This window comes from Candoia aspera, chromosome 1 (genome assembly GCF_035149785.1).
Source record: "Candoia aspera isolate rCanAsp1 chromosome 1, rCanAsp1.hap2, whole genome shotgun sequence".
In the NCBI taxonomy this organism is placed as follows: Eukaryota; Metazoa; Chordata; class Lepidosauria; order Squamata; family Boidae; genus Candoia; species Candoia aspera.
In genome coordinates, this window is record NC_086153.1 from 111897643 (window position 1) to 112041821 (window position 144179).

Genomic DNA, 144179 nt, shown 5'->3' on the forward strand with positions numbered 1-144179 from the left:
CACACACACACACACACACACACACTGTATTTTGTATAAGCGAGTCCCATATTTCATTATACTTGTCCATGCAAAATCTATGTCTATAGGCAATCCGCCCATAAGCGGCAAGTGGCAGTCAGGTCTTCAATCCATTGAATAAATGGGGCCATACATTAATCTTTCCAATGCTGCAGTATCAGTCATTTGGCCATAGTAAAGGCATGGAAAATCCATTTATGATGTCCAGATGTCAAATTCCACATACTAGGTATATAGTTCCAAAGAATATTATCCTCTGAAAATTTTAGCTTTTGTCGCACAATCATATTTATATACTCCACTACTTCCTCCCAAAACTTAATAAGTATAGGACATATTAATTTGTTTTATAAAGCAAAACATATTAATATTAATACGTTTTATAAAGCAAAAAGATATGTTTTAAAGAGGCATTGTCCTTATTACATCTCCAGCCAAATGCTGTTTTTGACAATCCTTTTCTATACACATGTAGTGGAGTCCAATAAATTCTACTTTTTGTTGTATACGTCATAGTTACAGGTCCATTAACACTCTTGCTATAGAAGTTAAGACACTCTCCCATTGTCTGGCAAAATATTCCTTGTTGCATTTATCTCCAATCACTTTGGTTTCTCATTTAAGTGAGCATTTTTCTTCCAACAGTACTGATGAAGAATAAGCCCATCCCCTCTCCTATGAAGGTTACAGTGGAAAATGGAAAATTGGCAGGACAACCAGGAAGAACCAGAGCAGGGTTTAGTAGATGCCCTTGAAGTTATGTGAGGCATTCTCCCCCAATAGGTGCTGTAGGAAGGGTGTTCCTATCCATGAAATGGAAACCAAGGGATCACAATATTCTAGTAATCGGTCCTTTGAAGAAAGTACTTGTCATGTCTCTAGTTCATCTTTTCACAGGAACCTCCCTAGTACTTTTCCTTACCTGTTCTAGATGGATGGGTCACACTGTGATTGAGGTGGCACACAATTTTTATAAATAAGTGGACGTGTTTTCAACCAAACACTGAGCTGCTTATCGTGTTTATTTGCTAAAACTATGGGCTCCAGAGGCATTCTTGCAAATAAAAATGTTCCTGAAGGCTGGAACTTTGCTTGCCTGCTGCCCTCCCTGGTTTTCAAATTAAAAGAATTTCTGAAAGATGTCAAAAAAAAAAAGAAAAAATCAGATGGGGCAAGAAGTTTGATAGGTATCTCTGGGCATACTGCTGCCCCTAGAGACCATGTGCCAGACTTCAAGGATAGACTAACATGGGAAAGGTTGGATGTGAGAAAAAAACATCAAACATACTATATGTTAACTTGAATTTGCAGTTTATAAGATATATTGCTTTTCAGCAGAATTTTTACTAAGAGGAAAGAACATCAAAGCTACTGTTGCAGTTTGTAGTGATGTGTATATAGTACTTGCTCCTTTTGAGGGTTAGTGTATAAGAAATGCCTGGGCTTGTCCATGGGGCCCATTAACTAGGGATTGCCACACCATATAAGGAGGAAAAGGCACAATTCTCTGAGACCAGGGAGCCTGAGGGAAAAAGCTTCCTTCAAACAGAATGCAAAGAATATACATTCAAGCCTTTCACTGAGGTTACAGATATGCAGAGAGCATTGCTTAGCTGCCATTTATGGTATGGCTAATTTCACAGATTTCATAGAATTACAGCAATTGGGCCATTGAATCCCCTTCTACTTGGTGCAAAAGTTCAGATCAAAGCATCCCAGATGTATGGAATGATGGAGAACAGGTTTGACATTCTGTTTTGGTATTTTAAGACTGCTGTTACGACACTCGGGACACTGCTGGTTCTTTCAGTCTGTCTTTGTAAGACTAAATTTCTACATCCCTGTTCATCCTTGTTCCCTTGCTTAACTATTCTTTCTATCAGAAAATGTTTTTACGTATTCAGCCTGATACATATTTTCTTTCCTTTTAATGAAACCCATTTGTCTGTGTCCTGCTCTCTATTTCAACACAGAATAGGTTTGCCTTCCCTTGAACAGCACAGCTGTTATTATATCTTGACTTAACCTTTTCTTGTGCAAGTTAAACATTCTGGGCATTCACCATTCTTCCTCAGACTTGGTTTTCGGACTACTTATCATCCTGGTAATCGTCTGAACTCACACCAGCTTCACTATGCCTATTTTCTCAGACCATGATTGTATTGGCTGTCTTAGCTGCTGTATCATACTTCTTACTTCATTACTTAACCCCATCCAGGCCCTTACAGCCTCCAGGCACTGGGTCAGGACATCCATAGCATCACTCAGGCGGTCTGGGGTAGAGATATAAAGCTGAGTATCATCAGCATATTGATGGCATCTCACCCCAAACTGTCAGATCACCTCCCCCAACGGCCTCATGTAGATGTTAAATAGGATTGGGGATAGAACCGAGGGGATGTGGGCTGGACCTCGGGGCATGGATCAAATACAGAAGTGGCTGAACTAGCAGCTGCAAGGGCCCTGTCCACTTCCTCAGGTGCAACCGGATCAAACTCCCCCCAGATAACCATTCCACACTTCACCCCATATCCTCCACTGGCCCTGCCTTAAAGCTGGAGTCCAACATAGAGCAAATGCGAGTGACTTTATCTGCTAGATGCACAGCATATTCCTCACAGCGATCCTGTAGGTGAAACTCAGTATTACTCCCTCCAAGGAGGGACTGGGTCACCCGAAATAGGGCCGTCAGACGGCAATCTACAGACACAATAAGAGCAGAGAAATAACCACATTTCACCACCCCTACCACCACGAGGTAGGCTCTAATAGCAGCTCTAGCTCATGTTCAGTCATCTTCACTCCTCCTTAAACCACAGGGAGCCTCAGGAGCCATGGTCATGGAGAGGCCGCTCAGGCACAATCTGATCTAAGGCCATGGCTGCTCTCTCATTCCACGCAGCCACCAAGGCCTCAGTTGGACCGTGCAGCAGACTCCCTCTGAAACCCAAATGGGTCCATCAGTTGCCTGGGGCGGGCCAATCTAATAGGCTCCACCTCCCTGCAGAGGGGGGTGGCACCAGAGAACTGGAGGCTCACCAGGCAGTGATCTGACCATGACAGGGGAGAAACCAAGATCTCCCTCAATTTCAGAGCGCTCTGCCAGTACTCTGACAGAAAAACCAGGTCAGGCTCATTTGACCACTATTATGCTTCGGGCCCTGGATGACTTGGGACAGGCCCATGGCTGTCATGGTGACCATGAACTCCCAAGCTATCTCTGCTCCCACCCCCAAGGAAGGTGGGTTGAAATCCCCCAAAACCATAAGCCTGGGGAACTTCACCGCCAACCCGGCTATGGAGTCAAGGAGCTCAGGCAAGGAGGTTGCTACGCAGTGGGGAGGCTGGTACAATAGCCAATTCTCTTGGCTGATTTGATAAATACATTTAATAAATAATTATTAATTTAATAAATTTGATAAGAATCCCTTCCATTCCTCAAGGCCATTTATAAAAGCATTGAATAGCTTCAAGCTGAGACTGGGGCCATGAAACATCCTACCTGATCCTTCAAGATGATGCAGAACCATTTATGAACTTTCTTTGGGTGAGGCTGTTCATTTGCAAATTTGCAAATCCATTGGACTTTAGTACCATCCAGCCTGCATATTGTCCCAAGGTTATCATGAAATGTCTTGTTAAATGTTTTAGTGATATTTAAGTATCTACAGCATTTCTTTAATCTACCAAGCTAGTCACTGTGTCAAAAAAGGATAAATTTAATCTAATAAATCTTGTTTCTGACAAATCCATGCTGGCTCCTGGTAACAGCTTTGTCCTTTTCTAAATGCTCACAGACACGCTGCTCAAGTCTGTTCTAGTACCTTTAATGTACCTTGACATTAAAACTAACTGGTCTGTAATACTCCTCCTTTCTCCTGTTGAATACTGTGGTTATGTTACCTCTTCTCCAGGCTCAACAGTCCTCCAGGAGTTTTAAAAGTTTACAGTCAGTGGTTCTGAAAGCACTTCTACTAGCAAGTATACAGCTTTGGATGCAATTCATCTGGCCCTGGAAACCTGAATTCTTTTAGGTTAGCAAGGTGGGTTCTTACTACTCTTGTATCAGTCCTAACCTGTGTTCCTCTCTTTCCTCAATCATGTTAGGAAGAATTGTTAACCGCCTTTTGTTAATTGTTCTGCCTTCTTTTTATTCACGTGACTACTTCTCCACTTTTCTTGCATGGCAGATCAACAGAATCTTTGATTTTTCTCTCATCTTGAAGGTACTCTCAAATTCTTTTCATTGTATTTTGCTTTTCTCACTAGCTTTGCATCAGTTCTGATCCAGGATTGGATAGCCTGGGAGATCCTCCTGCCAGTGCTACAGGAGAAGGCTCCTTTTGGCCTTTTCCTGCTACATTCCTTCTGCCCTTCAAAGATGCACTATAGGTAGTCCTCACTTAATGACTACAATTGGGACCAGAATTTTGGTTGCTAAGCAAATCCAATCCAATTTTATGACCTTTTCTCTGGCAGTCGTTAAGCAAATCACCATGGGCGTTAAGCAAACCACATGGTCATTAAGTGAATCACACAGTTCCCCATTTATTTTGCTTGCCAGAAGCCAACCAGGAAAGTCGAAATAGATGATCATGTGACCACAGGATGCTGCAACAGTTATACATGCAAACCAGTTGCCAAGTGCCCAAACCATGATCATGTGGCCATGGGGATACTGTGATGGTCATAAGTGTGAGGACCAGTCGTAAGTCAGTTTTCCCAGTGCTGTTGTAAGTCTGAACCATCACTAAATGAATAGTTGTTAAGTGTGGACTACCCTGTATGCTGTTCTGCAATGTCTCTTTTTCTGTGAGAGAATGCAGACATGGCCTTGGGAGGGAACAAGGAACAGTTAAGGGAGGAGAAAAGTTTAGTTAGTCCCAAGGAGAAAGTATGAGAAAGAAACTCAAAATGCTATCTGTTCAAATTGAAAAGTGCTTTAGGAAGTCATTTGTAAGTATATGGGTACTCTAATGTGATAGCAAAGTTTTTACTTTTCCTGCCAAGCCATGGAGGCATTGTGCCTCCTTGAAAGGAAAAGGGGGCCCTGAGAGGTGACAGGCCTGCCATAGGAAATCTGGGATTAAACTTCAAACCTGCCATGAATTCCAAATGAGACTCCACAGCAAGCTTTCCCCTCTTTGCTTGCTTATAAAGTATTCAGCTTGGCCAGTGGAAAAATACCTCGTTTTCACTGGAGCTTAACATGTTTTGTCACAATTTGTCTTCTTGTTCAAAATATAGGACCTTGTTATAAAAAAGATGTAACTTGTTTTTAAAATAGCAGGAGTCTGCTTTCTTTATCTTTTGGTATTCATATATTTGGGAAAATCCTGCCACACTGAGGATTGCTGAAGCTGAACCTTAAATGTTGTTTGTGTGCCAAATTCATTTGGACCAGCAATGAACATACAACTATTGTAAAAAGACATTTCACTGTTCCAAACAGAATGGAATAAACTTATGTCTCTTCATCCCTTATTAACTTTGGGAAACCCCGGAAGACTGAAGATTGCCAAAGGATGGCTCTGGAGGCTGCTTCTCTACTGTATTAATTCAGTGAGAGGGAAACAGGAAGACAGGGTGGTTCTCTTCATTTAACTATGGCAAATGTCTTTCTAAAATGTAAAAAAATTCTGAAAGAACTATTGAAGTAAAAAACTACAGTTTACTTTTACTGTACTACAAAAATTATTTTTCACATGAGAGAGAGAGTACATCTACAGCAAAAACAGAACAAACACATGGGCCAGTATACTGCTTGTAAGAATCCTACCGCAGAGATCTAGAGAAAGTCAAAGACAAAGATTGGAAAGGTTAATGGAAGGAGGCATTCTAAAAGTGGCAAGACCTGCTGGTGAAAGGATGGGCTCCTTTAATAAGATAAAGAGGTTTAGAGGGGGAAAGAAGGCAAAGCAGCATAAGGGAGAAACAGAAATCCTTGACTTCTGGGTGGATTATGAGTAAAAGTATCCTAGATTGAACATTGTCCATCTTTTTATCTGCATGTTTTTGAGTATAAATGGGATTGGACAAATGTTGGAACTCTGTAGTAGCAATCTGAACTGGACTAAGGAACAAGTCCCTCTGAGCTCTGATTTATTAGGGAAACAAAGGTAAAGGTGACAGCCCAAGAATTCCAACAAATACATCTGTTTTCAAATGTGACCCTTGTATATAGGCCATACTTTCTGCCATGCTTTCCGTGAAGTAGGGAGGAGGCCTGCCACTTCTGAGAATGAGACCGGCCTCCATTTGGATGGCTGCCTAACCAATGTGAGGATCCAGTTTCACATCAATTTACAGATACTGCCGTGGGTAACGCTCTAACTAAAAAGTCAGGCATTTGCACGTAATAACTGTTTTTAAGAAGAAGTCTTTTTAATCAACAGAAGAAACATGTCTTTCTTTTTACATTAATCAACAGGGCAAATGTTTAACCATTAGTTTTAGATCCTGACATTTGGAGCATTATTTCTATTTCTAGCAGAATGCCTCACATATTTTTCCTTGCAACACAGCTAATCTCAGATTTTATCCCTGAATATTTTTTTGTTCTTCAGGAACTTGGTAATACCTTGAATAATGGCTTTACCTGTCAAAGAATGAACAATTTAGAGAAGGCTTACTACACTAGTGTCCATAGTTTGCTTATGTTTGGATTAATTTCCTTTCAATTTAGACATTTTCTAATAACATAAGAAATTCTTCCCCATATTGTCTGAATCTGACACATATTTATAAAACAGATCAAAAATGTCATTATTCTATGCCATGGCAACATTAGCATAATGTTAGGTACTGTTGAAACTTCATGAAATATCTTCAGTAATAAGAAGTATAAATACTGAACTCTCAAACCTACTATCCTGTTAAAGGAACATTTGCCAAGCTAGTAGTGGCTCTGAATTTTGGGAACTATAGTCCCAAGTATCTGGATGATCCAAGCATTGGGAAAACTGTTTTAAAATATTACCTTTCCATAAAATTGTTTTCCTGACTCATTTGGACAGAAGACCCTCAAAGCTTTTTATCCCTCCTTCACTGCTGTGGCAAACAGATTTCAAGAATTGTTACACAGCATGTGTTACAACAAGCACAATACCAGTGAAAAGGAAAGGAATATTTGGGAAGAGCCATGAATACCTGATTTCTTTTTATGAAGGAACACTGTAGATCTACATGTGCATTAAGAGTTGCCTTGTCTTTAATCAGATCATTAAAGCATCAATATTATCTAGATCAGATCTGAGTATCCATATATAATGACTGTGTGCTATCTCTGAGATCTAGGTCCTGGTCTGGGGATGGAAACTGAGTCTTTTCAGATGTTGTTGATTTACATTTTCTATCATGATTTTGTATTGGCAATTCTGGCTGGGGTTGATTGCAGCTGAAGTCCAACTTCTAGAAGGCCATAGAGTTTCCAATCCCAGTTCTAAACTAATGGACTGTATCTCTTACTGTAACTAAAGATACATACAGGAATCATATATCTGACATTGAACCTGGGACTCTTGGTATAAAGCAAAACTACTAAATTATGGAATTCTTGTGCTGTTACCTTTACCTTTTTTTACTAATAAATCAGAGCTCAGACATACTTGTAGCAACTCTACTCAGATTGCCAAGTATACATGATTTTTGTCAAACTGGATTTCTGCACTGTAGGAATCTCTAAAGCATAAAAAGTAAGCTGTGCAGATCTTTGAAGGGGTACTTCATTTTGATGAAGTCTCAAGCAAAGCACTTAAAGCTTCTTCATGATATAACGTGGCCCCCTTGATCCTAAGAGGAAAGCAAAGTGGCTATATTGCTTCACTTCACCTCTCTTTTGAGACCCCTTCCTCTGGCAGTGTAGACAACTGTCACTGCAAAGCTCACACTTTGCCCCATTGGGCTCCATCAATCTGGCACTTAGGTAGATGACTCTTCCAGCCAGTTTCTTCAAGTGCCCAAAGAGACTGCTAAGCATGCACAATGCACGTACAGAAACCTCTTCTGGCTATTGCAAGTGAAAGGTCTCACTGAAGTAAATTGTGTCACCACTTTGCCTTGAGAATCACATTACCTCCGTGGCATAAAGTTCTGTCGAATTATTGGACGTTGTTTAGTCAACTTACATGATGACAGAATATGGTGTGATAATATGCAATGTGATGTAGGAGCAGCCAAAGTTCAGTGAAATCAGTGGGAATAAATTAGCTTAATACTATCACTTTATCTTCACTAGTTTGAAATCTGGGATTTAAACTTAAATCTCCAGGCAGATTTCCATCTGGATAATACACCAGGTCTAATTAATTCTGAAATATTTGCACATTGGGAAAAACAGGACTTAATGGTACTGTCATCCAGTAGATTACTGGCATCCCTGCTGAACTAATAAATTCAATCTCTAGCATTTATTAGATAGAATTTACACATAAGAATGATAATTTGATATGGCTAAAGGACTCATGTTTGCAAGACAGGACAACTACATACTTGTAGTAATTGCTGTTAATCATGGAAAATAGCTAGGCTTTATTTACGTATTTGTTTACATATTTTATACTGCTTCCTTTGAAAACAATTTGACATGATTTTTAGAAAGATAAAATGCAATAATGAGAACAATAATTTAAAACACTATAAAACCATTTTTATAAAAAAGGCCAGAGGAAAACAAAAGGCTGGTCATCCAATATTTATATGGGAAGGCCAGAATAGAGAACTTGTTCTTGAATAGATGTTGTAATTGGAGGTGTTTTACAAATTTCAGAGAGAGAATTCCACAGTATTAGCACTGCCATGGAAAAGGCACTCTGCAGCCAATTGGCACTCTGGGGCTTTAGGCATCTACAGCAGAGTTTCCCCTGATGATCTTAGTGATGTTGATCTACATCTGTAAAGGTGGACTGACAGGTACCCTGCTTCCAAGTTACTTAGGGCCTTATTTATCATAAGCATGGCTCAGTACCTAGCTGAATGCCAGTGCACTTATTTCAGCAGAGATATAATCTGAACCCTGACCTTGTCATTGCATAAGCTCAGAACATAACACATCATCTTCTGACTCTGATGTAATGAAGACTCAGAACAGAGTATCATGTGGCCCACCAACTCATTTTTTTCCCTTTTATTGTAATATTATAAATCTTGATACATTGTATTATTTCAATGCAGATTTCAACTCAGCAACTCAGTTCTTAAGCAAAGTGGTCACTAAGTGAAACTGCAGCTGTACTTATGATCTTACTTCAGCTTTCCTTTGCTTTACAGACCTCCAAAGGTTGTAAATATGAGGACTGGTTGCAAAATTACTTTTTCACTACTATTGTAACTGTGAATGGTCACTGTAAGAGGCAGTGCCTAAACAAGGACTACCTGTATTGTCAGGGTGAAGATCTTCCCAGTCATAATGTATAGTTACGAAAACCAGAGGATCAGGAAGGCTGAACAAATGTTTGTTATTGAACTATGCAAGAAAAACAAATTATTCAATAATAGATGTAATAAAACTTGACCACGGGAAGCACTAGTAATGAACCTAAAGCTTAAATACTTTGGAAACATAATGTGGAAGGAAGGGTCTTTGGAAAAGATCCAGATGCTTGTAAAAATAAAAGACAATAGAAAAAGAGGCTGGTAGAAGACATGATGGTTAGATACCATGTGCATGAGCTTACAAGAACTCAATCAGGCATTACAGAGAGACCATCCTAGCAAACTCTGGTCCATCAGGTCATGAACAGTCAGAAGTGATTAAGTGACTGATCAACAAGAAAAAAGTTTATTTCCACAAAACATTTTTACATAGTTTGTATATATGTGTGGGTATGTGTGTCTATATATCTTGCTGTTGAAATATGGTGGTCAAATATCTGATTTTTGATATAACATCTGATATAAATACTCGATGTTTACTCTGTGTGTGTGTGTGTGTGTGCGTGTGTGTGTGTGGGTAGAGCCAGTTTGGTCTAGTGGTTAAGGGTCCAGATTAGAAACTAGGAGACTGAGAGTTCTAGTCCCACTTTAGGCATGAAAGCCAGCTGGGTGACCTTGGGCCAGTCCCTCTCTCTCAGCCCACAACACCAGGCTCGGGTGACAAGCCAGTTGGTTAATTCCTGTCGCAACTAATGGATCAACATTTGGTTGATCTGAAAAGCAGACCCTGCACCCACAGGAAAATGCTAGGAAGAATGAATATATATATCATATATCATATATCTTATATCATATATCATATACCATATACCATATATCATATACTGTATATCATATAGTATGTATGTGTGTGTGTGTGTGTGTGTGTGTGTGTGTATATATATATATATATATATATATATATATATATATATATGTATGTATAAAAACAGATGTTTGACCACCATATTTCAACAGCAAGATCTAAGTGGCCTATTGACTATGAAATGGGGGAATTGCATGCAGTCCCTCAGCCTCAGGTTGTCTTCTATGGCTACAGATGTCATCGCTTCTCCCTCCCTTTTTCTGGAATGGTAAATGAAGCAGCAGCTCAGGGTGGCAGATTTGACTTAAGGCGGTCATTTTCTGACACTTAATGCAATCCAGCAATGCCAGGTAATGCAGACCCATCCTACACTTGAGATGAGCTTATCATGCATGCTCAAGCATCAAACCACCTTCTCTTATACCAGTATGAGACAAATTCAAGGGGCTAGTGCAATGGTTTCTTGATGTTACACTGCCATGGCACTGAACTGAAAAGTCTCTTGATTAATTTAACAAATACAGTGAATATCCTAATGTAAATACAAAGACCCCTACGATTTATGGGGAATAGATCATAGTGAGTAATGGATTTTTAGTGAACACTCATATTGTAAATAAATCCTAAAATACACTTGAAAGTATTTGTTGGTTAGAACAGGACATATTAATCTTGAGGAAAAAGAATGCATTTTAGCAGAGCTTACAGAATGAAAAACTGTCACATTCCTTACAAATCATTCATAATTTCTTGAAACCACACAGGCATATGTGCCCATAGGCTAAGCTTTATAATGGAAAGGCTTGTTGAAACAATGGACAAGAAGTTTGTCTTTCTCCTTTAACTACATAAACAATCTATTGATTTCAGCACCTATATCCATGCAATCTCATGAATAGGAACACTCCTATTGCTGAGTGAGAGGAGGAGAGGGAGAAAGACAAGGGTGCAGCCGCCCTGAATTTCCTCTTACTTCAGTGGAATCTTTTGACAGACTAAGGGAAAATTATTTTAAAGACCTAGCCAGCATTTGGTTTTTAAAAAAATTCACATCACATTAGAACTGATGTAGTGGATCTGATAATGAATGAAAACCTGGCATGGATTGTTGATGCTAACAAAGAATTAACTGCAGTTACAGCTGAGAGTAAGCTTTTCACCCTTGCAATTTACATGGCCAAAAAAGTGAGCTGTTCAGATAAATGTAACTTTTGAACAGATGTATTTGATAAAATAATTCTGAAAATCAAAGTGATACATAATTGTTCACAGATGTAATTGCAAGGATGTATGTGTAGAGTTTTTTCCCCTGCCCCTTACCCCAATTATGTCACATTGATCACCTCCACATTGCATGCAGAAAGCCCTGACCTCTCTATTACTCATTCCACATATCATGGGCCGTTCACTTCTCCTTAAGAAGAATGTGGTTCAATGGATCTTCATAAGACAACCTGATGTTTTGTCTGACAGTTTCCATCAGCTTCAGTGACTATATCTAATATCCATGGATCATAATCTATCTCCATCCATCCATCCATCCCTGGTCAAAGAGGCTTGCTCCAAAGAGCTTTTCCCATTCCTTTTGTACCACCTCTGCACTTGGTAGGGTGCTGCTATTGCAGTGCATGTGCTGAAATATAGATATCCTAAATCCTAGATTGAAGCAGCCAATGGTCAATACTTCCCCTATTCTCTGGCAGGCAGAATTCAAGCAGATTATTTTCAGAACAGCACAAAGTAGTACTCCATACACGAAAGTTAGGGTTGGGGAAGTGGAACAAGCTATTTTCAAAGGGTTGGGATACAACACTGGATTAGCCTTCAGGCTTGTAAAATGTCCAATTAAGCCCTTCCTCACACTGTTCTCCTAATATGAAGTCAAGCTTCCCGAACATGTTGATTCTTCCAGCGCCATAATTTAACACTGCCCCACATTTCTTTATAGATGGCTGTTACTACTGTTTCCTCTGTTTTTATTTAAAACCAAGAAAATTAAGGTACTGTGTGGCCCCCTAACCCAATGGTTATAATTAATTAACTTTACAAACTCTGATACGAATGACAGAATAGTTATTTTGACCAGAGCTTAGATGATATGTGCAGCAGTGGGGTGAGGGTATGTTTTGGGGGAAAAAAGTTTCATTTCTGATGATAGGTCAGAGTTAATTAAGGTCAGAGTTGTTAATGGGCAATGTGGGCAGTGATGCATTTCATGACAAGGCACTGTTGTAGGTCTGCATTCAGTCCTGGGTATTATTGTTTGATGGGATAGAATAGTATCTCTACTTCTTAATGGACCTCCTATGAGTGAAAAGATCTTGGTCTGTTTATGTGCCTTTAAGTAATGCCCAGTTTCCTTGAGTGCTACTACGTTAACTAAAGTTACATTAAAAAATTGGATCATTATTGAAGTACTGAAGCTACAAGGAGGCTGAATGTTTGAGAATTGATAGTGATTTTCACACTGATTTTCCTGCATCACTCTCTGCTCCAGCATCCTGTACGCTTTGGAAGCAGTTTTTTGGGTGGTGCTGGTTGTAAGAGAGGAATCTGCCACACAGATGTCATTCCGCTGACAAAAGAACACAGTTGGATTTCACCATTTATAAATTCAGCATTGAGAGCCAGTGTGATGTAGTAGTTAAGGCACCATGCTAGAAACCAGGAGACTGTGAGTTCTAGTCCCACCTTGGGCACAAAGCCAGCTGGGTGACCTTGGGCCAGTCCCCCTTTCTCAGCCCTTTGAAGTAGGCAGAGGCAAACCACTTCTGAAAAACTTTGCAAAGAAAACTGCAGGGACTAGTCCAGGCAGTCTCCAGGAGTCAAAAAAACTGACTCAAAGGAACAAAACAAAACAAACAAACAAAAAATTCAGCATTAAACTTGAAGTGAAATATCTTAAGTATCACTGCAGTATTGATAGATAAATGCCATTAAGAATGGCTTGTTTTTGTTTTTTAAACTTTTAAAAAACTTTTAAGAAATCAAATTTAAGGGAAAAAACCCTATTTCAGGTTTTAAGAGAAATTGGATTGCTTCTGTACAAGTAATGAAAGACTAGAAGTTTGATTCTATAGACCGGTAGATAAGTACCTTCTCCAACTGTTGTTTCTATTTTATTCACAGTATTGCCAGGGTTGCAAAATAAAGAGGCTTGTTCCCGAATTGTTTTCTTTTTTGCTTCATTTAGTTTCATTCATTACCATAACCCAGTATCAGTTTCCCTTGTAAGTAAACTGCAGTTGGTAATGTGATCTGACTATAACCTTTTCTCTTAATTGTATTGATTAAGGCTGCCTTTGGAAAATAAGTGAAGAAACTCACTGTATGCTTAACACAGGAAGTCTTTTCAAGGTATTTTCTAGTTTTCGTATGCATGCAAAAGATTAAATTCATTCTTAGCTTGCTAAACCAAGGATCAAAACATTGATAGCAATCTGAGTGGTAAGTGATCTACCTTTCAAGAACTTAAGAGAGACTGGATAGGCTTTTTTATGTAAGTTAAACAATGTTACTTTGAGGGAACACAATGAAACTCATTGCAAAGGTTAGGTGAAAATTAAATTGGTAGACCTTTTGAAATTTCAAGGACTACTTTGTTTCCTTTGAATAACATAATCTCCTTGACTTAGTCTGGTATTTTTTTTCTTCAAAGGAAGTGTTGCTGCCTCCTGTTTTTTTGCTTTTGTTTTTTATGTATATTCTAGCTCATAGCTTTCTTTGGCTTTAAATCAGCAAATCTCTAGGGCCAGATTTACTCCCTGACATGTCTTGCGGCCAGTTTGAGGGAACTGATCACTACCTTAGTTATCTTCTGAAATCGACTTTTTGCTAAAAATTAGCTACAATGGGACATGTAAGCATTTGAGGGAGACCCTTTTAAAGAGAGAAATAACTCAGCAGTCAACAATTGTTCAGATACTGTATAATGGGTAGGTATAAATGGTGTATTTGATATAGTAACATTGTAGACTCTCTCTCTATGTGTGTGTGTCTATATGTGTGAATGTGTGTCTATATGTATTTATGAAATTGTTGTTATGGAAATTCCCTCAAGCAATACATCAAACACAATTTCACAAAACTATTTAAAAATGGTATTTTTAAAAAGTTGTTGGGGAATACTGTAATATATTTTTGTTGCCCTGCAGTATCAGAGCACCAAAATGAACAATACTTTAGTATTGTCTCCGTTAGACCTCTTGGAAGAATTTTAATTACTTTGGTAATGGGTTTTAAGAAATTTACCAAGGAATTTTTAGTCGTCTCAAGTTGCTTCTGTGCTAGTAGATAAAATCATGATTCCCTGGACTATTTGTCTTTCTGTGTTCTTTATCCTGTGTTGCCTATATATAGACGAGGTTTGGTAAGTTAATGCAAATTTGGTCTTAATGAGAAGACCATTGCCTATGATTTTGTTACTACCACATCTGTGTTAGAATTGACAAAGTTAGAGCATAGCCTTTGGGTGCATTTGGGAAGTCATCTCCCCTTCAAGTGTCACTGATACCCACTGTCAAGGAAAGGGTCTACCAGTCAATCCTAAGCAACTCTGATATGGGTAAATAAAATGTAAGGAAATGAGGATAATTAATGAGGCTATATTAGAAACAGATTTAATATGTTTCAGAAACCGTGCCTTTTCATGCACATCAGGCTGCATACTCTGCCTGCTCTATATTTTTACAACAGTTGCTGTCAAATTATAATTTCTAATAGGAGAGGAACTTCAGCAAAGGATTGTTACCTTGTCGTGGTGCTGGAGCTTGAGCACCTCAATGATACCATGAGCTAAACCATGAAGGGCCACCCAAGACGGGAAGGTCATGACAGAGAGGTCAGACTAAATGTGATCCCTGGGGAAGGTAATGGCAACCCACCCCAGTATTCTTGCCATGAAAACTAAATGGATCAGTACAACCAGAGATATGTCGGTATACCATCGGAAGATGAGACCCCCAGGTCAGAAGATGGTCAAAATGCTACTGGGGAGGAACAGAGGATGAGCTCAACTAGCCCCAGACGTGATGACGCAGCTAGCTCAAAGCCGAAAGGACGGCTAGCGGCCGACGGTGCTGGTGGTGAACGGCGAATCCGATGTTCTAAGCATCAACACACCATTGGAACCTGGAATGTAAGATCTATGAGCCAGGGCAAATTGGATGTGGTTACTGGTGAGATGTCAAGATTAAAGATAGACATTTTGGGTGTCAGTGAACTGAAATGGACTGGAATGGGCCACTTCACATCAATTGACCACCAGATCTACTACTGTGGACAAGAGGACCACAGAAGAAATGGAGTAGCCTTCATAATTAATAGTAAAGTGGCTAAAGCAGTGCTTGGATACAATCCAAAAAATGACAGAATAATCTCAATTCGAATTCAGGGCAAGCCATCTAACATCACAGTGATCCAAATATACGCCCCAACCACATGTGCTGAAGAAGCTGAAGTAGAGCAGTTCTATGAGGATCTGCAGCACCTACTGGACAACACGCCTAAAAGAGATGTTATTTTCATCACAGGAGACTGGAATGCTAAGGTGGGCAGTCAAATGACACCTTGAATTACAGGTAAGTATGGCCTGGGAGAACAAAACGAAGCAGGACATAGGCTGATAGAATTTTGCCAAGACAATTCACTCTGCATAACAAACACTCTCTTCCAACAACCTAAGAGACGGCTTTATACATGGACTTCACCAGATGGACAATACCGAAATCAGATTGACTACATCCTTTGCAGCCAAAGCTGGCAGACATCTGTACAGTCAGTAAAAACAAGACCTGGAGCTGACTGTAGTTCAGATCACGAACGTCTTCTTGCACAATTTAGGATCAGACTCAAGAGATTAGGGAAGACCCACAGATCAGCTAGATATGAGCTCACTAATATTCCTAAGGAATATGCAGTGGAGGTGAAGAATCGATTTAAGGGACTGGACTTAGTAGATAGGGTCCCGGAAGAACTCTGGACAGAAGTTCGCAGCATTGTTCAGGAGGTGGCAACAAAATACATCCCAAAGAAAGAGAAAACCAAGAAGGCAAAATGGCTGTCTGCTGAGACACTAGAAGTAGCCCAAGAAAGAAGGAAAGCAAAAGGCAACAGTGATAGGGGGAGATATGCCCAATTAAATGCAAAATTCCAGAGGTAAGCCAGAAGAGATAAGGAATTATTTTTAAACAAGCAATGCGTGGAAGTGGAAGAAGACAATAGAATAGGAAGGACAAGAGACCTCTTCCAGAAAATTAGAAACATCGGAGGTAAATTCCAGGCAAAAATGGGTATGATCAAAAACAAAGATGGCAAGGACCTAACAGAAGAAGAAGAGATCAAGAAAAGGTGGCAAGAATATACAGAAGACCTGTATAGGAAGGATAACAATATCGGGGATAGCTTTGATGGTGTGGTCAGTGAGCTAGAGCCAGACATCCTGAAGAGTGAGGTTGAGTGGGCCTTAAGAAGCATTGCTAATAAAAAGGCAGCAGGAGATGTTGGCATCCCAGCTGAACTGTTCAAAATCTTGCAAGATGATGCTGTCAAGGTAATGCATGCTATATGCCAGCAAATTTGGAAAACACAAGAATGGCCATCAGATTGGAAAAAATCAACTTATATCCCCATACCAAAAAAAGGAAACACTAAAGAATGTTCAAACTATCGAACAGTGGCACTCATTTCACATGCCAGTAAGGTAATGCTCAAGATCCTGCAAGGTAGACTTCAGCAGTTCATGGAGCGAGAATTGCCAGATGTACAAGCTGGGTTTAGAAAAGGCAGAGGAACTAGGGACCAAATTGCCAATATCCGCTGGATAATGGAAAAAGCCAGGGAGTTTCAGAAAAACATCTATTTCTGTTTTATTGACTATTCTAAAGCCTTTGACTGTGTGGACCATAACAAATTGTGGCAAGTTCTTAGTGGTATGGAGATACCAAGTCATCTTGTCTGCCTCCTGAAGAATCTGTATAACGACCAAGTAGCAACAGTAAGAACAGACCACGGAACAACGGACTGGTTTAAGATTGGGAAAGGAGTATGGCAGGGCTGTATACTCTCACCCTACCTATTCAACTTGTATGCAGAACACATCATGTGACAAGCTGGCCTTGAGGAATCCAAGGCTGGAGTTAAAATCTCTGGAAGAAACATTAACAATATCAGATATGCAGATGACACCACTTTGATGGCTGAAAGTGAAGAGGAACTGAGGAGCCGTATGATGAAGGTGAAAGAAGAAAGTACAAAAGCTGGCTTGCAGCTAAACCTCAAAAAAACCAAGATTATGCCAACCAGCTTGATTGATAACTGGCAAATCGAGGGAGAAAATGTAGAAGCAGTGAAAGACTTTGTATTCCTAGGTGCAAAGATTAATGCAGATGCTGACTGCAGTCAGGAAATCAGAAGACGCTTAATCCTTGGGAGAAGAGCAATGACAAATCTCAATAAAATAGTTAAGAGCAGAGACATCACACTGACAACAAAGGCCCGCATAGTTAAAGCAATGGTGTTCCCCGTAGTAACATATGGCTCAGAGAGCTGGACCATAAGGAAGGCTGAGAGAAGGAAGATCGATGCTTTTGAACTGTGGTGTTGGAGGAAAATTCTGAGAGTGCCTTGGACTGCAAGAAGATCAAACCAATCCATCCTCCAGGAAATCAAGCCAGACTGCTCACTTGAGGGAATATTAAAGGCAAAACTGAAATACTTTGGCCACATAATGAGAAGACAGGACACCCTGGAGAAGATGCTGATGCTAGGGAGAGTGGAAGGCAAAAGGAAGAGGGGCCGACCAAGGGCAAGATGGATGGATGATATTCTAGAGGTGACGGACTTGTCCCTGGGGGAGCTGGGGGTGTTGACGACTGACAGGAAGCTCTGGCGTGGGCTGGTCCATGAAGTCATGAAGAGTCGGAAGCAACTAAACGAATAAACAACAAAAATAGGAGAGGAGGAGACTTAAAAAAAAAAAAATGATATATAGGGCTTCCCAGCATAAAAACGTGACTCTGGGTGTCTACTAGAAATACAAATCCCCTCTCACCCCACCCAAAAAATAAAAGGAAAAAGAAACACAACACTTTAAAAACCAACTAAAAATAATAAAACGGCAACCAGACTAAAATGTACGGTAACTAGCAACTGGGACTTCACTCATCTAGACCCAAAGGCCTCTGGAAATTATTAGGAATCTGAAAATTAACCATGTTGACTGCATGTAATTATTTAATTAATTTGTTTTTGATGTTTAACTCAGGTCAAGTTTAGTTTTTATGCACTACGCCTTCTTCTGTGTCCTGTCCTGTTCCTGGAATCTTTGGGAATGCAGTTCCAGCATGCCAGTACAAGACCTAGTGTTGCCACAGGGTAGAAGAATTGGCTCACCTCTGCTGGGTATAATTTGTGTCATTCAGGTAAAGTACTATATAGGCGGAACCACTGGTTGCATATTATTTTACAATTTCCTAACCAGCTTTCCTTAATCCTGTTCTATTAATAGAACAGATAAGCACTGGTGGAACTGAAGTAATACCAAGGGAGGTGGGTTGCAGATGCATTGATGGAGTGGTTCTCAATTGGTACTACACATATTAGATGAAATACAGAGTAAGTCATTGTGACTTTAATTGAATGATAGACCGTGTAACAGAATGCCTGTGAACATGTTAAGTGTCCTTGGGAAAAAATGGTTTTTTATTTCTATCATGGTGGATCTTAAATTCATGCGCAGAGTAATTGGAGGGACTTAAAATTCCAAATATTGAGAAGGCTCTGCATTGGTAGACAGAGATAGTCAATAGACAGACATTTAGTTGTGAGACCAAACAATTTACAGCCACTCATTTAGCGACTACCTTGGTTAGCGACTATTAGCAAATACAGCAGTAATAAACAGTGATAAAAAAAAATAATTTTCTGACCAATGCATGTGTTTACAACCAAATTTCATGTGCCTGACAACCAAAGCCTTCAGTGTGATTAAGGTCTTAACTGATTAAGGTCTGGTCAGTTTCAGCCAGCAAGAGAAGCTAGCTGGAGGGTTCTAATTGACTAATTAAGATTACAGAGCTGAGCTTGTTAACTTGTGGTTAGCACTTTTTAGGGAAGTGCTGCATTGTGGAGAAAAGCAAGTTAGAAAGAGACAGCTTCTTTAAGCAATCTCTCTGCTGTGGGAAAAGGCAAAAAAAAAAAAAAAAAGAGGGGAGGAAGGACCAGGCACAGGACATTGTATAAGAGAACTTTATCTGAATGAGAGGGCAGCAACCAGTGATCTTCACAGCATCTCTCTTTCCCTCTCCCTCCCTGTCACGTTGTCACTTAGCAACCATTTCACTTAACAAGTTGTTGGAATGGAATGTGGTCACTAAATGAGGAAAGGGTGTATTCACAAGTTTTTGATATCTATGTGATATTGTTGTCAATACATTGTGTGCTTTTAAAATATGTCCAGCTAATTGGCAAGGAAGCTGTTTTCCAGTAGTCCATTTTTTTTTTCAGATGGTATCTGAACCTTGTCTGGGGATGAGGGATGGGAGAATTGGTGACTGCAGAATACGTTGTGAAAACTTTGCTGATTTTTATCCCAAATGTAACTGCATTGAAGAAAGAATATAATGGTAATAGAAAAGCAGAAACAGAAAAATCTCCTCAAAGATTAAGATTGCTTTTGCAGTCTTTCAGCGTAATAATATTCAGTACTACTGCTTTTACAGTACACGAAGGACCTGCTTTTTTTGGTATCAAATAGCAGATAAGAATACTACCATGCATGAGCACAAAAGATAGTTTGGCAGAGGAAGTTGCTTTTGACCACTGCTGTCATTAGCTGTATGAGTAATATTTTAAAAAGTTGAAGTAGAATAAATCCTAAAGCCATAGATTTTTCTTCTCCTTTTGCTAGCAGAAATTTACAGTCAGTTCTTTTTCCTCTTTTAAACAGACTCATATCTGAACTGGGCAGATCTGTTGGGATATATATAAAGACGAGGCTAAGTCTGATTTGGGAAAAAGCTCTGCAGTTATCAATGTGCTTTTTCTATTAGCAGGGTTATTGTTTATCCTTGGATTCTGGGGGTTATACGTTGTGGGTTTTTCAGTATTTTTATCTTTGGAAGTTGCTCAGAGCCACTTGTATACGATTGGCAGCTATATAAATTAAGAGTATGGGAATAATTTTTGTTTTGTTTTGGTTTCCAGGACTATATATGAAAATATTCTGAAAACTCTTCCCTGTCAAGTCTATACCTATTGTCTACTTCATTGATACTGAACTTGTTATAGGGCTGAAAGCACATGTACATTGGACAGGAAAATTGATCCAAATCAAGACTGCATATAAAATTAAACTCCCATGGGAAGATACTTTTAAGTCTTTTTATTTTAAATATACCTGTTACAACAACTTTGTTCACATATTGACACATATCCAGTGTTTATCTTTTGGGAGGAATGCCTCTGTCAATGCATGTTTTCAAAAAATCAATGAAATTCTCAAAATACAATAGAAACAAACTTCCATTCACCATCTTGAAGGCTTTGTTACAGTTTGAATTCCCTGGCATTCCACAAAATGCATCTTTGCAGTCTGCAATCAGTGTAGGAGATATTCATAAACATAATCACAGATAATCTTAAACACAGAAATTTCACAACAAAAGGGGAGGGGAAAATACAATCATATAATTTTACTTGCACATATCAAGGAAGCAAAATGGTAATTCAAACGACAGGAAATTATCTTCCTTTAGGTCACATCTAGGGAGCACAAAGAGAAATTTCAACTTCTAATCAATAAAAAAATTATACACATTTTTGACAAGGCCTTGTGTTTTCATGGCTTCTTAAAATGTGTATTTTAGAAGATACAATTTATATCTTCTAGAAGTTACATCACTATTGGATATTTAGTTATATTTATATACAATCTGATACAATAAACAGAATGATCCTTGTCTCTAGAATTGTAAAGCAATCATGAATATTGTTATTGTGCATGTGGAAACTTGATTTCTAAATAAAGGAAGATACTAAAAAGACTTAACATCTTTTGGCAAGACTAAAGAACTAAGTTATGCGGAATTATTCATCCTGTTCTTTTCTGGAATTTGTCATAAATATAGATAATAAGTGCTTATATGAACGCTGTCTCATACATATATGCCAAGTGATGCAAGGGCTGCTTTCCTATGGCATGATTTCAGCAACATGCTCATTCATCAAAATCGAAAATTATACTGTCATAATGCCATGTAAGTGCTTTAACTTCCATGTGTCAAAGTGGCCCCCTGAAACGGGATACCCTTTCATTCTTGAAAAGACCATACAGTTCTGTTCTTACTGCTTGTATTATGCACTTGGATTTTCCATTTCATTTCCATTTTTCTTCTACCTTTCACTATATATTAAATATTGATAATTTAATCAATAAACATTTATAACATTTCAACTTTATAACCAGAAAGAAGGTACAGTGAGATTGACTAGTAGCACCCATTTCCATTTCAAGTATCCTATCTAATTAGAGAGTCTGTAATTTAAAAGCTTCTTGGCTAAGTGGTTTCAATCAGCAATCAGTTTACTACCTGGTAACTTTAGATGTTCTTCAGCAACCTGTTACTTTAAATAAGTATTGGCTAAGACCAGCTATTTCTCAAATACAGAAAAATATAAGTAGAAAATGTGATTTCTGAAAGTATAAATCAAACTGACTCATTGGTGTGCTGGGTATTATTGTCTAGTGTCAAAATAGTACATAATATTCATGTTAATATACCTAGGAAACAGGATGATAAGATACAGTCAGGAAAATATGTTTTATATGCTGTACATTTGGCTTGTTTAGATTTTTAAGTTTTTTTTTTTACAAAGTAGTACAAAATTACAGTGCATTGATACAAAATACTAAAGTCATATTTAACAATGATTTTCCCACTTTTTTTTCACCTTGTGCTTGTTTACTGGGCACAAGTTGGCACACTGAGTAACAGCACAATCCTGTTTATTTTTACTCATAGGAGTTCCACTAAGTTCAGTGGGGCTCATATCCAGTTTATTTTTTGCTCAGAATTGCACGAAGAGCACCCCTTTACATATATGTGATTTTTTTTCCATTGTCATGTTTAAATTGTACTGAACAAAGTAACATTTCAAACTGACCTTCTGTGCATATTGACAAAATTCAGTAATATAGGAATGGCACTGTAATTCCTTATACAATGGATGTCAGTGAAGAATAAAATATCCAGTTCATTTTACATACAAAAGTGAAGCTATGACAAAGCATACTACCCCTGGCACAGTGTTTTTTTTCCAAAAGTTTCACTCCAAGCGAAACATTCAAGATGATCATTATCTACATTTGTTAATGTTCTCATGATTTAGAATTGTCTGTCTCTAGAAAATAAGTAGGTATGGGATTTTTATCAACATGATTGAAACAAAAGCACTTTAAAGTTATGGTCATATCAGAAAGAGAGTTTAGCATCAATTAACTTTGGCTGGATCACTGACAAGATGCTTTCTCTTAGGAACAGAGAATACATTAGGACTACATACTGGGTATAAAGTAAATTATTAGAAACATTTTAAATGTTGAATTGATTAGATTGTCCATACTGATTGTAGCACTTTTCACTATATTCTACATTCTTATGAAATGAATTAGTAAAATAAAGATGGTTGTGAGGTAAAAAAATTCATGTACATTATGAATGTACATATGTTCATTTTCTGTTCTAGCATAATTTTTGAATGACTTTTTAAAAATGTGTTATGACATAGTCATTCCAGGGTGATCTAAAGAGGAAGAAATGTTCTTCTGAAAAAAACCCAGTGCTTCTATAAGGTCATTACGTTTTTATAAAGTTTAAGCAAAACTGGAAGAAGCCCTTTGCTGCCTTGTATATTTGAAATAAAAAAGGTACAACTTCCAGTCTTCCCTCCCCCCATTTTTTTAAGGGAAAAAGATATGCTAGTTTCCTCTGAGGGAGATTATAACATTATTCTACATCCTCAGTGTATGTGCATTTGAAAGGAAGTGTTTCAGGATAGAGAGTGGGAGTAAACTGATGGATTTCAATACGCAGAATGTAATGGTAAGGATTGAAAATCTAGCTTGCCCAATGACAAGACACTATGCAGGGAGTAAGAAAAAAGCAGTACATGACTAGCATACTTAATATGTACTTCCCCAATCTAAATTGTGATTTGTCTTAAAAATGAGATCATCCAGTATGGACTTGCAAATGCCTTCCTATGAAGTGAAGATACTTTACCTCTGTATATCAAAAACTAAAATTATACGCACTACACAGTTGTCAGAAGCAATTTGCCTTCAATCGTATTATAGTTTATAAAACTTTTACCTATCTTCTTCAGATCGCAATGCTACCTGCTTCTTTATGAATCTTTGTAAATGGTGCTCTGAATTAGTTGTAAAAATAAAGCTATTAAACACAATAAAATGTGAAATCATGTAATTAAAAGAATACTTGTTTTCCCTAAGAAACTGTTTTCATATGAAATATATTTTATGTGAAACATACATTTGTATAAACCATAGCATAAAACCTTGTGGGTTTCTTTTTAATTGGAAATTAGTATAGGTGACATCACTTAAACACAATTCAGCACTATAGGTAGAAGGATTATAGTTGACAAGTTGAGTTTTCATATTAGGCAGAAGGCATAAATTTGAAATACAAAACAAGATAGAGTGGGTTTGTATCCATTAATGAATTCAGCAACCTTTTCTCTATACAGGAGAGTTTCAAGTGACACAGTTTTGCTCAAGTAGTCTAATTCTATTTCACATAGTTTTAGGATTATATATCCATGAACTTTTACAAAAGTAAACAAATTTCATCAATAAGTATACATTTATCACATTTGGGATCCATGACAACAACTCCTAGGTATAATCAGTGTACACTGAAGTTCTTTTCCACACAAGAAAGTTATGGATCATATTAAGAGCTGGTATTATAACTATTTTCCAGTCTAGTAAAGTGGTAATGTTTTAGCAAGATATACATCAATTTTTTAATTTATACATGACATAGAAGAATGTATTTCTTCTTGCACTTATTACATATATATGTTAACAGCCATTTTGAACATCTATAGATTATCTGTTCTGTACATTAATTTAATGTATAAGATAATTTCCAGAAAAGTTATTTTAGTGCACAGTGAGTGAGAGATTAACTAATATCCTGTTTGTATCCTTTTCCAGTGTTATTCTTCCTCAAATGCTCAGATGTAGCTATAACAAATAGCACTGTAACTGAGTTATTTATCCTATAGTTTCAGGTAGCACCTAAATTTTAACTATTAAAGGCATATCAAGAATTTATGCCTTGAACAGCAAAATGCTGAAAGATGTGCTTTACACAACTGTATTTCTCATAGCTGCGTTTGTACTATGGTGGTAGCATTTTCACATCAATCAAAGGCAGCGATCATTAAGGGTAACATTGTAGATTATGCCTGTAAAAGCTTATGACATTTTTACTGGGCCAGAATTATATGGCTATGGGAGTTTTTGCTATTACAACTACATAGTCATAATTGTTTAGATTCTGTGAAATGTCTGTTGTACACAAAGTTCATATCTGAAGACAAAATACAGCTTCAAATCTACTTTAAAATTTTGAGGAAACAAAAGGAGAAAATCAGTGAAAAAGAGACAACTCTGTGCTCATCAGCATAATGCAGATGAAAATAATGACAATTATTTTCTTATTTCACTCATGAGAAAAGGATTCCTGCTCTAAACGACTTCAAAACTCTATGCTCTTTTGAAAGTAGTATTTCCAACAGAAAATATTACAGTGTGCTTTGTATGATATTGCTTTGCCGACTCCCCTTCCCAAGCATACAAATGGCATCCCAACAGTTCCTGATACACACACACAAACACACATACAGAGAGGACTGGATCTTGGAACCTCCAGCACCGCCTACTTATCAAACCCAATTCTGACTTCTGGGACATACTGGAAATGCTGTAGAATATGGCACAAAACTGGAGATGAAATTCTTAACAACTTCAGGGATCCTTTCCTCTCCATGACACAAGAAAGCAGTGTCTGTCTATTTGGACTAAAGCCATAACTTTCACTCTCAAATACAAATATTTTTCAAAAGTTAGGATTTTATTCTGTCACATACTGTATATGCATTTTCAAAGTTTTGTCATTTAGTTTCTTAATGCAACTGCTGGTGAACCTACAGGATTCACAGTTTCCTATAGGAGAAAGTTCTTTAAAAGTGACAACTTACTACATTTCATAAATGTGACACAAATACAGTATATGAAAATATAAACATATTCTTAAGGAAGTATCACTTTCAGTTTTCATTCTAATTTTATGGTCTTTTGTTCTTAGAAGATGTATTACATGTACCTGATTCCACTGGCCTGAATGAGTTCCCGTGTGTTCTATGATGTCTAGAACTGGTACAAAAGGAATGTTGTCTCATTGTCTTGTTCTGGAAAGCAAACCTAGATCTTTTTCTTCCACTGAAAGTGAATCACACTTCTTACATTTAAAACTTGTTGAACATCTTCTTTAAAAAATGGAAAAAATAACATTCCAAATCCATTTCCCTAAATATTTTGTTGAACAAACATTTTGAAAGTCTAGAGTTCAGACACAAAGAAACAATTGACACAGAATAAATTAGCACAGAGTTTGATTACAAATGTACTATAAATCTTGGGTAATTAATTTCAGATAGCAAATGTTCATTTGGGCCTTATATAACACTGAAGGAACCAGAATGCTTTAATTTTGCAATCATGGGGTGGATTATTATAATACATTGCATACATGTTTACTTATGTTACTGGACTGAGGAAAACAGAAAATGAAGCAAATTTATGGGGAAATGAATTTGCTATCACAGATCTTCTGATGAAAATACATTTGAATGAACACAGAGATCATTTGGAGCAATGACCTCCGCTTTGTCCCCTCCGCTCTACTTTTCATTTGGTGGGAAACATGTCCATAGAAGAAAGCCTGGTCTATGTGCTTTTGTTTCCTCCACAACAGACTTTGCTAGTTTTCCCTATCACCAGAACACCAGTCCAAAGGAGAAATATGCTCCTCATGTGTGTATGACGGGGACAAGTAAGAAAAAGGGGACAAGTCAGACATACCCTCCCTCTCTGCCATGAGGATAGAGATTTTGATAGAAAGTAAGTTATACCTTTTATCTCAACAACTATTTTTTTTCCTGGAAAAGCCCTGAACTAAATGTTTATTTTTGAGTTTAATATGCTGTTTTCACAAACTGAAACTTGGGAGTCCAAAAAACCTCATATCAAAAATTCACATGTGTGTACACAAACACAACACCTCCCAAAATCCATTTTCTAGAGTTTGAGGCTAACTGTTCTCATTTTATTTTGTCAGTTTCTGGGATTTATGGCAGATTTAAAATATGCACAATTATTCACTGTGACATCACAACAAATCATTTCCAAGCAGTACTCCTAAAAGTAAACTTAACTGTCTTGTGTTTTATTTTTATATCAGAGGTTAAATACACTTAAACTATATTTAAAGGGGATTACTTTATTCTAATAGCCAAAAATGTCATTTATGAAATATCTTTAATCTAACTGTTAAGTCCTCCTCTTTTGACACCAATAAAACCATATGGAGGAAAAGACTCTAGACAAACAGTCCTCTATGCAATCAGCTTGCATTACCTAAAGGAGTTACATATATATTTGTGTAATGTTAGACAAACCCCCAATACCTCCAGAAAAGAACATGAGATTAAGCCACAAACTGTTGTCAATGAACCACCTTTTGAAATCCAAGGATGACTTCATCTTTCCAAACATATATTTAAAATACCTATCTTCAACCTCAAATCACTGCTGTAAAATATTGAACATAATGATATTCTGCAATTTGAAAACTACCCTATCATTCTGCAGACTGTGCTGCACTAGTAACAGTAATTAAAACAAATTAAAATGTTCTATGAGAGCCAATCTGGTGTAGTGGTTAAGGCACCAGGCTAGAAACTGGGAGACCATGAGTTCTAGTCCAGCCTTAGGCAGGAAGCCAGTTGGGTGACCTTGGGCTAGTCACTTTCTCTCAGCCCTAGGAAGCAGGCAAGGACAAACCACTTCCGAGAAACCTTGCCAAGAAAACTGCAGGGACATGTCTGAGCAGTCTCCGAGAATCAGACATGATTGAACAGATTAAAAAAAAAGTTCTATAGCCCACCAAAAGCTACCACAATTAGGAAAAAAAAAGGCCTGCTCACCCCTGTTCTAAGCAGAAGTGGCAGCAAGCTTCTCATCTGTCATTAGCTCCAAAACTGAATATGCACTAACAAACTGCTACTGAATATTGGCAATACTGATGTAGTCAATAATCTCTGGATTACTGCCTTAACTTGCCTTCCCTTTTACTCCCAAGAGGTGAGCAGCTTCATCAGTAATCATAGTAACAGCAACAGCAATCCATTTTATGAAGGCAACAGCAACAGCAATCCATTTTTTTCCTGCTGCTGCTCAGGAAAAAAAAAATCTCAATACAGTAGGAAAATGTTTGGGTCCATCCTTAAAACATATGCAATCCATATTTTCATTTTAGAAAGAAATGTGAACTATGGACAATAACATTGCTTAATTTCTTAGCCTTAAACACTTGTGCCCCTCCTATCTACTGCTATCTGCAGTAACACTGTTATAGGAACATTGCTTTAAACAGCCCCAACCAGTAAGAACATAAGCATATATATACATGGTAAACACTCTTAAGACCTAAGACATAAGGTACCTCTGAAAAAGTTGAGTGAAAACTGAAAATGGCCATTTTGTAATTTTCAATGTGACAAAATAGAAAAATGGGAAAATGCATATAGAGTCGTTATAGTAACTGCATTTAATTACCTTGATTCAATACAAAAGTAAACCCAATGAAATTTAGTTTTTGTCTTGGACTGACTCACTTTTAAACTTTTTTTGGAAACCAGTTCTCCAAAGGCCAAAGAAGGTCATCATCCTGGAAGAACTTATGCATTTATAGTTTAGACAGACAGGTGGCTAGCTTGCTTCCTCTGACCCAGATTGATAAAGACTTTTATCCAACACTGCCTAAAATCCACAGTGCAAGTTTAATTTTCACTGTTTTTTCTCCCCAATACATGTCATTTACTGTAATGTCCTGACAAGCAGGAACCACACCGAGACGAGGAATAAGTCTCCAGTGTTTTATTACTGCTACAGTAGACAGAAAATCCTACCAAACTGAAAAAGCGTGAGAAAACCCATACAGATAAACCCCAAAAGTCAAGGCGGGTCTGTTCTGTGTCTCTTTGAATGACAGCTCAAATTCTCTCTACTACGCATGCGTTTTCCCCCCTGGATAGGGGCCCCCTCCTGCTCACCATCAGTGCTCATGACAAATATTTTGCAAATGATGAAGTAATGTTTTTTCCTAATCATTTAAACAGATGAAGGATTAACCAAACATGTGAAACTAGCTGCAATCTTTCCACTGGAGCATCCACCATGGCAGTCACTGGCTTCAAAATGGCGTGTGTGACTGTATGATCATAGCCTCACTTCTTTTTAAAGTGTATAGTCCTACCTGGCATTTGGAAGCCAGGGACCATCACTGTGAATGCCCCTGCTTCCCATATAGTATGCAAAGGTGTTCTGCAAGCAAAGACAATTTGTAAGACAAGGCTACTTATAAACAATTTAGAAAGTAGTTTATAAGCATCAAATATCATTCTGGACATCTGGATGTATCATTCTATTTCATAAATTGTACTTGTTAAACCATAATATTTTGATCCCATTATTTTATATGCATTACCTACATTCCCTCTCCCAATTTCTTTTGTTGTCCTGCAAGAACAAAACTGCTTTTATCAATATAAACATGATTGTATTATGTGATTGACAGTGATGCATTACAAAAATGATGAAACAAGAAATAGTATACAATAGCATACTCCTCAGTGAGCACTGCCAAACATAGCAGGATTTCCAACAAATTATAAAAAGATGCCATGGCAGGGGTGCAGGATAGAATGATTTGTGCAGCCATGTCATGGTCTTTAAAAGCACCCAAGTTATTTCTCATATCTCCCCTAAGTACATACTGCAAAAGTTGCTACTTTTTGGTTTCCCACATGGGACAGTAAATGTATGATTAAAACGTAACAGTAAGTCACCACAGTTTGGATTGTTGAAAGAAGGAAATCCAACATTGGATTAGTACTCTTAATTCCTTTTCAAAATCATAGCTCAATACAATGCAAGAAGAGTTTGAGAGATGGTGGTCACCTCTTCAAGCAAACAGCACAGAAATTGACCCACACCATCACTATTATTTTTGAAAGATATCTTTATCTGGAAAGGAAGGAGAGTGGTTAAGGTTTCAAGGCTTTAAGTGAATTATTGATCCACACTGAGAAAAAAGACCAGATGACAAACAGTAATGCGTTACTCTGGATTTTTTTTTCCTCTCTTCATCTTGGGATGGTGATTTTGACAGCTTTTTCCCCCCTAATATAAAGTGCAGGAAAAAATGGATAAAGGTTTAGTTCCAAAACCATTTCTCTAAATTACCAACAGACCTGTACTCTTGGTGTCTTTTTATGTGATCACAAGCAAGACATGCATGTGATTCCCAGAATCGAGAAAGATGCACTGAAAATTCCTTTCTCCAGTTGAAGTAGCTAATATACAGTTTAGTGTTTTTGTCAAGCATCAGAAGGTACTCCGAAAGGTCCTTTGGAGACAGAAAATCCTCCACGTGTATGAAAGAATTAGCTGGGATGTAATTCTCATAGTTTTCTCTGGGAGGACCCAGAACGACTGGCACAGATCCAGCAAAAAGAGCATTGTAAAGTTTCTCAGTAATATAGTCTTTATGGATAGAATTTTCAAAGGAAAGGTAAAACTTGCACGTGGAAATAGTTGGGATCAAATTTTTATCACTGACATAATCTCCGAATGCTTGTCCATAAGTATGGATTTCAATATATTTACTTAATTCATTATAATACTTAACTCTAGCATGCTCAGGATTCCAGTTACTCACTACCCAACATACTAGTTTTTCTTTATTCGGCATTTCATACACAAAGGGATTTGTGCTAACTGCCATGAAGCCATAAGGCACCTGAATATCTGAATCACGGCGATAAGTGAGGGTCAAATTGAACAAATGTTCAATCCCACTCTTTTGCGGGGTATGGGTGGGAGATTCCAGGTTCATCCAGATCCATTTCTGAAATGCAGGTCTAGGCTGCTGAGGTAAGTTAGTCAGATCCCAGCTAATGTCTCTGTGGTGAATGAGAACTGCGTGAGACCGGTTATACAGCGTGCGGTCTGTTGTCAGATGGCACCCATGGATATTAAACATGGGACAGAATTTCAGATCAAATGTCTGTCCAAATGGCCACACCCATATCAGAATGGTCGTTTCATTAATATAATCGCTTTTGGTCGAGAAGAAATTCTTCATCTTTAGAACCGAGCTGGCTGATTCAATAGGACTAGAGATCCAGCCATTTGTTGGTTTGATATAGATAAGCAGGCAGGCCATGAAACAGCCAAGCACGATGAAGAGAACTAGAAATGGCCGGAAAATTCCTTTGGATGATGATATCATAATTTGATCTGAAAAAGAAAGGAAGGCAGAGTTAAAGGTCAGTGCTTTTAAGATTAAGATGATGTATATTAAAATTTGCATGCATAAAAGAGCTACTTTAAAAACAGGTTTTATAGACATAAAACTCCATTTAACAATCATTACACACTGTTGATGCTCCTAAACGTGACAAATAATTGGAAAGAACCATTTTTTTTTTCAACATGAATGGAAATTTAAATGAATTGAAAATATGTGTTGGGGTGGAATGAAAATAATTACATCATTGTACTATGCTGCATGTATTTGTATATGTCTGTTTTAAGTTAATATTATTCAATTAGTCGCATCTGAATTCAGGATAGTTGTCATGAGTAAGGATGGCGAGCAGGGGGCTCCCATCCAGACTGTCAAGCGCATGCGTAGCACTGAGGAATTGTTCAGCCATTCAGAGAGGCACAGATCGGGACCGCCTTAACCCTTGGGGGTTATATGTCTGGGTTTTTCCCACGCTTCTTCAGTTTGTTAGGATTCCTGTTAAGTACTAATAATAAATATTAGAGACCAGTTCCTTGTCTCAGTGTGTTTCCTGGTTGTTAGGACATCAATCCTAACAAACTCTTACTCCCATCGAAAGAGGGAGGAACAAGCAATTAAGGAGATACGTTTAGAAATGTCTTCAGAAAACCAAGAAATGCGGCTCGCCATCCAGCAATTGGCAGCAGCCCTACAACAACACCAGCAACAAGTAGATCTCCAGATCAACACATTACAAGCTGCCATGCTACAGCAGTTACAACAACCAGCTCCGATTAACCCACAACCGGCACCAGCAGCAGCAGCAGCAGCAGCTCCACCAGTAATGTTGAGATCCCAGGGCAGTCTACCAGAGAAATTTGGAGGAGAAGCAGGACAGCTGAGAATCTTTCTCACACAGTGTACTATGTTCTTCGACAGCAGACCCACAGAGTTTCCCACAGACAGAACCAGAGTCACTTTCATTCTAGGCCTGCTGAAGGGACCAGCTGCCAAATGGGCTATTCCCATGGTGTAGAACAACGACCCGATTCTCAACGACTACCAGAACTTTTTGGCAGGGTTCCGAGCACACTTTGACGACCCCATCAGAGAAGCCACGGCCAGCCGGGAAATTCGGAGGCTCAAGCAAGGTAACAAGAGGGTGGGACTCTACATTGCTGATTTCAAGTTGTTAGCAGGAGATCTGGACTGGAATGAGAGTGCATTAAAAGACCAATTCAAACAGGGGCTGGATGAGGAAATTAAGAATGAATTGGTGTGCCAGGGAACACCAGCTACTTTAGAAGCCCTATATCAGTTATCAGTGGTCATAGATGCCAGGCTAGAGGAGCTTAGGCAGATGAAGCCGGGGAGAAGCAAGACCCTCAGAGCGTTTTCAGGATTTCCAGCTCTCTCTGTAGCAGCCTCTCACTCAGCACAAGAGGAGCCAATGCAGATTGGGGCAAGCAGGAGACTGATTTCCGAGACTGAGAGGCAGAGAAGGAGAGAGAGTTTCTACTGCGGAGCCCAGGGGCACATGGTGAGAGCTTGCCCAGCGAGAGTCCAAGCAGCTCCAGTAAGAGCCCCAAGGCAGGCAGCTGAAACAAGACCCATCCCCGCCTCTGTTTCCAACCAGGGAAACTCCAGCGGTCTCCCTCCACAGAGCTCAGCAGGGAGACCATAAATCAATTAAGGAGGGCTCATTCTGAAGATTCCAGGCAAGCCTTTTACTACTTACCAGTAATAATCCATGACAACCCAGAGCACCAGGTCAAGCTAGAGGCCCTCGTGGATTCTGGAGCTTCAACTAATTTTATTGATGCGCAGACCGTACAAGACTGCAACATCCCGACCAGAGAATTACCATGCCCCATAGAAGTGGAGACCATTGACGGCCAGCCACTCAAAGCAGGGCCGATTAGAAGCCTCACAGAACCGGTGCAACTGACAGTGGGAGACCACACTGAGTGGATCCAGCTTTATGTTACTGCATCGCTAAATGTGCCAGTAATCCTAGGCATGCCTTGGCTGAGGATCCACAACCCGTTGATGAACTGGACTACAGGAGCTATCTCCTTCCCAGCTAAGGAATGCCAGCACCACAAGATTCAAGCCGCTCCACGCTCTCCAGCAACCAATGCAGTCACAGTAGCAGGGGGAGTCCACTTGCCAGCCAAGTATGCAGATTTTGCAGACGTTTTCAGCGAACAAGAGGCCACAGCACTACCCCCCCATAGGGACTGTGATTGCACCATTGAGTTGATACCAGGAGCCAAGATTCCAGCAAGGAAACAATATCCCATGTCCCCCAGGGAGTTAGCCACCTTAAAGGATTACTTGGACTCCAATCTCCAAAAGGGGTTCATCCGACCATCTACGTCCCCAGCGTCTGCTCCTACCTTCTTCGTACCAAAGAAGCCTGACCCGTTGGCACCTGCAACCCAGGAGACACCCATGAGAGTGGTCCACGACTTCAGTTTTTTTAAATAAACAGACAAAGAGAGAATCCTATCCTCTGCCCTTAATCTCGGATCTGCTAGATCACTTACAGAAGGCACGCATTTTTACCAGGTTGGATCTCAGGAGTGCGTACAATCTGATCCGGGTGAAAGAGGGGCACGAATACCTGACTGCATTCGACACCAGGTTTGGAAAATTTGAGTACCTTGTTATGCCCTTTGGCTTGTCTAATGCAGGAGCCATATTTTCCAGATTTATGAATCACGTTTTTGCTGATTTACTAGACAAGTACATGGTCGTTTATCTAGATGACATATTAATTTTCTCTGAGGATGCCACAACTCACGTAACCCATGTACGTAATGTTTTGCAAAGACTAAGAGAGAACAGGCTGTTCGCCAAGCTAGAGAAGTGTGCCTTTGATTTAACTGAAGTACATTTCCTTGGCTATATAGTATCCACAGAAGGCATATCCATGGATCCTGCTAAGGTCCAGGCAATTCTCTCTTGGCCACCTCCCCGAAATGTTAAAGATAAACAAAAATGGTTAGGATTCTGTAATTTTTATCGCCGTTTCATAAGAAATTACAGTGACCGTACCAGACCATTTACACAGCTCTTGAAGAAAGGCTCAAAATTCATATGGGGGGAGAGGGAGCAAGCAGCGTTCCAGGAATTGAAGCAGCTTTTTGCTTCCCAACCGCTCTTAAGGCACCCTGACCCCACGAAGCCATTCATAATGTATTCAGATGCTTCAGATGTTGCCATTGGGGCAGTGTTATTGCAATATACAAACAAAGCAGAGAATACATTGCTTCCTTGTGTCTTTTTTTCACGCCTACTCTCACCAGCAGAGAGAAACTATGATGTTTTTAACAGAGAGTTGCTGGCAATTAAAGCAGCATTCCAAGAGTGGAGGCACTGGCTGGAAGGGGCGACCTTTCCTGTGAAAGTTTGCACCGATCACAAGAATTTACAGCTTCTACAGAACACCAGATCCCTCACCCCACGCCAGATCAGATGGAGCCAGTTTTTCTCCCATTTCAATTTTGTTATTTCTTATGTGCCCGGGGCACAAAACTGCTTGGCAGACGCCCTGTCTCGATCCTTTCAGGCAAAACCCCCCACTCACCAGGAAGTACAGGCTGCTATATTACAACCTCACAACTTTGATCAGCCGATGAGGGGGAGCCAAACGGAGATTTTAGCAGCAGGCAGACAAGCAGAGGACCTATTTTCAAGAGCCAGAGCTCAGCAGCAACAGGATCCGTATGCCAGGGCCAGGATGGATGACCTCCAGAGGACCCTGCAAGACACTGCCTCCCCATTCAATGTGGAGGCAGGAATCCTCTGGCATAGTGGGCGATTGTATATTCCCCCTTCATTGAGGGAAGAAGTACTGAGACTGTGTCATGACCACCAAACGGCAGGCCACGGAGGCGTTTTCAAAACTCTCCATAGAGCTCTGAGAGACTACTGGTGGCCTAAGATGGTTGCAGACATTAAGGGGTACGTTGCTTCTTGTCACACCTGCAGACGAGCCAAGCCTCTCCCAGGGAAGCCCACAGGACTCTTGCAACCTCTACCCACCCCCAGTAGGCCTTGGGATACGATCTCCATGGATTTTTCTCACTGATTTACCCCCGGTCCAGGGCCTGACTTCCATACTGGTGGTGGTGGACCTTTTCACCAAGATGGCACATTTTATTCCTTGCAAGGGCCTCCCATCTGTACCAGCCATAGCGCAGTTGTTCATAGACCACGTTTTTAGGTATAGAGGCATGGTGAATCACTTGGTGAGTGACAGAGGCCCACAGTTCACTTCCAGGTTCTGGAGGGCCCTTTTCCAGTCATTAGGGGTCCAGATCCACCTGTCATCAGCACATCATCCTGCCAGTAATGGGCAAGCTGAGAAAATTAACCAGTGGTTACAGCAGTATCTCAGGTATTACACCACTTATCGGCAAGACAATTGGCCAGCCCTGCTGCCCATGGCAGAATTTACTTATAACAACTCTGTGCAGTCATCTACCCAGTTGTCTCCGTTCCAAGCACTCTACAGGGTTAACCCTCAGGTGTTGCCCACCTCCTCCCAGCAGGGAACTGTTCCAGCCGCGGCTGATTTTCTTAAAGAGCAACAAGCCGCACAGGAGTTGTTAAAGGAGCAGCTGAACAGGGCAAAGAGTGCTTATAAGAGAGTGGCAGATGCTCACAGGCAGGAGGGGCCAGCGATTGCAGTAGGAAACAAAGTGTGGCTCTCTACCAAATTTTTGATCTCTACCAGACCCTCCAAGAAATTGGACTCTAAGTTTGTCGGCCCTTTCACTGTGGTGCAGCAGATAAATCCAGCAGCTTATCGTTTACAGCTCCCACCATCCATGAAGGTCCATCCAGTGTTTCACAGAGCCTTGCTAGCCAAAGACCCCCCCCCAAGTAACTTGCGATCGCAACTACCCCCCCCACCTCCAGTAATTGTGGAGGGAGAGGAAGAGTACGAAGTGGAGGAAATTCTGGACTCTAGGAGGAGGGGAAGGGGCATCCAATATTTCATACACTGGAAAGGGTACCCTGAGGAGGAGCGCACGTGGGAGAATGCCAGAGATGTACATGCTCCAGCACTGGTTCATCGATTCCATCAGCTTTTCCCTCACAAACCCAAGCCTCGCATTTTACCCGAGATTCCTCTTTCGCCTGAGCAGGCCGAAGAAGCCCAAGCTGAGGAGTTTGTGAGTGTGTATTTCCCCCCGCCCCCGCCTGAAGCCTCGACTCCAGTTACAGCGGAGCCGGGTGAACCACAGCCCTCAACCTCGGGCTTGCATTTCCCAGGGGGGAGGGGGGCTGACCCTGCTAACTCTCTAGATGTTTTCCAGCAGCAGCCACCTGGCCCGGAGGCGTTATCGGATTGGGAGGGCAGCACTGCTTCGTCCTTGGAGGAGTTCTTCTTTGAAGACTTGCCTTCCTTGCCCAGTTCTCATGGAACTTTACAAGCAGACAGCACATCTTATCAAGACTCTGGAGGGGAGGGGGCTGAAATGGAATGTGAATCTGGAGGGGAGGGTGATGTCATGAGTAAGGATGGTGAGCAGGGGGCTCCCATCCAGACTGTTAAGCGCATGCTTAGCACTGAGGAATTGTTCAGCCATTCAAAGAGGCACAGATCAGGACCGCCTTAACCCTTGGGGGTTATATGTCTGGGTTTTTCCCACGCTTCTTCAGTTTGTTAGGATTCCTGTTAAGTACTAATAATAAATATTAGAGACCAGTTCCTTGTCTCAGTGTGTTTCCTGGTTGTTAGGACAATAGTCCTTTATTGTTTCTGGCTGAGAAGGGGGAAGTCAGAAATTAAATACTTATCTATATTATTTCTAGGGGTGTTTTTCTTTTCTTTTCCTCTCTTTTCTTCTTTCTTCTTTTTCTAACATTTACAAATAATAACGTAATGGAGACTTTGGCATTAAGTTCAAAAATATATATTTTTATATATCATAAAAACAACTCAATGTACTTTGCTTGGTATGATTTATCTTTTAGTAATGTTATATTGAGCATTGTCTAACTTCAGTAATTCTCTGTCCATTTATTGTCACATTATATACATATATTGTATATACACATATAACTAAAGGTAAAGGTTTCCCTTGACATTAAGTCCAGTCGTGTCCGACTCTCGGGGGCGGTGCTCATCTCCGTTTCAAAGCTGAAGAGCCAGCGTTTGTCCGTAGACACTTCTGTTGTCATGTGGCTGGCATGACTAAATGGAATGCTGTTACCTGCCCGCCGAAGCGGTACCTATTAATCTAGTCACATTTGCATGTTTTCAAACTGCTAGGTTGGCAGGAGCTGGGACTAGCAACGGGAGCTCACCCCGCCTCGCGGATTCGAACTGCCAACCTTCCGATCGGCAAGCTCAGCAGCTCAGTGGTTTAACCCGCATTGCCACTGCATCCCTTATAAATACACACATACTGTCACATTATATACATATATTGTTCGGAGGAGATGCATGGTGACAAATTTGATAAATAAATATTTAAACACAGCTTTGTTTTACATAAAATAAAATATTTATTTATTTTCTGTTTTCCCCACAACAACCACCCTGTGTGGTCAGTTGGGCTGAGAGAGAGTGACTGGCCCAAGGTCACCCAGCCGGCTTTCATGCCTCAGGCGGGACTAGAATTCCCAGTCTCCTGGTTTCTAGCCCAGAACCTTAACCACTAGACCAAACTGGAAAAAAAGAGGTATTCATTGCCCCTCCCACCCCCCCAAAAAGGGTATAAAGTGGATTTATTATTACTAAATACACATTTCAGCAATTGGTATTTTAGACACAACAGAGGGTGTAAAAACAATAGCTCTTGTAAAAAAAATTGCCATGCAAAATATGTAATGCAGCATTGCCCTGCTGCTGACTGCAAAAAGGCGAACATTTGAAGAAACTGTCAGTGTGATCTGGTAGATAAATGAGCTCTAGGAACATTAGGAATAAAATCCTCACTTAGCCATGAAGCTTAGGAAACAATCCTAATTGCCATAAACATTCCTCAGTTCTTGAGAGCAGGGGACAAGCTTAATCATGCTAAGTATATGCAATTGCTACCAATACATCTCATCAGGACATAGCTTTGGGTGCTTTTTCTCTTCCTCTGTGAATCAAAATACTTTTGATTTAAACATTTATCTATTTTTACCACTCCAAAACCCAATCCTAACCTAGATTTAAAAAAAAAACAGATTAAAACAATTTTATAAGACAGCAAGTAGCATCAGCAGTGATAATATGCAAAAGAGGTGGCAGCAGAAATTCTACCAAAAAAAGGGGGGGTGATATGAAATAATGCATCTGCATGACTTGGAAAACTCAAAACACTTCACACCAACCCTAATTGAACAGAGAAGTAATTCTGTAATTGGATGATCTGTATCATGAACACAGTGTCTCAGGCTACTGGACAGAGAATTCCTGACAAATGTGGGACCACAAAAATGGTATCCCCAGTAATCTTAATGACTAGAAAATAAGAGACAAAGCAATCCATCAGGTACTCAGCTCAGACTATATAGTACCTTCAGCTTCGCTAATCCATGCTCTCAGTCAGTGCAGCTTTTTCTGAATGAATATAATATGCACTTTCCCTAGTCTCGGAATTCTGCATTCCCTGAATCTTCCAGGTGACTTAAAGGCAGGCCTATTCACTACACAAATCCAACCATGAAGTCACTATACCTCTGCATGGATTACTGTATTTGCCACACCAGTTGAAGCTGGGAAAAAATAGTTTTGCCTTTCTCTTTTGTGGATTATAAACAGAAGTAGAGAGTTTTTCTGTCTACAAGGTCACATTTGATGTTGGCTGGTGGGTTGTGGGTTCTACTTGCAAATACACAGAGATTCCTTTTACAGAAACTGTACATTACCTACCCAGCCACCATTAATGTATATATTCATAAATGTTCCTCATTCACATAGTACACATCCCATTCACTTACTCCAAATGACATTTGTACTAACACACTCATTCTCACATCCCATTCACACACTCCACACCAGTCACACCAGTCACACGCACTACTCATGCCATTCAGAGACTCAAGTTCATTCATTCCCCATCCCATCTCCACCATTCAGCCTCTATTCACATAGAAATAGACCACATACACGTACTACCTGCCTCTGCACAGAGATGACCACATGTCAAGGAACAGATGACAAAAACTGATTGAACTGCAATACCTTCAAGAGCCCTCAGGGGTTGTTTAAAAAGTACTGTATGTCAGATTTTAAATTAAAAAAAAGCCAACCTGTCTTCTCCATGTCTAATTCTATGTGTCACATGTTTTCACTCTGGTATAGCACATTCAGTTATTCCAATATCTGTGGGTAGCTTTCTGCATATTTCCCCTTAAAAAACATACTTCAATGGCTCTACAAAATCATGTGTGGGCCATAAGAAGCAAATTTTTGGGGCTATTCTACAATGCTCATCTTATCTTATTTGGCTACTTTAGCAATCAAATAGGATTTGTTTCTGCCTTGGGTATCATTAAGGCAGATCTGGTTGCATTCCTAAAACAGAATACCCTGGGGAATTATGCTACATCATTATGTAGTATTACTCCCAACAGCATTTTTAGGGAGGACAAGACTGTCCTGTCTGAACCAACAGTGAAGTATTCAGGGTTGTTATAGGAAGTGTCTGTGTTGAGGGGGATGCAGGAATACCTGGAATACTTGGAATACCCCCTGGAAATCAAGGGCTAGCTACACAAGAGACAATCCACATTTGAATGGAGTATAACTTCTTTACAGGCTTGCCCAGAAGAACGACCTTTTCTAGTAATCATGATGGATAATGAACTTAATGAATTGTATGATGAATACTCAGCCTAATGAAGTACATACTTACAGTCTTTCTGAATGCATAGGTACATGGAAATGCAACAGAATGCTAGGGTGAACTGAAACAATGAAGTATCAAAGATTAGAAGAAGATAAAAGATATGACTGATGAATAAAATTATCAAGGATCATGCAGATTGACTTCCAGGAACAAGAACTACCCCTAAGGTAGAGATAGGGGAGTAGGAATGTTGTGACTATGTTTGCAAAAAACAACAGCAAACTGCTTTTAACCATGGCTTTCTGGTCACAGTGCACTGTGGGTGAGACATCAAATTAGTATGTTGTGTTCAGTGACTGATTCCTTGGAAAAGACTGGATGTTTGCATTTTTCCATTGCATTTATATAGCAATTGAACTAAAATGTGTATGGGGAGGAAAATTTTTAACAGGATTATTTCCATTCATCCTAATTCCTGCATTTATGCTGAGATTTTTTTCAGGTTTCCCTAAGGATATGTGTTCTGGTATTTTCATCTATCAAAGTGAATGGAATAAGATTGCTTGCTTTGCAAATATGAATATTCCCCTTACACAAAAGCAATGAACTGAGTTTTATAAAAATCCTCAGATATCTTAGCTGAGCCCTCCTCTATATGGTACTCTATTTCCATAAAATTGCTTATAAAAACAGAGACATAACTGCATCCTTTTTAAGAAGTACCAATCTATAAAGTTTATTTTTGGAAAATTCCTTCTCCCTAAAACCTACTGAAGTGAAAAACAGATATGCTATATTATCTCAGGAGTTTGCATATTTTATCCAATTCTATAAAAGAACTCAAAAACTTACCATAATTCCATAAATTCCAAACACTTACCATAAAAAAAAATATTTTTAAAATTAAAATGGAAAGCTGTTCAGTCCAAACTAATTAGTTTAGTTACTACATATTTATTTGACATTTAGCCTGTTTTATACCATTTTAAGTTATTACTACTCCTAAAGAGTTCATCCCTCCTCAAACATGTATTCATTTCCAGTTATAGTTAACTTATTTTGCTTCAGAAAAAGGAAAATGCAAAATTCCCCATTTTCTATTGATCATAGAAACTCAAAGAAACTATAGGTTATTCTGTTTTTTCAGGTCCTAATCACAAATTCATACTTGAGTAATAATCCACCGAGACTATACATAAGGAATACATCAAATTTGAATGTTAAATGATACTTTAACTATTTTATTTTTAAAAAAGCTTTTATCAAGCTGAAATATCCTAAGGCAAACCAAGGATTTCCTGTCACAGAGTTGAAAGAATATTAAATTCAGTACGTTCAGTGCCAAGTTACCTATTTTCATTATCTCCATGAATAATCTCCTCATACCATTCATATTGCATTTAATATTATGTTTCGCAGATTTAACAAATATGCATTTTATTTTGGATTGCTTGAAAACTTAGTAGTAAAACTAAAGAAGAAAGGGAGAGAAAAGGAAAGAACAGCAATTGTTTTGCAACTTACTGTATTCAGAAGGCTTGAAGCTAACTTTTCATTTTGCTGGGAAAAGTACTAATAATAAAATAATAATATGACAGAGAAGATCCTGAATAATAAAAGCATGACAGAGAAGATCCTGAAAACAGGTATCCCTGACTGAAACTCCCAATTATGAGTCTATCCCAAAAGTGATTCATGTGTTCTTATTTTATGCAAATAGATGATCATACCGTGTTTCTGAGCATCTCTGCAATGAGCCTAAACTTTGGCCACACCTTTGATGATTATATGATTACTACTCCAAGCTATTTTGGTTATGACTTTCAGAGGAAGCAGGGAAAGATTTGTACAGAATGTGTTCATCAAAAAACTACTGTCTTCTATTATTCCTTCTGCCTAAACTCTGACCTATTAGCTTCAAATAAGAACTGGGTAGCTGCAGAAGCAATGCAGAAGACCTTTTCTTTAGATTTCTAGTTAATCTATCCATAAAATCAGGCTAATTTAAAACACACACAAACAAATAAAAACACAATTCCCTCTCAATACTATATTACAAATATTAGGAAATTATTGTAAAAATAAAACTGATTGGATTTAGTTCATCTTTGAGTTAGTTTTTCAATGACTACATTTATGTAATTATTAAGTTCATTTTATCTGGGATAATATATTTTCATCAACCCCCAACCCATGTTATCTATGAATAAAGACAGTTGCATTCTAATATACCTGGAAGGTATGTATCTGTGAAAAGCCATGCTATTTTCTGGAAAAGACATCCTGCTAAACAAACTAACAAATAAATAAAGATAAGATGTTTGAGCAATAGAACTGGTGAGGGCTTAAAGAAAATGAACCAACATCATCAAAAGAGACCTTTCCTGCATTAAGGAGTCAGGAATGCAAATAGAATAAGCTAACCCAGAGTACAGCAGCCATCAAAAGAAGCTCCTTGGCATAAAGATATCTGAAACAGGTTTGTAGAAACCGCATGTCCCCAAAACTGCAGTGTACAGATTTTTGCTACTGATCAGATGCAAGATGAGTTGTATGTAAATGTCATGGAATCTGCATTTAATAAAGACTGGAGCTGTCAGAAGAAATTCAGGGAAAAATGATATACTGTATACTGGCTTACTGTATCTCTTCAGCCACATGAGGGAAAGTTTCAACTTAGGCTAAAACCACACTAGAAAAACATAATGATCACCATAGCGATTGACTGAATACTTGTAGAATGAAATCAAAGTTACCATATAATGTGCACTCTTTCTCTCCAACCTTAATTTGAAAACCTAGGAAAAGTTAATCTGAACAGCAGTAAGTAAAAAAAATATCAGACACTGATTTCATTATAGCAAGAGTTGTCTGCAACTAAAGCAAGCACCCACCTCAGTAACTTTTCATGCGGAAAGATGCCACATTCAACTTAAGACAACCTTAGGAAGAAAGTTGCAAATATGAAAGCATACAGAAGAATGCAGAAACCTCAACATGGCCTTTGCACGGAGACTTTAAGTAAAATCCGGATCTTACTCTGAGCTTTCCATGGTATTGATACAAGATACCTGAACCTGAATATATCTCGTCTACTCAAGCTATTTCCTTCAGAATTCAACCTTGCCTTACCTGAAGGAAACATTGCTGAAAAACGATTTCCCTGTTTGCCTCAAGCTCTGGCAGAAAAATAGACCAGACTTCCTATTATCTTTTTGTTTTCTATGGACAGAGTGCAAATGGAAACTTGAATATCTATACCTGAGAATCCAGTAGATGCTCTGGAGAAAAGCAATGATAAGAGCCAGTTTGGTCTAGTGGTTAAGGTGCTCGGCTAGAAACCATGAGTTCTAGTCCCGCCTTAGGCATGAAAGCTGGCTGGGTGACCTTGGGCCAATCACTCTCTCTCAGCCCAACTGACCTCACAGGGTTGTTGTGGGGAAAACAGGAGGAGGAAGGAGTATTAGGTATGTTTGCTGCCTTGAGTTATTTATATATATTTTATCTCACCTTTATTATTTATAAAAATAATAAAGGTGAGATAAAAATTAAAAATAAATAAAATAAATAAAATAAAAAATAAAAGCGACAAAAAACCTGAAGACTGTGGGAAGGAATTAGATACGTGCTGCTGAAGTGTATGTAAACTTGATGAGAACACTGGCACAGGGGTCAAGTGCCACAGAGGTGCTCAAGACCAAAAAAGCAAGAACTACAGAGATTTCAGTAAAGTATTTTTAATGCTTGTTGGGCATAAATCAGAATCTTGGAAACAGGGTTTAACTGATTTGAAATTATATTTTGCTGCTTGCTGTTTAGTTTGAATGAAAGAGTGGGTGTTGCTGAGAAACAGAAGGCTTCTGGAGTTAGGAGAGCATGATCTGAGATTTTGGTGGCATGGATATTTGTGGTATGACAAAGCTAAAGTTAATGTAGCTTTTAAAAATCATTATGTCAGATGTGCCATATTGAGAATATAGAATAGATACAGATCCAGGTTGTGTCCAAAAACATCTTTGTGGCTCTCAGTACAAGAAGCATTTCATAAATGAGAAATGATAAGTAAACACAAATGGCTAACTTATTGTGAGATACAAGATTTTTTCAAGGGGAATGCAAAATAAAATCAAGAGAAGATCTGGTAGCAGAGGGATATACTTGTCAATGGTTCTCCTATATACAATTATTAGAAAGGTTTAAGACAAAATATTTTATGGTTTTGAACACTGTAAGACTGAATTTGAAATAAAACTGTGTACAAACAGTGACCATATAATTGCCAAAATGTATAAACTTTTATTGGAATTTGAAAGAGAAGAAGAGCAAGTGAAATAATATATGATAAAGTAGGCTAAAAAATTGGTTATAATATACAGATGGAGCAATGGGAAAATCTGTGGCTGAAAGGATTGAAATTTACATTATAATCTTGAAGGGAATTTTTATAAAATGATGTATCATTGGTATATGTCAGCAGAGAAATTGTCTAGGATGCGTTGGAAATGTGAACACGAAGGGACATTTTACCATGTTTGGTGGACATGTAAAAAAGCTAGAAAGTTTTGGTTACAAATACATACACTAATTCAGAGGATCTTAAAGATTAATATACAATTGAAACCAGAGACTTTTCTTTTGGAATTGATGGACAAACAGCTGGAAAAAAGTAATTGAACTTTGTTTATATATATAGGTAGTCCTTGCTTAACAATCATTTGTTTAGCAACCTTTCAGACTTACAACTGCACTGAAAAAAGCTACTTATGACCAGTCCTTGCACTTATGACTGCTGCAGCGTCTCTGGTCACGTGATCAAAATTCGGGCCCTTGGCAACTGGCATGTATTAATGATAGTTGCAGCATCCTGGGGTCATGTGATTGCAATTTGTGACATTCCAGCTGGTTCCCAACAAGCAGAATCAGTGGGGAACCATGTGATTCACCTAATGACTGCATGGTTCACTTAATGACCACTGCAAAAAGTGTTGTGAAATCGGGTGTGGTCAAGCGATGCCTTGCTACAATACTTAACAATCACAATAGGGACTGGAAAATTGGTTGTTAACTAAGGACTACCTGTATGATAACTGCAGCGAGATTATTATATGCTCAGAAGTGGAAAGGTTCGGTACTACCCACAGTGGAGGAATGGTTGATGAAGATAATGGAACTTGCTGAGATGGCCAAACTGACTTCTTTGCTTAGAGGAAAGACAATATCTACGTTTATTCCTAACTGGAAACCCCTTACAGACTTTTTGCATGAAACAGAAAAAATGAACTTATAACTTATAGTTTTGATGATTAGAAAAAAGAGATAATAAAAAAAGAGAGGGCTGTTTTTGTAACCATGAAGTACAAGGTAACTTTGTACTTACAATTGCCATAAAGAAAATCAGAAGCTACTTCTTTCTATTTCTTTTCATTCATTCTTTTTTCACTTTTGGCTTTTTGTTTCTTCTTTTTTTCCTTTCTTTTTATATTAATTTTTGTTAGTTTTTAATCTCCTTTTAAAAATTCTTACTAAAAATTGTATGAAAAAAAAAATGTTGACAAGTTATGTCCTACTGTAATTTAGAGTTAAGAGTCTGTCCTAACTGGTGAATAGGTAGAAACATAGAATGCATAAATTGGAAGGATAATACTTAGATTAACCCTCTGTTCAGTGCGGGAATCCACCAGCCCTTACAGGAGACTATCCAGATTCTGTTTGAAAACTTCCAGCAAGTCCACAACTACTCTAGGTAGATTTTTTGTTGGTTACAGGAAATTTCTTCTGATATTCACCTTGAATCTTCTTTAATTTTGTCCCCGGAGGTGAGGCAGGCCCCTGCGCTCCCGGCCTTCTGGAAGAACTTGAAAATCTGATTCCGCCGTCTCACTTGGGGTGGGAGAGGTAATAGCTGGTCTTGGGGGTGGCTAGGACCATAGATCTCTCCCACCGAATAAGATCTTCGCCCCTTGGATTTTGTATCTATTTTATTCTTATTTATTGGTTTATATATTGTAATTTATATTTTATGATTTTAATCTTGGTTTTATTATAAACCGCCCAGAGTCCCCCTTTCTTGGGGGAGATGGGTGGTAATATAAGTTTGAAGAATGAATGAATGAATGAATGAATGAATGAATGAATTTTAATCCATTGGTTCTTGTCTTGCCCTCAGTTTCAACAGAGAACAGGTCCACCCCTTTTCATATATGATCTAACCAGTGCAGAGGGCAATGAAACTATTAACTTCTGTTACCTGGACAAAATGGTTCTGGAAAATTCAACTCAACATTGTATGCTCACAAACTAAATAATCTGTTCTGGTGTCATGTCTAAAGTAGAATAACACTAATTGGCCTGTAGTTTCCTAGGTTCTCCCTTTTTGAATACTGGGATTAAACTGGCTTTTTTCCAGTTTTCTGACACCTCACCAATTTTTCAGGAGTTTCCAAAGATGAACAACTGGCATTTTTGAGAGCACTTCTACAGCTTTCTTCCTCTTCCTAGGATGCACTTCTTCTCATCCTGGAGAGGAGAATTTGTTTATGGTATCAGGGTGGAATCTTACTATGACAGTATCAGACCTGAGCTGTCCCCCCAGCCTTTCATGAATCCTGTTAGGAAGGGCTCTCTCTGTCTTCTGAGAGAAGACTGATGCATGAAAGATCTTATGCAGTTTCATCTTCTCCCTTTCCCCCATTATTACTTTCCTGTCTTCCCTCTGCAACAGACCAGCAGCCTCATCTCTTATTTTGGGCATGCCTGCTCACTAACTTTATAACTATATTTTGCATTGTTTGCCAGCCTGATTTCATTCTAAACTTCACAGGCATACATATCCACTTCACCTCTCTTCTTGTTGGGACTATTCGTTTTGAATAAATAATACCCTTTGAATTCTATCTTCCATTCATACCTGCCTTCCAAACCCCACTCTTTTTCCCCACCATGTTTCTTTGATATATTATTCAGATTATATTTCCTTTCCATGGTTAGAATTTCCCAGTTTAAAAAACCCTTTTCTTAAAAGGTATTTTAAAAAACAGCTTCACAGGCTTCCAAGTAATTCCAGTGTTCAAAATATAACTGATTGTATTTACATAGCATTTTAGATAACACATGTAATGAAATGTTTATCATCCAAATACATTTTGGAATAGATAACTGTTGATAAAATTAAATGAAATGATATCAATTTCACCATTCTTAGACCAGCTGGTGAGCTGAACTGAAGGTAATTCTGCAACAAAATTCTGATATGATTTTTAAATCAGATTAAATAGGTCAACCTCCCAAGAGGCCATTGGAAAAGATATTTCTAATTACCATTTTGTGCCAGACAGGAAGACATAATTTGGAAACAGTCGAGGTTCGAATAATTTCACTACTATAGTTATTTTTCCCCCAGTACAGATTTACATCACCACTTGCTTAATTAAAATTAGGGGGCATTTCTTAGAAACAATGTTACCAAAGCAAATCTAGCATAAACTGTATTTTGCAATGCCACTTCTTACGAATCTAAGGACAATAAGAACACTTCTACGGCAGTTACCTTAGACAAAAAGTAAGTAAATACACCCCAGGGGGATGTCTAGCTCAACAAAATTGAGTCTAAATAGTGTGGCACAGTCATACTCTGCAATGACAGGGGAGCCCATCTGTGGCAACTCCTGCATCTTTTGCCACTATATTTTCCTGGGAGCTGCATTATAGCAACCTCTGACCAGATTGCCTGTCCCTATGGGAGGACTCAGATAATGCCAAATAGAAGCTATCCTAATGAATGCTGAGCAGGATTTCTTAATCTGGGCCATTTAAAGATCTGTGGACTGCAACTCCCAGAATTCTGGGAGTTGCAGGTGACACATCTTAAAGTGGCCAAGGTTGAGAAACCCTGATTCAGAGGATGCATATTGTAATGGTTGCCTATTCTGACAGACTCAGTCTCACAAGCAGGTGCTTAAGGATAACTGATTTATTGAAAGAATAGTATGCAAAACAAAGAAAGCTGAGAATGAGCAAAAGCGCGCCAAATACAAACGAAAAACCCTCGCTTGAAACCTAACCCCACCCTCGCTCCCTCTTAGCAACCACCCCCTCCCAGGTGTTAGCAACCGTTCCCCACATCGGCCTGAGAAAGTAACCTTGGACAGAAGCAATAACCCAAACATACATTCCACAGTTGCAGTAAGCAGATTACAGCCTGGCAGGGCTGGAAATTTCCACCAGAGAACACGGATCATGAAAATGACATGCGAAACGTTACGATGTATTCAGAACATTGAAACGATGAACATGACACATATAGGGTGACCTCTCAAAGGGTGAGAATGTTTAGAGATGTGTCAATATTTCTGGAATAAATTGATTCCCAAGTTAGTGGCAGCTCAAAAACTACCTGCCCAAATCGGGTGTTCTGTGGGAACAACTACATTCAGTGTAATCAATGAAGGAAGCACAAGGAAAATTAAATCCTTCTGATGTCTCTAAAACTAAGATTTTGTCTTCATGTAGGACTTTTTCTTCCATTTTCAGAACAAAATGAATTCTATAGCCAAGGTGATGACACCTCTAAAAATAAGAAACGTGAACTAGAGGTGCATAAAAAACTGACATTACTAAGAGAAATGGCACCTGAAATATAGCAGCACAGGAAGCAGCCTTCAGAGAAAGAAAATAATGTTATGTGAATGTGATTTTACATACAAGCAATGTTCTAAGCATTAAAATGATACATGAACTGGTAGAAATACAATAAAAAAAAATAATATTAGAAATATTCTGAAATATTTGAAAAATAATATAATTGAAATCTTGTATCAAAAGATAAACACAAGATTTGGGGTATTCTATTTGTACTACTGTATATCTTTCTTAAAAAGAATACCATGAATGAATTAGCCTCTGAAATGAAGTGGCCTTCTCTTATGATCAACAGTGTTTTCTCGTTTGGCCACTGGAACTCAGAGATGATGGTCATTTTCAGATATCTTTTAACAGGAAATTAATTAATTTTGTACCTTCAAGTCAATCTTGACTCCTGGCAAATGCCTGGATGAGTCCCTGCAGTTAGTACATATAAATATTAGAGAATGGCAGATTAATTTTTGCTAGCTTCTGTGCAAGTATCTGAACCATCAGACTATGTGTGATAATAGTGCATCAAAATTATATCTCCGTGTAACATCTGAGCATGATCAAATACAGCTTTACAGCTGTAATAAGTCCATAAAAATGTATTGATGCTCTTTGGCAGAGATAAAGTGAAGTTAATAAAGCAGGATCAACAATAGTATATTTTGGCAGGTTGATCAGGGATAGGGTGATTTTTTTTTCAGTATGCAATGCTTACGCCTAAATTTTAAAATAGCAAAACGAATTCAGCCAAGAATCAGCTCCATACCTGATAAACCATTGTGAAAATGCTTTGGGATTCACCAATGTTGAACTGACTAAACTGCTTCTTGAGAAAACTATTATAAATTATACTTAGTAACTTTACCATGGGAATGACACACTTCAAAATCACTTCGTGTGATTTCGCACCAGACACTCTCCAACACTGGCCATGCTGGCTAGGGCAGCTAGGGATTGTATTCCAGCAATTACATACCCAGTCCTATGCTGATAGTTTTTGTTATTATTAATAGCTTTAGATTACATTGAATGACACAATTTACATATATTGTCAGCACCTGATCATTTGAGCATTCACACAATCACAGTCAGGAGGTTGGGATTCCTTTAACTGTTTTAATCAAGTGTAATGAATGGTACAGAAGGCAAGCTGCAAATAAAGAGTTCCTGCTCAAACCTAACTTAAAAACTACATTCCCTTAGTTAGTCCCCTTCCCCATGAAACCGTGTCACCCCCCCTCCCATCCAGATGGTATTCCTGGCATATCTCAACCCTGTGTCCTTGATGTCCACCATAGCCATAATAAACCACTTCACACTCTAACTTCACACCCCCTCCCATCTGGTGACACGGAGTCCATTCCTTGGAGAAAGACATGATGGTAGATGCTCCGATAAGGGGTTTTGTAAAACCTTTGATTGGGGGGATCTGACATACCGCCCCCCCAAGAAAGACTAAGAAAATAAATAAATAAAAAACAATTAGATATCACATAAAATTAAACAATGAGGTTAGTAAGGAGAGGGCTTAGAAGGATACTTTGCATGAAACTTTCTGGTTAAAGTAGGAGCATTAACATGACATGCATTAACCCACTCAAGATCTGGAAAATGCTTCCATTGAATCAAATACTGTAAAGATTTGCGAAAAAAAACGAGAGTCCAGAATGTCTTCAAAATGTTGATGGCCATCGATCATGATGGGTGGAGGGGTTGCTGCAGGCTGATTCCACTCAGAACGTTCTGGTGCAGGTTTAAGCAAGCTGCAATGAAAGACAGGGTGAAGCCGTTTGAGGGTGGGGGGTGTCATGAGTAAGGATGGCGAGCAGGGTCTCCCATCCAGACTGTTAAGCACATGCTTAGCACTGAGGAATTGGTCAGCCATTCAAAGAGACACAGATCGGGACCGCCTTAACCTTTGGGGTTTATATGTCTGGGTTTTCCCACGCTTCTTCAGTTTGTTAGGATTCCTGTTATGTACTAGCAATAAAACATTAGAGACCAGTTCCTTGTCTCAGCGTGTTTCCTGGCTATTAGGTCATCAATCCTAACAAACTCATACTCCCATCGAAAGAGGGAGGAACAAGAAATTAAGGAGAGACGTTTGGAAATGTCTTCAGAAAACCAAGAAATGCGGCTCGCCATCCAACAATTGGCAGCAGCCCTGCAACAACACCAACAACAAGTAGATCTCCAGATCAACACATTACAAGCTGCCATGCTACAGCAGTTACAACAACCAGTTCCGATTAACCCACAACTGGCGCCAGCAGCAGCAGCAGCAGCAGCTCCGCCAGTAGTCTTGAGATCCCAGGGCAGTCTACCAGAGAAATTTGGAGGAGAAGCAGGACAGCTGAGAACCTTTCTCACACAGTGCACTATGTTCTTCGACAGCAGACCAGCAGAGTTCCCCACAGACAGAACCAGAGTCACCTTCATCCTAGGCCTGCTAAAGGGACCAGCAGCCAAATGGGCTATTCCCATGGTGGAGAACAACGACCCGATTCTCAACGACTACCAGAATTTTTTGGCAGGGTTCCGAGCACACTTTGACGACCCGATCAGAGAGGCCACGGCCAGCCGGGAGATTCGGAAGCTCAAGCAAGGTAACAAGAGGGTGGGAATCTACATTGCTGATTTCAAGTTGTTGGCAGGAGATCTGGACTGGAATGAGAGTGCATTAAAAGACCAATTCAAACAGGGGCTGGATGAGGAAATTAAGAATGAATTAGTGCGCCAGGGAACACCAGCTACCCTAGAAGCCTTATATCAGTTATCGGTGGTCATAGATGCCAGACTAGAAGAGCTCAGGCAGATGCAGCTGGGGAGAAGCAGGACCCTCAGAGCGTTTTCAGGATTTCCAGCTCTCTCCGTAGCATCCACTCACTCAGCACAAGAGGAGCCAATGCAGATTGGGGCAAGCAGGAGACTGATTTCCGGGGCTGAGAGGCAGAGAAGGAGAGAGAGAGCCCTTTGTTTCTACTGCGGAGCCCAGCAAGAGGCCAAGCAACTTCAGTAAGACCCCCAAGGCAAGCAGCTGAAACAGGAACCATCTCCGCCTCTGCTTCCAACCAGGGAAACTCCATCGGTCTCCCTCCACAGAGCTCAGCAGGGAGACCATCAATCAATTAAGGAGGGCTCATTCCGAGGATTCCAGGCAAGCCTTTTACTACTTACCCGTAATCATGCACGTCAGCACAGAGCACCAGGTCAAGCTAGAGGCCATCGTGGATTCCGGAGCTTCAACCAATTTTATTGATGTGCAGACCGTACAAGACTTCAACATCCCGACCACAGAATTGCCATGCCCCATAGAAGTGGAGACCATTGACGGCCAGCCCCTCAAGGCAGGGCCGATTAGAAGCCTCACAGAACCGGTGCAACTGACAATGGGAGACCACACTGAGTGGATCCAGCTTTATGTTACTGCATCACTTAATGTGCCTATAGTCCTGGGCACACCTTGGCTGAGGATCCACAACCCGTTGCTGAACTGGACTACAGGAGCAATCTCCTTCCCAGCTAAGGAATGCCAGCACCACAAGATTCAAGCCGCTCCACGCTCTCCAGCAACCAACGCAGTCACAGTAGCAGGGGGAGTTCAGTTGTCAGCCAAGTATGCAGATTTTGCAGACGTTTTCAGCGAACAAGAGGCCACAGCACTACCCCCCCATAGGGACTGTGACTGCACCATTGAGTTGATACCAGGAGCCAAGATTCCAGCAAGGAAACAATATCCCATGTCCCCCAAGGAACTAGCCACCTTAAGGGATTACTTGGATTCTAATCTCCAAAAGGGTTTCATCTGACCATCTACTTCCCCAGCGTCTGCTCCTACCTTCTTCGTACCAAAGAAGCCTGACCCGTTGGCACCAGCAACCCAGGAGACACCCAGGAGAGTGGTCCACGACTTCAGTTTTTTAAATAAACAAACAAAAAGAGAATCCTATCCTCTACCCTTAATCTTGGATCTGCTAGATCGCTTACAGAAGGCACGCATTTTTACCAGGTTGGATCTCAGGAGTGCGTACAATCTGATCCGGGTGAAAGAGGGGCACGAATATCTGACTGCTTTCGACACCAGGTTTGGAAAATTTGAGTACCTTGTTATGCCCTTTGGCTTGTCTAATGCAGGAGCCATATTTTCCAGATTGATGAATCAAGTTTTCTCTGATTTACTAGATAAGTATCTGGTCATTTATCTAGATGACATATTAATTTTCTCTGAGGATGCTACAACTCACATAACCCATGTATGTAATGTCTTGCAAAGACTGAGAGAGAACAGGCTGTTCGCCAAGCTAGAGAAGTGTGCCTTTGATTTAACTGAATTACATTTCCTGGCTTCAGCAAAGGATCGTTACCTTGTCGTGGTGCTGGAGCTTGAGCACCTCAATGATGCCATGAGCTAAACCGTGAAGGGCCACCCAAGACGGGAAGGTCATGACAGAGAGGTCAGACTAAATGCGATCCCTGGGGAAGGTAATGGCAACCCACCCCAGTATTCTTGCCATGAAAACTCAATGGATCAGTACAACCAGAGATATGTCGGTATACCATCGGAGGATGAGACCCCCCAGGTCAGAAGATGGTCAAAATGCTACTGGGGAGGAACAGAGGATGAGTTCAACTAGCCCCAGACGTGATGACGCAGCTAGCTCAAAGCCGAAAGGATGGTTAGCGGCTGACGGTGCTGGTGGTGAACGGCGAATCCGATGTTCTAAGGATCAACATGCCATTGGAACCTGGAATGTAAGATCTATGAGCCAGGGCAAACTGGATGTGGTTATTGGTGAGATGTCAAGATTAAAGATAGACATTTTGGGCATCAGTGAACTGAAATGGACTGGAATGGGCCACTTCACATCAAATGACCACCAGATCTACTACTGTGGACAAGAGGACCACAGAAGAAATGGAGTACCCTTCATAATTAATAGTAAAGTGGCTAAAGCAGTGCTTGGATACAACCCAAAAAACGATAGAATGATCTCAATTCGAATTCAGGGCAAGCCATCTAACGTCATAGTGATCCAAATATACGCCCCAACCACAGATGCTGAAGAAGCTGAAGTAGAGCAGTTCTATGAGGATCTGCAGCACCTACTGGACAACACGCCTAAAAGAGATGTTATTTTCATCACGGGAGACTGGAATGCTAAGGTGGGCAGTCAAATGACACCTGGAATTACAGGTAAGCATGGCCTGGGAGAACAAAATGAAGCAGGACATAGGCTGATAGAATTTTGCCAAGACAACTCACTCTGCATAACAAACACTCTCTTCCAACAACCTAAGCGACGGCTTTATACATGGACTTCACCAGATGGACAACACCGAAATCAGATCGACTACATTCTTTGCAGTCAAAGGTGGCGGTCATCTATACAGTCGGTAAAAACAAGACCTGGAGCTGATTGTAGTTCTGATCACGAACTTCTTCTTGCACAATTTAGGATCAGACTAAAGAGATTAGGGAAGACCCACAGATCAGCTAGATATGAGCTCACTAATATCCCTCAGGAATATGCAGTGGAGGTAAAGAATCGATTTAAGGGACTGGACTTAGTAGATAGGGTCCCGGAAGAACTCTGGGCAGAAGTTCGCAATATTGTTGAGGAGGCGGCAACAAAATACATCCAAAAGAAAGAGAAAACCAAGAAGGCAAAGTGGCTGTCTGCTGAGACACTAGACGTAGCCCAAGAAAGAAGGAAAGCAAAAGGCAACAGTGATAGGGGGAGATATGCCCAATTAAATGCAAAATTCCAGAGGTTAGCCAGAAGAGATAAGGAATTATTTTTAAACAAGCAATGTGCGGAAGTGGAAGAAGACAATAGAATAGGAAGGACAAGAGACCTCTTCCAGAAAATTAGAAACAATGGAGGTAAATTCCAGGCAAAAATGGGTATGATCAAAAACAAAGATGGCAAGGACCTAACAGAAGAACAAGAGATCAAGAAAAGGTGGCAAGAATATATGGAAGATCTGTATAGGAAGGATAACAATATCGGGGATAGCTTTGACGGTGTGGTCAGTGAGCTAGAGCCAGACATCCTGAAGAGTGAGGTTGAATGGGCCTTAAGAAGCATTGCTAATAACAAGGCAGCAGGAGATGACGGCATCCCAGCTGAACTGTTCAAAATCTTGCGAGATGATGCTGTCAAGGTAATGCATGCTATATGCCAGCAAATTTGGAAAACACAGGAATGGCCATCAGATTGGAAAAAATCAACTTACATCCCCATACTAAAAAAGGGAAACACTAGAATGTTCAAACTATCGAACAGTGGCACTCATTTCACATGCCAGTAAGGTAATGCTCAAGGTCCTGCAAGGTAGACTTCAGCAATTCATGGAGCGAGAATTGCCAGATGTACAAGCTGGGTTTAGAAAAGGCAGAGGAACTAGGGACCAAATTGCCAATATCCGCTGGATAATGGAAAAAGCCAGTGAGTTTCAGAAAAACATCTATTTCTGTTTTATTGACTATTCTAAAGCCTTTGACTGTGTGGACCATAACAAATTGTGGCAAGTTCTTAGCGGTATGGGGATACCAAGTCATCTTGTCTGCCTCCTGAAGAATCTGTATAACGACCAAGTTGCAACAGTAAGAACAGACCACGGAACAATGGACTGGTTTAAGATTGGGAAAGGAGTACGGCAGGGCTGCATACTCTCACCCTACCTATTCAACTTGTACGCAGAACACATCATGCGACATGCTGGGCTTGAGAAATCCAAGGCTGGAGTTAAAATCGCTGGAAGAAACATTAACAATCTCAGATATGCAGATGATACCACTTTGATGGCTGAAAGTGAAGAGGAACTGAGGAGCCTTATGATGAAGGTGAAAGAAGAAAGTGCAAAAGCTGGCTTGCAACTAAACCTCAAAAAAAACCAAGATTATGGCAACCAGCTTGATCGATAACTGGCAAATCGAGGGAGAAAATGTAGAAGCAGTGAAAGACTTTGTATTTCTAGGTGCGAAGATTACTGCAGATGCTGACTGCAGTCAGGAAATCAGAAGACGCTTAATCCTTGGGAGAAGAGCAATGACAAATCTCGATAAAATAGTTAAGAGCAGAGACATCACACTGACAACAAAGGTCTGCATTGTTAAAGCAATGGTGTTCCCCGTAGTAACATATGGCTGCGAGAGCTGGACCATAAGGAAAGCTGAGAGAAGGAAGATCGATGCTTTTGAACTGTGGTGTTGGAGGAAAATTCTGAGAGTGCCTTGGACTGCAAGAAGATCAAACCAGTCCATCCTCCAGGAAATAAAGCCAGACTGCTCACTTGAGGGAATGATATTCAAGGCAAAACTGAAATACTTTGGCCACACAATGAGAAGACAGGACACCCTGGAGAAGATGCTGATGCTAGGAAGAGTGGAGGGCAAAAGGAAGAGGGGCCGACCAAGGGCAAGGTGGATGGATGATATTCTAGAGGTGACGGACTCGTCCCTGGGGGAGCTGGGGGTGTCGATGACCGACAGGAAGCTCTGGCATGGGCTGGTCCATGAAGTCACGAAGAGTCGGAAGCGACTGAATGAATAAACAACAACATTTCCTGGGCTATAAAGTCTCAACAGAAGGCATATCCATGGATCCTTCTAAGGTCCAGGCAATTCTCTCTTGGCAACCTCCCCTAAATGTTAAAGATGTACAAAGGCTGTTAGGATTTTCCAATTTTTATAGGCGTTTCATAAAAAGCTATAGTGATCTCGCTAGACCCCTCACACAGCTTTTGAAGAAAGGAGCAAAATTCATTTGGGGGGAGAGACAGCAAGCAGCCTTCCAAGAATTTAAGCAGCTCTTTGCATCCCAGCCGCTGTTAAGACACCCTGATCCCACGAAGCAATTCATCATGCATTCAGATGCTTCAGATATTGCCATTGGGGCAGTGTTATTGCAATATACAAACAAAGCCGAGAATACATTGCTGCCTTGTGCCTTTTTTTCATGCCTGCTCTCACCAGCAGAGAGAAATTATGATGTTTTTAACAAGGAGTTGCTGGCAATTAAAGCAGCATTCCAAGAGTGGAGGCACTGGCTGGAAGGGGAAGCCCTTCCTGTGAAGGTTTGCACCGGTCACAAGAATTTACAGCTTCTACAAAACACCAGATCCCTCACCCCACGCCAGATCAGATGGAGCCAGTTTTTCTCCCATTTCAATTTTGTTATTTCTTATGTGCCCGGGGCGCAAAACTGCTTGGCAGACGCCCTGTCTCGATCCTTTCAGGCAAACCCCGCCACTCACCAGGAGGTACAGTCTACCATATTACAACCTCACAACTTTGATCAGTCTATGAGGGGGAGCCAGACAGAGATTTTAGCAGCAGGCAGACAAGCAGAGGACCTATTTACAAGAGTCAGAGCTCAGCAGCAGCAGGACCCATATGCCAAGGTCAGGATGGATGACCTCCAGAGGGCCCCGCAAGACACTGCCTCACCATTCAATGTGGAGGCAGGAATCCTCTGGCATAGTGGGCGATTGTATATTCCCCCTTCATTGAGGGAAGAAGTACTGAGGCTTTGCCATGACCACCAAATGGCAATCCACGGAGGCGTTTTCAAAACTCTCCATAGAGCTCTGAGAGACTACTGGTGGCCTAAGATGGTTGCAGACATTAAGGGGTACGTTGTTTCTTGTCACACCTGCAGACGAGCCAAACCTCTCCCAGGGAAGCCCACAGGACTATTGCACCCCCTACCCACCCCTAGTCAGCCTTGGGATACAATCGCCATGGATTTCATCACTGATTTACCCCCGGTCCAGGGGCTGACTTCCATACTGGTGGTGGTGGACCTTTTCACAAAGATGGCACATTTTATTCCTTGCAAGCGCCTCCCATCTGCACCAGCCACAGCGCAGTTGTTCATGGACCACGTTTTTAGGTATAGAGGCATGGTGAATCACTTGGTGAGTGACAGAGGCCCACAGTTCACTTCCAGGTTCTGGAGGGCCCTTTTCCAGTCATTAGGGGTCCAGGTCCACCTGTCATCAGCGCATCATCCTGCCAGTAATGGGCAAGCCGAGAAAATTAACCAGTGGTTACAGCAGTATCTCAGGTGTTACACCACTTATCGGCAAGACAATTGGCCAACCTGCTACCCATGGCAGAATTTACATATAATAATTCTGTACAGTCCTCTACCAAGATGTCCCCTTTCCAAGCACTCTACGGGGTTAACCCTTGGGTGTTGCCCACCTCCTCCCAGCAGGAAACTGTTCCAGCCGCGGCTGATTTTCTTAAAGAGCAACAAGCCGCACAGGAGTTGTTAAAGGAGCAGCTGAACAGGGCAAAGAGTGCTTACAAGAGGGCGGCAGATGCTCACAGACAGGAAGGGCCAGCGATTGCGGTAGGAGACAAAGTGTGGCTCTCTACCAAGTTTTTGAACTCTACCAGACCCTCCAAGAAATTGGACTCTAAGTTTGTCGGCCCTTTCACTGTGGCGCAGCAGATAAATCCAGTGGCTTATCGTTTACAGCTCCCAGCATCCATGAAAGTCCATCCAGTGTTTCACATAGCCTTGCTAGCCAAAGACTGTCCCCCAAGTGCCTTGCGATCGCAACTGCCCCCCCCCACCTCCAGTAATTGTGGAGGGGGAGGAGGAATACGAAGTTGAGGACATTCTGGACTCTAGGAGGAGGGGAAGGGGCATCCAATATTTCATACACTGGAAAGGGTACCCTGAGGAAGAGCGCACATGGGAGAATGCCGGGGATGTACATGCTCCAGCACTGGTTCATTGTTTTCATCAGCTTTTTCCTCACAAACCCAAGCCTCACACTCTACCCGAGATTCCTCTGTCAGCTGAGCAGGCCGACGAAGCCCAAGCAGAAGAGTTTGTGAGTGTTCACCTCCCCCCCCCCGGCCTGAAGCCTTGACTCCAGTTACAGAGGAGGTGGGGGAACCGCAGCCCTCCACCTCGGGCTTACATTTCCCAGGGGGGAGGGGGGATGACTTTTCTAATTATCTAGATGTTTTCCAGCAGCAGCCACCTGGCCCAGAAGCGTTATCAGACCTGGAGAGCAGCACTGATTTGTCCATGGAGGAGTTTTCCTTTGAAGACTTTCCATCGTTGCCCAGTTCCCATGGGACCTTAGAAGCAGACGGCGAATCTTATCAAGACTCTGGAGGGGAGGGGGCTGAAATGGAATGTGAATCTGGAGGGGAGGGTGATGTCATGAGTAAGGATGGTGAGCAGGGGGCTCCCATCCAGACTGTTAAGCGCATGCTTAGCACTGAGGAATTGGTCAGCCATTCAAAGAGACACAGATCGGGACCGCCTTAACCTTTGGGGTTTATATGTCTGGGTTTTTCCCACGCTTCTTCAGTTTGTTAGGATTCCTGTTATGTACTAGCAATAAAACATTAGAGACCAGTTCCTTGTCTCAGCGTGTTTCCTGGCTGTTAGGACAGGGGGTAACTGTAATTGAAGTTACAGGGTTAATAATTTTTGTGATGGGGAAAGGTCCAACAAACTTTGGGGCAAGCTTCTTTGAGGGTTGTTGTGAGTGTAAAAATTTGGTGGAGAGATAAACAAGATCACCCACTTTAAATTTCCATTCTGGGCGTCTCTGCTGGTCAGCAAATTTTTTCTGAGTTTCATGGGTGGGATCTAATGCCTGGCGGATGACCGGCCAATTAGTGGTGATCTGGGCAGCCCAGTCAGCTACTGAGGAGTCAGGCAAGGATTGCAATTGAAGTTCAGGTATTGGAACGAAGTCCTGGCCATAAACAATATGAAAAGGGGAAAAGCCAGTGCTTTGGTGAACTGCATTATTATAAGCAACCTCAGCGAAAGGGAGGAGATCCACCCAATCATCCTGTTGAAAGCTAATATAGCAGTGTAAGAATTGCTCTAGAGTAGATGGAACCTGTTCAGTCGCTCTGTCCATCTGCGGATGGCTCGACGAGCTGAGGGATTGCTGGACGCCAATTAATTTCAAAAATGCCAGCCAAAATTTGAAAGTAAATTGGATGCCTCTGTCTAAAATTACACGCGTGGGACACCCGTGGATTTTATAGATATGAGTGAGGAATAGCTTGGCTAATTGTTGAGCAGTTGGGATTTTAGCGCAAGGTATAAAATGAGCTTGCTTGGAAAACAAATCAAATACAGTCCAAATAACAGTCTTGTTTTTACTTTCAGGTAACTACAATAAAATCCATGGCGATTTCTTTCCATGGAGCCTTGGGGGAGGCTACGGGTTGTAAAAGTCCTTGCGGTTTCCCTCCCTTCCTCTTCGCCTGGGCAGAGACATGGCATGAGGCGACATAGGACTGTACATCAGCACGAAGGGAGGGCCACCACAATTGGCGCCTCACCAAGTGAAGAGTTTTTGTAAAGGCAAAATGGCCTGCAGATTTGATATTGTGGGAGCGATGTAAAATCGTCTGGCGAAGAGATTCAGGCACGTAGATTTTGCCATTACAATACCAGACGTTGTCAATTTCAGTTAATTGGGCTTTGTTACATTGTAGCCAGGGATCATTAGGGAGCGCCTGAAGCAGTTCCTCTTTTAGGTCAGCCTGCACTTTCACCTTCCTGGCTACTGCTTGTTTGCACGTTACGCAAGCCATTCCAAGCTGTTTCTGAGAGAAAACGATGTCTACAATTTGAGTTTGGGCAATGTGATATTGCGGGAGGTGAGAAAGTGCATCAGCAAGAAAATTCCCCTTGCCAGGAAGGAAATTTAGGGTAAAATTAAAACAGCTAAAAAATTGAGCCCAACAAATTTGTTTGCTGTTCAATTTCCTGGGGGTTTGTAAAACTTGGAGGTTTTTGTGATCAGTCCAAACCTCAAAGGGATAACGAGCACCCTCTAGCAAATGCCTCCAATGTGAGAGAGCAGTTTTTACAGCAAAAGCCTCTTTTTCCCAAATGGGTCAGTTGTGCTCAGAGTCTGAAAATTTGTGTGAGAGGTATGTGCAGGGGTGGGGAAAATCTGTTTCATCTTTTTGAACCAAAACTGCCCCGATAGCTGAGTCAGAAGCATCTGCTTGCACAATAAAGGGGCGAGTTGGGTCTGTGTGAGCTAGAATGGGTTCCCTAGTAAAAAGAAGCTTTAAATGGTCAAAAGCGGTTTGACAATCAGAAGTCCAGGCAAGTCTAGCTCCTGAGGAAACTTTCCAGGTTTCCCCCCTCCCTCTAGTTTTCAATAAGTCAGTTAGAGGCAAAGCAATTTGAGCAAATTGGGGGATAAAATTTATATAGAAATTCGCGAAGCCTAGAAAACTTTGAAGTTGCCTCCTGGTGCAAGGGGGTTCCCACCCCATAATGTCTTGTACTTTGGCAGGATCCATTTTGATGCCCTTAGAAGAAATACGATAGCCCAAATAGTCCAGTTGGGACTTGTGGAACTCGCATTTAGAGAGCTTGGCATACAGCTTAGCATCTCTTAGTTTTCACAAGACTTTTTTGACAAGCTGAACATGGTCTTTGAAGTTGTCAGAATAGATTAAAATGTCATCCAAGTAAACCAGGACTCCTTTGTACAAATGTTCATGGAGGACCTCATTGATATATTGCATAAACACTCCAGGGGCCCCTGCCAACCCAAATGGGAGGACTTTGTATTGATAGGAACCCAAAGGGCAGTTAAATGCTATTTTCCATTCATCCCCCTCCCGAATCCAAATTCTAAAGTAGGCTTCCCTGAGGTCAAGTTTGGTGAATACTTTCCCTTTCAATAGGTGTGAAAGCATGTCTTTCATTAAGAGGAGAGGGTATTGATTGTTTATTGAGATGGCATTTATTCCATGGTAATCCGTGCAGAGTCTCAGAGAGCCATCCTTTTTCGTCCAGAAGGGTACCGGGGCTGCCAAAGGTGAATTGGCAGGCTCAATGAACGCCCTCTCTAAGTTTTTGTCAATGAATTCTCTGAGAACCTGTTTCTCAGACTCTGTCATAGCATACATTTTTGGCTTGAGTAGTTTAGCCTTTGGGTCAATTTCAATGGCACAGTCAGTTTTCCTGTGAGGAGGCAATTGGTCACACTCTTTTTCATCAAACACATCCAGAAAGTCAGTATACTCTGGGGGAATGCCAGGCTGTGCCATAGGTTCTGCCAGAGGGGTGTGGTTGAGGAGAATGCCAGCTACATTTTGCCCGGTTTGTGGTACAGTAAAGAGGTTGCCAGCCCCATTGTTAAACAATAAAGCACCCGAGTCCCAGTCAATTTGTGGTTTTCTACTCTTTAGCCACGGGAGTCCCAGGATGATAGAATAGTTGGCAATAGGGGCTACAATAAATTGCAAGGTTTCTTTATGCCCCGCCAAAGTCTCAGTTCGGAATTCAACGGGACCCCCGTGGGCAATAGAACCGTCCATCTGGGTGAAAATAATTGGATTTTTAAGTCTTTTGGTTTTAAGGCTCGTGTCAATTAGGGCGGGGTGTATTAAGCATTTTGTGCACCCCGAGTCTAACATAGCTGTCAGATTGGCTTTGTGCCGGGTTACGTTTTTTAGTTCTACTTTCACCAGCAAGGTGGGGCAATCATCACTCACCAAAGGGTCTTCTTTGTCATCTATCTCTGAAGTAGGCATGTTGCGCCCTGGAGTTTCCACCTGTTTGCAGGTGCAATTTAGAACAGGTGAAATTTGTTTCCTGCCGGCTCCAGTTCCTCCTGTTCAGAGTCTTCGCTGGAGTCCATTAGGGACTTCACCTCTGGATCCTTTCGGGCTAGCGCTGTTGCAGCGGCTGCCTTGTGTCTGGTCGGCGGGGTCTTAGCCGGTTTGGTTCCTCCTTTCGGTTTGTCGGACTCCCCGCGTGGGCATTCTGCTGCTCTGTGGGTGTCCTTCCCGCATTTGAAACATCTGCCTCTTTTCCCTGGCTGGTCTTTTGGGTCCTCTTTGTCACAGAAGAGTTTTCGCTGAGTGAAGGGAAATTGACCTGGGGCTACGGTATTCTTTCCCGTTGTTTGCTTCAGAGTTGCCAATGGAATTGGTATTGGGTATTCTCCACCTCCCCTGCAAGGCAGATCCATTCTTTCAAAGTGGGGGGGGGGGTCTCCGCAGCAGAGCGCCCATCTCAGGATTTCTGGCTGCAAGCCCCCTTTGAAGTAATCAATCTTAGTGGTTTCCAACCAGTCCATAACTTTTCCAGCAAGAGCTTTGAACTTCATGGCATACTCCATCACGGTTCTTCCCCCTTGCCTAAGTTGCTGGATACCCATCTTCACCCTCATCTTGTCGAGTGGGTCCTCGAACCGGTCTCTCAGTGCCCTCATGAAGTCTCACAGCTGTTCAGCTCCAGGGCCATGGCACTGTGCAGTTGCACAAACCATTCTGCCGCAGATCCCTGAAGCCTGGTGCCTACCTGGCTCATTTTCTTGTACTCAGTGGGAAAGCCAGACCCATATTCCTTCATGTATATGGACATGTTGGTCAAGAAGAATGCCAACTGTTGTGGATCTCCATCAAACTTAACTTGTATGTCCTTCGGGGTCACAGCCGGTGTTGCCCCACTGGGCAGAGCTCTCCCCCAGTCACCTTGGCTCTCTTGGTGGCCTCCACTATGCCGGCGCCTCACTGGGGATTTGAAATCCTGGGTTGGGGTTAGGGTATGGCGTCTTCCTCATGAGTCCGGCGACACCACTCTGGATAGCTGAGTTGAGATCTCTGCCAAGGGGTACGCCATGGTCTCCAGGGTTCTCGATACCTGCTGCAGCACCACTTCCATTGCAGACATCCACGCCTCCAGCCTCCACATTTCTTGTGGAGTTCCATTGTGGTCTGGTATAGTCCCATGCGATCCCAGACTCTGCAACCTTACTTGTGCCTCCATGGATGGAGGGGCTCTTCTCTCTTCCTCTCTGGCACTGGGCTGGGAAGGACCCATCTGTGGTTCTTCTATGATAATGCTTGGCATCTGAGGCTCTCTCACGAAATTGAGGGAGCGGAGCGCACTTTCCAACTCTGTAGTGTTGAACTGGGGTTCCATCTCGCACTCGCTGTCCCTGCTCCCTGAGCTATCCTCCGTCTCAACTTTTTCTTCTTCCACTTTGGCATACAGCACTGTCCTCTCCGATGACGGTAAAGGCAATGGCTGCTTAGCCCGGGATTTTCCGTGTTTAGGCATGATTCGTCAACTCTCAGCTGGTTTACTTGCTCAGGAAGAGTTTTTGAAAAGATGGATTCACAGCTTAATGTCAGCACCTGATCATTCGAGCATTCACACAATCACAGTCAGGAGGCTGGGATTCCATTAACTGTTTAATGAAGCAAAATGAACGGTACAGAAGTAAAGCTGCGAATGGAGAGTTCCTGCTCAAACCTAACTTAAAAACTACATTCCCTTAGTTAGTCCCCTTTCCCATGAAAGCATGTCACTCCCCCTCCCATCCAGATGGTATTCCTGGCATATCTCAACCCTGTGTCCTTGATGTCCACCATAGCCATAATAAACCACTTCACACTCCAACTTCACACCCCCTCCCATCTGGCGACACGGAGTCCATTGCTTGGAGAAGGAAATGATGGTAGATGCTCTGATAAGGGGTTTTGTAAAACTTTGATCGGGGGTATCTGACATATATTTTGGAAACACAGCAGCATTTTGGAAACACAGCAAATACAGCAACACAGTACTACTGAACTTATTTTATGTGTTGTATAGTTTTTTGAAGCAGGACATTTATACATTGTAGCTTCAGAAAATCTCTCAGGTCAATCTACCATGGAATTCCAGCATGGTTTAGAAAGATTTTATGTTTTATAATACATTCTCAATTCCTATTATATCCTAGTAAAGCCTGCTAGGTATTATTGTTTTCTCACGCAAGATCACACTCTGAAAACACAATTCATGTGGCTTTCTTTTGCCACTACTAGCATCTGCATCATAGAATAAATTAAGATGAGTTATTCTGCATGTTATGTAATAGGAACTCGATAAACCAACAGAGCAACAGATACAGATATAGGCCATTGTATCTGTACCACAAAGAAACTGCAGTATGGCTAGAATTCACTTAAAAAGTTATACTACTTAACTTTAGTTAACTACTTAAGATATTTATAGAAAACCCCACTGCATTTGTATTGGTATTGTTATAATCCATACTGATGGCACCAATCTTAAACCCAGAAAAAAATCTGCAAGTTTGGCAAAAAATAGTCAACAAATCTATTTCAAAAGGAAAAACAAACAAACAAGCACTCAAGTGTAAAATCAAACAGTTTCTATGATTCAAAAGACAGAGGTGGACTTGCTTTCCCAAATTTTAAATTATATTACTGTCATAGATAGTGGAAAGTATAAAATTCCCAAATAGCAGAATGCCACTATTAGAAGGTACCAATTTAGCTTCATAGGTATTTATGGTATAAGGACACAAATGAAGTTAAAAACTTAGAAGGACATATTATAAGACAGGGCTTGCTAAGACTATGGAATGCTACAAGACAATAACTTCAGCCGTCTTAAATTCACCCTTAAATATTTTTTACTCTTGAGACAATTACTGTAAGAAAAGTGTAATTAAGTATGCAGTCATGGTGAATCGAGATTCTAGAAACAAACTAAAGATACAGCAAGAATTATTTGGTGAAGGCTGAAATTTACAGTTTGCTGGAAGAATAAAAAGTGACCTTAGGAAAGGAGTGTTTTTAAGACAAGCAAGAGTATGAAACACTTAAACAGAACCAGGACGACCTATTAGGACGTATGCATAAATTGCTATTATAACATGACACAGAGACAGAACAAATAAAAGACTGTTGGATAAACAGGACGCAAAATTTTAAAGAAACAATCATATTACAACAATGGAGTTTTTTATGCAAAAACTCATTAAAATATGCAGCAAGTCATAATTTAAGAGAAAATTGGTACACAATGTTTTACAGATGGTATATAACTCTGTCCATGATTGCAAAAATAATAAGTCATGTAACAATAAATGTTTTTTTTATTATTTTATTATCCCAGCTGAACTGTTCAAAATCTTGCAAGATGATGCTGTCAAGGTACTGCACGCTATATGCCAGCAAATTTGGAAAACACAAGAATGGCCATCAGACTGGAAAAAATCAACTTATATCCCCAAACCAAAAAAGGGGAACACTAAAGAATGTTCAAACTATCGAACAGTGGCACTCATTTCACACACCAGTAAGGTAATGCTCAAGATCCTGCAAGGTAGACTTCAGCAGTTCATGGAGCGAGAATTGCCAGACGTACAAGCTGGGTTTAGAAAAGGCAGAGGAACTAGAGACCAAATTGCCAATATCCGATGGATAATGGAAAAAGCCAGGGAGTTTCAGAAAAACATCTATTTCTGTTTTATTGACTATTCTAAAGCCTTTGACTGTGTGGACCATAACAAATTGTGGCAAGTTCTTAGTGGTATGGGGATACCAAGTCATCTTGTCTGCCTCCTGAAGAATTTGTATAACGACCAAGTAGCAACAGTAAGAACAGACCGCGGAACAACGGACTGGTTTAAGATTGGGAAAGGAGTACGGCAGGGCTGTATACTCTCACCCTACCTATTCAACTTGTACGCAGAACACATCATGCGACATGCTGGGCTTGAGGAATCCAAGGCTGGAGTTAAAATCGCTGGAAGAAAGATTAACAATCTCAGATATGCAGAAGATACCACTTTGATGGCTGAAAGTGAACTGAGGAGCCTTATGATGAAGGTGAAAGAAGAAAGTGCAAAAGCTGGCTTGCAGCTAAACCTCAAAAAGACCAAGATTATGGCAACCAGCTTGATTGATAACTGGCAGATAGAGGGAGAAAATGTAGAGGCAGTGACAGACTTTGTATTTCTAGGTGCGAAGATTACTGCAGATGCTGACTGCAGTCAGGAAATCGGAAGACACTTAATCCTTGGGAGAAGAGCAATGACAAATCTCGATAAAATAGTCAAGAGCAGAGACATCACACTGACAACAAAGGTCTGCATAGTTAAAGCAATGGTGTTCCCCGTAGTAACATATGGCTGTGAGAGCTGGACCATAAGGAAGGCTGAGAGAAGGAAGATCGATGCTTTTGAACTGTGGTGTTGGAGGAAAATTCTGAGAGTGCCTTGGACTGCAAGAAGATCAAACCAGTCCATCCTCCAGGAAATAAAGCCAGACTGCTCACTTGAGGGAATGATATTAAAGGCAAAACTGAAGTACTTTGGCAACATAATGAAAAGCAGGACACCCTGGAGAAGATGCTGATGCTAGGGAGAGTGGAGGGCAAAAGGAAGAGGGGCCGACCAAGGGCAAGGTGGATGGATGATATTCTAGAGGTGACGGACTCGTCCCTGGCGGAGCTAGGGGTGTTGATGACTGACAGGAAGCTCTGGCGTGTGCTGGTCCATGAAGTCACGAAGAGTCGGAAGCGACTAAACGAATAAACAACAACAATAATAAATGTTGGAAATGCTGTGTTACAAAAGTAACATTTTAACATATGTGATCGTCATGTAAAAAAATTCAAAAGTATTGCAAAGAAAACCACAGCATTATTAAAAAAAAATCTTAAAAACAAATCTTGAATTGAAACCTCCATTTTTTTCTACTCGGAATCTTTCCAGAACAAAAGGTTTTAAAAAAAATCACTATCTATGAATATACAGTATATGCTGACGTTCACGAGGACCAATTTAGCCCAATGTTGAAAAAGAGACACTTTGCCAACAATATCAGACTGGGAAGCCAAGCTTGGGGAACACACAACAAAAGCAGAATTAACAGTTTACATCTAGAATAAAAGTCTGACTAAATTTAAGCAACAATGGCTTCGCTATATATTATATGTCACACAATAACACAAATTCAGATATCTAGAGTATGGTTTTTAAAGGGGAATTATATGAAGCAATTTTTAATGTTTATAAAAATGTGATATAATTGCCAGTTGGGTACAATGGGAGGGAATTTAGAACTTAATGTTTTTACTGATTGTTTTTAGCATTTATTATTTTATTTATTCTTTTTTAATAAGATCATGTGCAATTACTTTAAGATAACAAATAGTGGTAATATCAACATAAATATTAATGTTTAGAGTTTTGCAATGATTTACAAATATTTCTCAAGATGATATCATGAGTTTAGTTTTATATATTCAATTAATTATTTAATCAACGAAAAAATGAGATAAATTATCTGACAACTCTATTGCTATTTTATTTTCGCAATAATTTTTATTAAATATTATACTGATAAAAATAAACTACAAAAGAAAAAAAGAAAAAAGAAAAGAAAAATAAAGAAGTAACCTCCCCTTTCACCCCCAGCAAGTATAATTAACAACTTATCACCATCTCTTAAAATACAACAAGCCATCTCTTCATCCCAAATACCACCTCATTCTCCATAAACAGATCTTTAAAGCGTCACTCCATCTTGATCAACAGAAGTCCATTAAGGGCTATCAGAAATAACGACATAACTATTACAAACTCTATCTAATAAACCCACTTTAAATCCTTCCATTTATTAATCAAATATACTTAAAATGCAACAAGTAACTCTCTTTATCTCTTATAAACAAAACCTTTAAAACATCATCTGATCCTAGTCAGCAAAAATCCATTAAACATTACTAGAAATAACAACCCATCCATTTTAACCTTGATCCAATAAACCGACTTTGTATTCGTTCCTCTTTCTTCTGACAATCTTTAGTCCCCCCAGATTCTCTTCGTCTCTTCTCTCAAAGACACTGACAACTTTAACAAGTCCCTTTTGTAAATCCACCATAAAGAAAATATCGAGGTCACTTTTCATATTCTGTCTCTTCTCACAAAACTGTTGACAACTTTAATAAGGCCCCTTTGTAAGTCTCATACAAAATGGTTCTCCACATTGTTCTTCTGGTTTAGTATTTATATGTCTTTTTTTACTTCTTAGAACATCAGCTAATTTCATTTGTATATCCACTATTTCATCTTTTTGTTTTAAATCCACATTGAAATCAATTTCAGTCTTACCCACTGAAGCTTGTTCCTCTTCCATGACACCATCTAGTTTATCTGTAATAACAGATATCTTTAAAATTATTTTCTGAATCTAATAATTGTTCTTTTTCATTGGATCCACTGATGTATTTGTTTCCTTCTGGTGCCCTCTACTGACAGACCTTCAAAGTCGTCTTATTAGTTATTTTTGTTCCCAAAGGTAAACATGGAAAGTTTCCCATAGGAAGGATTCAGTTAATTTCAAAGTCTTAATTTGAGTCCATCTGAGCCCTTAGTCTGTTTAAAACTTTCTAAAACCAACACTCCAAGCACCTTTTCACTGAATATTCCCATTTGTTTTCTTTTTCAAAACCTTAAAACTCGTAATTAAAACTTCTTTTTTAAAGGATTGAAGAAGATTCACCCAGTGAATACGATAAAACTTGCCATTCTGAAGGTTCTCTTTTGTTCTCTAAAAAACAGTAAAAAAATTAAATCCAAAGTGACTAGGGGTGAGGTTTGGTTGTACTTAAAGAATCCATAAAGGCTACACTGATGGCTATAAGCTTAATGGAATCCCGCGACTCTCAGCTGATAGCAAGCTGACTGCAAAAACCCAAGTTCCTGCCATCTACTCACAAAAATACAGCTGTCTGGAGTATGTATGGGCAATCTCAAGATCTCTCCTTTCCCTGGAGAGATATCAGGAGTCCGGAACCTGCATCCAGCTGCTGTTTTCAGCCGTAATCTCTCCTGCTCTTCATGGGACATCAGTTTGCCATTCCTCACTGGACGTTACTCCCCTGATACTTTATTTTCCATCCACTATGTCTTTCCTCATTTTTTTATTTTCTGTAGTTATTCATTTTATTCTTTAAACATTTTAAAATAAAATTATATAGTCCACACTGACATTACTTTATAAAGAGCAAAGAATGAATAAATAGCAAAGCCTTTCCAGACCTGAATACTAGGTACACAATTATACTTGGATGAAAGTCATAAGGAACTAAGAAAATTGTTAAACAATATGCTGTGCTCTAGAAATTAAATCTTACTGCTTTTCCACTGTTTACATTTTTTTCAGAATGCTGTACATTAATTTAAGAAAAAGTGAACTTAAAGTTCTAGACAGAGCAAGTTTTCTATGAGCTTTAAGTTCAGGCATTCTTAGTTACTTCTGTATTTCTCTAAATTCTGATTACCATAAAAGAAAACAGACATTTTTAAATCAACCCTATGCTTCTACAGTATATATGCTACATCTGCAATGAAATGCATAGTTTTCTATTGCCACTGTACAACTGTTTCCTCTATAGTAATTTACAAATCTTCTATTGTGAACCTTAGGGAACATACTCTCAGTGGGTTCAGCATATTGTATAATATTTTTCAAGTGACAATATGAAGGAGCAAGGAATCTCTGATAAATTTCAATAAAACAATATTTTTTATTTCTTGCCAAATGACTCCTATATTGGAGCTTAATGGGGAAGGGGGAGTTCTAAGAAGAAAATGTGCTACACCACTAGAAGAGTCAGCAAATGCTTTATTTTTTTTGCAAGCCAAATATCATAAAGAAAATTATTTTTAAAAGCTTCTTATAGAACTATTGTGCAGTTTATTACCAAGCTGCTGAATTCTCCATAAGAGCTTGAATTTTAATGTAAATCCATTGGGAAGATATCAATATCAATCTATGCATCACAACAATTCATTAAATCTTAGAATGGATTTGAATAAACATTAATTTCACTATGACATTTTGAAATGAGGTCCACATGGAACTGCTTTACATAAGGGAAAACACTCATGTTATAGATAACATTAATGTTACAGAGGCAAGTTTTGCATTAGGTGATTGTAGAACTATTATTTGTTGGAAAAGGCTAGAAATCCATACTAAGTTCACAGAATTCAGGACACGAAGAGAAATGAGCCTTTCCTACAGGTCTCAGTAGCTATGGGCATTTCAAACTCTATATGATTCTAGAGAAGGACAAAATAAATCTCACACATAAAATCCCATTTTTTACTCACTATGGTTGATCCTTTAAAATACACGATTGAAGGCCGTGAGCATTTTTACTAATAAGGACTATAGGAAGGTAAGTAAGGATGAATTTCACAGATTGATTAAGAATGCTGCTATACAAAGGGAAGGTAACACGAGTAAAGGTTTATTAAGTGTGTCTGAGAAGGTGTATGGCAGAATTCTGACTGAAGGGGGACAAGAAGTAATAATGTACAAAAGCTGGGGGTTCCTTTGTGCTGGGCAGGCTGTGTAAGCACGTGATAAAGTGAGTACGCTGGAATTATGGAATATTTCACAAGAATGCGGAATTGCTGAATATGATTTAAAGTTGTATATGATGGAAGTAAAGCATGCATGAGAATAAATGGGACATTTAGCAAATGATTCAACACTGAACAATATGGGAAAAAGGAGAAATCTTAAGATGTGCCAATGCCAGTAGGAAGGTGATGAGTAGCATCTGATCTGTTGTGAGGAAAGCATGTTTGAACCTGAAACAAGTGAAAAGGACTGTGTATAAGAGCATACTTCTGTCCACTTTATTATTAGTAGTGAGGACTGGGTATATCAGGGATAACATAAAAGTAAGTTTAATTCATTAAGAGGTGTATCTTGTAAAAGGATCAAGAATATATGGCTGCTGAATGAAAATGGACTGAATGCAAGACTAAGAGACAAATGTAAGATTACAATGAGATGCTTTAGTCATAAGGAGAGGAATGAATGAGGATTGAATCACCAAGCAAATATATAAAGGAAGAATGAATGACTGATTGAGAGGAAGGGAAAGAACAACAACAGTAAAAATGTGGTTGGATAAAGTTGATGAGCTCTTGAAAAAAGTGAGAAGTTTAAAGAACAAAAGGAAATATATGAATCAGTATGTGAGTGTGGTAAAAGCAAAGATGCTTTGCAAGGATAGAAAGGTATGGAGAGGTACAGTGATGGGGTTGGCATAAACTAGATTTAGTTATATTTTCTTTTTTCCCTCTTATCTCATGCATTTTAATTAATTAATTAAGCTTACTACTTCTTACAGAATAGTGTACAGGATAAGTAGGTTCTCTCAAGCCAGAAAACAAGTTCCTTTTTAAACCATGGAATCTTTCAATTCTAAATTACTTGTATTCAGCTGGTTTTTGAGAGAGTCTTATTTCTATAGCGTTCCCCTGTCAAATAAATAAAAGAAAAAGCTGAACAAAGTTCAGCGTCTTTTAAAACTACCATATAATCCTCGTTAGGAATGAAAGACACATAGGTATCCACTATACTGTAAATCTGATAACATCATGGGCATCATGACATTGAGACTTAGCCTGTTCTTCCCCATTCAGATCCACATAGAAACTAAAACGAGATTCTGACAGCACCTCTTGGTTGATGCGTGGTAGGGGAGATGATTATACAGATAACACCTGGCCCTATGTTGATAGATGACCTCACCCAGAAGTCTCATGTTGAGGAGAGATGACAGAATAAAATCCTATGGTATGTCAGGCTTGCTTTGCATGCCTGCCATGAAACTATTGCTACACCATCAGCCAAGAGGAGAGCAAACCCGTGTCAGCTTTTGCAGCCAGAGAGGATCGTTAATCACATTCCTTCACAAGACACTGGAGCCAATGACAGGCTGATAAGACACCTGGACTCTAATTAAGTCTAAGGAACTAGGAGTGGGGAGATCAGGAGTGAAAACAGGCTTGTTTGTGAGACAGGGAGGAGAGACTATGTCAGAGGGAATGATTTAATTTGAATGCTTTGGCACCAAAATGTTATTCAGAGCTTTGCAACTGTCCTGTGTAATCGGATTTTAATAAATGAATTCTTTAAATTTCCTAATGGACTGTCTGGAGAATTTCTAAAGTTAAGATCCTGGTACTTGGGCTGTCAAATGGCACCCCATGGATTTGGGGTTTAGGGTCTGACTTCTCCCCCTCCACAAACACCAAGTGAAACCAACCACAAAGGAAAAAGAACCACCACAACACTGAGCCTCCCACCTGCAATCCCCATATTCAGTCCAGACAGATACCATGATTGATGGTATTGAAACCCAGCTGAAAGGGATCCAGATTCTGCTTCATCCTCTTTTTTTAAATATAATTTTTATTAAAGAATTTTTAACAAGATAAAAGCAATACAACTTTTAGACAAGAGGTAAAGAAAATAAAGAAAAATAGTGAATAGGTAACAAAGAAAATAAGAAAAAGAAAAAAAAAGAGAAAAAAGAGAAAGAAAAGATTATAAAGTGGCTTCCAATCTTCTTAACAGTGGTTCTAAATGCATTTATATTTTATCCCCTATCTCTAACATACCATTATAATTTCCTTCTTTCCATAGTTTACCCTTTTGAACCCATAAATCACAAGTTCATTCTTTTTTCTTTCTTCAGCAAAAAGTCCATAAGGGGTTTCCAGTCACTTGCTTCATCCTCTGAAGCTACAACCCAACCACCTTCTCAAATCCTTCCATGAGAAAGGAAAACAAGTGTAACACCATGTATCCCATTCTTAAACCCTGCAGTCATCTCAAAAGGATATCAAGACTGATCATACTGAAAGCTGATGAGAGATCAAGAAGAGCTAGGTTGGTTGTATTACCTCTATCCCAGGTCCACAAGAGAACAACAAGTGCAATCAATGTTGTTTTTATACTATGTCCCACCCTGAAATTTAATTGGAAAGGATACAGATAATCTGCTTCATCCAAGGCTCTCTTTTCAACAAACTTCCTGAGAAAAGGAAGGTTGGAGATTGGATGAAAGGTGTGCAGAACTGTTGCATCTACTGATGGCTTCTTTAGGAAGGGCTATACCATGATCACCATCATGACAGATGGCACCACTTTCTCTCACACTGACCCTACATGGATCCAAATACACACCAGGGGATGGATCTAATCAACAGGTGGTCAAGTTAATAGAATTCAGGGTATAGTCAACTTCCTCAGGAGTTACAGAGTAAAACACTTCCCAGATAACAAAAAAATACTAAACCTCAATCAACTCACTATGACTGATTCTGAAATAATTGTGGCCAGAAAATAAATCAAAAATAATTCACCCACTATTTACCTCCAGGCTGAACAGAGAAACAAGGCATTCTCATTCTTTGAACTGAAGTTGAAGCAGTCCTTTAAAAGAATCTCTAGAAATCTATTGCTGATAAAGGTACCCCTTCACCTGTAGAAGAGGGAGACAAATGAAAATTACCATCCAGAGTAGCAGGTAACTGGAACAGTAGTAATAGGCCAGTGTCACTATCTCAGTTAATATAACCCAAGCATCCTTTCTTTAAACCAAACAAACAACAAACAACCCCCCTCCTATATTTATTTATTTTATTTTATTTTTATCCCGCCTTTATTATTTTTATAAATAACTCAAGGCAGCGAACATACCTAATACTCCTTCCTCCTCCTATTTTTCTCACAACAGCAACCCTGTGAGGTGGGTTGGGCTGAGAGGAATGACTGGCCTAAGGTCACTGGTTATTTAGGGCACTGGGCACTTTACAGCTGTTACTGTAATAGTGTAAACTCATTTTATTACTCTTAGATTAAAATACACATTACTCCATTGTGAAACAATATGATGCTTATTCCTATATATGACTTTCCAGTATTTTAAGCCCCACCCAAGAATTACATGACTGCAGTGCTGATTTATAATGAATATTATAAATCCATACATTGTACCATATCTTGTGAAGGAATATTTTAAGGATAAACTGTAGATAGATTATATATTTTCCTCTTACTGAGAAATAGATTTGCCATGCTGGAGGCAGATAAGTAACACTAAAGTGGTATCTCATGCCAACCAGGTGACTACAACATTCTTAAATGATAGCTGTTAAAATACACTGATCTAATCACTCAAATATGCAATTAGCATGTGCAAATCCAGTTCAGAACTTAAAGAGTGATACAGGGAATGCATTCACACACCTTTCAACTGAGATACTACAATGAGAAAACCCAGTTACTTCAAGCTACTACAGCAAAAAAAAAGTCATTGTGACAAGATCAAAGCAGAAAGTCCAACTTGATTTGCTACATGCACACTTATTAACCATCCCTTCCTTAGGCTGATTTGGTTAAACTATTTGAATAAAAAGAAAACATTAGGCCAGCCTTTCTCAACTTTTTGATCCTGGAGGAACCCTTGAAATATTTTTCAGGCCCCTGCATCAAATATAGGCCAGAAGTTACAAAATTATTATCATTTCATGTGTAGGCCTGCATACATGCATTAACAGTGTTCTTAAACTAAAGAATGAAACTTACCTGTTTAATGTGAAGTTGCCTGAATTTGAAATAATTTTTAAAATAAGTCATGATCTCCCAGGGAAACCCTAGTGACCTCTTGCAAAGCCCTAGGGTTCCATGGAACCCTGGTTGAGAAACCCTGCGTTAGGCACTAGTAAGGGCGTAAGAGAAGTCTTACCAAGACAGAAACAAGCCTGTCCTTTGAGTGTGCTCTCTTCATTTTATTCAGGTTACCAGGTATTCTTTATCAACTCTGCCCTTTGCTTTGTTTTCCAGAAAGTTACACCTGTACTCCAGCAGGCATTATTTCTGTTACTTTCGTGGTTTCACCATTTTTCTTTCCTAGAAGTATACAATCTAGCAAATACTTCTAACCTTGTCAACTTCCTTCTATAGAATAAAACACTCTTCTGATATATTTGGAAATGATGGCATTATCTCAATGGCACCATATTTATTCCACATCTGTGGCTAAGCAAACTAATACTCAGTTAAAAATGAAATTTCTTTTAACATTTTTTCTATCTAAGTTTTAAAAGACTAGATAGTATTCTTCATTTTCTGTGCAGCTGAAGGAGTATTCAGTGTCCTAATGAGAGTTTCCTTTAATCTGAACTTCCGAAATATTCTGACTTTACCTATTTAAAATAATTTTATTAAGAAATATAAATGAGAAGAATAAAAGTCAATACAAACTACAAAAAAGGGGGGAGGGAATGTAGAAAAGAAAAAAAGAAAGAGGAAAGGAAGGAAGGAACTTCCCCCTTCATTCCAGTAGGTAAAAACAATTATAGTATCTTATCACCTTTTCTAAATAAAACATAATCTCTCTCCTCCCCATAACTCATCGCTTCGATAAAAAAACAAAAACAAAATCCAAATGCTTTGTCAATCATTCTTTGTCAGCAAAAGTCCAGTAAAGGCAACCAGATATAACTGTATTCTTCTTTTAGCCTTGGTCAAACAAGCCAACCTTACAAATCTTTCTTGAATTTTTAAAATTATTCTTTAACCACTTAAAGAAAAGTCCCAGAGGTAATTTCCTGGTCATCTGTGCATCCAGGCAAAAACTTTAACAGATTTCTTTTGTTTGTCCATTAGGTAAAGTTTATCCTTTTGTCTGTCACTTCTAAAAAAATTATCCAAATCAGTTTCCTGGTTTGGTATCTGTTCATCTCCTTTAGGGAATAAGTCATCCATCAGATCCATTTATACTACATTTAAATCCCCCTTCACATTAATTTCATAGACATCAATTACAACTTGTTCTTGTTTTACAACTTCATTAGAGCATATTTTGTCTAGTTTCTCAAGCAATTGATCCATTCTATCCAGTAACTTAGCTCAGAGGTATTCAAAAGTTTGCACTAAGGATTTCTGCTCCATTTTCTTCATCCTCTGGCTTCCTGTAATATCCAACCTTCATAAAAAAAAAACAAAGCAATCGCCATTTTCCCATGAGAAAATATCTTCCAATTAATTCAAAAGTATAATTCCAAATCCCTCTGGCCCCTTAATCTGTTACTAACTTTCCAAAATCCATATACCAAGCACACTTTTGCTACATAGTCCAAAAAAAAGATCATGTATTTTCAAAACTTTAAAATCAAATTTACACCATCATCTGTTAAAGAGGGAGAGACTCGCCCAATGAATACAGTAAAACCTTGCCTTGCTGAAGTTTTATAAACCACGGTATATAAACTGAGAGCAAGGCCCACTCCCTCTTTGCACTGAAGATGTTGCCTAGTCTGGCAATGAAACGTCTGCAAGAAAATAACAAGGCTCAGAGAGCACCAAGGACTCCACAGTTCAACTCTGAGCTACAAATATTCACTTCGATTGAGACCTCATATTTTCCACAATGTCCTGAACGTCTTGCATAAAAACTTGATAGGAATCAGAAAAAAATCTGTTTAAAATCTTGGTGGAAATCAGAGAAAATCTGTTTAAAATCCTTCATGTCTCATGCAGTAGATTATGGAGCCCCTAGAAGCTTAACCAGTGAAAGTCAAAGATATGAAAGAATTCTGGAATGTGTTTACACAAGTGAAAGTGAGATATGCAGACAGTTCCCCAGGGAAAGTAGCAGCAGAAAACTGAAGGTTCAAATCAGCTGATTCAATGTGTAGGAAAATGATAATATCTTCAAATTTAGTACAAAAATAACAGGGAGCCAATTATTTACTCTCAATCCTCCTTAATATTTGAAGGAAAAACAAGTCCAAACCTTTTTTTTTTTAATTAATTCCAAAAATAACAATAAGAACCAAGAGAACCCACTCTTAGGGTATGCGTACTTAAAAAAAATAATAAATTGAGTAATTTAGAAATGGGGTGGCCAGTCTTAGTGCCCCTTTAAAGCTACAGTGCGGCTTGGAAATGGTGACGTCCCAGCCTCCCAGCTAGATCTTACCAGTTGAGCGCGAATGCTGTTCGCGATCTTCTGGCTGCAAGCAGCCATCCGAAGGACAGATGGGGTCATTTCAGGTGTTTTCCTTTTTCTGGAAAACACTTCTGGGCTTCAGGAAAAACCTGTCTGAGCCCGAAAAAACTGCCGTGTTGTCAGTTCTGCCAGCTGAGCCCACGGGCACAGCTGTTCAGTCCGCCATGTCCCCACCGGAAATCGAGGAACAGACAGGTCTTGTTTAAATAAAGTCAGTGTGTACACGTATAATTCAAAGTCTACTAACGTTTATTGCAAGATTACCATCTATTATAAGCTTTTTAGGATTCAGAGAAGTATTGTGCATGCTCAAGACTTCTCTGCAGCCTACAGATCAGAAAAAAAAGGAGTTCTTAATGTACCAACATGAAGTAAATTCTGCACAGTTGGAATTTATCTATAAAAGTGCTTATATTAAAAATATCTGATAAAATGCCCAGTTATTTACTTTTCATGCACGATAATTAACCCATATGACAGCAAAGTAACCATACTTCTCTTAATCTACAGTTTCGTCTTATATATTGCCCACTCATCTTTTTAAAGTCTCTTCTTTAAACATTGCACCCTATATTTACATTCTAATTGTAGATTGTGCCTCCTTCTCTACTGTTGTCACTGTGTTTTTTAATCCTCTTCCTCCTACTCCAAACCAGAATGGGTATTTCTCCTTTTACTAGTGCAAGTGAGAAAAACTTATTTACATTTTCAAAGTGCCTGGGAAACTAAAACTCAAGTCTGAATTAAACTGTATCCCTGGTTAAAGGTAGAATGAATCTACAAGTTGGTATTTAGTACAGGCCAAACACAACAATCTAATGTGCCCCAAATGTTTTTGACTATAACTCCTAATCTCAGAATCTTTTGCATGTTTGGTCTGAAATAAAACTCTCTGACTTAAATCAGATTTACTCCCAAGTAATATTTTATAGAATTATATCCTAAGAAAACTGACAAAAATGTGGAAACTTTTCCTATAAGTCACAATTAAAACAAGTAACTATAACAGTCCATATATAGCCACTCCTCATTTCGCAGCTACCTCATTTAGTGACCATTCGCAAATATGAAGGCAATAACAACTTTTTTTAAAAAAATCATTTTCCGACCAATGTGCGCACTTACCCCCAATTTCTGCACCTGACAACACACGCCAGAGTGAGAGTAACGCTGGCATTGCTGCACAAGAGAACTTTATCTAAATGAGACGAGAGCAACCATAAATTTCAGGTTTCTGGAGTAAAGCAAGACCAGCCAAAATCAACCTCATTTCAGATCTAGACTTCCACAAAGCCCCATTCCCAATCTAGTTCTTTGGTGCTTTGTTATACTGCAATAGAGAATAGCACTCATAGAAAACCCATTTTCTTGGGACTGTTAGGAAGAAGGTGCATGGGAGTGATAACAGAGTTAGACAGTGACAGGGGGAGTGGGAGTTAGGCAGTGGGAGTCAGTGACAGGGAGATCTCCTCGGGGGCATCCATGGGGTGAGGGGTGGGTAAAAAAAAGTCAAGATTCCAGAGTTCCAACCAGCTGGTTAGCCACACCCAGCTCTTTGACCGGCATCCACAGCTGGCTAGTTTGGTTACACCCTGGCCTTTTTAAGGACCTTCCGACGTTCATAGTCAGCCAGGTTAGCCCTGTCACCCCACCAATGCCCTGCCCTAATCTAGGGAGTATGTATGAGAGCAGGCAAACAGGAGCAACCCTGCTTGGAGAACGGCTTGGAGCATGGCAGCAACTTTGCCTTGCATCTTGATATACAGAAGGAGCAATCAAGCTGAGGCTGTACAAAATCCCAAAGAGGTGCAAGAAACTCTGGAAGAAGGTAAGGGCTGTATGCCACTTAACCCGTGAGAACTTAAATAGAAAGAAAAGGGCTAAATAAGGCAAAGCCTAAAGACCTAGTACACAGCTAGGCCAGCTTATTAGAACTAGGAGGGTGACATTAACCCTGTCCAGCAAGGGCAGAAACTTTGTATTAGGGAAAGTGTGAAAGGTAATACACTGATGTATAAAGCTTTCATCCAAGCCGCGGTGTGTCCAGTTGTAGTCAGAAGAACCCTCCACCCATCCCCACTGATACAGACTGCCTTGGAGGAAGAAGACTGCGGGGAAATTCCTTGACAGGAGGGGAAATTCCTTTGCTTCACATCAGTTCCAGCCACGGCATTTAAACTGTACCTGAATATTTTTTGTACTACAGTTAGTTCCTCTCTGCAGCAGTCACCTCTATTATAAAACAAACAAAACGCTGCATTTATTGAACGGAAATTAGTTGCATATTTTATGAGATAAAAATTTAATCTCTTATGACCAAGCTCTAAGGAGCTGTGCAGTTTTCTAATCATTGCCATAACTTTGCCTTTTAACAAATGGCATCTCAAAGGAATTATTAATATGAAGACATTCATTAATTAGCTGTATTTCTACAAAGTAATGGAAGATTCAATTTTATTATTAAATGACAGTCTACAGATCAGTAAAATAATGCCTCAAAATTCTGTCCACAGATTTTCATAGTAGAGTATATGGACATGCTAAAGACAAATTCATCACTTTGCAATTGTCACCTGCTGACAATTCAGAATAGAGAACTGCAGTATCACCTACAGATTTCCATCACATTAAACAATGATCTGTCACTGAAAATAACATTTCCTAGAATTTGTCCTTATTGATGAGCTATTATTTCATTTTGAAACTTCATGATTACTGTTACTTTCATTATTAAATAGGATACAAAATTTTAAAATGTTTCCTAGCCCAGAAAGGAAAAATGAGTATCAATTAACTGTTTTAATGGTTGCTAATTTAAAGAATAGCATGAGACATGGGTTAGCTCTGCCTCCAAGAAACTGCAACAGAAATTTCCAAAGGTATAGTTTTATGCTGGAATATTTCTTGTTTTATGTAAGCTGCTACTGGCTTTTGACTTAAAGGGGAAACATAACTAGTTAACTCAGTTTTTTCCCCGGCTCTTTCCCCATCTTATATTGAATATGTGCAAAAGAGATATTAAAATAGGAATTCTGGGAATTCAAAGAAAATTTCAGATCCCACCGTGGCTTCTGCTGTATGGTAGTTATATATCCCGATAACATGTGATACTTTTTTTGGGAGGGGGTAACATGCTATTCAAAGGAAAGTGTGCAAAAGCTAATCTTTTATAGCTTGCCCCATTCTTTTCTGCAAAAATGATGCCCGAGCTTTCAATTCTACATCAGGGTTAAGAAAAGTTCAGCTACAATGAGGAATAAAGAACATTAATGGAACGTATAACAGGGTAACCACCAGACAAAGAAGCCATTCACCCTGTAAATTTTATTTTATGTACATGATAATGCATTCTATTGGTGTGGCTGCTCTTTTTCCCCTTGTTTTTGGCATTTTCCTCTAGTGTGTGTCTTCTAAAAATGGACTTAGTACAGCTGACCTAGTCATCATTTGCCATCTTTGCTAAATTTATTTTGTAAAGGCTTTCTATTAATGCTAACTTTTAAAAAAATTGCAATCTGCAGCTCATTTAAGTTGGCACACCTTTCCTTCACTATGCAGAAGTTCAGGAGTTCGCAGGGTACAACTGCATAGAAACTTCATTGTTTCAGATGTCTGGGGAATAACATTCTTGTGAAAAAAAATCATTACAACATTCTTATGGTTCAAAGCTAATTTTTCAAAAAGATGATGGATTTTCATCTCTAATATATTTACTATGTGAGTCTGAATACATAGGAAGCTATCTTACATTGAATCAAAGCCACTGCTCCAAATTTTCTATTTATGGCTAAAGTATCTGTCCATGATTCAGTTTGTAGAAACAGAATGTCATGAATCAAGGGGAATCTCCACTTCTTCTGATTTTCCAAATCATTTCTTCAAATTGTCTTCAATCCAGATAATGGGAAAACAGACTAGAAATGATAGAAAGGGATATTTGACTCCAGGGGTATCTGTAAGGAGGTGAGATGTCATTGACATTAAAATGGGACGTGCAACTGGGTGATCAACGCCCTGCACCTTTTGACTTGTGTGTGATGAGTGCAAAGCAAAAACTGACACAGCTTTGATCACTGTGTGTCCACCATTTTTGTATCATTGACACCCCCTCCCTCCAGATGTACCTGTTTCCCTCTCTCTGGTAGGTTTGTGAAAAGCAGCTCTGATTCAATTCAAATTGAAGATTTGAGATTTGGAGGCAAATCAATTTGATTCAAACTGCTTTAAGGTATAAGAACCAATTTGAAAGACTGTAACACAGTAGTATTAAAATACCCACATACCCATACCCAGCTACTTTATATGGGCGGAAAGGGATAAAAATAGAGGCGGTAGTATACATTTTAGGGAATGTTAAACCAGCAAGGGTTTCACCACAATAAATTTTTGAAACATGATCCTTCACCTATTTCTAGGAAGGAAAAGCTAAGGTGAGGAAAAGATAAAACACTCATCTCCAAACTTTTCATCAAAGAGTCTAAATCAGTGCTGAACCAGTACAAAAAAGAGTCTTCTTCCAACCTAAAAATACAAATTCTTTAAAACTATCAAAAACTATGCTTTCACTTCTTCATTTGCTTTTCTAGGAGCTTTGCTTGGCTGACAATGGAAGCTGACCATTCACTGGCTCTGCAGAGAGATGTGTTTTGCTGTCACTCATTTCTGGGGTGACAAGAGAGTAGAAACAGCTGATGCACAAGTTGATGCCATCTTAGAAAGAGCCCCTTACTCCTAGAAGGATTTAGTTGTGTCCAGATGATGGTTTGTTGGCAAAATAACAGAATTACGCTGGCACAGTGAGATGTAATGCCCCAGAGATAGGCAACTCTCAGAAAAAGAGGCTAGCACAAATTAAGTGGCATTTGCAGCTTTGCCACTGTCTATTCTTAAAAACAGTACACATTAGATCAATATCAATTTCATTGTTGAGAGACTTAAATCTGCTGCAATCATGCAGAATTTAAAAGTAAAGTCAACCAAGAGTGTATAATGATAAATTGACTTAAGAGTGCATAATGGATAAATCAGTCCTCAGTTCATTTCAGAGAGCTGACTTAAACTTCCATTGTGTTGACAGCATCAGCCCAGAAGTGTAGTATTTCATCAGCATAACAGAGGCCCAAGTTAAGGCTTCTCCCTGGCTACATTAAAGAAGCAAAGTGAATAAAGCCCAAAGCATTGTTAGCCTAACCACTTACCTATATAGTGCTTTGATAAGCACATAGGTTAAAGATGCATTTAAATTCTTCATCTGTCTATTCCCATCAATATCAAACTGCCCCATTCCACAGTTTAACTCCTTCTCCAGCATTCTCCATATACTGTACAGAAGTGAAGTTGCAACAGCTGACTATTATCTGTAACAATACTGAGGTACCAGAAAATCCATCCAATCTAGAAAGTCGTTTCAAAAACTATTGAACACTCCAAAGCTCCTACTCCAAAGTAGTTCTTTTTTTAATAATAATTTTATTAAGGATTACACTTGAAAAAATAAAATCTAATACAAACTAATATATATATATATAAGAGTAAAAAGAAAAATTAGGAAGTGTAGAAAAGAAAAATAGAAAAGGAAAAGAAAAAAAGAAATATATAAAGAAGTAACCTCCCCCTTCATCACAAGTATAAATAATTTTAGTAACTTATCACCATTTCTTAAAATAAAACAAATGCTCTCTTCTTCCCATATCTCATCTCTTAACTATAAACAAAATCTTAAAAGCTCATCATTCATCCCTGGTCAGCAAAAGTCCATTAAGGGTTACCAGAGAAAATTATGTATCTATTATAACCTTGATTAAATAAACCAACTTTATATTTTTATAAATATTTATATTTATAAAAATATAAATATGCAATATTATATTGTATATTTATATTTATATGCATTATTTATATTATATATTTATAATTTATATATAGTTTATATATAAATATATATTGTAATTATATTATAGCTTTGCCACCTTGCTTGGAGCAGGACGGGAGATAGTGAATCATGGGGGTGGTTGGCACCTTGATGAGTCCCTTAGGAATTTTACTGGGACTGTTGTTTCTCCATCTTGGATTGTATATTGTATATTTATATTTTTATGATGAACCTGTTTTTATGGTATTTTAATCTCTTATTATTTTAATTTGATTGTAAACCGCCCAGAGTCGCTTTGACAAGATGGGCGTTAAAGAAATGTGAGGAATAAATAAATATTCCTTCCCTGTACTTTTAATAATCTTGGTTTTTAATCCCTTCAAATAATGTCCTAGAAATGTATTTCTTTTCATTTTTTCTTTGTCAGGTCTTAACAGGTCTCTTTCGTAAATCCAGCATAGAAAAGTTATTTGTATGTCCCTTTTGATGATTAAAACATTAAATTGTTTCATCTGTATATCCAGGATATCATCTTCTTCCATATCATTCTTGTAGCTTGTCATTTTTAAATCCACATTCAAATCAATTTGTCTTGTCCGGTAGAACTTGTTCTTCTTCTCTAACATCATTTACACACTATCTATGATGATAGACAGTCTTAAAATTAACTTCTCAGTCCACTGTTCACAAATATCCTTCAAAACATCCAAAGTTAAAGTATTTTGCTACACTCTGTGTTAATGAGTCGACTAAGCATTCTTCTCCTTTAATTATAATCTTCAGTTTCTTCTAGTTCCCACTAGTGTTCAACCCTCAAAGTCCCATGTATCATGCTTTTTTCCCCTAAGGAATCCAAACAACAGCAATTTCCCACTGGAAGGATCCTTATAATTAATTTCAAAGTATTGTTTCAAATCCATCTGGACCCTTAGTCCATTTTAACCTTCTAAAATTAACACTCTATACACCCTTTTGCTGTTTATTCCAAAAAGTAAAATTTTTCTAAGTCCTTAAACTCATACTTAAAACTTCTTGCACTAAGGAGAAGGAGACTCACCCAGTGAGCACAATAAATCTTGCCATTCTGAAGGTTCTTAATATTTAAAAACGAGTAAAAAAGTAATTCCAAAAGTGATTAAGAAATGAGGCTCAGTGGAGCTTTATGTCCATATAGGCTATGTTATAACTGTGAGCTTAGATGGAAGCCCTTGACTCCCAGCTGCTCGACTCAGAAGCCAACTGCAAAAGCCTTGATTTCTGCACTCTACTCACAAAGAGCAGCTGTCTAGAGTACATGTGGGCAAACTCACGATCTCTCCTTTCTCCAGAGAGATTCCACTGGCCATGATCCAGCATCTGGCCACCAATCTCTGCCATAAATGCCATCCCCACTCCTTCAGGGACGTCTAGCTCACCATGACCTCACCAGAAGTCCAACTTACATGGTAGTTCTACTGGTGGCTGCTTTTGGTTCAAATATTACTGGAAAGAGCTTTCTATGATTAAAACGCTGTGTGGCTTGAAGTTGTTTCTGTTCTTGTAGATGACTTCCATATAGAAATTGAAGGGATAATGGATCAACATTAGGGAAAGAGAAAAAATAGCTACACACAAACACACACACAAAGATCCAGGTTACTAAAATATTGGCTGTAAATAGGCTGAAAAAGATTCTCTGGAAGTATTTAATTCCAGTTTTCAAGAAGTGGTCAGATGCATGTCACAATACAGCTACTGCTCTCCAAGTGAAGTTCCAGTTTTGCAGGTAGCACAATCCGTCCATGCAACAATGCCTCCTTAATTTTCATGTTTCATTTCAGAACCTGTGTGGTGATATTTGAAAGTATGCTCAAAAGAAAATTGTGTTCAGTAATAAAAAGGGATAAACCCACATGGTCAGCAGAGAACAATCATAGGATACTCATAACAGGCTGAGTAACATGTGTGCAAAGTTATTATTCTGTACCCTGAGTGAATCCATAACACAATAAGGCTTAACATCATGGCTCAGTTCATATGACATGCTAAAGCAATGTTTTGTTCCAGAGAATACCCAACTCTATTTTAATCTAGTTCTAGCATTGCCATGATGGTGTTCCACTAATGAAAAGTCTGGATCTATTAACATTAAATGTAGCTATGCCGTAAATCCAACCACGTTAAGCCTCTTCCATGTCAATTCTGATATATCTCAAGGAGATTCATTCCACAAACAAGTTCCTTACTTGTATATTAAATGAATATCACACTTACAAGTTTTGAGAATATATATAGGTTGATGTACAGTATTTTAATGGGCTAGGAAAAAACCCCCAAAAGTGTGTCTTTAAATGTTAACCAACTTTTAAATGAATAAACAGGAGAGAAGTGGGAGAAACTTTAGATATAATGGGCAGTAGTATATGGCATTCCACTTTCCCATATTCCCTTGCACTGTAAAATAATCCTTCTTCCTCCCTCCGCCTGTAGCTCAGAACAGAAAATAAACTGCTAATCACTTCACAGATTTTTAAAGAATAGTAGATTTGTTATGTTATTTTAGTGGTCTTTTAACCACTAAATTTCTCTAACCAAGTATAACCAAGTACCAGTTCTGCTGGAACAAAAAGGACATAGTGGCTGGAAATTTCTGGAGAGCAAATTGCTGGGAATGGTTGGATTGCAGGATCAAACTGTTGCTTTACCTTAACTTTTCATAACAAAAAAGCAATGTACCTTACCAATTTACAAAAAAGGAATAAAGTGTTGTAAATTATCTACAATTTTTCTTAGAAAAAGGAAAGTGACTCAACATTTGGATGCTTGGAAGTGAAAAGCACTTAATTAAATTTGTTTCCGACTGTAAACAGATATACAGTAGAATGTTAATTATTTATTTACACTTCATTAGTAAAGAGAAAAAATGCATTTAAAACTCTATCAGTTTAGGTTGCTCTGAAACCAGCAAAAAAACAAACAAACCCAACAACAACAGAAAAAGAAAGAAAGAAAGAAAGAAAGAAAGAAGAGAAAAAGAAAAAAAGAAAAGAAAGAAAACAAACCGGAACCTAAACATGCTGAATATTTAGATAGTATGGTAAAAGACAGGAACCACTGAGTGCATATTTACCCCCCTCCCAAAAAATCTAAGTACTGTCAGGTATTCTAACATATAGCCACAAATGAGTTGTTTACTGTCATTAACTACCTTCCCCAAGTTTTGCTTCTTTGTATGTCTAATTTACATAAATTCCCTATCATTTGTTTCTATGTGTGTATCATTATAGATGCTTTCTGGATGAATTACAAAGAACTTAACTTTGCCTGTATGAACTATTTATATAAGCCTAATTGACCCTAGGAATTATATACCTAAGTTTAAAGGTAAGCACCCATCCTAGGTAATTACTAGGAAAGGTACAAACATTTACAAAGATAGAAAGTCACACACTGATAATATACTAAAGGTAAATAAAAACAGAAAAAGTGGCAATTTATTTTTTTAAAATTCACCAGCTTTTTTAAATTGGATTTTTCCTATTTTTTTTACAAATGGCATGCTCCCCTTTTTAGTTCAAACACCTGATTCTGTCTTCCAAGAGAAAACTGTCCTAATATACCAAAAGAAAACATATTAAAATATAAGAAATTCTTATTCAACTAAGTACAGTATTAATTATCTTAAGCTCTTTTACGTTCTATTTTCCATTAACAATGGTGTGAAAAATATGGTTTATCTCTATGTGTCCATTTATGGCTGATTTGTCTGAATGCCAAGCTTTCAGGAACTCCCTAGCGGTTTTAGATTTGGCTTGGTCCAGACACTAGGCACAGCCAGTTTGGTGTAGTGGTTAGGGCATCAGGCTAGAAACTAGGAGACTGTGAGTTCATAGTCCTGCCTTAGGCACAAAGCCAGCTGGCTGACCTTGGGCCAGTCACTCTCTCTCAACCCTAGAAAAAAGGCAAGGGCAAACCACTTCTGAAAAACCTTGCCAAGAAAACTGCAGGGACTTGTCCAGGCAGTCGCCGAGAATCAGTCACAATTGAATGGATTAAAAAAAAAAAGACACTTGAGACAAAGAAATAAATAGATACATAGAAACAAACCATATTTACATACCATTCAAAAGAGACAACAAAAAGCTAAGAAGGAAACAAAATGACCAGAACACATCCCCTCCCAGGGCCGCAACTGGGGGGGGGGGGCGGACAAGCAGGACATGTGCCCCGGGAGCTGAGCTGGGGGTGGGGGTGACAAAATGAGCATTGGGGGGGTGCCAAAATGGGCGCGGAATCCATGTTTGCCCCGGGTTACACAGACCCTAGTTGCGGCCCTGTCCCCTCCAGCAGCCAACACTGGAGGAGGTCCAGGTTATGCACCAGGTCTGTTTGGAGAAGTGCAATGCCATCCAGTACCAGAGGCCCCAAGACCCAGAGCCACTCAGTCTTGCCAAGGATCAGCTGAAGCCTGTTGTTCCCCTGCCAGTCCCCCACAGCCTCCAGACACCAGGATAGGTCATCAACAACATCACTTAATTCACCAGGGGCAGAGAGTTATAATTGGGTATCATCAGCATACTGATGATACCTCACCCCACAGTGATGGATGATCTCACCCACTGGCTTCATGCAGATGTTGGATAGGAAGGGGAAGAGCAGTGAACCCTGGGGACCTCTGAGGCTGAGGGTGGGATCTCTTCCCTCCAATCACCACCGACTGGAATCGGAGAACCAGCACAATACAGTGCCACCCACCCCCAATCTCCAGAACTGATCCAGAAGGATACCATGTTTGATGGTTTTGAGGGCCACTAAGAGGTCAAGCAGAGCGAAGATGGATGCACAACCTCCATCCTGCTCCTGCCAAAGATCATCCAAAAGTGCAACCAATGCCATTTCTATACCATATCCAGGTCTGAATCCTGACTGAAAAAGTTCCAGATAATCCAAATGGTCCAGACACTATTGTCATGTCACAGAATTATCTCTTCTGTCCTCAATTCATCTGCAGATCAAACAATAATGCCAAGAAGATTCCAGCTTAGTTGGGGTATATCTGTGAAGAGTTAATATAAGGCATGCATTTCCACATCAGATGCCCAGCACTTGGCAAATGATTGAGTTGGGATTATATTTTTAAAATGGCACAGTTTTGCATCTGGTCTTGCCTCTCCAAAATAATTTTTTCTCAGATGTGCATTTGTAAAACATTTGTCTTTAAATTAACATTTTTACTGTGATACCAACTGTTAGGCTATGACAGTATTATTAGAAAGCTGATGCACCCAATTTTTACAAGCAGAGGAATAATGGAAATACATGGTACTACACATTATATCCCCCCCCCATATTATTTTACAGGATTCTGCATTAGATTTAGACAAATCTCAATATCCTGAGCAGAAGCAAGATAATTAAGCCAAATTTGCAGCCTGGAAACTGCACTCACTAGCTCTGTTGATGTATCCTGGGCCTGTTTTTCTTTTTAGATTTTCTTTAAGGGCTACATATCCAAAGGATGTCTTACAGGGATCCAACTGAGTTTCTGGTGCATGTATCACTGATGCAAGACGTCTCTCTTCTAGGAATGGATGAACCCAATTAATCAGCTTGAACCTGATAAAAGACTTCCCTCTTACCACCGCTGTACTGTCTTTCCATCTCTATGCTGGATCCAGGAATGACTTCATTTTGTCCAAATTCATCCAGATAAGGACACTTCTCCTCAAAGATCAGAAGGTGCAACCCCACTCTTTTTTCAATGCTTTAACTCCATCTCCTGGTAAAGAAGAAACACTACAGCATTTCCTATTTTTTTCCCTAACAGACAGGAGAACAAGGAAAAGAGGGAAGTTCTGACAGAAGAGAATATACGTAGCTCAAGGCTGAACTGTGGAGTCCTTGGTGCTCTCTGAGCTTGGCTGTTTGCTTGCAGATGTTTCATTGCCCGACTAGGTAACATTATCAATGCTGGTGAGTGTGGGGTTTGCTCCCTGTTTACAGTAGCTTGCCCTGCCAGTGTTGGTGGGGGTGTGGTTTTCTCCTTGTTACAATAGGTCCTTGATTAGGGTATTGTTTTCTGCTTGCTTTCAACCAAATCTACCAAGGAGAAAACCACACTCCCACCAACACTGGCAGGGCAAGCTACTGTCTATAAACAGGGAGAAAACCCCACACTCACTCACACTGATGGTGTTACCTAGTTGGGTAATGAAACATCTGCAAGCACACAACCAAGCTCAGAGGGCACCAAGGACTCCAAAGAAGGAAGTCACCAGAGTACTTGTAAAGTTCCCCTTTAACCCCTGGAAGCCCCAGAACACCAAAGAGTATAAATAGTTCAGCTCCACCTACTCTGATTATGTGCCGTCATTTTCAACTCCTAGCAAACACATAGACAGATTTTCTCCGTGATGATTTATCCCTAACCTGTTCCTTCAGGCCTCCTAATGGTGCACTCATTGCCACTGCAACTGAATCTGTCCACCTTGCTGCTGGTCATCTTCTTGTTTCATACCTCCATAACTGCTCCTCTATTTTTAACAAAAGGAAATCAGGCATTTTTACTAAAAATTAAGCTGATATGTTCATTATTCTACCTTTTTTTTTTTTTACTGAGTGAACCATCTTCAAACAGAAGAAATCTTGTCTATGGCATCTATTCACAAGCACTGGAACTGTTGTTCCTGGGAACTTGAAGAGTTTTACCTACTGACAAGTGGTATAAGCTAATAAAATTACCTGTATACAGCACAAATAAATGGCCCTCTAATTTTAAAGAGTGAAATCAAGAATGAATACTCTTTTCATTGTTACTGACTTTTTTAAGGTACTGAAAAACAAATAAAAATATCAAATCAATGTCAGCATTCTTAAGAAACATGCACAAAAACAATCTGAATACTATTTAAAGTAGAAAAGAGATTCAGAAGCAAGCACCTCCTACTTCCGTTAAACTTATTCTCAGATAAGTATGTACTGGACTAAATACTTTCTCATATTAAATAATTCTGCTTTACCTTTTTATAAATCAATACAATGTTATGTAATGATATAAACATGCTGATGTCTGTACTTGAAGAATCTCAATGAAACATATGTTATATATCTTAGTAACAATGCATCTCCTATGTATGTATGTATGTATGTATTCAATTTCTATAGCCGGCCATCTCAGCAAGTGACTCTGGGTGGCTTACAACAATAAATTTTATTGGTTTCATCCACCAAGCTTGCCCAAGAACAAAATCACATGTTACATTTGCCAGAAAATAAAGATTACTGTTTTGCAGCATTAATTCCAGGTGACCAGTATTTCTGTCATGAGTAAGGATGGCGAGCAGGGGGCTCCCATCCAGGCTGTAAAGCGCATGCGTAGCACTGAGGAATTAGGTAGCCATTCCAAGAGACACCGATCGGGCCCGCCTTAACCTTTGGGGTTTATATGTCTGGGTTTTTCCCACGCTTCTTCAGTTTGTTAGGATTTCCCTGTTATGTAGCAACAATAAAACACTAGAGACCTGTTCCTTGTCTCAGCATGGTTCCTGGCTGTTAGGACAATTTCTCAATAAAATCAGATCCTGTATTTACTCAGTAAAATAAAGTAAGGTGTATTTTGGTTCTGAGTGGACTTAAGCTTTTTCACCAAGCTCTCAGTTTGGTCAATATTTGTGTGTTTTGTATCAAAAAAGCAAATTAATATTTATTTCCCAGTTCATATCAAGTAACATCTGGTACATGTTGAATATAGTGTCATAAAATAAATGATTTTGTCCACTGTCTTTTTATGAATACAGAGAAATAATCAAGAATGCATTATTTTCATAAAGGATCTTCTCTTTTCTTTCTCCTACTAAACCTGAAGATTAATGTTGAGTTAGAAGTATGTAAACTGCATGAGAAAACTGTTTTTCTAATTGCATCAGAATGTTTCAATTAAAATGGTAAACACTTTTGTTCATGGAATAATTGGAGTGTTAATGTGGAAGATGAATTAAAATATTCATGAAATTATACAACCTTTAGTTGAAATGCTTCCAACTGTCCATATTAACAATCCAATCAAGGTTGCAGTCCTATTTTTAAATAACATTGCTTGGATTGTTGGGGGATTTGATGTAAATCTCTTGCTGTAGTAGATCTGGTACCCACCATCAGGATTATAATGAAAATTTAATTTGTAAGATTCCTGTGCATAATAGTATGATTCACCAATGACCCAACTATTCAGCTACTGGCCAGTCAAATTAAAAGAAGCAGAAACACAAACTTGAGCATTCTGTTCAATAAATTATTAGATGTGAAGCTGTATTTTACTTGTAAGCTTTTTCCCCCCCTAAGACTGTTAATGTTAGCAACTAGTAACATACTCTAAGCATTCTCAGTTCCAGATAGTTGGTACCTGTAAGACTCTTACAATTACAACACCTCATAAGTATATCAAGGAAAAAGCACATTAAATCACTACAGTTGAAACATACATTAAATATGGCCAAATTAATCCATTTTCAAGAATAACAATAATTGCTGCTGCATTCATATGCTAAGAATCAAACTCATATTTTCTTTAAAAAAAAATGAAAACCAAGCTTTCAGTGGCATAACTTTCCCACTATCTTACTTGACCTTGATATAATTTGAATTAAAGATTTGTTTACAGGTAGTCCTCACTTAACAACCACAATAGGGACCAGAAAACTGGTTAAGTGATGTGGTCATTAAGTGAGTTACCATGTGAGCGGACCTGATTTTATAACCATTTTTATGATGGTCATTTACCGAATCACCGTGGTCGTTAAGTTAATCACAAGTCATTAAGCAAATCACATTGTTAAGTGAATTCAGCTTCCCCAATGGACTTTTTTTGCTGGAAACTGGCAAAAAAGGTCACAAATCGCAATCACATGATGTCATGTTCACTGATTCAATGTAGTTTATACATCGTAACGTTTCACATGCCATGGCGCTGACGCGCGTTTCTGTTTGGGAGGGAGCTGCTGTGAGACCTTGTACCAAGCTCTGTATGTGAAATCAGGACAATGGAATGTGTTTGGGTTATTTTCTCTGTTCAAGGACTTTTCCTGCAGACCATCAGAAACCGTTAGGAGCACCTGGGATTGTGGACTTGAGAAGATTCTACGGGGGGAGGGATTTCATTTGCACCGAGGGTTTTTAGTTTGAATTTGGCGCGCTTTCATCATTCTCAGCTTTCTCTGTGATCCTGCATACTGTTCTTTAATAAATCAGATATCTTTGAATTCCTACTAATGAGTCTGATGGTGTTTTAGAATAGGCAACCTTTACACGTGACCACAGGATGCTTGCTACTGGTTGTGAATGCAAGCTGGCTGCCAAGTGCCCTAATTGCAATCTCGTGACTGCAAGGGTGTGTGACATTTTGAGACGGTCATAACTGTGAGTACAGGACATAAAGTACTTTTTCTGAGGCTATCGTAACTTCAGACTGTCATTAAATAAATGGTCATTAAGTGAGAACTACCTGTACTGCCAAATAAATTTGCTGGATATTTAGAACAAAGCTACTTATTTATGGAATAATTCATTTTAATATTGCATCTTTTGTTATAGTTCCATATACAGAAGGCCTGCATAGTTTAATAAAACTGTATGTAGAGTCCTGTGTGCTGGGGTTATAATTTGCTTTAATCACAGTCCTGCTCTGTATTGTCTCATTACATCTTTAAAGTCTGAGACCTATAATATGTAGTTGCTTATATACATCAGATAGAAAATGATTCCTCATTTGCTGTTTCAGTTCTGTGTGAAATATAAAGTAAACAGTTAATACTATTGCTCTTCTATGAAATCTTTTTTTAAAGAGAGAGTTTTGCTCATTGTTTTTTTTTAAATTAGAATACTTGAACAATTCTTAGCAATCACTGACATTTTTAGTATCTGCTTCCTTCTTCAAAACAGACATAGACAAACTAGATATAAAATGAAGGATCTATGGCAAGGCTGCTACTTTGCAGGAAGCAACATGCCACAATGCCCCAACAACCCTGATGTTCCTCTTGAGTTCATGACACTGGTCTTATTTTTCCGTCTTTCCAAAATCTAGAAATCCAGAATTTCCCTGCTTAATCCAATAATACATAAAATCCATAGTGCTTCACTTCAAATGATCTATTCCAGATGTGACTGGAAGTATGTCTTGGGCATACAGGAAGATGTTGTAGGGAGTAAGGAAGTTAACCTTGAAAGAAATAGGGCAGATCTGTTACCAAAGCAACAAGGGGGAAAACATGACTAAGTCCAAAACAAGAACTCATGTGCAAAAGACTCAGGCAGACTCCTCTCTAATTCACTTGAGTATGGGGGGGAGTGGGGAGGAGCAAAGCACAGTCAGACTTGCAAGGTTCTATTACTATAGCCAGTGTTAATAAAAATCGTTTTAGCCTTCAGGTAGAGTTGATTTCTTGGTTTGGTCTACATAGTGGGGCTGACAGATGTGGTCTTGCCTCCTTCCCCTGGATCAGTGGCCAGTGTCTACCCACTATTTCTCTCCCAACAGTTGCCCTCAGTTTGAACTAAGTCTAAGTTCCTTTTCCAGTTGCTGCCCCACCCAAACTCTCCAAGCTGTCTGCTTTTCAAACACAATACAGTAGCGATGAAAAAAAGCATTGCATGGTAAGTGTCTGGGTAGGATACTAATTTTGCAAATAGAAAAAGAAGATAAAACAATCACTTTGGCTTCTATATATGCTACAAATAAAAATAAAGAACAATTTTGTAATAGATTTTTTTCAAAAACTCATAGAATTTGAAGAAGGGGAAATACTTGTTTTAGGAGATATTAGAGTTATGGATTTAAATTTAGATAAATCACAAAAAAGGTGGGAAGCTTCTGCAACAGGTATTTCAATATATGGAGGAACGGGCCTTAATAGATGTTTGGAGATTACAGAATCCAACAAAGAGAGACTATACTTTCTTTTCGATGACATCACTCATACTCTAGAATAGACATATGATGGGCATCTAAGACTTTAACACCATCTTTCAAAGAAGTACAAACTCTCCCAATGACATATGCAGATCATAATCCAATTTTTAATAACATGGAGCCTAGGTGGAAAACCTTTCAGATGGAAAATGAAGGATAGGTTATTACTTCATGACACAGTCTTACAAAAAAGTAAACAGGAACTATAATTTTTCTTCAACACAAAAAGGACACATGGAATCTTTCATATTACAGGTAGTCCTCCACTTACAATCACAACTGGGACTGGAACTTGGGTTGCTAAGCAAGTGGGTCATTAAGTGAATCATGTCCTATTTAACAACCTTTTTTGCTGCAGCCGTTAAGCAAATTACCATGGAAGTTAAGTGAAACACGTGGTTGTTAAGCGAATCTGGCTTCCCCCATTGATTTTGCTTGTTGGAAGCTGGCTGGGAAGGTCGCAAATGGTGATCACATGACCCCAGGATGCTGCAACCCTCATAAATGCATGCCAGTCACCAAGTGCCTGAACTTTGATCATATGACTGCAGGTGGTTGTAAATGCAAGGAACAGTTGGAAGTCACTTGTTTCAGCGCTGTTGTAACTTTGAACAATCACAAAACGAATGGTTGTAAGTTGAGGACTACCTGTACTCTCTGGGAAACAGGCAAAGCATATATGAGGGTCTTTTACTCAAATTAGCTGCAAAACAAAAAAGAGAATATAACAAACAAAAAGAACAATTAGATGCTAAAATAAGAGAATTGGAACAAAAGCATAGAATCAATCCAAACAAACAATTGATAAAAGCATTGCAAGAAACTGAACAGCAATTAAATTTATTAGAAACAGAAGAATTACAGAAGAAAATAAAATTTGCTAAACAGAAAAATCTTAGTACAATTGAACACACAAACAAACCAGGAAAACTATTAGCCTATCAATTTAGAAAAAAGAAACACAAACAATAGCAGCGTTAAAGAAAGGGCCCAAATTGTTACATTCAAGACTGGAAATAATAGGATTGGCAGCTTTTTAAAAAGAATTATATTCCAAGACTAGTACTGATGAAGCTGCTATGAATAAATATATTGAAAAGTCGGTTATCAAAGAATTGATCAATATCGGCGAATGTCTATTTTCAATAATCTAAGCTATTTAAATAATAGAATCGCAATAATTTTTAAGCATATTATACAAACATCAATGTATGGAAACAACACAATGTACTAAAATTTATAACAACATAATAAAAAGGGAAAAAGGAAAGCTATCAATATTCTCATTTCACATGATTTCAACAGGCAAAATGCAGGCTGTAAGAGGAGGAGGAAAGAACTCTTCTGCCTTGGGAAACTAAGAAGGAAGCCAACAACTGCACAATGAATCAATCCTTAAACACCGTGATGGACTGGTCAAAGGCCATTAATCTGAGTTTTTACTGGTCTTGGGAATGAAGCGGAATGGCCCTTGATGGACTGGGAAGCATTTACCTTGAAAGGACAGATTGACAATTCATGGTACTTTTGGATCTACCAAAGTCCCAGATTATTTCAGTGGCTGTTACCATCTTAAAATGGCATAGGAGCTCTACCCACTTCTGGAAAGAAAGGCTTGTCCTCTGTGATTCACGCACTCATAATTTCAGAATGGGATTCCTGAAAATGCCCTCCCATCTTGGTTGTTGAGACTAGTTGGGGAGCTACAGTTAGTGCAAGCTAATGACTGGTTTGTGACTGACCTACACATACACTACTTTTGAGCCCAAACATCTACAGGCTGTCAGTCTACCCCTAAAACAGGTTCATGGTAATACCACTATGCTAAGCCCACAACAAATTAGTTAAAAAACATCCTCAGCAGTTTTTATCAGCTGCTGATAAAAGACACTAACTTCAAGGGAGGTCTAGCTCTCTCCTAGAGAGAACTAGGCTTTCTCTGTAGGTCTGCAAGTTCTGTGGAATGATCTGCCTGCTAAATCTAATGCTGGCATTTTTTGCCTGTTCTCTGACAATACACCACATGATGGTCTTTCCCAACCAATAACTCCTACCAAAGCTTTTATTTTTAACAGATTGCTTCATTTGTCTATGATACTTAAGATTTGCATGAATGAAAGTGCTACCGTATCTGGGCTGGAAAAATCTTCATGAGCTCTAGATAGCACCAAAGAAATACAGAAAACTCTTTTTTTTCCATGATCACCTGCAGTTTTGCAGCCCAGATATGTATAATCTCATTAAAGCACAGCTAACTTGATAGATTTGGTAGACTTGTTAGTAAAGGAACCAAGCACATGTGCTGGTATTTCATTGCCCATATCTGCCACCAATCACACATCTACTAAAAGAAAATGTATGTGTTTTTTACAGTGCTTCTTTACATAAATCTATGCCAGGTGATAGTTCGATGTAAAGTTTATGGAATTTGGGCAAAAATATAAATATATTCAACATTCATTTTTAAATCACCATTTAATGATCTAGGTTCACTCTGCTATTTAAAGATATGCAATGTATGGCTTGATTTAGTCATGTAATTATAGTATTTGGTATATTTATTATATTTATTACATGTTACATTATATTAAAGGTAGACAGTATTATTACATTATATTCAATGTAAACTATTGTGTTTGGTATATTTATTAAATGTAACAGTATAATCAGTAGTTATGTTTATTCATACTTCAACATGTTTTAAAGTTTTCTTCTGGATAGTACTATTTCTAGTGGTCTGATCCTCTGGGTTAATCCTCCTATTACACATTCAGTGTTGAGGGGGATAAAAGTTAAGAATACCTGAGTACCTTGTCATATCACATGTATTAATTATTCTATTAATGAAAATATTTCATTGGAGTACTGTTTTTACTCTTTCCAAAACATATGTTTCTATCCAAATTTTACCCTTTGCCAGTGTTTTATCCAAATTTCGCCCTTTGCCAGCTCACATCTCTAATTTTAATGTCTGTTCTATACCCATTTGAATAGACTACAATTAAAGAAGGCTTTACAACAAATCTGAACTATGTGGCATCATAAATGCAGTTGGTTACCTGTAACTAGATGGCCTTACCTATCTCACTGATTACATGAAATTATATTACATGTAATCCCAGACTGAGTGTTAAGCAATTCTTCCAAAGACTTTCAAGTCCAAATTAAAGTGTCATGTTTTCAATGTAATTAGCATTAAACTGTGTGGGCAGGGGATTAGCAGAAGACAAATGGAAGTGCTGAAAATCATACTTCTCATTCTAATTCTTCAATTCCTGTTTCCTTCAATTCCTATTTACTAAACTGGTAAATAAACAGTAGAATTCACCTCAGTGAAGAAAGGAAAAAATAACAGAAGCTATACATTCATATTAAAATGTAAAATATTTTAAAATCTTCTACATTTTTTCTGTCAGAGAACTTAAGGTTTCTTACTTCATTGTTCAATTTATCTACTACAGGAAATCCATATTTTTCAGGTCACATTCAAACATACTGTTCTTGGTGATAGAAACAATAACAAATTATGGTATCACTCATCACTACAGGTATGGAGAAAGGAAAAATATACTGGAACACATTCAGTGGAAATTCCAATGAGTGGAAATCCAAAATAAATCAATTATATCAGAAAGAGATAGTGTGCATTTTTAAGGAGAAATAATAATTAAGAAAAGGCAGCACATGTAAAATATTGAAGAGGTCCTGTAACTGTTCTATAAACAAACGAACATGCATCTTAATAAAATGCACAATTATATTGTGAGTTGTTGCTTTGATTACCAGTTACATTAAGTATTAAATACCCATAGCTGTAACTTAAGACTTGTTTTCTAAATGGGGCAACATCTCCATGAGGTAAAATACTTCATCCCAACCAATCCACAGAACTGTATTTTAACCTAAATCACTGCAATTCATTAACACTCAGTATGGTAATGGTAAGGGATATGCTTTCAATTACTATTAAACTCGAGGCAAGAAATGCTATAAAATGCCAAAGAGTCTCTTGCAACTTCAACGTTCCTTTATGGGGGGTTGGAAAGAAAGCAATGGGCCTAAAACTGAATTGAAAAATATGTCTTCCCTTATTTGCATTACTTTGCATTTCTTCCTCATCCTGCTGAACTCTTGACGTTTGTGCTGAGTTTCAGTCAGAGGAAGCGAGCACCGGGACACCTCCCCTGCTGCACTCAGCTGAACTATTCTGTACACAGCTGTTTTCATGAGCAGGAATTTCTGTCTGCCTTTATTTTGGTGTGCTGCTATTCCCCGAGGGAGGAACAGCCAGTGATTTTAGAGATCTGGTGGAGGTTCTCATGCTGCCGGAGATGGACTTGGGATACCACTCCAGAATTATTTGTTTTCAGCACTTGAACTGAGCATGCACAAAAGTTTAAAAACGTAAAGCTTAAGAAGTTCATCTTTCCTGACTTCCGGTGGGGACATGTCGGACTGAACAGCTGTGCCCGTGGGCTCAGCAGGCAGAACTGACAACACGGCAGTTATTTTGGGCTCAGACAGGTTTTTCCTGAAGCCCAGAAGTGTTTTCCGGAAAAAGGAAAACACCTGGAATCACCCCATCTGCCCTCCAGACAGCTGCTTGTAGCCAGATTGCAAACAGTGTTCACACTCGACTGGTAAGAGCTAGCTGTGAGGCTAGGACATCACCACTTCCAAGCCGCGCTGTAGCCTTAAAGGGGCACTAAGACCGGCCACCCCATTTCCAAATCACCCAATTTATATTTTTGTAAGTATATGGACCCTAAGAGAGGCTTTCTACTGCAAGGAGAAGCGGGTTCTCTTGGTGCTTATTGTTATTTTTGGGATCAAATTTTTAAAAAAATTCTTTTTAAGTTTTAAAGATTTTTGTTTTCCATCCAAGTATCAAGGAAGACTGAGAGTAAATAATTGTCTCCCTGTTATTAATTTTGTACTAAATTTGAAGAAACTAGCATTTTCCTACACGTTGAATCCGCTGGTTTGAACTTTCAGTCTCCTGCTTCTACTTTCCCTGGGGAATTGCCTGCTAATCTCATTTTCACTTAAGTAAACAGGTTCCTTTGTATCTTTGACTTTCACTGGTTAAGCTCCTAGGGGGCACCATAATCTACTGCTTGATACATGGAGGACCTTAAACAGACTTTCTCTGACTTCCATAGAGATTTTAAGCAGATTCTTTCTGATTGTTACCAAGTTTTTATGCAAGGCATTCAAGACATTGTGGAAAATATGAGCTTTAAAATGTCTCATCTGATTGGGGATGTCATGGATGAAACCGAGGAATATAACAGCGACAGGAATGTCTCTCCAACTTCTGCTGAGATGTTGGATGAAGATTGGAGAATGCCCTGGAAAAGAAGGGGTTATTACGTATGGCAGGTTTTCTGAAGTGAAGTCGGAGTTTTTGAGGGGGGCAGTTGGGCTGTTTGATTTAAGAAAAAAGCTCCGCATGTATTGTGGGGATATGTAAATGCTTTGATCTACTTTGAAGTGGGATAAGGGTTTAAGAATATTTAACTGGATTGCTTTAAGAGTTTGATTTCATTTAACGATTTGATTAAGATTATTAAAGTATAATAAAAAATAATGTCTCGGTTTGGGTCTGACATGATTAAGCTTATTAAAATTGCTGTATTATCAAGTATAATGGTAGACAATTTATATGTTTTTTTCTAGTTTGATCTTTATTATAGTAGACAGGAATGTATAGAATAGTAGTAGGAAGGAAATAACTAAATAAATTTTATCTTTGGGGGAGAAGTTGATTAGGTTTATATATGTATATTGTTTTCTCTTTTAATATAAGGGGAGGGAGCAACTAAGTGATTTTTATATTGTGCCAATGGTATGATTTATAGAAATAATGTGCTTTTGGTTTAATATACAGTAAGAGAGTGATTATGGAAAAATGTTGTATCTACTTGCTGTTAGAAGTCGGAAGTCACCTCTTTCTGTAACTTTTTTTTTTTAATTCTCGTGTTTCTACACCTTTTTAGTTTCTTTTTTTCCTTTTTCCTTTTTCTCTTTGTAGTTTTTTGTTTTTCCGTAGTTTTTATCTTTGCTTGAAATTTAATAAAACCCTTATAAAAAAAAGAACATCTTTCCTCACTGCTAGCAAGAAAAGCCTTTCTTGCACCTCTTGAAGAGTCTGCTTAGTGTAGATATATGTATGCTACTTATTTTAAATTTGTAGACGTCAACTTTTCCTGGCCATGGGACTACTAAGAAATCAAGGTACAATTTGGCAGGAGGTGTTGATATAATTCTTCTGATAGATCAAGGAAACCGGGTAACCACTATTAGCAGGATATGAACAGGAAACCCTTCATGGTAGCAAATTACCTATTCAATATTACCGACCCAACACCTTGTAGAGCTTTCTCTTTGGCCCACCTTAATGTCTTGCCTTCCACAATGCTGGAGGAAAGATATAAAAAAGCCCTTTCGCAGAGTGAATTTGTCTTTGTGATCTGCAGGAATCTGAGACTCTAGCCCTCTATTAAGCATTCTTTGATGTTTTTTCTATAGCAACAAGCATCCTATTCTTAATAAATGTTTCACCTGTTCTGAGGAAGATCTTATTTACTTTATATTGTCAGACTGGAACCTTAACATCTCTAGAAGATTTGCAACATTTCTTACAGTTGTCAGTGCTTTTTGCAGGAAAATACTGTTTTAATGTTCAGGATTTTATAACGATATGTTTTTATGCTGTTTTATGTCATTTTGTCAGATTGGTCACTGGGGCCAATAAAGCATGTATATGTATGTGTTGCATGTACCTTAATAGTTCAGTAAATCTAATTTCATATTTTAATTTTTATTAAATATTTAATTATCTAATATCTTAGTATTTTATTCACAAAGTAGTTTTATCATTTAATGAATCAGATTTAAGTTTACAAATTTTAGAAAGATTAGTATTTAATAAAATAGCATTCTACTTCTTTACTTACAGTGTATGTTACTTTGATCCATTTTACCTTCATCAATTATCTTGAAAATGTTTATGCATTGTAACCTAATCTCTGTAACCCTTTTTCAAAACTGTATACAATGCTGATCGATGACCATAACAACAGTAACTACATTAATATTACACAGTTTGCAACAAATTTATCGTATTCCACAGTCATCCACAGGATAGTGTCAAAAAAGTCAAGATAACAGCCCCTTCCTTTTTTGTATGTGTCATGCTGTTGTTCAAACGTTAACTGTTCCTAGTCTTTTATGGTACATGCTATCTCGGGTGAAAATGCCCCGGTGAAAAGCTTAAATACAAACTACATCTAAGCAAGATGCTTTTGTCTGTAAAACAGGCATGTTTTATTGCTATCTTTACCTGGAATCTTGCTAGAATTGAAGTCTGGCTAGATGCTCTATAAGGTATCTTTATTGATAGCATTGCCAGACATCATGAAATGTGGGCACTTAACTGTTAGATATTTACCAGCACTTGTGAAGTATATTTTTAATTTTTTAAAAAAATAGGAAAAAAACATGAAACGATCTGCACTCAGTAGCAACTGGTGCTCACTGACAAAAGATTGGGTGGAAAGTAAAGCTGCTAATGGTAGGCAGAGCCAGTGATAAAAAGGACAGACAAAATTCCTTCTATTTCATACCCACACATGCATTTTCTCTTCCTCCTTCACTTTCTTTTTCCTTTCCCACCCACATACATACATGCCTGAACAGTGCCTGATATTAGGGGAAATAGAACCAAGATGGGAATATTTAAAAGAAATTCCACTTAAAAAAAAACCAAATCTTTTTTTATTAGAACTTTATTAAATTTTCAAAATAAAATACAAAATATAGAATACAGAACAGCTAGAATAAAGAAAAAGGAAAAACTAAGAAAATGCAGAAATAGAATGAAAATATAAAGAGAAGGTGACTTCCCACCTTCTCCAACACAGATATAAATATTAATTATACAAATTTAATCTCTTACCATTAGATAAACTTTTGCTAACATTTCTATAAAAAGAAACAATTTAATCATCAAAACCCAAAATTAAAACTTCATTTTTTCCCATTACCAGCAAGTAATCCAAAAGCAGTTTCCCAGTAGAAACAAACCCAATCACGGTATTTTCTCTTCTCAATGCTGTCAATTTAGCCATTTGTGCCAGTTCCATTAATTTAACCATCCATTCTTCCCTTGTGGGGATTTTACGTCTTTCCATCTTTGTTCATATAAAAGTCTTGCTGCTGTTATCATATATAAGAACAAAGTCCCATATTGTTTCTCAAATTGTTGGTCCATCAAAAAAACCAAATCCATAGAGGATAACAAAGATTAAAAGCTCAGTTATAAGAATAAAATAATAGCACTAATATTCTATTTAATTATAAATCAATATAAACATAATTTAATAACAAAATATAGGCTATCTGTAAAGTATGGAATGGAAAGGATGGAAAACTTAAACTAGTATTTAAATAATTTTTTTTCTTGCTAATTTAAAACAAAACACTATATTACTATTTTAGTCAACACTTTCTTTTGTTGTAAAAATCCACAAGTTTGCCATCTTTTGTTCTCTGCTTGTAGCAGAAGAGGTAAAAATTCACAGTGATGACTACACCTGCTGAACTTCTTTCTGTCAAGCAAGAGCATTGCTTAAGAGATGCATCAGTAATTTGGTAACAACCATACACATTTCTATAAGGGTTCTTATGAAATGGCCCTTACTTGCAATTCAAGAGATAAGACTGAATTCAGAAAACCATGAAAGGAAGAGGATTAACTACTGGTATTGTTCTGCAGCACTTACTCAAAAGCTTCCAAATAATTCTAACAAGAGATCTTCCACAGCCATTTTGTTTTATGAATTTCTATATAGTCTGACTTATCTAGGAAAAAAGCTAGATCAGAATGGATTCAAACAGTCAGCATCATCAAGGACCAAAAGGATTTCAGATGCTACTTAAGCTTTTCAGAACTTCTGACCTAGAGCATTAACTGATCAAAACAATAGGGATCTCCCCCCTCCCTCCCCTTTTAAGGGCAGCAGGGAAACTCTCAATGAAGTATTCAGTATCTGAGAGAATTAGTGAGTTCTGGCAACTCTCCATAGCTACAAGATTATAGTTCAGTGTTCAGTCTTAAACTTCAAAGACCTCTTCCACATTCTGTTACACAAGCTGACATATATTCGATATGATGAGCTTTATTTTGTATTCTGACCAGCATATGGTAAAAATATAGATATTACAAAATGATATGTAAAGTTAGCAGCTATAATTTAAGAACCGCCTATGCCTATAAACTATATACATGGTTATGAAACAGCATTATGACTAAATGAAGTTATGAAAATTATGACACAGAACATAAAAACTATGTCATTATTATGAAACTCAAAAGTATAAAACATTGTAAGAGCAATTTAAACTAACAATTAAATTTATAACAACTAAATACTATAATAAAAGTGCTGTAATAAAGTATAATAAGATAGTATTCTATGCTATCCTGAAAGCTAAAAGGAGCAACTGTAACAGTGAAAACTATGAAGCTAAATAACAAGAATACAGGATCAGATTACAGATACAGGATGTGCAAGCCTGATTAACACTTGCTATCAGTCAATTTCTACCAGATTTTGCATGCTGTCATACAGAATTTAGCAACATTGCAAGTTACGAAAGAAAAATCCAAGAGAAGTTAGTAGATATACCATTAGTCTGAGTGGTCTGTTAGCCTGGAGAGCAACGTGTGTTATACTATGAATCCCTCTGTAAATGAGCAGTTGAAAAGGGCATGCTTGATGGTTCCAATTTCTCCATCATCACAATGGCACAGGTGTCCTGGAAAGGGGATCTTCCTATCTTTCCTCTTAACACAGCTGAAGGAAGAGTGCTGCAGCATGGAAGAAATGCCCTCTATGATTAGATGTTCCTAGTTGCCTGAGGTAGAATCATATGCTTGGAAGGAACCTTAGAGGTCTTCTAGTCCAGCTTGCCTGCCCAGGGAAGGAATCCTCAGACTATTCCAGACAAATGGCTATCCAAACTTTTCTTGAAAACTTCCACTGATAGAGCTCCAGGAGGCAGGCTGTTCCACTGCTTAATAGCTCCGACAGTCAGGAAACTCCTACTTAATTCAAGTTGATACCTCCTAAAGGTACTAGTGCCTATATTCAGCTTCTATTAATGGGAAGCCTTAGGGCCCTGCCCAGGTCAGACTGTTGCTCTGCATCCATTATGCCCTGCTTCAGAAGAGTTCTAGCCTGCTCATAAACTGGAGGAAGTAAGTTGGGAAGTATATTCAAAACAAGTTTAAAAGATGGTGTCTCAGCTTCATTTTTCACTCTCAGGATGGTGGTCTCTCACTGAGTAGAGATAGAAGCCTATCTACAACATGCCATGCTAATTGGTCACTCTGTCTTATGATTTTTGGTGGAATGCGCCTGGTCTTTTTGGATCCCTCAGTGGCTTTTGATATTGCTGATTCTGGTATCCCCTGGACTGCTTACAAGAGTTGGGAGTTGGGCGGGGGGGCGGCACTGTTCCTCATTGGTTTTGCTCTTTCCTAAGCACAGATTTTCAGTTGGTGAGAGGAAAGGCCAACTCAGTGGTAGCTCCCTTTTAGGCTACCATTGGATTTATCTCACTCATCCCTGCTTTTCAACATCCTCCCGAAACTACTGCAAGGAGTCATCAGGAGGTACAAGCATCAGCATGTTGTGTGATAATCAATATGCTGATAATATTCAGATATATTTATCTGAAGGGCTTAACCTGGTATCTGGAAGCAGTGAGGGACCGCATAGGAAAAAAAAAAAAAACAGGATGAAGTTGAATCCCAGCAACAAAAAGGTGCTGTTTGTACAGAACCATTTGGCTTTTTTACCACTGCAGCTCTCCCTGAAGCAAGATGCCTTGGTGACAGTTGCCCATGTCCATATCACTTCTAAGTGGCACTAATGCAATGTGGTCTAAATAGGGATCACTTTAAAGACTATGTGGAAGCTGCAATTGTCACAAAATGCAGCCACCTGTTTACTAGCAGGTGAGAGTTGCCAGAAGCACATTGCACCAGTATTACAGGCACTGCACTGGTTGCCTCTGAATACAGTTCAGTTACTGGTTATTATTTATAAAGCCCTACTTGGTTGGTGCCTTCAGGAATGGCTTCAATAAAACCAACTATCCAGTACATGCCTCCAGAGTAGGGATATTTAGGATCTCCTTGTTGTGTGTGATTTGGGGAAGAGAACTAGGAAACAATGCTTTTGAGTTCCATCCCTCTGAAATAGCCTTCCCCCAGAGACCCAGATGTCAAACTTCCTGCTAAAACTTGGGAAGGCATTCAAAAGAGAATTGTTCTATAGATCATTTGACCTATAATGTTGCCAGAAGTGGTCACTATGAAGGAATACTATTATTGCTCTAACTGAAGATATGTTTATTATGTTTGTTTTATGCATATATCTAAACATCCAAGAATCTATGTGGAGTTGATGCCATAGAAATTCTTTAATAAAATACACACACACACAAGTAATTGTTGGAACCAAACAGCACTGTCTACAGTTCTCCAGAACATTAAGAGGATGGTGTTGCCATAAAGTTGTATAAAGTTGGGGAATGTATCAACATTTGGAAACATTTACACTGTATTGGTAGCTTGGGTGGGTCTTGTCCTTACTGGACATGGAGTTCAGGGCTTTGGAAAGAACACTAACTAAATCTGGTCTCCTGGACAAGACCATCCCAATCTAAGATTATGCTATAGGAGGCCAAATGAAAATCAGGATATGAAGGTGGACTAGAAATGGTGTGCTGAGTTCACCCTCAGTGATGGAAGCTCTTTCAGTAACTTTGGGCCAGACATTCTCTCTTAGCCCAAACTACCTCACAGGGTTGTTGTTGTGGGGAAAATGGGAAGGAGGACTCAACACCTTGAGCTTTTGAACAAAAGGTGAGATATAATTCAAGCAAATAAATCAATAGATTCCTCACTGAAGTATAATCCCCTCCCACCAAACACAAGGGAAAATCTAATGTGAGTCCTGCTATGTGTGGTGGACATTTAAGACATCTTCCTAGTTGTGGGCCATGAATTTCTAATCCACTTGAGAAGGCAAAACATTCTTTCACCAGAAGTCAAATGCTACTAGCAGTTCCATTTTCCAGCAGCTATAAATCCTTACTAACAAATGACAGTAATGGGCCACTTGTCCTTGCAAAGCAGTGAAAGATAATTTGGGACATTCCTCTGTTTGGATGTGAGGCTGCTTGGTGCGGCACCAGAATAAATGCCTGGTCTTCATTAATACCAGAAGGAACAAAATAAACTGAAACATTAAGATTCTACACATATACACAGTTTTTATGAATCTAATAGTTGCCTGTCCTATAAGAAAGCAATTCTGTTTCTGCAACAGAGGGCACACCAATACCGTATCTGGTCCCTGAAAAGCTGTCTCTGAAGTTTGACAGGTCAAGTATGGTATATGGTATCAAGTAAGCAAGCAGAAGTAAGTAGCAAGACCTGGACAAATCAGGAAAGGAAGAACTTTCTGCTCATGCAAAGCTATTACTGGATACAATCCTAATAGCTGATTTCACATCATACTATGTTTTGTAACTCACACAGAATCTTAATGAAACAGGTTGTTAATGTAGTAGAGAGAAGATTTTGAGCTATTCAGCTTTTGACTATTCATTAAGACAGTGAATGTTTATGGCCTTATGCTCTATGAAGGTACAAAATCAATTTGAAAAACACAAAAAAGAAAACTAGAAGCAAAGCAAACAACTAAAAATATCTTGACCTTAGTAAGAGTACATGGCAGTTTGACTGAATCTTTTTCTTTAAATAGTACAACCGTAAAATTTACTTAATCTTTGCAACAGCAAAAAAGTCTGTAAGCCTGTCCTCATTGACTCACTAAAATAAGACTGTAATGTTTAACACTACGAGAACAGCCTCGCTGATTTTAAGGATATCAATTTTTGAAAAAATTGGTTTATGACAAGCTTCTTAATGAAATGTTTTAAATCATATTTTTAAGAATTAATATTTTTAAGAATAGTGTAAGTATAATTCATAGGTAGTATTGGTATTAACATATTAATGGGCAAGAATAGGAAATGTTTATGCCAATATATTAAAAAGTTATTATTTGGAATTGTGGATTTCTAGAAGTATAAAATATACAACATAACATTATAGTACCGGCAAAATATACTAAGTTCTGAAAACTTTGCCAACAAGATTTGTGTATTAATTTTCATTTTCTTTATTGCTATACTGATGTTTTTAATTGTATTTACCACCTGGAATCACTTGTGCAAGATGGACAGCCATATAAAATATGAACATACAGTAATAAGTTATATTGTCTCTAAAACATCATCTCACTTAAATACTGTCTTTCACTTTTTCATCTGTTTGTTGATGGTGTCCTGAGAGATAATAATGGCCTTGAACCTACCTCTGAATACCACTTGTCAATGGACTCTAGGATGTCAATGGATCCTAACCACAGAGACCATGAAACTAGCTGGCTGTGCTAATTTTTTGCAGCCTGCTTTGCTTGGCAAAAAAGTTTTGGTATGCATCCTGCTGCTCTCAATATTTGGGCTCTGGGGAAAATTTTACTCTTGTCTGCAAAACCCTTTATACCTTGTGGCTATCAGTCTCAGCTCCCATAAGCACTTTATCAGTATTGCTATGCATAGTCATTCTTCCTAGATGCCTCCTGTGAAACAGGTATGTGTGATGGAATTCCATACAGATTTTGGACTAAAACTCCCATAATCCTTTACCACCATCTATCTTGGCTGAGGCTAAGCATACAGTATAGACCGCTTACACTTGGAGTACAGATTTATTGAATTAGATAACCATTATGCAGCAGGCACTTTGCCCTGACTGGCACCTTCTGTGTGTCTCCTATGTAAACACAGTGTCTTGCACGTGTTAGCAGACACGTTGTGAGAATCCTGTTCCCTGGCATTGTGTGTTTGGGAATGTTACCACATAATCTGCTACTCTGCTATCGGGAAGGCACAGGGTCACAATGTGATGTGACATAGGCTGGCAGAGCAGTATGGTACAGTCAGCCAGGCTGCCGTCAAAAATGAAAAGAAAGTCCAAGTTTGAAATGATAACATTTTAAGGCTATAAATGAAACTTAACACTCATTCCATAAGACTGTAAGGTATTTTGCTGGCCCTTCATTACTACCCACAAATATATTCTTCCACTAAAGTGTGGTGAACTGTTTAAAATGGGGAGATTTTGATATTTGAGATATACCTGGGAATAAGATGGCCCAAATCTTCTTAGAAGACTGCATATTTTCAGCCTTGAGCTTAATATGAACATCCTGAAGTTTCTTTTCAGAAAGTTTAGCTGTTTACTGAGCATATGTTATGCAGATTTATAATACCCGATTCCCGTACAATAGTTTTGATAAAGAATTTGATTTACTTCTCAGAGATTGAGAATATAATCTTTGTTTTTATTAAAACTGTGATGTTATAACCTGAACAGATTTAAAAAGATATATTTAACATACATTTTAAAGAAAAGATCTCCACTTTTTTTAAAAAAACAAATTTTAAAAATATTCTTGAATACAGACAAAACAAAAAACAGAAATGGAAAATTATGTGAATCAAATGTGGAAATTCATATAGATTTTTTAAAAGAGGTAGTTCAAACTACAATCATTCTAATTTTAAGAATGAAACAAAATATGCAAATATCCTTTGAAATGCTTTAAAGCTTTTCCCAGTTATAGATGGGAAGTGAGCACCAGAATTCTGGGATCTATAGTCCATTCATTTGGAGAATATAGGTAGAATAGGATTTATTGTCTGCCATAGTTTTCACATTAATGTCTTTATCTCTTATGAACCCTAACATTTTTTTTGCAGATGTATTTTAGATGCAATCTGATTTTTCCTTTTTTGGGGGGGGTAGTTTTTCCCCCCACTATTATTCTCTTTTAATCTTTGTTATATCCTATAAAGTATCTACTATAGCAAGAGTGTGCAACTTTTTTTGAGTCAAAGGCTGACTAGCTAGAGAGCTGCAGGTGTTATCGCTGAAAGAGATAAGACATTCTGCTCCCATTTCTACTTTTATTTTGAGGGGGAAAAATTAGTCCTTTTGCCCTGTATTTTGGCAGAACTATCCCAGGATGCTGACGAATGCTACTTGGGCGCTAGGGGCTATATATGACTTGTAGATTGCTCACCCCTGCTCTACTTCATTTCTATCTAACCAACCACAGAACTGCATATTGTGCAATTTACAGAGTATTTAAACTCCAGACATTTTTTTTAAATCAACATTTGGAAACAGACACCTTCTGATATTTTTAAATGACTTCCATCTCCATCTTGTAGTATCGTATAAAAATGTTACTCCTTGCAGTTTGTATTTCATGACTGATGGATACAAAACTACCATTAGGAGGATTAATGGTTGCATGCTTTATTCATCAATATATGTGCTTTTTCATCATACTTGCAAGTTCAGTTAACCTAGCCACCAGGACACATAAGCCAGCGTGAGATAACTGAAACCCTTCAGTTCAGATATCCACTCAGCCATGATACTTTCTAATTGACCTTGGGCATGCATGATTTCTCAGGTTATCTTACCTCACAGGATTGCTACTAAGTCTGATAGGTATATACTGACAAACGTCAAATTTTTATATAAATCAAACAATCCAGATAAAAGAAAATGCATCCTGGAAGTATACATGGATACCCCCACATTCATCAATAATTTCCATCCACGCTAAAATTTCTTTCCCCTTTCATTAGTGAGGAGGACACATTCAATAGTAAAATACCAGATATCTGTATATAATAATTTATTAAACTTGTATGTTGCCCAATTCTCAAAGCAAGGTACTTACCTGCTCTAGCCACTTCTGTCTGAGTTCATTATTTTGTTGCTGGACACTTTTAATATATATAAAATGTGTATGTGTGTGAGAGAGAACAAGACTGATAGAGGTACTGCTTACATTCTACATCCAAGGTTGTTTCATTATTCTAGTATTCCTAGGTTTATATAGGTACATCTTATATCAACTGGTTGGCTTGCCCATCCTTTAAGAGGGATTACTTTGACAATATGAGTCATCTGCTAAAGTTGGAAGGCCATATTCAAGTATTTTCTCTGTCTTCATCCCAGTCTCAACCCAATGGACCTAACAAATTCTTCTTTGAGTACACATGCAGAGAATTGTGGTTACAGGACACCAAACAGCTTACTGTCTCTCACTGAAGACTTCTAGGTTGACTGAAAGGCTGATGATGTCCTAGTGACACCAACAGAGATTTTTTTTTCCTTTCCTTAAACCAGCAACACTTGTCTTTGGTAATATAAGATTAAGTTCTGTTTCATACTGTCTCTTTCTGATAATTGTTCAACAAGGGGACAAAATCTATGATTTACTTTACAATTGTGGCAAGCTCAATTACAAATATTTGAATTCATTTCATTTATTAATATTTTTCCTAGTAATGAAGCACATTAATAATTATCTTTTCAACATTCCAGTTTATATATTAACACATTTTAATTTACCTAAGATAAAGATTATTGGATATAATTTTTCAGACCCTGTATGGCCACATTAAATTTTGCATAAATGGAACCATAATGTTTTTTCTATGCTGCTTTTTGGTTCCAATTTCCTCATTGTAGATAGACATTTATTAACCTGTACAGAGCAAACCTTACCTAAAATAAAAGTAAACTTACTAAATTGGATTGTTAAGAACTCAAAAGGTACAAATGCAACAGAATTGAAAGGGCAGTAAAATCCAGTGTTCTTATACTTGTTTAAAATTTGCTTTTCAAACATATTGTTGCATAAAGGAAAAATGCTTTCTTTAAAAGACAAGGATGGCCCAAAGGTCCTTTTTACTGTTTTCAACCCAGTACCAGAAAGTATGTATTTATACACATTTCATATTTTAATACATATTAAAATAATTGGGGGGAGGGGGGATGTAAGAAACCAGAGCAACAGTTTTGAGTTGTTGCAACAGGGAGTATCATGACACAACAGTGTTGTCATTCGCAGCTCATTTATCACTATAAAACATGTGAATCTGAGCATTTGAAACTATTCCTAACCCCTGAACTATTACCAGTTGATATCTGGATTCCTACGAACCAGCAGATCTCCAAAACCTGCTGCCCCTACTGTAAAAATGGGCATCTACAACCTAGCATCCAAAGATGCACAGTACTTAATCTTGTGAAACTCGGCACCGTCCATTCTGCAGAATTATCAGAATTCTATAATATATATATGTTTGTGTGTATGTGTATCCATCCAAATCTTTAAAGAGCAGTATTGTTTACAGAATTAAAGATCTTTTTCACATGTTTCCAAGTTCAATACAACACTGAACACAAAAAAATCCAAAAAAGAACACCAGAAACATTCCATCCTACAATTCCTTCCGTTCAGTACAGTCATAAACTGCAAGAGACGCAGACAAACAGGGATAGAAACAAATAGGATTCAGATGCATATATGTATTTGTATACCTAGCACATATAATTTAAAGATCACAGGAGTATAGTTACTTTGGCAACCAGCTCAACATCTTATAGCCCTAATATAGACAGTGAGGATAAAAAGTAGTGATGAGGGTGAGAGGGAAACTGCTGTCATAACAACCTTCCACTGAGAACTACTGAAATAGCAAAAATACTCTGAAAATACTACACAGCCTACTGTGGAATAAAGGAAAACAGAAAGCATGCCGGTAACCCAGGGAAGAACACAAAGAGAGAGAACAAGAAATAGAAAAGGAAGGGCGTTTTTCCCAATAAAGTTCATTCTGGTTACCTTTCTGCATTCTCTTAAGGGGGCATGGGGACACTTACCTATGCCCAAAGTCTCATTACAAAAGCCCTTGCGAACCAGGCGTGCCCTCTCCTTCTGTATAGATCAGATTCTTTGCTGGGTCCAGAGAAAAGGTCCAGCGCTTGCTGGAGGAGGACTGGCACAACCCCAGCAAGCTAGCGGGCAACCAGGGATCTCTTTAAAGACTTCATTGTACGGCGAGGAGCAGGAGGGGGGAAAGGGGAGAAGGCTGCAAAGGCAGGAGTAACGGGGGGGGGGGGTGAGCCTCCAGCCTCTATTCAATTACTCCTTAAAATAAAACAGCCCTTCAGAAGTTTAAAAAATGTTCTGAAAACAGCGGGAGATGAATACTGATCGGGGGACATTACAGAAAGGGCTCACCGGAGGGGCTGGCAGAAAGCTCAGAGGGGTTACAGGGGCCGGGGGTCGCCCTAGGTGACCAACACGCGGGGGAACTTGCGTGGGGAGGAGGTCAGATGGGACGCGTGCAAGAGAATAGGTGGTTCAAAAAGGGGCAGCGCTCCGGAGATTTCTGGAGAGCCGTGTCTTCCAGGTTTGAGCTGTTGTTTTTATCTCCATTTTTGGGAAAGCCTACTCCCTTCTTTCTCCCCCTACTACTTCTTCCTTCAAGAAGTCTCCGCCAGTCCTCTCAGGCTCGGGAAACGTCAAGGAGGCTGTCCAGCGTGAAGCAGAGCAGAGCAAAGCAAAGCAAAGCAAAGCAGGCGCCTCTCCCTGCGGTAGGAACGGCGTTCACTTCTCCCCCTTTCCAGTTCCCATCACCATCGCCACAGGCACCGCCAATTCCTTCGAATGCCGAGAGAGCGCGAACGCTCCCGCCGACCCACCCCACCGCCGGAGAGAGCAGGTGCTCTGAAGGAGGAGCCACTCATTCACTCACCCGTCCTTGGTGGGAAAAGGCGGGAGTGCATCCGAGGCGCCGCCCTGGGGGCAACAGGGCAAGAAGAGCAGCAGGAGCAAGCGCGGGCGCAGGGGGGAGCGGCGGAGCCCGGGCTGCTCCTGCGCGCGCTCTCGCTGCCCATGCCCGGCGCCAGTGCTGGCTGGAGGAGGCTCTGCGAAAGCGAGAGAAAGAGACAGAAGCAGGTCGAGAGAAAGACTAAGCTGGGGGCTCGCGCACGCGCGCGGCCGACGAGCGGCAGCGGTGGGAGTGGGGGGTAGAGAAAAGGGTGGCTGGCTGCGCTGCCGGCGGTGGTGACGGAGAGGAGGCGCGCGGGGTCGCGCGGCGAAGGGGGAGCCCTGGCTCTGGGAGAGCGGCTGGCGTCACGGCCTTTCCCCTACCCTGCTGCGGCGAGGGTCGCATCCTCGCCGTATGGCTCTAGCCGAGAAGAGCCTCGGGAGCCTCACTCTCGCTTGGCGTGCAGCGCGGTCTCTATTTGTCACGGAGGCGGAGGCTCCCTTGGAGGATTTTTAGCCTCCATGACTTTACTTCTCTCCCCTTTTCCCCTTTGAGGCTCCGCAGCAACTCATTCAGTTGGAAGGTCATTCCGCAGAAGGGCCGAACCGACATTCCCCGACCTCTTATCTTTTGCATCCTTCCGCACCCTCATTTCTGCACTACGTGAAGAAAGAGCAAACCTGGTACGCTTCCTCGCTCGCGTAAGCGCAGAGAAGCCGGGTTTGTGCAAAATCAAGCGAAAGCAACGACAACGCTCACGAGACGTCGCAAGACGGGTTTTTCATTGCTGCAACGGATAGCCCCTTTTTTGTTTGCTTGCTTGCTCGCTCTCCCTTCCCAGAAAGCCGCATTACCTTTGTTCACCATAATGAAATGCCTGTGCGAAGAGGCCTGGGCAGGGTGAGAAAAGCACATTTTTAGAAATGTAAACTTGCAATTCGGTGCTTGCCTCTTCTCCTTTACAAATAAACCCATGCAAAGATGGGTAGAATGCTATAAAAGGATACGCGGGCTGAGTTCGGAAGTCGTGGGGAAGGGCTGGTCCGTTCTCAGCATCTGTGAGGAGTTATCCGATTCGTGGCACCATCTTCCTCCTTTCCTTATTAAACTTTTATGCTGACCGACTTCCAACAACTGATACCTTATCGATCTGTATGATTACAATTCCCATAATCCCTAACCAGCATGTTCCCTTGCTAAAAACAGTATACTAGAACTGGGAAGAAGTTTTTGTTTATAACTGCAGGATTGCAGAGTTTGGTATGCGTGAAGATGGAGCCAGTTTGGTCTAGGGGTTAAGGTGCTCCGCTAGAAACCAGAAGACCATGAGTTCTAGTTCCGCTTTAGGCATGAAAGCCGGCAGGGTGACCTTGGGCCAGTCCCTCTCTCTCAGTCCAACTCACCTCACAGGATTGTTGTTGTGGGGAAAATAGGAGGAGGAAGGAGTGTTAGGTATGTTTGCAGACTTAAGCTATTTATAAAAATAATAAGGATAACAAAGAAATAATAAAATCTGATGAGATTATTATTGTTAATAAACGTAATTAATACAGCCTTCCAAAGGCTTCTTGTCCTGAGTACAAGCTTTTACTATAACATACAAACTAGGCAAGGAGGAGAAAGAACTATGAGTATCAGCAAGTACTGTTTTTTCCCCAGAACATTCCTTGACTGGCACTTAGATTTTGAGTCTGGTGTTCCTTATCTTCATAATACCTGTTTCTCTATGTTTGGGCCATATCTAAGATGCAATTGGATTGCCACCATTTCATATTTCATTTTTAGCTAACCTAACTTTTTACTGTTGGAGTTCATATGTGTTTGAGTACATGTAAGTGAGGATAATACATCTGATAAAGTGGAAACAAGAAGAGATTATGTCAAAATATAATCTGAGAGCATTTAAGATGCTACAAGGCTGCTTGTAATTTTAGCTGCAATACAGATGATCACAGCCATCATAGGAGTCACTAAATGTAAATTGGAGATCTGGGCCACTAAAAGCAAAATAAACATGAGGTAGTTCTGAATAAGGGAAAGCCTATTTCTAACAATGTGCTTTGACCTAAAAGTGGGGAAAGCAGCTATGTTCTAGTTGAAAGGTTTCCAGAAACATCCAGCTGGCCAACTACTAAAACAAGACTAGTTGAACCTTTGACCTGATCTATCAGGACTCCTCTTAAGAGTTTTTTTTCCCTCCATTTATATTTATATTCATATTTTAAGTCAAGAGTATATCACAGGTTTACACTTAAAGGAGTCAAATACATAAAGGACTTAATTGGGTCCTTAATTGGGCTGGACAATTTGGAAGAAGGAAGATATTTGCTGGGTTCTCATTTAATTCTAACCCCAGTTTTGCACTTTTGAATCTGATTCTCTAGTTTTAGAACAGAGGATAAAATGCATATACTACGGGAAAGTATGTTAAAAGAAATCCTTTCATTAACTTTTAACGGTATTGGGACTTGTACATCCCAGTTATGTTATGAGCTATATCATTGGGAGTGTGATTTTATAGTAGGCAGGTAAATAAACAAGGGAGCACAGTCAATGATCTACTGAAAAAAAATGGCAATCCACCCCATTGCCAAGAAAACTAAATGACCACTTACAACCAGGATAATGTCAAAATTATACTGGAAGATGCGCTCCCAGGCTGGAACAGGTCCAGTGAACTACTGGGGAAAAGCAGAGAGCAAGAACAAGTAATACTAGTGTTTTTGTGACATGGCTGGATTAAAGCAAACAGGATGTCTAGCTGCTGATGTGGCAAGAGACAAAAGGAGAATCTAATGCTGCCAAGATACCATGGCTATGTGGAGTATCAGACTCATGAACCAAGGCAAACCTGATGTCACAGCAGAAATGTCAACGTATGCATGGATTTAAGAAGCCTTAAAAAGCAATTGCTGACAAACTGTTGTGGCAAAATGAGTTGGAAATGAACTGAACTAAGAATAAATGTATTCATGAAAATAATATAAAAAATGGAAATCAGAAAAAAATGTACAAATTGGACAAAAGTACACAGATAAATGTGAACCAGGAGATTTTTGGTTGTTTTCTCCTAGCACACATTTCCTTTTGCCTCTGGCCACATCAACAGCTGGACATCCTGTTTGCTTTAATCTGGCCAGTCATAAGCATTAGTATTACTTGTTGCTGTCTGCTTCTGTAGCAAACTGGGCATCTTCTAGCCTTGGGAGGACATCCTCCAGTATCATTTTCACACTCTCCTGATTTTAAAATTTTATTTGACTGATTCAAGAAAATGAAGCATGTTTTTGGTTTTTGTAACAGCACAACTCCCTTTGCAATCATCAGAATTCTAAGTCTCAATTCTGGTTGAAGGGATGCCTAGATTAAATGTTGCTCTGCGTCAGGAGATGCTACGATTGAAACATGACTGACAACTGCCTAAATCCTAAATAATTATTTCTTAGAAAGCTCAGAGGATGGTCATTTTGCCAACTAATCTGACAACTTGTTCCGATATGGCATTTGCACATTTGTATTACACAAAATTTTTGGACAGTAACATTGGTTTTAAATGACATTTGATTATTGTTTCTGGTTGGATGATGATTCCTTCATTATTTTCTCTTGGTGTTTGTGTTTTAGCTGGTCAAATCTACCTTCTTAACAATTTGAATTTTACTTTACATGCCTTCAGATTTTTTAGGTACATGTGACAGAGCATGTGTGTGAACAGCTCCTAAATTAGGTGAAAGTGAGGTGAAATTAGAGTTTCAATTTCAAATTTATTTCAAGGTCTGCATGCAAAATTCAATAATTTGGGCACTGACTTATCTATGCACATAAGTACACATAGGTGTACACATCCATCTGTGTACTCAAAGACTAGTAGGATCCTGGCTTCCAAAGGCGCTTCCTGAAAGGGTGAAGAAAGGAAAACCCCAGGAGAAAGAGGTCTGACACTGCTGTCTGGTAGGCTGGGAGGGTCATAGTAAAACTGGAGGTGCCCAACAATCTGTCCAACAATCCTGAATGAGATCACTGTTTTCACTGCTTCTATTAGTAACAGAATAATAGAAATCTTGACTGGGAAAAATAATTTCAGTTTGCTCCAGTCCATAACAATCTCCACTACTACTTTCAATAATAAAAAAAAACAATTACAGGTAGTCCTTGCTTAACAACCGTTTGTTTAGTGACTGTTCAGACGACAGTGCTGGAAAAACTGACAACCAGTCCTCACACGTACGGCCATTGCAGCATCCCTGTGGTCACATGATCATGATTTGGGCACTTGGCAACCAGTTTGCATTTATGACCATTGCAGTATCATGTAGTCACATGATCACCATTTTCGACCTTCCCAGCCAGCTTCTAGTGAGCAAAATCAATGGAGAACTGTGTGATTTGCTTAACTAAATCAGGTTGGATTCGCTTAATGACTGCTTTATTTAGCAACTGAATTCCAGTCCCAGTTGTGGTCATTAAGCAAGGACTACCTATATATGCTCTCCACTGTGCAGTAGATGTTATTTCCAGTGTCTGGGCTCTGCAGAGAGAGGCAAAAAGTTTCATATCACATGGAATGCAGCTACAGGTAGTCCTCACTGAATGACGATAAGTGGGACCAGAATTTCCATCACTAGGCAATGCGGTTGTAAAGCATGACATCATGTGACTATAGCGCTTAGCAACAGCAGTTCTGGTACTTCCCGTTGCCATCATTAAGCAAATCCCACCCTGTCATTAAGTGGAATGTCACATGTTAACCGTTTGCGACCCCCTGCCAGCTTCCCCATTGACTTTGCTTATTGGAAGCTGGCAGTGAAGGTTGCAAATGGAAATCACATGACTGCAGGACACTGTGACACAATTATGAGCTGGTTGCTGAGCGCCGGGATCACAATCACATGATCACGGGGACATTGCAACCATTGTAAGTATGAGGACTTGTAAGTACCACTCATTCAGCACCATAGTAAGTTCAAATGGTTGCTGAATGAGCGGTAGTTAAGTGAGGACCACCCGTATATAGGTTCTGTAAAGATTCCATTAGATCAACCTGCCTTAATAGTCAGCCAGTTTTCTGTACCTAATGCTAGGGACTTAAAAGGGTTTGTTGTTAGTCTCTCTATCCTGATGCCAGTTGAGACTATAATATTAGAGATCTTGGATGCTTTATGGTTCCTATAAAACTTTCTTGAGAGCTGCACAAGATTTTATAGCTTTCAATACAATTATTTTAATGTCCTTAGCGATCAAATTTGTCTTTAAAGCCACCTTCACTTCTTCAAGATTGGTGGTCTGATCTGAGAGAGTGAATGACTTGGGATATTTTTCTGAGTTTTCCTGGGGATTTTCTATTTTATCCAATGGTCCTATTAAGGCCTTGGTCTCCATTCAGAAAGAGGGAATATCTCAGCTATCAATACAATAGCACCCAAATATCCTCAATTCAAAGAGAAAGCTATGATAGCAGTTTTTTTTCCCCCATATCCTTTCAAATATTAGATGGTGGAAGCAATGCATTCTTTTTCTTTATTGTTAAACAAGTTATCAAGTTGTGACTCTTTAGACTATGCAGTAGCCAGAAAATTAAAAACAACTACAGACTTCTGGAACTATTTCAGATCCACAAAGTTTCAAATTCAATATCTGTATTTGTATTTAATCATGTGATATGGGCAGCTATATAAAATGAATGAATGAATGAATGAATGAATGAATGAATGAAAATGCTACTAGTGTTCCTATGTTTATACGTTAGGACCAGTAATGGCTCAGAATATTCTTACTTAAGCACTTATAGTTTGAGAAACATCATCCTTCATTCTTCTTCTTCAAAGGGTCCCGAATTATATGGGGTTATGCTAAGAACTCTTATTTATGTATTTTAAATCCTACCACACTGTTACCCTTCTCTAGAGTGGCTAATAAAATACATTTTATTGGGAAAATATAAACCAATAGGAAAGCATTGTTTGAGTTCTACACAATTTGCAATTGATTTGAGTGCATCCCACCAGCAGTGAGTTGTTACCTGCCAAATGCTTAACTACCTTTAATTCTTTTAATAAACACATGGATAGGTTTACTTGGTAGTTAAGACAGCACAGGTCCAGACTATAACCACATCTACCCCCAGTGATCTCTGCATACACAGCCATTATTGGGAAAAACCAAAGTGAAGTGGCATTGCATGTATATACACACTGAGACAGTGTACAAAATACTTGCTTGTGCAATGAAAAAGATCTGGCTGCTTTAATTATTTGAACAGCACTGCTTCATACAGGTTCCCACACATTACAAAGTACTTTTTTTTTAAGGAGTAAAGTGCCTAATATTTGACGGCTATGAAGTCAAGTATATATTGGGTGAAGAAGCTTTTTCTTTTTCTCTTTCTGCCTTTCCATTGCATTGGATATACTGCATTTTGATATTAAAAGTGGGGGGAGAATGTCAGGGGATGATTGTAAAAGACATATCAGACATCTGGGAAAAGAGATGGAAATTCAGTTAGCTGGAACAAAGTATTGTGTATTATCAAAAGGGTCTGTGAAGCTTTTTTTATATGTATCAACTAAGGCAATGTCCTTATTTAATCATGTGGCTTTTCTAAAGTTAAAGAAGAGAGTTTTCCTTATTAACTGCTTGAGCCAGGAGTTCTATGGGTGCAGCCCTTTTGAAAAGTTTTGGGCATGCCCTCTGAAAAAGGTTTATGGTTAAACCTCCTAAAGATGTTTATGGTTACTTCTGGGTGCAGACCTTGAAAGGGCATTTTGTATTAAGACCTAGTAAAAAGTAAAAAGCCAGTCTGGTGTAGTGGTTAAGGTATCAGGCTAGAAACCAGGAGACCATAAGTTCTAGTCCCGCCTTAGGCACAAAACCAGCCGGGTGACCTTGAGCCAGTCACTCTCAGCCCTAGGAAGGAGGCAGTGGCAAACTACTTCTGCAAAACCTTGCCAAGAAAAGTGCAGCGACTTGTCCAGGCAGTCTTCAAGAATTGGACACAATTGAAAAGTTTTTTAAAAAAGATATATAAGTGTAAGTAAAATAGAAAATGAACACACATACACACACACATGTCCGAACACTGAGAATGTAACATTCACCGCAACCCTTTCTCCACAGCTGTGCACTAACTGGGTAAGATAAGGCATATTTTTATGTGGATTAGATCAGATTTAAATGTTAGATACAAGGTTTAGAAATTGATATGGGATACCAAAACTTGCTTATTTTTATTTTAAGCATTTTATCTATTTTCTTGGATTCCTTTTGATCCTTGTTAATTTTTTAAGAAAGACAAACTATATGTTGTTATTGCTCTCCATTTATTGAAGCAAGTAGAAAATAAACCCAACTGGTCCCATAGTGAAATTTCTGATAAGAAGTAATTGTTCATTTTGTGACTTAACCATGGAATATCCTGATTTTCAGAAATCCATCCAGGTGGGTACGGGAAAGAAGTATAACTTATAATCAGAAGCCTTGAAGAGCTTCCTCAAGATGGATCATCTTGAAGAGTGAATTTACCTCATCTACCCTTGTTGAAAAAATGGTCTAGGAAAGAAACAAGCTTGATAAAACTAAGGACTGAATCAAGAGCCAGTTCTCGAGTTTTTCTAACTAAATGGTTAGAAAAAGCTTAGTCCTCCAGTGACTAATGAGACTGATTTCTTCACTTGGCATAATTTTTGGGATTGTGATTGTTCTTTTTGTGTTCTTAAGAAAACAGTAACTGAGTAAGAATGTTTTTAATTAGATACTTCTCTAACAAGTAGATTCATTTCAGACATTGAATCAACTTGAAACAGTGAGTTTTTCATTAGTTTTATAAGATCCTTGTGAATTTTATGATAGCAAGCTAGCCTAATTAGTATTACCAAGACAACATGTTAATGTTATTAGGAAGTAAGGTTTTACAAACTTATTCCAAAAAAGGTCCCTGCTGCTATTAGGTAAAACCAGAAAAATTGATTTATTTGCAAGCATTGCTTTGCATTTTGTATTTAATAATATTATAGTTAATAATTTATTGAACTTGTATGCCATCTGACTCTCAACAACTCTAGGGAAGACCAAGCTCAACATTAAAAAGTGTGGAGTTTGGGAGCACTGGTATGGTTCTTATAGTACGTGGTCTTATTTGCAAATCAGAATTTTTTGCTTCATGCTGGAAAGTGTTAAAAGAAGTTGATGTGAAAGTATCTAATCTACATTTTTTTGTATTTGAGAGATTTGATTATTCTGTAAAAATAATGCATCATTTGCAGGAAGCTACTTAAAAGCGTTAACTACAGTAGTGAGAGATCTCAGCGTAATAGCGGCCCATAGCTAAGGTTGAGATTTTCACCTATCCTGTCCATTAGGACAGTGTAATTCAACTGAGGATTGTTTTGAAGCCAATTAGTGGCCTGCTAGAACCACTGAAATGGAGCAGAGCTTAACATAGCTGAGAAGCTGCACACAGAAAAAGAATATTATCTTAGATAGCTTTAATGAACATGTCAGAGAAACACAGGTTATTGATCTTACACACTCAGCCCTCCCAAGCATAAAGAATCACACGCTTAGACAGAGTAGGTTAAGAAGTAAAAAAGAATATCTTACTAACTTTGTTCTTGGTTTGGTTACATCCATGTTTGGTGGAAAAGATGAAATCTTTGTTCTTCTTTTGTCCCTAAACATAATTCACCCGTAGCCCTACAGCTGCTAAGAGCTGCGTGGAAGATAGGGGAAAAATCCTTCTTTTCTTAGGCCCAGCCACATGGCCCAAGATGGAGGAAGGAGCAGCCAAAACATGGTGCTTCTCCCTTGGTGGAAGGAGGAAGAGAAGAGAGAGGAAGTGGGAGTGGCAACAAACAGCTTCCTCTAACAAGCATGGAGAGTTGCATCCTGGGACAATTGCATCCTGGGAAAACTCAATTTACATGCTAATGAGGCATGCTGGATTTGCCAAGACTTCCAACATGTTTGAATATCTTGCTAGCATGGACCTGGACATAACCACTGGTTACCAGCTAATAAACTCCCTTGTTCTTGAATCACTTTTAATAATAATGAAGAGAAAGAGGTAACAGCTGACTCAGCTATACATCTGAGAGTATTGCAGTTCAACAAAGACAGGAACTTTACTTTCAAAGACAGTACATCTTGCAGCACTCTGCCAAGAAGTATATACAGATGCCGCCGGAAAGAAAATGTATTGTTTGCATTTTAGTAATAAAACCAACAAAATTTTAACTCGTAAACTATTATTTCTTCAGCAAAGGATCGTTACCTTGTCGTGGTGCTGGAGCTTGAGCACCTCAATGATGCCATGAGCTAAACCGTGAAGGGCCACCCAAGACGGGAAGGTCATGACAGAGAGGTCAGACTAAATGCGATCCCTGGGGAAGGTAATGGCAACCCACCCCAGTATTCTTGCCGTAAAAACTAAATGGATCAGTACAACCAGAGATATGTCGGTATACCATCGGAAGATGAGACCCCCAGGTCGGAAGATGGTCAAAATGCTACTGGGGAGGAACAGAGGATGAGCTCACCTAGCCCCAGATGTGGTGACGCAGCTAGCTCAAAGCCGAAAGGACAGCTAGCGGCCGACGGTGCTGGTGGTGAATGGCGAATCCCATGTTCTAAGGATCAACACACCATTGGAACCTGGAATGTAAGATCTATGAGCCAGGGCAAATTGGATGAGGTTATTGGTGAGATGTCAAGATTAAAGATAGACATTCTGGGTGTCAGTGAACTGAAATGGACTGGAATGGGCCACTTCACATCAAATGACCACCAGATCTACTACTGTGGACAAGAGGACCACAGAAGAAATGGAGTAGCCTTCATAATTAATAGTAAAGTGGCTAAAGCAGTGCTTGGATACAACCCAAAAAACGATAGAATGATCTCAATTCGAATTCAGGGCAAGCCATCTAACATCACAGTGATCCAAATATACGCCCCAACCACAAATGCTGAAGAAGCTGAAGTAGAGCAGTTCTATGAGGATCTGCAGCACCTACTGGACAACACGCCTAAAAGAGATGTTATTTTCCTCACAGGAGACTGGAATGCTAAGGTGGGCAGTCAAATGACACCTCGAATTACAGGTAAGTATGGCCTGGGAGAACAAAATGAAGCAGGACATAGGCTGATAGAATTTTGCCAAGACAATTCACTCTGCATAACAAACACTCTCTTCCAACAACCTAAGAGATGGCTTTATACATGGACTTCACCAGATGGACAACACCGAAATCAGATTGATTACATCCTTTGCAGCCAAAGGTGGCGGACATCTGTACAGTCGGTAAAAACAAGGCCTGGAGCTGACTGTAGTTCAGATCATGAACTTCTTCTTGCACAATTTAGGATCAGACTAAAGAGATTAGGGAAGACCCACAGATCAGCAAGATATGAGCTCACTAATATTCCTAAGGAATATGCAGTGGAGGTGAAGAATAGATTTAAGGGACTGGACTTAGTAGATAGGGTCCCGGAAGAACTCTGGACAGAAGTTGGCAGCATTGTTCAGGAGGTGGCAACAAAATACATCCCAAAGAAAGAGAAAACCAAGAAGGCAAAATGGCTGTCTGCTGAGACACTAGAAGTAGCTCAAGAAAGAAGGAAAGCAAAAGGCAACAGTGATAGGGGGAGATATGCCCAATTAAATGCAAAATTCCAGAGGTTAGCCAGAAGAGATAAGGAATTATTTTTAAACAAGCAATGCATGGAAGTGGAAGAAGACAATAGAATAGGAAGGACAACAGACCTCTTCCAGAAAATTAGAAACATCGGAGGTAAATTCCAGGCAAAAATGGGTATGATCAAAAACAAAGATGGCAAGGACCTAACAGAAGAAGAAGAGATCAAGAAAAGGTGGCAAGAATATACAGAAGACCTGTATAGGAAGAATAACAATATCGGGGATAGCTTTGACGGTGTGGTCAGTGAGCTAGAGCCAGACATCCTGAAGAGTGAGGTTGAGTGGGCCTTAAGAAGCATTGCTAATAACAAGGCAGCAGGAGACGACAGCATCCCAGCTGAACTGTTCAAAATCTTGCAAGATGATGCTGTCAAGGTAATGTATGCTATACGCCAGCAAATTTGGAAAACACAAGAATGGCCATCAGATTGGAAAAAATCAACTTATATCCCCATACCAAAAAAAGGAAACACTAAAGAATGTTCAAACTATCGAACAGTGGCACTCATTTCACATGCCAGTAAGGTAATGCTCAAGATCCTGCAAGGTAGACTTCAGCAGTTCATGGAGCGAGAATTGCCAGATGTACAAGCTGGGTTTAGAAAAGGCAGAGGAACTAGAGACCAAATTGCCAATATCCGCTGGATAATGGAAAAAGCCAGGGAGTTTCAGAAAAAAACATCTATTTCTGTTTTATTGACTATTCTAAAGCCTTTGACTGTGTGGACCATAACAAATTGTGGCAAGTTCTTAGTGGTATGGGGATACCAAGTCATCTTGTATGCCTCCTGAAGAATCTGTATAACGACCAAGTAGCAACAGTAAGAACAGACCACGGAACAACGGACTGGTTTAAGATTGGAAAAGGAGTACGGCAGGGCTGTATACTCTCACCCTACCTATTCAACTTGTATGCAGAACACATCATGTGACAAGCTGGCCTTGAGGAATCCAAGGCTGGAGTTAAAATCTCTGGAAGAAACATTAACAATCTCAGATATGCAGATGATACCACTTTGATGGCTGAAAGTGAAGAGGAACTGAGGAGCCTTATGATGAAGATGAAAGAAGAAAGTGCAAAAGCTGGTTTGCAGCTAAACCTCAAAAAAACCAAGATTGATTGATAACTGGCAAATAGAGGGAGAAAATGTAGAAGCAGTGAAAGACTTTGTATTCCTAGGTGCAAAGATTACTGCAGATGCTGACTGCAGTCAGGAAATCAGAAGACGCTTAATCCTTGGAAGAAGAGCAATGACAAATCTCGATAAAATAGTTAAGAGCAGAGACATCACACTGACAACAAAGGCCCGCATAGTTAAAGCAATGGTGTTCCCTGTAGTAACATATGGCTGTGAGAGCTGGACCATAAGGAAGGCTGAGAGAAGGAAGATAGATGCTTTGGAACTGTGGTGTTGGAGGAAAATTCTGAGAGTGCCTTGGACTGCAAGAAGATCAAACCAGTCCATCCTCCAGGAAATAAAGCCAGACTGCTCACTTGAGGGAATGATATTAAAGGCAAAACTCAAATACTTTGGCCACATAATGAGAAGACAGGACACCCTGGAGAAGATGCTGATGCTAGGGAGAGTGGAAGGCAAAAGGAAGAGGGGCCGACCAAGGGCAAGATGGATGGATGATATTCTAGAGGTGACGGACTCGTCCCTGGGGGAGCAGGGGGTGTTGATGACCGACAGGAAGCTCTGGCGTGGGCTGGTCCATGAAGTCACGAAGAGTCGGAAGCAACTAAACGAATAAACAACAACAACAAACTATTATTTATTGCCTGACACTTTCCCACTTGAATTTTATTTCATTATCATGCTTAAGAGACTTCACTAACATTCAGAATTATGCCAATAAATTGCTTTAGAGGGGTGTCAGGAGATGATTGTAAAAGACAATTATATCAGCTATTATTAAATACAGGTAGTCCTTGTTTAGTGACCACAATTGGGACTGGCAACTGACCATTAAGTAAAGCAGTTGGTAAGTGAAACCATGACTGTGCTTATGATCTTATTTCAGCTTTCCTTTGCTTTACAGACATGTGAAGGTCATAAATACAAGAATTGGTTGCGAAGTTAGTTTTTTATCACCATCGTAACTGCAAATGGTCACTGTATGAGGCAGTCACTAAAGACAGATTACCTCTACTAGCATCCTAGGAAAAGGAATGGGAATGCAATTAGCTGAAACAAAGTATCCTTGTCTGTTATCAACAGCATCTGTGGAACTTTCTAATAAATAGCAGCTAAATGTAAAATCCTAACTTTTATAAAGTCCTAACTCAGTTGTGGTGGATTTGGAAAGGCAGATAGGGACTTTCCATTGTTAACAGTTTAAATCAGGAACCCTGTATGGAATTTTCCATGTTAAAAGCTTGAGCCAGGAGCTCTGTGGGTGCTGTCCTCTAAAAATGTTTTGAGCAGGCCCTCCGAAATAGGTTTACAGTTAAACCTTCTGAAGATGTTTGGGGTTACCTTTGCGTACAGACCTTGAAAGGGAGTTTCTAGTTAACACCTTGTGAAAAGCTATATAAATACAAGTAAAATGGAAAGTGGACACCCACTCACCCAAACACACACACACGCCTAACATTGAGAAATAGCATTTATCTCAACCTTTCCTCTGCAGCTGTGCTCTTAGTAAGATTATGCATATTTTTGGTGTGGATTAGATTGGATTTAAATGTTAAAGCTTAAATATAGATATAAGGCTTAGAATTTAGAAACAAAAAGCTTGCTTGTTGCTATTTTTAAGTATTAACTTTCTATTTTACTTTTTCAAAATACTTATGATCCTTGTTAAGTTTTTAGGAAATAAGAACAAAATGTTATTACTGCTGTCCAAATGAATTTTGGAGTACGGATATTAACTATTTCATATACTGAAGCAAGTAGAAAATATGCCCAACATAAAACTTCGGATAAGAAGTAATTATTTGCTTTGTAACTTACCCACATAATACCCCGATTCTCAGAAATCACTTCAGGTGGGTTCTGGAAAGAGGTTAGAGTTATAACCTGACAGATTTTCATCTATTTTCCACTCCATGTTTAATAACATTTTATCACATGTCCCCATAGATGTCTTTATTTTGTAATGCTATTCTTTAGGCCAGTGGTTCTTAAAATGAGGGTAATTCTCCACTAGGAGGTAATTTGGGCATATCCTGGGAGTAATGGAGCAATTTGTAATTGCTTGTTTATGAGTTGAGGATCCAGTTTGGGACTGCCACTGCCAAGATATTTCAGTAGAACAACAGAGTCTGTTTTTTTTTTAAGGGCTAATGACATTATTCAAGATGGGGAAAAGGGATAATTGGGTCAAACAGTTTAAGAACCACGACTTTGCTCAGGCAAGTAAAGGATCATGGAATCCCTTTTTTCATTGCGCTAACATGACTAAATCTATCTTTAACGGTAGCTTAAAGGGTAGCTTAATGGTAACTGCATGGGGATCCAATAGTTGTATGCAGCCCTGGGGGTGCTTGGTGACTTTAGTATGCTCTCTCTGTCTTTTTTAACTTTGTGTATTTTTTGTAAGATTTTTTTATTCTCTTTTTTCCTTGTAAGCCACTGAGAGTCACTTACTCAGTGAGATGGGCAGTGTATAAATTAAATAAATAAATAAATAAAATAACTTCTTGTACATTTGCCCATCAACTGATTTACAGTGCTGCGTTTAAGCCAAAAGTCTCCAACCGTTTTGTATCACATCCTGAATTTTGAGACCCCTCAGAAATTGGCAGCCATGATGGGCACGATCAGTCACGAAACACTCTTTTACCAGAAGCCCAATTAATGAGGTTGCTTCCTGTTAACCTTTCGAGTTTGCCTGGAGGCTTTCACCTCAGCCTGTGTTTGATTTTGCTTTCTGGGCAGATGAGTACTCTCTCAACAACGCTAAATTACTAATGCTGTGAAACCATTTAAAAACAATTTTTAATCTCCCTCCTAACAGATACTGTAGCCAGTTTTAGTGTTTGTATAGTTTTGGTAATGTTGCAGAAGACAGTACTTAAAAAGCAGTTGGCTGCAGTCTGCTATTGTGTTTATTTTCTAAGAACGCCTTTGAGGTCTGTGACATTCTTGGAAACCGAGATTGTGCTTCACTGTGAAATATTTGAGAAACATCATTTTTTTTCAACTATCATCACAATAACAGTCTTCTTAAATAACATCCCAATGGCACATGTGCACCTGCATGCACACACTTATTTCATAATACAAAACAGTAGCAACGACAACAAGAACTCTTTCTAAGTGACAGTTGCTGCAGGAAGGTTCTATCCACTGCTATGTTAAAAAAAGAAAAAAGGTAGTTGCTAGTGGACTCATTTTTGGCACATGAACAAGGTCCGTGCATTGTGTGTGTGTGATATTTTGCTGTTTATCTCAAGCTGCAAAATGTATTATGCTAGTCTTGTTTTCACAAAAGAAAACATACTTCCTGTAGCAAATGAATTCAGCGGTAGGCAAGCATCTGCTATAGAGATATATGGAGGTGGGGGGGGGGGTCCCTAAAAGATACAACAGACATTTCAGCGGGGAAATTACAAAGTTCCATTCAGAGAAGATTGCAGGTTAGTCCTGAAATTAAAGTCTAACCAGTTGTTCCATAAAAGACTAATGGAGTGAAGTTACTGCTTGCTGAGAAATAACTGAAACAAAGTTCAGAACTATTATGGAACAAACATCTGTTTGTTTAACCAGTTGATCTTGTATGTGACACTGAGTGGAAAGATTTTTTCTATACTATACTATACTATACTATACTATACTATACTATACTATACTATACTATACTATACTATAGTATAGTATAGTATAGTATAGTATAGTATAGTATAGTATACTTATTTATTTGTATACTTATTTATTTGTATACTTATAAGTATAGTATAGTATACTTATTTATTTGTACACTTATTTATTTATTTATCAAATTTGTCACTGCCCATCTCCGGCTGGAGGGATTCTGGGCGGTTTACATATAAAACCATAAATATATAATAAAATTTCAATATAAAACCCACTATAAAACAATTTCACAGAGCTACCAAATATAATAAGGGACGCGGTGGCGCTGCGGGTTAAACCGCTGAGCTGTCGATCGGAAGGTCGGCAGTTCGAAACCGCGCGGCGGGGTGAGCTCCCGTTGTTAATCCCAGCTCCTGCTCACCTAGCAGTTCGAAAACATGCAAATGTGAGTAGATCAATAGGTACCGCTTCGGCGGGAAGGTAACGGCGTTCCGAGTCGTCATGCTGGCCACATGACCCGGAAGTGTCTATGACAACGCCGGCTCCAAGGCTTAGAAACGGAGATGAGCACCGCCCCCTAGAGTCGGATTCGACTGGACTTTACGTCAAGGGAAACCTTTACCTTTACTACCAAATATAATAAAATCCAGATGGCTGTGGTCTCATTCAGACATTGAGTAGGAGGGGCACTTCAAGGCACTAGCCAACCCCAAGTTTGACTATTCTCCTCCCTGCCCCAAGCCCGGTGGCAGAGCCAGGTCTTCAAATTCCTCCGGAAGACTAGGAGCGATGGAGCTAATCTCACCTCTGGGAGCAAGATGTTCCAAAGGGCAGGTGCTACTGCAGAGAAGGCCCACCTCCTGGACCCCGCCAGATGGAATTCTCTTATCGACAGGGTCTGTAGCATGCCCGCTCTGCATGATTGGGTGGGATGGGCTGATGAAGCGGGGAAGAGGCGGTCCCTCAGGTCACCTGGTCCCATGGCATGTAGGGCTTTAAAGGTGATAACCAACACCTTGAATTGAACCCGGAAGAGACTGGTATCCAATGCAGCTCGTGTAGCAAAGGTGTTACGTGTGCCCTTCTAGGGGCGGCAAAATAGCCTGCGTGGCCACATTCTGGACCAGCTGAAGCTTCCAGATACTCTTCACGGGTAGCCCCATGTAGAGCGCATTGCAGTAGTCTATATGGGAGATAACAAGGGCATGAGTGACTGTTCGAAGGGCCTCCTGATCCAGGAAAGGGCATAACTGGTGCACCACATGAAGCTGTGCAAAGGCCCTTCTGGCCACAGCTGCCACCTGCTCTTCCAGCAGGAGCCATGAGTCCATGAGGACCCCTAAGTTACCACTGGGTCTGTCTGGGGCAGTGCAACCCCATCCAGAACCAAAGATGACAAAGTCCCGGATACGGAAGAGCCCTTAACCCACAGCCACTCCATCTTACCAGGGTTCAGCTGAAGCCTGTTGTTCCCCATCCAGACCCCTACAGCCCCCAGACACCGTGAGAGGGCAGTCACAGCATCACTTACCTCACCTGGGATGGAGATATACAATTGGGTATTGTCAGCATATAGATGATACCTCATCCTGTAGTGATGGATGATCTCACCCAGTGGTTTCATGTAGATGTTGAATAGGAGAGGAGAGAGAACCGAACCCTGCATCAACCCACAATGGAGGGGTCGAGGGTCGGATCTCTCCCCATCACCACCGATTGGGACTGGCCTTGGAGAAAGGAGGTGAACCAGTGCAAAACCACGCCGCCCACCCCCAACTCACTGAGCCAACCCAAAAGGATACCATGGTCGATGGTATCAAAAGCCACTGAGAGGTCAAGAAGAGCAAGGATGGATGCACTACCCCCATCCTGCTCCCTCCAGAGATCATCCATAAGTGCAACCATATATATATATATATATATATATATATATATATATATATATATATACACATACATACATACATACACACACATACATACATACACACACACACACACACACACATACATACATACATACATATACATACACGAAAGAAAGAAAGAAAGAAAGAAAGAAAGAAAGAAAGAAAGAAAGAAAGAAGTTTCTCTATTTTCCCCAAGAGAAAATACGACAGGAAAAAAAAAATCTACTTCCTTTCCTGTATTCTCAGCAAATCTCAATAGATCCTCCCATTTTAAAGGTAAATTGTCAGGGAGATAAAACTAATATTTCAGATAAGGGCAGCGTATAAGAGAATACTATTGTGTGACCTACAATACCTGCAGTCTGAAGTGATAAATCAGGTTTAATCCTTCAGCAGAATTAGATATTTACCTCATTTTACTTTGGAAACAATTTGCCTGACAAAAGCTTGAAGAAGTCATAGGTGGTAGAAGTAGTCATTTACAGTTGCTCAAAAGAAAAAGTATTATAAAATAAGGGAATCAGAGTCTACTACCAGAGAAATCAATAATAAACAAACAGCCATCCCCAAACAGCAGGAGAATAGAAACTTGGATCATAGAAGCAAAGGGAGAGAAATGCAGACATGCTGATGAAGTCGTGATGAATTGTGTGTTCCATGTTCAAATTAGTATCTTGCTTAAATTAGCCTCACTGAGTTCTTGAAGCCTGCCACAAAAATTACTAATGCTGTAAAACCATTTAAAAACCATCTTTAAAATCCCTCCTAACAGATACTGTAGCCAATTTTAGTGTTCCTATAGTTTTGGTCTTCAGCAAAGGATTGTTACCTTGTCGTGGTGCTGGAGCTTGAGCACCTCAATGATGCCATGAGCTAAACCGTGAAGGGCCACCCAAGATGGGAAGGTCATGACAGAGAGGTCAGACTAAATGTGATCCCTGGGGAAGGTAATGGCAACCCACCCCAGTATTCTTGCCGTGAAAACTAAATGGATCGGTACAACCAGAGATATGTCGGTATAACATCGGAAGATGAGACCCCCAGGTCGGAAGATGGTCAAAATGCTACTGGGGAGGAACAGAGGATGAGTTCAACTAGCCCCAGATGTGATGACGCAGCTAGTTCAAAGCCGAAAGGACGGCTAGCGACGGTGCTGGTGGTGAACGGCGAATCCCATGTTCTAAGGATCAACAGACCATTGGAACCTGGAATGTAAGATCTACAAGCCAGGGCAAATTGGATGTGGTTATTGGTGAGATGTCAAGATTAAAGATAGACATTTTGGGCATTCAGTGAACTGAAATGGACTGGAATGGGCCACTTCACATCAAATGACCACCAGATCTACTACTGTGGACAAGAGGATCACAGAAGAAATGGAGTAGCCTTCATAATTAATAGTAAAGTGGCTAAAGCAGTGCTTGGATACAATCCAAAAAACAATAGAATGATCTCAGTTCGAATTCAGGGCAAGCCATCTAACATCACAGTGATCCAAATATACGCTCCAACCACAGATGCTGAAGACGCTGAAGTAGAGCAGTTCTATGAGGATCTGCAGCACCTACTGGACAACACGCCTAAAAGAGATGTTATTTTCCTCACAGGAGACTGGAATGCTAAGGTGGGCAGTCAAATGACACCTGAAATTACAGGTAAGCATGGCCTGGGAGAACAAAACGAAGCAGGACATAGGCTGATAGAATTTTGCCAAGACAACTCACTCTGCATAATAAACACTCTTTTCCAACAACCTAAGAGATGGCTTTATACATGGACTTCACCAGATGGACAACACCGAAACCAGATTGACTACATCCTTTGCAGCCAAAGGTGGCGGACATCTATACTGTCGGTAAAAACAAGACCTGGAGCTGACTGTAGTTCAGATCACGAACTTCTTCTTGCACAATTTAGGATCAGACTAAAGAGATTAGGGAAGACCCACAGATCAGCTAGATATGAGCTCACTAATATTCCTAAGGAATATGGAGTGGAGGTGAAGAATAGATTTAAGGGACTGGACTTAGTAGATGGGGTCCCAGAAGAACTATGGACAGAAGTCCGCAACATTGTTCAAGAGGCGGCAACAAAATACATCCCAAAGAAAGAGAAAACCAAGAAGGCAAAATGGCTGTCTGCTGAGACACTAGAAGTAGCCCAAGAAAGAAGGAAAGCAAAAGGCAACAGTGATAGGGGGAGATATGCCCAATTAAATGCAAAATTCCAGAGGTTATCCAGAAGAGATAAGGAATTATTTTTAAACAAGCAATGTGCAGAAGTGGAAGAAGACAATAGAATAGGAAGGACAAGAGACCTCTTCCAGAAAATTAGAATTATCAGAGGTAAATTCCAGGCCAAAATGGGTATGATCAAAAACAAAGATGGCAAGGACCTAAGAGAAGAAGAAAAGATCAAGAAAAGGTGGCAAGAATATACGGAAGACCTGTATAGGAAGGATAACAATATCGGGAGTAGCTTTGACGGTGTGGTCAGTGAGCTAGAGCCAGACATCCTGAAGAGTGAGGTTGAATGGGCCTTAAGAAGCATTGCTAATAACAAGGCAGCAGGAGACGATGGCATCCCAGCTGAACTGTTCAAAATCTTGCAAGATGATGCTGTCAAGGTAATGCATGCTATATGCCAGCAAATTTGGAAAACACAAGAATGGCCATCAGATTGGAAAAAATCAACTTATATCCCCATACCAAAAAAGGGAAACACTAAAGAATGTTCAAAGTATCGAACAGGGGCACTCATTTCACATGCCAGTAAGGTAATGCTCAAGATCCTGCAAGGTAGACTTCAGCAATTCATGGAGCAAGAATTGCCAGATGTACAAGCTGGGTTTAGAAAAGGCAGAGGAACTAGAGACCAAATTGCCAATATCCGCTGGATAATGGAAAAAGCCAGGGAGTTTCAGAAAAACATCTATTTCTGTTTTATTGACTATTCTAAAGCCTTTGACTGTGTGGACCATAACAAATTGTGGCAAGTTCCTAGTGGTATGGGGATACCAAGTCATCTTGTCTGCCTCCTGAAGAATCTGTATAACGACCAAGTAGCAACAGTAAGAACAGACCACGGAACAACGGACTGGTTTAAGATTGGGAAAGGAGTACGGCAGGGCTGTGTACCCTCACCCTACCTATTCAACTTGTATGCAGAACACATCATGCGACATGCTGGCCTTGAGGAATCCAAGGCTGGAGTTAGAATCTCTGGAAGAAAGATTAACAATCTCAGATATGCAGATGATACCACTTTGATGGCTGAAAGTGAAGAGGAACTGAGGAGCCTTATGATGAAGGTGAAAGAAGAAAGTGCAAAAGCTGGCTTGCAGCTAAACCTCAAAAAGACCAAGATTATGGCAACCAGCTTGATTGATAACTGGCAGATAGAGGTAGAAGATGTAGAAGCAGTGAAAGACTTTGTATTTCTAGGTGCGAAGATTACTGCAGATGCTGACTGCAGTCAGGAAATCAGAAGATGCTTAATCCTTGGGAGAAGAGCAATGACAAATCTTGATAAAATAGTTAAGAGCAGAGACATCACACTGACAACAAAGGTCCACATAGTTAAAGCAATGGTGTTCCCTGTAGTGACGTATGGCTGCGAGAGCTGGACCATAAGGAAGGCTGAGAGAAGGAAGATCGATGCTTTTGAACTGTGGTGTTGGAGGAAAATTCTGGGAGTGCCTTGGACTGCCAGAAGATCAAACCAGTCCATCCTCCAGGAAATCAAGCCAGACTGCTCACTTGAGGGAATGATATGAAAGGCAAAACTGAAATACTTTGGCCACATAATGACAAGACAGGACACCCTGGAGAAGATGTTGATGCTAGGGAGAGTGGAAGGCAAAAGGAAGAGGGGCGGACCAAGGGCAAGATGGAAAGATGATATTCTAGAGGTGATGGACTCATGCCTGGGGGAGCTGGAGGTGTTGACAACCGACCGGAAGCTCTGGCATGGGCTGGTCCATGAAGTCACAAAGAGTTGGAAGCGACTGAATGAATAAACAACAACAAAAAATAGTTTTGGTAATGTTGTAGAAGACAGTACTTAAAAAGCAGGTTGCAAGGAGTATAGTGTAAGGGGTACAAAGAGTAACTATACATTGTACAGAAGAGCTTCTGTACCTCAGTGGTAACTGAATGTAGATCTGAAGCTACACATAGATGTCTAAGTTATTTGCGGTACATCTACTCCCAGTTATTTAACTAAAGCAATAACAAGTGATTTCAATATTCCATACTCTAAATTATAGGCTTGAAAGGAAGGAAATTTGAGATTGATTAATTAATTGATTTTATTTAATCAATCTATATGGTTGCCCAACTCACAAATTGTGGCCCTGGGTGACTAACGTAAGATTAAAAACCAGAATAGCATCAATAAGATTTTTTTTTATCCACAAAAAAAAGGATAAGATAAGTAAGCCCAGCCCATAATGATTCAGTTTCCACTCACTGCAGATGGGCTCATCCACTACATTGTTCCAATGCCCAGTGAAAAAGCTGGCTCTTCAAGGCCTTGCAGATGATCAACAGGTCCAAGGCCATCAAAATATCAGGAAGGGAGGCTGTTCCCTAGGGCAGGTACCATGACAGAGGAGACACACTTCCTGGGTCCTACAAGATGACACTATTTTATAGAGGGGACCTTGAGCATGCTCACTCTCAGTCCTTCAATGTAGACCAGTTCAGGAAACAAGTACACAAGAAATACTAGGGCTTGACTGGTTTACTTCACTGATATACTGTGGGCTATAATAAAATAACCTTGAAAGCCTGACGTTTCTTCTTCCTTTCTTCTTATACCAAACGAGAGTCAAGGTGGGGCAATCATGGGACAAGCAATCTCAGTTAGAAATTAGTGGTCCCACAACTGCGATGAAGGACTTCACAGATGGTGAACAGCACCTTGAATTACACCTGGAAAGTTACTGGGAGCCAATATAGCTCATAAAATAGTGGTGTTTTATGGGTGTACCAGGATGCAACCTATAACTTTATATAGCTATAGAGTTATACAGTGTAAATATATTTTATTTATTTATTTATAAATTTATTCACCACCCATCTCCCCCTCATGGGGGACTCTGGGCAGTTTACAATAAAATTATAAAACTATAACTTATAACTACTTGTGTGGCTGCATTCTTCAGACCACCTGGAAGTCATAGCTTCCAGGTGGTCTTCCAGGGCAATCCCAAGTACAACACATTGCAATGGAGAAGTGACCAAAGCATGTGGGCAGCAATTACACCTTCTGCAAACCTGCAGATTGCCCATCACCAGAGTAATGGAATGTTGCACAGAGAGCTATAGAGATATCCGGCTTCACGCTAGGATACAGTAGTAAATCTCAGTTTTCTAGACACTGAACTCCGCTTTCAGCAACTGACTTAACTTGGCAGAAAGCTCTCAGACATGACTAAGCTAGATTAAACTCTTTGTTGCAGACAACAGTGAAGCATTATACAGACAGCAGATTTGCTTTTTGCAGTGCAAATAATCCAATGCTTTAAAGTTGGTCTATATTCCAGGGTTTAAACCGTTGGCTTTCTTTTCCCTCCCATCTTTTTGCATTAACAGATACTTGGTGGTTTGTTTATTTCTCCCATTCCAGAACTTTCTTGTGCTTGTCTATGACTGTAATTTGATTTGGTTTGATAGAACTTTCACTCTCATCTTCAGGTGGGTGTCTCTTTCTCCCCCCACCCTGCCTTCCCTTTCCCTTACAGTCAAAACTGCTGGTAGATTTTGAGACCTGATTGTACAGACAGTCACGTGGGTTGGGCTTGTGAGGATATTGTAAATGGAACTAAAGGAGATGCAGTACATGAATGTCCTCTACCATCTCCCTAGAATGGTCTGTGTCCGGGTAACCCCCCAAATGAATAAAATATTCCAAATTGTCCTTCCTGTGCTGAAAACTCAAAATAGGTTCCATTCATCTGGAACTTTTTCTCCTCCTTCTTGAGATGGGGTGGGAGGACAGCAATGAACAAGGGAAGAGTGTTCCAGGGCCATAGGGGAAAGATGGAAAAATGGGTATGTTTTCAGTGTGGCTAAAAGTTGCAGGTGAAAGACTGCAGGATTAATGGAGTTGCCCAGTAAAAATGGTGTCTGGTTTCTTAAACAGTTGTGTGGAAGGGAAAAATATGGTTGAAAGCCAGATGTAATCTCCAACGATGTGTGGCTTGAAGTTCCTGTAGAAAAAATGAGGCCTCAGGAATGGGGAGAGGCAGGAAGCATGTGGCAGCTACCACCAGAACTGACATGAGACAAGTCAGTTATAAAGTACAAGGAATATAAAGCCCTTATGGAGAGGAGAGAGGCCAGACCATTTGGTGGTCAGAGGTTTGGCATAGCTACAAGTATGGTAAATAGAAACACCCCAAATTTTCTAATGCGAAGCTACCAAAAGTCATAGAGAAGGAGATAGGTTATTTTAACTACTTATTAATGCCCAAATAGATGGCTGTCATAGCAGAGCTACAATATTTCTTCTCTCAAGGAAAGAGAATTCCTGAGAATATGGGGAGTGAGAATACAGAAGTCTTCTGAAAGTCATCTAATGGAGCTCACCCGTGTCAATCCTGCTATTGGTGAGCATGGATTCAATCAGTTAAGGGATTCTCCCTTCCAGTCCCCCAAATCCCACAGAATAGGCCAGGTGTTGGAAAAGGGGAACAGAGTCTTCCATGAGGCTTCCATGATAAAGCATCAGTCTGCTTGTTTTATGAGCTAGGAATATAAGAGATAAAAATGCATGGCTCATCTTTTTTAAACAACAACAACAAAAAATGTATCACTGGTGGGGGAAAAGGAGAAAGGGATAAAGTTCTCATTGATAAATTCTTGAGGCAGGCTAATTCTGTACCTGACATTAGGTAGTAACATTTCTCATGAATCTGGACTCCAGGAATAAGATTGATTCAACAGTAACAGAACCAATGTGGCAGACAGGATCGATACTTCACACTTTTCAAACACAACAGCATAATCTGCATATTTGTCAGACAAAGTAGGACAGTGTACTTGCAGGGTGTGGTGAGTAATGAAGTTTGAGTCTTACATCCCAGGAATCAAGTTGATGTCATCCTGGGCCCAGGGAATATGCAGATCATGAGTCTGTAACTAGTCCGTTCCCAAAACTGGAAAAGCTAAATGAAATCCTGACAATTGCTGAAGGTGGGCTGAAGAGGTTCAGTGTGTTCCATGATGTGTCCTGACTGTAAGAGTTGCCCATCACTAGTCTGAATCCTAACAGGTTGAGTAGGCCTACTGCATTTGTGGGTTATAGACAATTCAGTGTAGTTGTTCATGGTGCCCGAATCTATTGAGGCTTGCAGTTATATTTCAGGGCCAGTCTGGGTCTAGAGAGTAGCAACACTGAATAAACATGGTACTGACAGCAGTACTAAGTACAATAAAAAGTGTCGGTTGTATTAAGATGTAAAAGACTACTTTAATTTCATTTGAGTATATACTGTGCTGAGGTGTGATTAAATACATGCATCAATAATTATTAGGAATTGCACTTCAAAAATTATAAACATCCTTTCCACGCTCAGTTTACTGGCTGATAGATTATTAATATTAACTTGTTCCTTTGCATGCAGAAGTAGTGTAGTTAAAAAAATTAAGGACTGGCCTGGCACCAAGAAGTATAGGCAACATTAGGTTAATTAGATTAATGATGTAACTCAGTATACAATACCCTTGTATATTAAGGAGGAGACGTGATGGATGGCAAATACTGTATTTAGCATCTCTGATACATCTTATCAATCATGGAATGGAAACAAGTGATTCCCCTGCCCTAACCCAGGAGTTATATTATCAAACCTACATTGTCAAACATTAAGTCTGCTGTTACGCATAGGAATTTCTGCATTGTCCCTAATTCCCTGGTCTAACTGTGCTACAAAACCATCAGAAATGGATTTCCTCAAAAACAGAGTATTGAAAATATTTAAAAGGGGTGTTCCTTCTATTCCAGGGTGCTATATGGAAATTGAACAATCTAAACACATCTTTCTGCTTCTCCTCAAAATACAGTTTTAGAGGATATTATTCATATTGTTAAATGGCTATTGAGTCATGGTTTTACTTCTCTAAGAGTCCAGCATCAGAATAAAAATAACATTTCTGGTGTTACTTGATTAAAAGTTTATAGGACACATCATAAACTGAATGTCAGCTGATATTTTAAGTACCTGATCTGAATTGTTCCATATCTCTCAGTGTCATAAAAATAAATTTAAACACCCTTGCTTTTAAAATTAACAGAAGAATTCAGAAACATTTCATCTTAAGTATTTCTATTTCTGCCATAGAATGAAATTCCTTTTTAGATTTAAAGAAAATGCAGTAGCATTGGAGCTGGGAAAAGGAACAGAAACTTTCCAGACATGCACACATTGCTCTTCTCTTCTAAATTATAGTGATGTTTATTGTTGCAGTGCTTTTAGGTAGATAATATGTGTTTATTTCCAATATAGGTAGTGGCCTTAGCTTAACAAACTATAAATATACCATTCCATACAGACAATTCCAAACTGGGGCTTTTTTTAAACAGTGCTTTATCTGTTTTGCTTCCTCCCTCTTTGACTCACACAGCTTTTTTTCAGTATTTTTGCTTCGGGGCTTGCTTTTAGTCAAGGGAGACAAGTGGTAAGAAGGATAAATAATTCTTTCCTGAGCTTCTGGGATTCTAGCAGTTTTGCCAAACTATCCTTGCTGATGTCTGATCTGCCCCTCAAAAGCTGAAGCCCTTTCCACCAGCCAGTCTGTTCAGCACATCTCTCCCTCAGGTCCTGCTTATTCCTGCTGGATCTTCAGCTACAGATTCCGCCTCCACCTGTCATTGAAGGACCCAGTATTGCCTGTCCATGAGGTTCGAACGCAACTCCAGCAATGTCCAACAGCTTCCCCTCCACTGCTTAACACATCTGCTCTTTTCTATATTGTACTTTCATTTCAAGGCAGATATACCTGCATCCAGGTTTTTAAATTAGACACAAAGCTTCTCAGTATCTGCATGACACTAAATCTGGTTTTGGCATATCCCAAAAAAAACCTTTAACCTTGAAACCATCACATCATCCTCTGTCCTTCAGAGCAACTCACCCTGCCACAAATAGGCAATGACTATGCTGACCAAAAACAGATTACTTTCATGTAATAAAACAGAAATGCAAAATGGAAGATGTGATTGCAAAACTAAGACCAGCTGTCAGATGGAGGAGCAACACCATAATATTCAAGTCTCTGCTTAAATGAAAATCCATTGTATAATACTCTGGAAAGCTTCCAATATGAATATGATTTGTTCCTTCATCAAATTTTGTATAAAATTAAAGATGTCTTGGAATCAAAAGAATCCTGATTTTGGGGGGGGGGGTGTAAGAACGAGATAGTAATTACTGTTTTTAATTTACACAATACATGTTGTTTGGCCATGGTAAAAATAAAATAACAGAAAATTCCATTGAAATCCATGGAGTGCATTAAAAAAAAAATCCCAACCAGTGAGTGTGGGGGCAGATTGTTCCAAATAGAACAGCTGGGAATTCCAAAGAAAAGGCTTTCCTCCAGGACCATTACAATCCCAATCTAGGTCAGGTATCATATTTTGTACAGTAACATCTGCAAATCCTGATTGATTTCTCAATTCCCACCACCCCCAATAAATGAAGACACAAAGTAGATATGCAAGGCTTAACACATCTGTTTTGCACCTTAAACCACTCTCCAAAAATTTTCATCATGGTTTCCCAAGTCATCACTATGTCAACCTGTGCTTCCTGGAGCTAACACCTCCGCTAGAGAAAATTAGAGATGGTCTGAAAACTATGTACTCTATTTGTCTGTCTGTTCTTTCTTTATGTACAGAACAAGAAAGGATGGGTGGTGATTCCTTTTGCAATAGACTGAGAGCAGGCTGAGGTTGATATTGTTCATTCCTGCCCTCAAGAGTGTCCTCACAATGGGACAAGTAGGAGGTGTGGATGAGTCCAGGCAGATGACCATCTCAAAAGGCTCTCAACTGTTATCTTCCCTGCAAAAGATGCTAATCGCTTGTACATATGTGCATGTGTATATATGTGTGTGTGTATCCTTTTAGTAATGATTGCTGAGCCACTTTAGAAAGGATTTGTATTCTGAAAAGCTAGAGAGAAATTCCAATAAATAAATCATAATGCTAATTAAAAGGTGAGAAACATTTTGGAGACTGAGTTCTTGGCCATTCTTATTATTTTTCTCCTATCTTTAGACCATTTAGAAACAATACTTCCCCCAGCTAAGCTCTGAAATTAGAAATAAGCCTAATTGGAGGAAAACTGGTGTCAGTGGAACATTTGCAATGGAAAAACAGCAGGTTAATCGTTTTTACTTACCTTCTAATTTTTCCCAGCAATTGCTTCACACCTATATATTAACCATACCATAGAACAGTATTCTCAACCTCAACAACTTTAAGATGTGTGACCTTCAACTTCCAGAACCCTCCTAGCCAGCATGCTGGCTGGGGGAATTCTGGAAGTTGAAGTCCACACATTTAGGAGTTACTTGAGGTTGAGAAACATTCCCAGAGCAAATACATTGATTATATACTATAGTTCCATTGTTACTTAATGCCATTCTTCCAGACTTTTAGGCTATATTTACAGAGGAACTAATGTGGTGAATACAAACCATCCAGGATTGACTTCCAGTGGGGATATGGCAGACTGAACAGCTGTGCCCATGGGTTCCGTGGGCAGAACTGAAAACATGGCAATATTTTTGGGCCCAGGCAGGTTTTTTCTGAAGCCCAGGAGTGTTTTTCTGGGACAGGAAAACACTCAGAATCATCTCATCAGTCCTCCGGATGGCTGCTTGGAGCCAGAAGATTGCGAACAGCATTCACACTAGTCTGGTAAGAGCTAGCCAGGAGGCTGGGACATCACCATTTCCAAGCCATGCTGTAACCTTAAAGGGGCACTAAGACTGACTACCCCATTTCTAAATCATCCAATTTATATATTTTAAGTATATGTACCCTAAGAGAGGCTTTCTACTACAAGGAACAGCTGGTACCCTTGGTGCTTATCATTATTTTTGGGGTTAATTTTTAAAACTTCTTTTAAAGTTTTGGCTTGTTTTCCATCCAAATATTAAGGAGGACTGAGAGTAAATAATTGTCTCCCTGTTATTATTTTTGTACTAAATTTGAAAAAAACTAGCATTTTCCTACACATTGAATTGGCTGTTTTGAATTTTCATTTTTCTGCTATTTCTTTCCCTGGGGAATTGCCTGCTAATCGCTTAAGTAAACACGTTCCTTCATATCTTTGACTTTCACTGGTAAAGGTCCTAGGGGGTGCCATAATCTACTGCTCGATACATGGAGGGCCTTAAACAGACTTTCTCTGACTTCCATAGAGATTTTAAGCAGATTCTTTCTGATTCTTACCAAGTTTTTATGCAAGGCATTCAGGACATTGTGGAAAATATGAGCTTTAAAATGTCTCATCTGGTTGGGGATGTCGTGGATGAAACTGAGGACTAACAGCGACAGGAATGTCTCTCTGACTTCTGCTGAGATGTTGGATGAAGATTGGATAGTTGAGTTGAAGAAATTAAAGACAGAGATCAAGTTGCAAGCCATAAGTGAAATGGATCTTTTGATGGAGTGCCTTGGAAAAGAAAGGGTTATTATGTATGGGAGGTTTCCTGAAGTGAATTTGGAGTTTTTGAGGGGGGCAGTTGGGCTGTTTGATTTCTTTAAGAAAAAAGCTCTGTATGTATTGTGGGAATATGTAAATGGTTTGGTCTACTTTGAAGTGGGATAAGGGTTTAAGAATATTTAACTGAATTGCTTTAAGGGTTTGGCTGATTTCATTTATCTTTAATGATTTGGATTAAGATTATGAAGGTATAATAAAAATAATGTCTGGTTTTGGGTTTGACATGATTAAGATTATTAAAATTGCTGTATTATCAAATATAATGGTAGACAATTTATTTTTCTTTTTAGTTTGATCTTTATTATAGTAGACAGGAATGTATAGAATAGTAGTAGGAAGGAAATAACTAAATAAATTTTATCTTTGGGGGACAGAAGTTGATTAGGAGGTTTATATATGTATATTCTTTTCTCTTTTAATATAAGGGGAGGGGTCAACTATACTTAGTGATTTTTATAATGTGCCAATGGTATGATTTATAGAAATAATGTGATTTTGGTTTAATATAGAGTAAGAGATTGATTATGGAAAATTGTTATATATCCTTGCTGTTAAAAGTCGGAAGTCACCTCTTTCTGTAATTATTATTACAGAATTCTGTATTATGTTATTTTTTTTCTCTCTTGTGTTTCTACACCTTTTTAGTTTCTTTTTTTTCCCTCTTTGTAGTTTTTTTGTTTTTTGTAGTTTTTTTCTTTGCTTGAAATTTAATAAATTCTTACCCCCGCCCCCCAAAAAATCATCCAGGATCAGTCTAAATGCTGATTTCCTCAACTGGAAGAGATACAGATCATTTTCATTGTCAGTATTTTTTTTTTAATTAATCAAATTTATCACTGCCCATCTCCCAAAGGGGACTCTGGGTGGTTTACAATAAAACATAAATAGAAAAATATAAAACTGTAAAACACTATAATACACAATAAAATAAATATGATAAAACCCCCTGATTTTCACAGATCAGTGTCAGTAAATGTGGCTTCCTGATCCCTGCTAACTTAGATGATATTTAGGTAGGTTATGAACAAGCTAAAAGCATGGGTAAACCACACTCCAATCCATTATCACAGCTCTTCATTTAAACCTATTTACATACATTTATCCACTTAGGATGGTTAAATATGAGTCTTTGGTAGTTTTTGGTAAAAGCCTTTAAAACATCCACTAGGATATCTATTAGCAGTTATTTATCCAAGCTTTGTTCATACTGTGAAAGAACTCTAACAGGTCAGTGAGACAGGATGTACGGTTTCAGAAACAAGGGTGAGTTGTGAGCTGTTTTGCAAATCTTGTCCTTTTATTTGTTATACTGTTTTCCCTTGACGATGCCTGGAACAGAGGTTAAGCTGTCCACTATTTCTGCCTTGGAACTCCTTTTCCAATGCACATGTCAACATCCTACATTTGTCTGAGAAAATCAATCATTGGACAATTGAATATTTTAAGAACCCTTGGATAGCTGCCACCTGGAAGTAGTGATTTATTTATGTTCACTTTCTGGTAAGATTTAAAATTCCCTATCTAGTTATCAGTATTTGAGTCAGTTTTTCAGCCTTCTTGCCTGAAAGTGCCAGTTCAAACACAAATATCTACTCTATATTTTCCAGTATAAAGACAGAAGGAATGCCTGCTGTTTGTAAGGCCTGCTTATGCTGCTTGTATTACTTTTATATTTGTAAATAAATCAAAGATTACATAAACATTGTAAGTCATCAGTAAGCTTTCTTCTGAAAGGAATTTAGATCCAAGAAGTTCTTCCTGGAATTCCTCCCTACTGAAATAGGAGGCCTGTATGAATATATTTTATCTTAATTTTGCTTAGCTGATTCCTTTTAGTAAAAGGTAAAGGTTTCCTCTGCACAGTCGTGTTCAACACTGGGAGGCAGTGCTCATCTCCGTTTCTTAGCCGAAGAGCTAGTGCTGTCTGAAGATGCTTCTGCGGTCACGTGGCCAGCATGACAGTCACAGAATGCTGTTACCTTCCTGCTGAAGCGGTACCTATTTATCTACTTGCATTCGCATGCTTTCGAATTGCTAGGTTGGCAAGAGCTGGGGCGAGTACGGGAGTTCACTCCATCGTGCGGTACTTGGGTCTCGAACTGCTGAACTTGCGACCTTCCGGTCGACAAGCCTGGCATCTTAACCACTGAAAAAAACAGCACTGCCTGACAGAATATGCAAGGCTTATTAATAGTGTGTTTTTTTAGGAATATACAGTATAGTCGGATAAAAACAATCATAGATATTTTGATTCATGAGGGAAAAAAATTAAAAGATCATAGCTTAGTGATTCTTTTACTAGCATAAATCAAAATAATATAGAATTGCATCAATTGTGAAGTATTTGAGTTAATCAGACAAAAATGAGGAAGGGGCAGAATAAAGAATTAGGTGGATGTTTAAACTATGAGTATTATGGCAGGCTGAGATCAGTCCAAGTTGCAGTTTTTGGTTTA

The 144179-nt window shown here is 39.3% G+C and overlaps 1 protein-coding gene across 1 annotated transcript; it reads right to left on the minus strand.

Annotated features, from left to right (window-relative positions):
* Positions 1 to 29844: 29844 nt before the first annotated feature.
* Positions 29845 to 112744, minus strand: FUT9 (fucosyltransferase 9). Its single transcript, XM_063291048.1, has 2 exons — positions 112603 to 112744; positions 29845 to 30929 (listed from the first exon to the last, which is right to left on the minus strand). The coding sequence occupies exons 1-2, from the start codon at positions 112742 to 112744 to the stop codon at positions 29845 to 29847; spliced, it is 1227 nt and encodes a 408-aa protein (XP_063147118.1).
* Positions 112745 to 144179: the final 31435 nt, after the last annotated feature.

Coding starts and splice junctions, on each gene's coding strand:
- FUT9 (XM_063291048.1), bottom strand. CDS start 112,744: ATGGGCAGCGAGAGCGCGCGCAGGAGCAGCCCGGGCTCCGCCGCTCCC. Junction 30,930..112,602: donor CCTTTTCCCACCAAGGACGG/GTGAGTGAATGA, acceptor TTTCTTTTTCAG/ATCAAATTATGATATCATCA.